This window comes from Cavia porcellus, unplaced genomic scaffold (assembly GCF_034190915.1).
Source record: "Cavia porcellus strain 051 isolate PalLab524CR breed Dunkin Hartley unplaced genomic scaffold, mCavPor4.1 scaffold_17, whole genome shotgun sequence".
NCBI classification, from domain to species: Eukaryota; Metazoa; Chordata; class Mammalia; order Rodentia; family Caviidae; genus Cavia; species Cavia porcellus.
This window is the reverse complement of record NW_026947500.1, coordinates 63,130,748-63,236,245: the sequence shown is the minus strand read 5'-3', so window position 1 is coordinate 63,236,245 and position 105,498 is coordinate 63,130,748. Positions and strand designations below refer to the sequence as shown.

The 105,498-nt window shown below is 53.6% G+C and overlaps 4 protein-coding genes and 1 pseudogene across 14 annotated transcripts; 4 read left to right on the top strand and 1 right to left on the bottom strand.

The window, feature by feature from the left end:
* The first annotated feature begins 260 nt into the window (after positions 1–260).
* On the top strand, positions 261–70,402 carry Arhgef18 (Rho/Rac guanine nucleotide exchange factor 18). Of its 7 annotated transcripts, none has more exons than XM_063228409.1 (29): positions 261–444; positions 12,505–12,629; positions 15,818–16,077; positions 17,091–17,244; positions 17,784–17,892; positions 19,139–19,196; positions 19,437–19,481; positions 20,012–20,077; positions 20,687–20,789; positions 20,883–21,024; positions 50,774–50,930; positions 51,665–51,777; positions 51,861–52,001; positions 53,735–53,985; positions 55,162–55,287; positions 56,604–56,721; positions 57,691–57,939; positions 59,746–59,822; positions 62,128–62,309; positions 63,508–63,596; positions 65,229–65,411; positions 65,685–65,822; positions 66,069–66,244; positions 66,368–66,400; positions 66,490–66,537; positions 66,627–67,097; positions 67,531–67,852; positions 68,371–68,496; positions 68,577–70,402. In XM_063228409.1, exons 1-29 carry the CDS (start codon positions 399–401, stop codon positions 68,726–68,728), a joined length of 4,260 nt encoding a protein of 1,419 aa, XP_063084479.1. In that variant the 5' UTR covers positions 261–398; the 3' UTR covers positions 68,729–70,402. The 7 variants fall into 7 exon arrangements, with proteins under 7 accessions (XP_063084479.1, XP_063084480.1, XP_063084475.1 ...); XM_063228410.1 differs by having other exon boundaries at positions 305–507; XM_063228405.1 differs by lacking the exon at positions 261–444 and adding an exon at positions 1,829–2,116.
* A 1,285-nt stretch (positions 70,403–71,687) lies between these two features.
* On the bottom strand, positions 71,688–77,318 carry Pex11g (peroxisomal biogenesis factor 11 gamma). Of its 2 annotated transcripts, XM_003468185.5 has the most exons (5): positions 77,180–77,318; positions 75,937–76,125; positions 74,094–74,272; positions 72,706–72,768; positions 71,688–72,283 (listed from the first exon to the last, which is right to left on the bottom strand). In XM_003468185.5, exons 1-5 carry the CDS (start codon positions 77,237–77,239, stop codon positions 72,028–72,030), a joined length of 747 nt encoding a protein of 248 aa, XP_003468233.1. In that variant the 5' UTR covers positions 77,240–77,318; the 3' UTR covers positions 71,688–72,027. The 2 variants fall into 2 exon arrangements, with proteins under 2 accessions (XP_003468233.1, XP_063084481.1); XM_063228411.1 differs by lacking the exon at positions 75,937–76,125 and having other exon boundaries at positions 77,180–77,289.
* Positions 77,319–82,962: 5,644 nt separating this feature from the next.
* On the top strand, positions 82,963–89,896 carry Saxo5 (stabilizer of axonemal microtubules 5). 3 transcript variants are annotated; one of them, XM_003468186.3, is made up of 10 exons: positions 82,963–83,559; positions 83,692–84,079; positions 84,817–85,505; positions 86,945–87,048; positions 87,136–87,236; positions 87,404–87,516; positions 87,608–87,717; positions 88,510–88,711; positions 89,268–89,353; positions 89,652–89,896. In XM_003468186.3, exons 3-10 carry the CDS (start codon positions 84,959–84,961, stop codon positions 89,877–89,879), a joined length of 1,491 nt encoding a protein of 496 aa, XP_003468234.2. In that variant the 5' UTR covers positions 82,963–83,559; positions 83,692–84,079; positions 84,817–84,958; the 3' UTR covers positions 89,880–89,896. The 3 variants fall into 3 exon arrangements, with proteins under 3 accessions (XP_003468234.2, XP_063084473.1, XP_063084474.1); XM_063228403.1 differs by having other exon boundaries at positions 89,268–89,896; XM_063228404.1 differs by lacking the exons at positions 82,963–83,559; positions 83,692–84,079 and having other exon boundaries at positions 84,482–85,505; positions 89,268–89,896.
* A 133-nt stretch (positions 89,897–90,029) lies between these two features.
* LOC100713640 (neuronal-specific septin-3-like) lies at positions 90,030–95,882 on the top strand (annotated as a pseudogene).
* A 4,802-nt stretch (positions 95,883–100,684) lies between these two features.
* Positions 100,685–104,452, top strand: Znf358 (zinc finger protein 358). 2 transcript variants are annotated; one of them, XM_063228402.1, is made up of 2 exons: positions 100,685–100,833; positions 102,623–104,452. In XM_063228402.1, exon 2 carries the CDS (start codon positions 102,661–102,663, stop codon positions 104,368–104,370), a length of 1,710 nt encoding a protein of 569 aa, XP_063084472.1. In that variant the 5' UTR covers positions 100,685–100,833; positions 102,623–102,660; the 3' UTR covers positions 104,371–104,452. The 2 variants fall into 2 exon arrangements, with proteins under 2 accessions (XP_063084472.1, XP_003468235.2); XM_003468187.5 differs by lacking the exon at positions 100,685–100,833 and adding an exon at positions 101,129–101,434.
* Positions 104,453–105,498: the final 1,046 nt, after the last annotated feature.

The window sequence follows — 105,498 nt, the reverse complement described above, 5'->3', positions numbered from 1 at the left end:
GGCGGGAACCAGGCCAAGAAGCCAGCAGTGCACCCTCAGACGGGCCTGGCTCCACAGCACCCTGAACCTGGGCCCTGCACCCACTGCTGTGTGCCCGCCCGGCCTCTGGCTTGCGTGGCACAGATTCTGCGCGCTCAGTGAGCTCCCCAGACGCCTCCCCCGCCCCAGCCAGTGATACTCTGCACCGTCTACTTCCTGTCACAGCGATTTTGCATCACCCCAAGTCACCCCCGGGCTGCTTCCTGCCCGCCCACCCCTGCGGGGCCATGCAGGACGGCAGATGGCGGCAACCGCCTGTGTCCCGGCTGGCAGTGGGCGATCCCTGAGGCCCTGCCCGGCCTGGCACGGGAGGGAGTCGCGCGCGCAGCCCCGTGCGTGTGCCCCGAGGGTGCGGGTGCATGGCCCCTCACGCGTGCCTGGGGACGAGTCTGAAGGCCTGGGTCGGTGAGTGAAGGAAGGAGCTTCTGGACCCGACGGGTTTGGACTGAGGGAGTCGCCGCGTGACAGGTGTGCGGGTCCGCGTCGCGGGGGATGTGGGAGGCACCCAGGCTCCAAGCGCGTAGACTGAGTATTTGAGCCTCAGATGGCTGTGATGGTGCAGCCCTGTGTGTATCCACAGCATTCAGTGTGCGTGCGTGTGCATGTGTGTGCGTGTGTGCGTCCCGAGCAGCCGCGTGCCCTGCTCGTGTGTGGCCCGTACAGCTCTGAGAGCCTGGTGCCTGCCTTCCCGTGATGCTGTGCACGCTCCAAACCCTCCCCGATCAGGTGGAGGTGCACCAGGGACCCGTGTGGGTCACACGGTGGGAATGCCTGTGCCTGCCCCTGTCAGGCCCAGCAGTCGCTGCAGCTGGCCCCACATAGCTGGGGACCAAGATGCCGGAGTTTCTGCCACCTGGAAGCAGCTCCACCTCAGAGAAAGGCAGCTCCACCTCTTGTCTTGGATGACAAGAAGGTGCCCACAAACCATCAGGAAGTGGTTCCTACTGTCGTGGTCTGCAGTGTAAAAATTATCATTGTAATGTGTGTGAGAGAGAGTGTGTGTGTGTGTGGCACTGGGGACTGAACCCGGGCCTTTGTACTAAGCTATATTCCCAGCCCTCCTTATTTTTCTATTTCAAGATAGTCTAAGTCACTAAATTGCCTGCACTGGGCTGGAATTTTGTGATCTTCCTGCCTCAGCCTCCTGAGCACCTGGGATTGCAGGCCTGGGCCTCAGAGCCTGGCTGAGATGAACTTTTTTGGATTCCGTAGAGAACTAGGATTTCTGCAGTGTTTGTAAGGTGGCTTCTTTCGTCATATATTCAGATAGTTAAAAATGTAAGGCTGCTACATGTAGCAATCGCCTTGCAGAATTACCCAAGATAGAAGGGTCCTCTCTCAAGAATGGGTACTAGCCTCCCCCACCATGTCACAGATGGCTGTGTCCGACCTGAGTGTGCCTGAGTGCGTATTGTACGCCAAGATCTTTGGGTGTGTGACCAGCTGTGCTATTGGCCGTGTGCACCCTGGCTCCCCAGGCCGGATCTGTCCCTGTCCCCGAGTCCTCTCTGGCCTCTTGGAACATGCATGCGATCCCGCGCATGCGTGTGGCTCTGCGGGGCTCCACGCGTCTTGCTGTGGGCCCACCCCTGTATCCAGAGTGTGCATACTCCTGTGGTATGCCTGTTTCCCAGCACGCCCCGCGGACTGGCACCCGGGTCCCTGCATGTCTGGTTGTGCGGACACTGTTGCGGCCCTGTTCCCCGGCAGTTCTGGGCGGTTGGTTCCGCAGGAAGCTGTTGGGGTGGGGTTGAGGATGCTGAGCTTCCCCTTTCGCACCCCATTCTTGCCCCTGGGGACGCAGACGCTCACGGCCTTGTGGCCGGACCGGGGTCCCCATCCTGTGCTCAACATTCCTGCGCGGCCTCCCTGGACCCTGGCGTGTGCCCATGGCCTGCTCGGAGGAGGCAGCTGAAGAAGAGGAAGCGGGGCAGTGCTGGGTCATGCTGTGGTCACACCTGGCTGTCGCTCAGATGCTGCCTTGGGGCTCCCGAGAGCCCCAGCCGAGGGTCGTGGGGACCACAGGAGCAGGCGGCCGGAATGGACACCGGCGCCATGTTGGAGCAGGCGCCCTGCGGTGAGTCCCTACCCGGGAGTGGGAGCGGGCACCTAGGGACAGGAGCAGAAGCAGGGACCACGGATGGAGGGACTCACAGCAGGCAGCCTGCTCCCCAGGAAGTGGGGGGCTGGGTGGCCTCAACTCTGTTCCACCAAGACCACCTCAGGTGCCAGGGCCTTAGGAGCCCCAGGCAAGGGCAGAGAGTGGGGCCCTCTGCACCCATGGGGACCAGGGACCGAGGACCAGGCATGAACCGAGCCACGGTGGCCACCTCCAGATGACTCCAGGGCTCCTCCCCTATAGGTCTCCCCAAAACAGGACCCATGAGGGTGGAGCTGGTGGACCCAGCTTGCAAAACAAATCCAACCTTTAAGGCTGTTGCTGGTGACCCACCCTGTGAGGTCACCTGAGGAGCCCGCCTCTGCCCTGCTAACCACCCAGCTGGGGGCTCCACTGGGGAGGGTCACCTTGGGGAGCCTCCCCCAGAGGATGGGTGGGGCGAGGGAAGGAGGGAGGCAGCCTGCGGTTGGTGCCAGGCACACCCGGGCTCAGCTTCCTCCAGGCCCCTAGTGCTGCATGCTTACTGCTGCCTTTAAGGGCTAGGAAGCCACACATGCTGGGGCCCAGGCAGGGGACAGGAAGGATGGAACAGGAGCATCAGCCTGCAAATAAGCTTGAATGCCACTCTCAGTGCACGGGTGGCCCAGGCTGAGGCTCAGCATCCATGGATGGTCGAGGGAAGGTATCCCAGCCATCTGCCTCCTCTGAGTCCCTTCACTGGGCCTGGCACCTTGGGGAGTGGCTTCCTAGAGGAGGCGCTGTGTCCACACAGCCTTGAAGGCCCAGGCATTGTCCAAAGTGAGTGCCCCGTTATGCCTGGCCTAGTCCAGCCACTGCAGGGTACCGAGGTGGTCAGCCAGGACACCCCGCCCCTCAGGAGGTGGTCGGTTTGATGGCTTCTGTCAACACAAGACTTGCAGGGTTCCTCATGCAGAACCACAAGGCCACAATGGAGCACTGGACGATGGGCCCCTGAGAGAACCCTGGGAATCTGGGGTTGAGGGACTGTTTGATTGTTTGTTGATTGGCTTGTTTGTGTGGGTGCTGGGGGCTGAGCTCCATCCTCAACCCTGTCTAGTTTATTTTTCAAGACAGGGTTACTCTAAGTCGCTAAATTGCCTGGGCTGGGCTTGAATTTGTAATCCTCCTGCCTCAGCCTCCCAGGGTGCTGGGATGACAGGCGTGCAAAACCACATCCAGCTTTTTTGGGGGGTAGGTTATGTGGTCTTGGGGTGTCCTTAAGATAGGCGCTGTGCGGTGTGTATTCCTGGTGTCTGTCGGGCTCCCCAAGTGCTAGGCTTTGTTGGGGTGAAACCATTGGTGTGCACCTGAGGCTTAGATTTCTGCGGTTTGTGGTAGGTGCTCAGGACGGGGTCTGCAGGCCTGAGAACAATTTGCAGATAAAAAGGCGCACGCCAATATGCAAGACCCTTCACATCTTTTTAGGGAATTTAAGGAAAAAGGCACTGTAACCTTGAGTAGATTTGTGTACTGAAGATGTAATTTACAACACACACACACAATCTTACAATGACGGATTTCCGCCTCCTTTTCCCCACCTGTTCCCACCCTACCTCAGTCCTTGCCTGTGTGCACGCTCTCCCTCCTGCTGTTGCTGGACAGGCGCGGGTTCGAATGCAAGCTCCCTGCCCCTGCACGGCCGAGGACAGTGGCCTGGCCTCCCTCCCCGTGTATCCTCTGCAGGGGTCACCACAAGGTCACACATGTGAGCCCTTCAGGTGCCTGGCAACAGCAGCAGCTCCAAAAAAACAAAAACAAAAACAACACAGCTGAACTCACCTTTTCCTGCGAGCTCCACGCTGACACCTCACACTTCCTTCCTGACACCCCCCCCCCGCCCCCCGCCAGTGCCTGCGCGCGGCTCAGGAACTCTGTGCCCAAGCAGAGCGCGCGGTGATTGCCGACTGCGCACCAGTCCACGCACGGCGATAACCAAGGTGTCACTTCGCAGGGTTTCTTTGGCCTGAAGTCCACAGAGGCCCGGAGCTCCGCGCACTGCAGACGCGGTTCAGAGGTTCCCTGCGCCCTGCTGGCCTCCTGTGATCGCTGCCCTGGGGGAGGACGTCACTGTCGCTCCCGGGGCACCTGATTTACACACGGAGCCCCTTCATGGGGTGTGAGAGTGTGGGATACATGGTCTACAGGTTTGGGGGTGTCTGGGATCCCGAGGCGCCCGGCTCTCGGTCACATTCCCAGGGCCAGGAGCGCCCTCTGTGTCCCGGCCTCTGCGGGACCCCGTCGCCCAGCAGGGACGGCAGCCCTGGAAGGCCGGGCGCCGCCGTGCGTCCCTGTGGGAGGAAACTCAGGTCCTGGCAGAGACTCGAGAGCCAGGGACGGACTGAGGCTTTGGGGGCCTGGCGCCCGGGCCAGGTCAGCGGCTGGAGGGCGCGGCCAGGGCTGGCGCAGAGTGGGGTAGGTGTGTGCGCCAGGCCTCGGGGAGTCAGAGCAAGGACTCGGGTTTCGACCTGAGAGATGGGAACGCAGGGGAAACTCACAGACGGTTCCCAGCTGCTAACAACTCGGGGTCCGATTTTTCTTTCCCTCGGATGGGGCAAAAATGGACCGGTGTCCATTTCGGGTGCAGTATTAGGCGAGCTCTCGAGCTAGTGCGCAGCGTTGTGAAGCGCTGATGCCTCTCCGGGGCGCGTGTGAGAGTTCTGAGAGCTTTAAGGTAGGGGAAGCGAAGCCAGGATCTTGGGGTGATGAGAGAGGTCGAGGCAGGGGAGGCCGCGCGGAGGAACAGGTGCAGGGTCCCACCAGCAGGGGGCAGCACGTGCCTGCGGGAGCGCTGGGTCTCAGGGGCGCACATGCGCGCGCACTATGTATGCATGGTGCCCAGAAAGACGCGGGGACCCGGGCAGACCCCAAAACCTCTTCGTAAATACAAGATGCCCCTACCGCATAGACTCAGGTACCCCCAACTTCCAGATACCGCCTGATCACCCACAGCATTACAGACACTTCCAAAACCGCCTACAATCCCGGGTACCTGGGAGGCTGAGGTCAGAGGATCACAAGTTCAAGATCAGCCTGGGCAACATAATGAGATTGTCTCAAAATAAAAACAAAAAGGGGTGGTGTAGCTCAGCGATGGAGCCCCTGCCTACTTTCACAAGGCTTTGGGTTCCACCTCCAGCAATGCAAAATTTTAAAAATCTAGATATTCAAATACATCCCACCTAGACAAACTGACATTTAAGGCTTGCATGCACGCGCGCATGTGTGTGTGCGCGCGCGCGCGCGTGTGTGTGTGTGTGTGTGTGTGTGTGTGTGTGTGTGTGACAGAGAGAGAGAGAGAGAGAGGCAGAGACAGAAAGACAGAGAGACTCATGATATGATCTAGGCTGGCCTTGAACACACTGTAACCTACACTGGTTTCCAATTTGTGGTAATCCTCCTGCCTCAGCCTCCTGAGTGCTGGGATTACAGGCATGTACCACCATACCCAGTGGCTCAAGACTTAGTAACACACATACAAACCTGAAAATATGCACTTTATGTGCTGGTACACAAATGCATTGTCAAATGTACAGACAGTGGTGCAAATACACACACACACACACACACACTCATGCCCACCCATGCTGCATTTGTGACAGGACCCCAGGATGGGTAGGGGGCTGGGGCAGCTAAGGTTTGGGCTCCTCCAGGCATGGAGCCCCCAGACCCCCGGCTGGAACTCCAGTCCTCCTCCTGCAGCCCAGGCTCCATCAGCTGATGCATCTGGCAGCCTCGAGCCGCAGTCCCCGCCTCTCTTGCTGGCAGCGGGTCCTGGCAGGGCTTCCCTACAGGCCAGCTCCCTCTCCGGGTGCATCACCCTCCGACACGAGGCCCCATGGCCGCCTCAGCGCTTAACCACTCCTGGCCGGCCCTCTCCAAGCTGTGGCTGAAGCGCTGGGGATTCAAGCGTGGTGAGTGGCGGTTGGGCACTGTGTGCCCAGGCGGGGACCCCCAGTCTGCTTGTCCACAGTTCCCTCAGAGCCCCGACTTGGCCTGGCCACAGACTCTGCTCAGCCTCCCCAGGTTCCCTGAGCCCCGACTCCCCGCAGTATCCACGGGGACGGCCCCCAGGCCCTGCAAGCAGCTGACCCTGGACAAGCAGAGCCAGCACGCCCCACCCCGCCTGGCCACTGGGCTCCTGAGGTGCAGTGACAGGCAGGGGGCATCCCTGGCCCTCTTGGTTCCTGGAGCTGCCTCAGGGCAGGAGGCCCAAGCAGGCAGAGCTGAAGTCCCCAGGCCAGCGCCACCACTGGGCACATAAGTGCACACACTGCAAGGTGACCACCCCTTCCCAGGTCCTGGGGCCTCAGTTTACCTCTGTGGGGTCTGCAGAGGCCCCATATTCTATCCCACAGGACTTGAGTGAGCCCTTTTTTGTAGGGGTAAGAGCACTTCCTCCTGAATCTCGGGCGAGGTTGGCCCTTGTCGGAAGCCAGCTGGCATTTGGGTCCACAGTATGTGGAGGGCAGCGAGGTGGTCAGAGCCAGCTAGGCCCTACGGACTCCTGACTTCCTCGTCTTCTGGCACCTCCCATCCTCCCATCCACATAGGGAGCCCCCTGCCTAGTCAGGCCAGCCATGTCACTCAGCTGTGGGCCTCCCAGGCCACCATGGCTGCACAAGCCAAGGGCTTGCTCGGAGTATCTCGAGTTTCCAAGAAGACAGCTCAGCGGGGTGGCCTGGGGACTGGGATGCAATTACAGAGTTTGAATGATGGTGGTAGAGCCCATGTGCAGCCTTTGTGCAACTAAGCCCAGAGAGGTTGAGTGACTTGCTCAATGTCACACAGCAGTATACCCCAGAGGAGCTGGGGTTTGGAGACCCCTGTGTTCTGGGGCTGCCTTGGTAGCTCAGTTCTGTCTGGTGAGTGAAGCCGCCAACATGGGCCGCCCAAGGGGCGGTTCTGGAGAATTCAGCTATGTTATCTGGGTCCCGAGAAGCTCTGTGTCATTCCTGATAGAGGCTGTGCTGTTGGAGCCTGCAGGTGGGGATGATGGGGGCGGGGGAGGCTGGTAATGCTGCAGGGCTGGTGGAAGAAGAGGATGCCTGCGGTGCCCCTGGCAGCCAGCTCCGTGGAAAGTGAAGGGCCATGCCCCACCCCCTTTCCCTCCCTAGCTTTGCAGTCCCCAGGGGCTCCCGAAGTGGGAAGCCTGTCCTTTCTGGCTTTGGCCGGACAGTAGGGGGAATGGTGTCCTGCTGTTCGTGCCTCTAGAAAGCTCCATAATTGGCTATGTGGTCACCTGACAGGGGACCCCTAGGGAGCTAGCAGTTGTGAACGTGGGGAGGCAGACAGCGCCTTGGTGGGAGAGACTGATACCTGCCTGCCCCTCGACTGCTGCAGCTGCCCGGGCTGGCCGGGTTATTTGGTTCACACCCCCAGTACACGCACGGGTGGGCGTGTTCTCTGTCTTCTCCGGTTTCCTGGCCTGGTTCTGCCTCTCCTCCTTCTACATCTCCTGCCACTACCCCCTCAGAATGTCAGCTCTGGATGTAATGTGCCCCTGCTCTGGACACTGTCATATCAACTGTCCTTCCAGCTCCCTACCCATCAGCCACCCAGCCAGTCAGTGACCTGTCACCCACTGTACACCTGCTACCCAGCATTCACCTCTCCATCCACCCAGCAATTCATCCATCTGCCTACCCAACTCAGCAGCCAACCAGTAATAAACAAGTAGACATCCAGTCGGTGAACTATCCAACCACCTGTCCACACTTCTAACCATACACCCAGTCACCCATCCTCTCATCCATCAGTCCAACCAGTCAGCCAACCAATTAACTATCCAACCATTCATCTATTTAATCCTCAGTCCATCTACCCAACTCACCAGCCAACCAACCAGTAATTCATCTATCCAGATAGATATTATCCAACCATCCACTAATCCATCTAACCATCCATTTACCTATTCAGCCAACCAGCTCCATCTATCTAGACAGGCAGTATGCTCCATCTATCTAGACAGGCAGATAGCCATTTAACTATCTAATTATCCATCCAACCACACATTCATCCATCTATCCATCCATTTAGCTAACCAAATAGCCAACAATCAACCATCTATCCATCCATCCATCTATTTGTCCACCTATTGATCATTCATCAACAAGCGTGTGGCCACGGTCTCTGCCAATTCCACACAGCACCAGACAGCCCAGTGATTGTGACCTGTTGTTTTGAACTCAGAAATTCCTGGGTTCAAATCTCCACTCCCTCAAGCCGGGATGACGGGGCACTGGTAAGATTAGTGTCCCTCTCCAGGCCCCTGTGTTCCCCCTGTAGCAAGTGAAGACTCCGCAGAGGTTGGATGGGAGAAACTGATAAGCACAGGCCAAGCCCAGCACTGTGCCAGGCACATAGGAAATGGCTGATACAGTAGGATTTTCCCACTTGGCCCTGGGGCATGTAAAAGTGGGTGGGATTCAGGCCCTGCCCTCACAGACCTCTGCTCTGGAGCTGAGATAAGCACACTTCTCCATAAAAGGTCAGAGAGTGCTGTACATACTTTTGGCTTTGCAGGCCGTGTGGTCTCGGATGTGTGTGCAAGTATCACTGCTGATAGTTGCATTTCTAGCACAAGGGAAGCCATGATGAGACGCAGGGGAAGGGGCCTAGCTGTGTGCCAATAAAACTTTATAAAGTCAAACAGGGAGCTGGATTTGACCCCCGGGGCCAGGAAAAGTACAAGGGAAATAATCACAACACGTATGGATAAAGAGTGCAGGGCCATCAGAGCCCTGGAGCTGAATCTGCAGAGAAGCCAACATTGCCCTCTGCGGCCTGCAGGGCCGAAAGAGGAGGAAGGCTGCGTGGAGGTGGCACCAAGACACACGGGGTTTACCAGCTGCAGAGGAGGGCTGGAAAGGTTTCTGAGTGTCATTCTAAACCAGCCATGGCGGTGCCAGCCTGTAATCTCAGCACACTGGAGGCTGAGGCAGGAGGAGAATATGGCAAGTTCAAGACCAGTCTGAGCTACATTGCAAGTCCCTGTCTCAAACAAATGGATGAATAAAAAAGCATGCAGTACCAGACGGACCAGAGTCCACTATGATGCCAGGAAGACGCACCAGCTCCAGGGCCGAGGGGCCAGGCAGAAGAGCCTGGTGGTTGAGGTTGGTGACAGTGGTTGGACCTGCTTAGGACCATCTGAGTTGGCAGTTGATAGAGCTCAGGTATTGACCCTGAGATCAGGGATTCACCTCAGGGAACAAATGAGAGCCTGATCTATGAAACTCAATTGGGGCTCAGTCTATGGACCCAGGATTGGGGCTCAGAATCAGACACAGAGACGAGGGCTCAGTCAATGCCACTGGAAGGACGCAGTCTATGACAAGAATTGGGGCTCCATACAGGACACCAAGGTTTATAGTCTGTACGCAGAGCCATTATGGGGGCTGAACTTGAGAGGAGGACAGGGTAAAAAAGAAACAGGGTGCAGAGATGCAGAGGGATTGCAGCGAGGCATGTCAGGTGCCCTAACGTGTGGGAAGGAGATGGGATGGTCTCCGGGATTCCCGCCTGCTTACTGGGAGGACAGGGCAGTCACACTAGAAAAGAGAGGAGGAGGAGGAAGAGGGGGAGGAGGAGGGGAAATGACAGGGTGGTCTGCATGGTTCCGGGTGGGAGCCTGCACGGGAACATCAGGCAGCAATGATCAGGGATACAGGGGACAAAATCCGGAGCTTTGGTGGGGAAAGTTCACCCCCAATATCAGAGCTGGATGTGTGACAGCAGAATCAGAGCTCAGCCCGCAACCGGGATCAGAGGTCACCCTGCGCCTGGGACCAGGGCTCGGTCTGCCTCTGGGCTCAGGGCTTAGTCTGCCTCCAGGATCAGGGCTGGGTCTGCCTCCAGGATCAGGGCTCAGTCTGCATCTGGGCTCAGTGCTCAGTCTGCATCCAAGATCAGGGCTCAGTATATGATCAGAGTTGAGGTTCAACTTGTGGCCCTGGGGGAGAGGTAAGTCTATGGCTCCAAGATTGGGTTTTTTAGGCTATGACACTGGGTTTGGGGCTTAACCTGACTTAAGACAGAGCATGGTGTGTGACACTGAGATTCAGGCTCAGTACATGACAACAGGACAAGGACTCACCCTATGATGGAACACTGAAGTTTCATCTATCACACCGGGACCGAGGCTCCGCCCATGACACAAAGGTGAGGGCTCAGTCTACAAAGCCAGGATCAGAGTCCATTCTGTCGTCAAATCAAACATTATTCTCCCTGCATCCTAGTCCTCCACAGAAAGAGTAAACGCCTCCCTGCCCTTCCATTCTCCACCTTCGGACCCTAACCCCCACTCCTCGTGCTCTGCAGGATCTGGCAGCCCCAGGCCTCCTCAGGACCTGGCCCCGAGCAGCAGGCAGACACTGCAGGCCCTTCTAATGTCCCTTAGGGTGCACCCCAGCTCCCATCAGCCTCCATCACCCACCTGTATACCCCGAGTCTGCGCTGGGGCCCAGGCTCCACAAACCACTGACCCAGTGAAAGCTTTGCTGGAGGCCTGTTCATGCTTTTTGGCAACAGCCTCGTTGAGACATGGATAATTCACCCAGCACAGGATGTATTCATTTGGAGGATTCGTATTGTGGGTTTTCAGCACATTCCCAGACTTGTACAACCACAACCACATTGACCCTAAAGTACTTTCACCACCCCAAGAGGAAACTCACACACACACACCCCCCCACAATCTCCATTTCCTCCCAGCCACTGGCCACCACTCACCCACTTCCTGTTTCCTTTAGATTTGCCTGTTTTGAACATCTCATAAGAATGGAATTAGGTAACACGTGAGTCCTGGTGATTGGCTGCCTTGACTGCACATGTTGCTAAGGGTCATCCATGTTGTGATGTGTGTGGAATTCGCACCCCTCCTTTTCGTGGCTGAATAATACTCCACTCTGTGGCTATATTGCAGGTTGTATGGTCATTCATCCACTGGTAGGCATTTGAGGTGTTTCCACCTGGCTGTGGTGGATAATGCTACCATGAGCAGAGAATAGTCTCCATTCTCCTAGGTAGTCGCCTAGCAGTTGGAATGCTGGGTTATGTACTAACCTCTTACACTTAAATTTTTGAGAAACTGCCAGGCACTTTTCTAATCTTCTTGTTATTTTGGTACATATGCATGTGTGCACATGACTCTCTTTCTTGTATCTATTTATAGAGCATGTTGATTTCTACCATGGCTATTTTCTGCTGTCCTTGGTACCTCCTAAATGCCCCAGCAATTCAGTATTCATAATTTTACCTTCGTGTGTGTGTGTGTGTGTGTGTGTGTGCGTGTGTGTGTGTGTGCGTGTGTGTGTGGACTGGGGATCACACCCAGGGCATTTTCCCTGAGCTACACCCTCGGGCTTTCATTTATTTTTTATTTTTATTTGGAGACAGGATCTTTCTAAGTCACTAAGTTGTCCAGGCTGGGCTTAAATATGGGATCCTCCCGCCTAGGCCTTCCAGAGTGCTGGGATCACAGATTTTTTTTTCCTTAAAGGAGCACTCCTGCCCCACATTATACAGGCTCTCTGGAGCAGTGCTTGTCACAGCTGGAAGGAGAAACAACACGAGATGGGCATGGACATCCCTGTCCCTGTCCCCTTTCCCCAGTGCATCTCTGGCTAGACTGGGAAAAACCTCTCCGGAGGTTACAGGCAGGCAGGCTGCACCCAGCATGTCCACCCCACATACTACCGTGGGGGAAACCCAGGGTGCTGTGACCCCGGAACACAGGGACTGGGGTCCACAGAACCTCAGGAAGCCCAAGCTATAGAGTAACGAAGAACCTCAGGCATTGTAATGGTTTAGACCAAGACCCCTACCCCGCCATGTGCTTTGGATGGTGATTGGCTCATAGAGACGCTGTGCTCAGCAGCGGATGCCTCCTCTGATGAGTCCACTGCTTGGTGTGCTGTTGAGAGGCGGGGTCTGGCTGGAAGAGGTGAAAAAGGGGCCCATTGGAGGCGTGGCCTGGCAGGGGCGGCTCCTCTCTGGCTCCGCCCTTCACCGCTGCTTCCTGGCCACCCTGCTGTAAGCAGCTGCACTCCGCCAGGCCCCTGGGCCATCCATCCTGCCTTGGAACAGCCAGGAGCACTATACTAAGCTAAAATACAACGCCCCTCCTCCGAGTTGGGAGTGTTGTGTGCTGTGTCTCAGAGAGGAGGAAAGTGACCAAGACACCTCCAGCGATCACTGCTGGCTGCGATGGGCTGCTCCCCACTTGGGCCTCCGCCTCCAGCCCCGCCCCAGGGCGCAGCCTACACCCTCCTCACTGTCCTCCAGGTCCTAGTTTCGTCTGATAACTTACCCCGCGTTCTCCGCAGGTTCTGAGCCCAAATCACCTGTCCCCCCCTTTGACTCTGGAGCTGCTGTCTTGGCCTCCAAAAGCAGCTGTGGACCCTGGAGACCTGAGGACCCAGATCGTTTCTCCGCCATGCAGGATGAGCAGGTAGTGTTGGCCAGGAGCTGAGGACACCGGGGGCAGCAAGTGCTTGGGGCTTAGCGCCGGCGTCTTACCGAACACCGTACCTACAGGGTCTTAGGGAGCCCTCGGCAAGGTGCAAGCAAGTGGCTAGTACGCAATGCCACAGACAAGGAAACTGGAATCCTTTCCAGACTAAGAACAGGGAGGGAAAGAAGGATGGACGGACAGACAGAAAGATGGATGGGATGAGATGGATAGATGGACGAGTGGATGGGGCAGATAGATGAGAGGGATGGATGCATAGGACAGGTGAATGGATGAACAGATGGATGGATGGACAGATGGATGCACGCGTGGGGCAAGTGGATGGATGGATAGACGGACAGATGGATAAATGGATGGACACATGAATACATGGATGGATGGGACAGATGGATGGAGGGATGGGTGGGTAGGTGGATGGATGGATAGCCTTCAATTTGCAGAAGTCCTCCTGCCTCAGCCTCCACAGTGCTGGAACTACAGGCATGTCCCACCACACTCAGTGAGATGTACGATTTTTAAATATGTATTTGCATATATGTGAGATACCTTGGCAAATGGACTCTAGACACAAAATTTGGGATGGATGAAAAAAAATCACTAACCATAAAGAAAAATAAATTTGACTCATTTGTAGGAAAACGAATGCACCTTGAGGCCATGATACTAAGTGAAATAAATCAGGCACACATGCTTACGTATCATGCGGTTTCTCTCAGATGGATTTCCAAAGTCTAAATAAAGACAAAATGAAAGCTAAATGATAGGGTACAGGGAGCTGGGCCTTTTGCAGATGGGCAGGGGACCTAGGTTAGAGGCACAAGAGAAGGAGGAGTGGGAAGAAGAGAAGCAAAACGGGCCAGCAATGCCCCAGAAAATGCATGTGCACTCATGTGCACTTTACACGCATAGCCGGAGGTCATTTCAGGCGCTATTTTTAGAGCCTCGACTTTCTGACTGCGACCCATCACGAGACCAGGTGTGGAATTTTCCACTTGTGTGTTGCCGAGGCCTGCCGCACTCCAAACAACTTAGGAGCACGCCAGTGTCAGGTTTTGGGGTGAGGGGTGTCAGGCCGAAGTCCCTTTTTCACCAGGCAAAGTGATGCCAGAGAGATAAGGTGCTTGGGATGGCTCTGCCGTTCGTCCCACGCACAGGACAGTTGTGAAAGCTTTTCAAAATAGAAGGGTATTCGTGTGGTGTCCAAACGTGAAAGTGGGGGGCACTTCTGGAAAAGGGGTTCTCAGGAGGCTTGCCCTCCGGATGTGACTTGGGGGAGCAGGTGTAGGCAGAGGAGCATAGATTAAGCTCATTGATGCCCCGCGCCTAGCTCCCTCTCCCTCACCCAGGAAATGCAGTGCAGGACATCCCGTCCCCGCCCGCCATGTACCTGCTGGCCCGGAGCTGGGACAGCCTGTTCCCGCCACGGCCATGGTCACACCCCGGCACCCCCACCAGCACTGGCCCAGCTCCCCCCTCTGCTTCCTAGAAACGGGGAGTCCAGGGGAAGGAGGGCGGCCCCGGCCTGGCCTAGAGTCTGTCCCCATGTGTTTATATTTACCGGAAGATGAAAACCAGACACTGAGGAGACCTCTCTGCAGAGTGGCTCTGGGGAGGTTGTCCAGGCGCGGAGGATGGGACAGGACGGAGGGGTGTGGAGGAAGGCGAAACCCAAACACAGGCGGCCTGGAGCCACAGGAGAGTGAATCCGCTCTGCCAGCAGCAGCCAGGGGTGGGTGTTTAGAAAGAGACCAAAGGAGAGGGCGCTTGGAGGACAAAGAGAGGAAGAGGAGGCACAAAAGGGGCACTATGAAGACGAAGGCCAGCTGGGCGTGGTGGGGCCTGCCTGTAACCTCTCTCAGCACTGGGGAGGCTGAGGCAGGAGGATTCTCTGTGAGCTGGAGCCCCACCTGAACAACTTAACAAAACCTTATATCAAAATGAAAAAAAAAAAAATTAAAAAGGGCTGGGGATGTAGCTCAGTGTAAAAGTCCTGGGTTCAATCCCCAGAACTGGGTGTGTGTGTGTGTGGAAGGGAGTTAAATGGTACATACAGTAAAAATAAAAAGGAGAGAAAGCCAAATGTGCAGAGAGGCTCATGTAGGTGAAAGGCCTGGCCTATCCCAAGCAGGTCCATGCACTGCCCTCTGCCTCCAGCTGGTTAATGTCCATGGCAGAGGCCAGGTGTGGTGGCACATCTCTGTAATCCCCTCACATGGGGAGGCTGAGACAGGAGGGTTTCAAGCTCAAGCCTAGACCCGGCAGTGTGGCAAATTACTGAAACTTTGTCTCAGAGTAAGAACTTTAAAAATGTCTAGCTCAGTGCGATCTCTGTTACCAAAAAGAGGGAGGAAATGTAAGTGTCAAAATAGTGGGTAATCAGACCTTCAGGCTGTGTGTATACAATGTATAATGCATTACATGTTTAAACTCAATCCCTGCTCATAGTATCTCACCATGTATATGCAAATATTCCAGAATATGGGAAAACATCCAAAATCCAAAACATTCCTGAGAAGTCCCAAGCATTTTGGGGAAGGGATACTCAAAACTGCAGTCATTATTTAAAATGGGGATAATTTATTCACTGTGGATCACCTTGCATTGTTTTCAAATTTTAAAAAAATATCGCTTTAAAAGCCAGGCATGGTGGTACTCACCTGTCATCCCAGCACTCAGGAGGCTGAGGCAGGAAGATCTTTACGATTTTGAGAACAGCCTGGGCTACAAAATGAGCTTAAGGCCAGCCTGAACCACATATGAGACCCTGTCTCAAAAAGACATAACTAAATAAATAAATTTAAAATACTGCTTTAAGCTGGGCATGGTGGCACACACCTGTTGTCTCAGGAGGCTGAGGCAGGGGGATCCCTGGGAGTTCAAGGCCAGCCTGGGCTACATAGTGAGACCTTGTCTCAAAAATAAAAAAATAAAAGAAAGAAAACTCAGGCTAAGGAAGGAGGCAGCAAAACGCAGACTCCAGGCCTCGGGGGGACTGAGCAAGGCTGGAAGGCCCAGGTTGGACAGAGTATGATGGGACATCCCTCTCTGGCTTTCTGTTGTGAGAAGGCCAAGCCCAGGCTGGACCGGAAGGGCCCGGGTGGGATCCGGTTATTGGAGAGCAGGGGGCCTCTTTCCCTTCAGTCAGTGTCTTCTGCTGCTGCTTGCAGGAGGACAGTTTTGCAGAGCAGCTCAGTGAGAGCACAGAGGACCTCAGCCTGGATTTGGAGGCCCTGGAGGGCAGCGAGTATCTCCAGGACCTGGGCCTGGGGGGCCCTCCCCCCAGCCCGCCTGAGGGGCCCTCAAGCAACAGCACCCCAAAGGCAGAATTGGAGAGAGACTCGCCCTTCTCAAGCTCCGCAGGAGCCCAGATCCTGGGGCGAAGACGTAGCTGGGAGAGGTCACGGAGCTGCTCAGAGAGCTGGCAGAGGTCAGACCTGCCCCCGCCCTGGCATCCTCCCTGCCCGGGCAGCCCCAGGATGGCGAGGCCCTGGGCAGAGCCAGGTTCTAGTCACACTTCCAGCTGGCACACCTGTGCCTGGCCCAGGGGCCACCAGGGATCTGTGCTGTCAGATGAAACACAGACATGTGCTCTTACGCACACACATGTGCACACAGGAACACAAGTCCAGCCCCAAACACACCTGTACATGCACACATACATGCATGGGTGCACAGACATCCACCAACCCTGGGCTTGGTGGCTGCACAGAACCACATGTACAAGGACTAGCATCCATGCACAAGCCCACACTGAAAACCACAGGCGCACACGGAAGACAAACACAGACCCAAAGGTATGCACTGGGTGTCTGGAAACTTGCTCACCTGCAGATTTGCACACTCACCGTGATGCATGCCCCAGCTCTGTTAGTGGTATGAGCTGTGGTTTTGCATTCCTTTGCAGTGCTGGGGATGGAACCCAAGCCCTTCGCTCCAGCTCCATCCCCAGCCCCCCCCCCCCTTTTTTAATTTTAATGTTGAGACAGGATCTTACTAAGTCACTAAGTTGCTTAGGCTGATTTGAAATTTGAAATTGTCCTGCCTCAGCCTCTCGGAGTGCTGGGATTACAGGCACAGCCGGTTCACACACTACTTGCACAAAAGTACAGAAGGCCACAGGCACACTTTGATCAAATCACACCCCTGTGCCTGGCTTGCTGTGCCCCACAGTACTGGCACCTGGCAGCATGTTGCCCTCAGCCCTCCTTAGTTACCCCAAATGGAATCTATCTGTGCAAAAGATGGATTCTTGCAAGTCTGCAAAGTGGGCAAATGTACCCAGCTGTTCCCACCTCTCCCCTTCCAGCTGAGGCCAAACCCTCTAATTTCGGGAGACACAGACCCCCTCCCTGACCTGGGGGGACCCCCACCAGCCTCTCCAAGCCTGGGGTGTCCCACAGACAACATGCACAGAAGCTCTGACAGCCCCCTTTCCCGCAGGCTCAGCTGTGATGCCCCCCCGCCTGCAGATGGGGGGCCCGGCCTCTCTCGGACACTGGCCAGCCTTACTCTCAATCTGTCGGGAGAGGGGCTGAAGACCTGGACCCAAGGGAGCCTGTCAGGGGGCAGGTCCATGGCAGAACATGTGTGTAAAGTGAGTGCCACCCATGCCCTCCTGATGGTGGTACAAGTTTGCGTCTGCAAACCAGTGCTTTGGGTCGGAAGGCACAGCCAGCTCTGGGAGGGAGGGGTCCTGGGTGTGAGACCTGCACACAGAGACCACAGCAGCCTTGGTGCTGGCAGAGCCCAGAGCGTTGCAGGGCAGCCTGTGGCTGGAGACGGGGAGTATGCATGAATGTGTCCCTGGGCTCCCTCTGCCCCTTCTTCGAAAGCCACTATGGGACCCCAACGTGATGACGGCATCTACTCCCAGTCCAGGGAGCTGTCTCACCCTGCACCTCCAGGCTTCTGCAGGGAAGAAGGCAGTGTGTGCTTGGCGTGTCTTGGGCAAGGTTTGGGGACCCCGCTCCTGTACCTCTGCATTCCAGGCTCCAGCTCAAAGCCCACACTGGGGTTGGTGCAACTAAAACCGGGCCATGGCCAGGGCTTGGGGTTCTATAGATGTGGCCCTGGCCACAAGTGCCTGGGAGCCTCTGCCTGCGGCCCAGCTCATGAGTCACTTCTGCCCCACAGGATGGTGGTAGCCCCGAGAAGAGAGGGAGGTCCAGGTCGGCGCCCCTGGCCTGCGAGGAGATCGGCTCCCTGGATCTCACTCTGAGCTCAGAAGCTGCACCCGTGCAAGGTAACCCAGCCTGCGAGGTGCCTGCTCCAGCCCAGCCAGGAACAGGCAGACAGGAGAAGGGCGCCTGCAAGAACAGGGGACACGTATACATAGAGAGAGAAAGAGACAGCTGGGCCACAGCTGGGCCTCAGGAGGGGACAGGGGCTGGGGGACTGGTGTGGGGGCCCCTGCATGGCCTGCAGGTCATGTGAGTAGGTCATGTGAGCTTCCCAGGGCTCTGTTTTTCTCTCTCTCTCTCTCTCTCTCTCTCTCTCTCTCTCTCTCTCTCTCTCTGCCCCTGCCCCTGCCCCTGTCCCTGCCTCTGCCTCTGCCTCTATCCCTTTGTTTATTTCCCCCCTGTGCTGGGGGTTGAACTCTGGGTCTTCATATGAAGCTACATCCCCAGCCCTTTTTTATGTATATATTTATTTATTTTAATTTTGAGACAGGGTCTTGCTAGGTTGTCCAGGCTGGGCTAGAATTTGCAACCCTTCTGCCTCAGTTTCCCAGACTGCTGGGATTCCGGGCCTGTGTTCTGCTTCTGTTTGCCTCTGAATCTGTACCTGGAGAGCCTACACCGTGCTCTTGTACACAGACATGCTGTGTAAACCTGAACCAGCCACTCTCTGGCTGCCCTTGAAGCTTCTGTGGTTCCCTCTAGAAGGTCCAAGGCCGGGCGTGGTGGTGCATGCTTGTGATCCCAGTACTCAGGAGGCTGAGGCACGAGGAGCACCATGAATTGGGGGCTAGTCGGGGCTACCTAGTGTGTTCAGTTCCAGTCTGGACTGTAGATGGAGACCCTATCTCAAGAAAACAAAATATAAAAGGCACAAGAGCTGGGCACAGGAGCGCATGCCTCTAACCCCAGCTACTTGGGAGGCTGAGACAGAAAGATCACAAATTCCAGGGCAGCCTGGGCTATATAGCAAAAGCTTTCAAATAAAATAAAAAGTAAGGGGGCTGGGGGTGTAGCTGAGGGTTGGAGCACCACAGAGTTCAGTCCTCACTACTGCACACTGATTAATTGATTGATCAGTTAATTAATATTTTTAAAGACGCAATAAGCATATCTCTGTAGGATCATCAGGAGATCAGGTGCTCGTGACACCCTGGGACACCTCTGTCCCTGGCTCTCTATCCTCTCCCCCACCTTGTCCCCAAGAGTGACAGGTCCTGCCTGGGAAGTGTCCCTTCCTGCAGGGAACCAGGAAGGGCAGGCACCCGGCTGGACCCTCACGCCCATACCCCTACTCTGGGCTCCTTCCAGGCCTGGAACCCCCAGAGCTGGAGAGCCTGGAAAAGGACCACGTGGAACCAGACCATGTGTAAGTGTCTGCGGGGCAGGGGAGGAGGAGAGGAGCTGTGCTCAGCCTGGGTGACCTGGAGGGACCTGCCCTCTCCCCACCTACCTCCATCACTGTGGCTCTGCCCCGTGCAGGGCACTGGGCGGCCGGTGGGTCTATCAGAGCCACGCTGGACCGGGGGTCCTCCTGTCAGGAACTGGAGACAGGGTCAGTAACCCCGGCCCCTGGGGGCCTCCCGGGGCCCCCCCTTCCGTCCCCCAGGCTGATCGTTCAGCAGGTGCTGCAGGAGCTCCGCCAGTACCACGGGTAAGTGGGAGGGGCGGGCAGGAGCGGGGGTGGAGCCCGGTGAGGGAGAAGGTGGGAGACTAGGAGAGGACAGGTCTGCGCCATTCGGGCCAGCCCTTCCCCATCTAGCGTTCTTCCCCAAAGAGCTCTAAATCTAGACAGCGCATTCCTGCGATTATCACAGCACCTCTCATAACAGCTAAACCCCGGCAGGGACCTCCATGGCCCCGGCCGATGACTGGATAAAAACATGGGTTACACGGTGGAGTACTACTCTGCCGTGAGGGGGATACGCTCGAGTCATTTGTAGAAAAACGGGGGGTCTCTCATATGAGGTATCTGGAGTAAAATGTGCAGAGCAAAATGAGAGAGAATAAAGCAGAGAGGGAGGCGGTTCTCAGCAGGGGAGGGAATCATAAGGCGTGCAAAAAGGGACTGGGGTGTATGTGCACATGTGGTCCCAGTGCTGTCCACGCCCAAGGCCCGGAGGACGTGGGCCCTGAGCTAGCGAGCAGCCCCTGACCCGCACCTCCACCCTGTCCACCCGGCAGGGCTCGCCTGGCCACCAGCCCCGGAGCAGCCCCTGCCAGCCTCACCTGGTTCGAGTTCCTGTCCGAGTGAGTCCGGGATCTGCAGAGACTTCAGAGCAGGGAGCTGAACCGCAGCCAGGGCTGGGGCCAGAGGCTGGGGGGCAGAGCAGGGTGTAGGCCTCTAACCTCCCTCAGTTACTCGCTCAACAAACAATCGAGGATATTAGCAGGCACCTGGGCTGGCGGAAAAGAGTCTTTCTCCAAGGAAGCACTTCTGCCAGGGCTAGCTTGTCCGCTGCTCCCTGGTTCTATAAACTTTTGTCAGATGAGTCCCCGGAATCTGAGTGGACATTGAGAGGAGAAAGGGATGTAGAAATGGACGGAGTTTAAAGGCCCATTAGACCAGGCCTGGGGTGAAGAGTGGGAATGAGAGGCCAGCCCAGAGGTGGACAGAGCTGATTCCAGCTGGGTTTGGAGCCTCAAGCTTGAAATCAGTCATGTTTGAGTCCCTCCTGCAAAACCAGTCCCTTCCGTTCCAGGAACTTTACAGACATCTTTGAATGTTTGCTGAGTGAATATGTGAGGGAGGAAGGGAGCCAGGGGCCACAGAAAGTGTCAGGAGCGTTAGCAGGCCTGAGCTCCCCAGTGGCTCCCAAGTGATGGGGACCATCCTCATCAGCCCTTCTCACCCTCTAGGACCGAGGATGGTGCCCCCAAGAATGAGAAGATCATCAAGAGCACCAGGGTGAAGAGGAGTCTCAGCAGCTTACGCAGCCGGGTCACCAGGCAGAAGGAGAAGGTGGCGGACTGGGCCGGGGGAGCAGCCAGGAGCCCCCCATTTCCTTCACTGGCTCCCACCCCAAGGGCGCCCTGACACCCAGCCTCCCTGCAGGGAAAGAGCCCGGCGCAGCTGAAGGACAAAGCCCAGGACGGCAGGGACAGGTGCGAGTGTGTCCACGGGCACCAGCTGGCTCGGGGGACCCTCGCAGGCCACTCCAGCTGCCCACTGTGCAGGAAGCCGTGCCCGAGCCCCGGTAAGTCCAACACCCCAATCCATGCCCCTCCCTGCTCTCCTGCCTCGCCCTGCGGTTTGAATCCCTGTTCTCCTTTATCTTGTCCAGTAGAGACAGTGCCCGGGGGCTCTCGGGGAGGAATTAGAATTGTTTTCATTATGCCTCATAGAAATGATTTGGGGGGTTGTGAGTTTGATCCCTGGTACCAAAGAAAGAAAGTAAGCAATGATTTGGGAAAGACTGGGGACATAGCTCAGCAGCATAAGCACCTACCTGCTAAGTACAAGGTCCTGAGTTCCATTCCGAGTGCCCCCCCCCCCAATAAGAAAAGAAATTATTTTGGGAAACTGTGCTCTCACTAGCATTTCATTCTAGGAAGTCTTTTATTTTCCCCCTGATTTCTTCTGGGACCCACTGATATCTGGATCAGGTATTATTTCACCTGTGACCACGTGTTAACATCCTATGCAACTCCCATCCATCCGTCCCAGTTTAAGAGCCAACATTTGTTCAGTGTTACTCCCAGACCTCAGGCTTGACTTTGATTTCCTGCATTTTGCTAATTTGTTTGTTTCTCAGCAGATCCAATTCAGGATACCACATTCTGTTTACTAAGAACTTTGGCCCCCAAGGGCCTCCCCATCTTTTCGTCTTTCTGTGGGTGGTTTCGAGAGGCGCCAGCCAGGGATCTGGTACTGCACCCCCATCCTGGGTGTGTCCGGTGTTGGGGCACAGATGGAGTGCTGGCTTTGAGGCCTTCCTGTCTTACCGTACTGGGGGTAGGCGGTGATGCAGACCTTAACCACCTTGTGATGGTAGCAACCTCCTAGCAGATTGTGAGGTGAAGCCTACTCGTGGGGCACAGGGAATTGAGTTCTTTCTCTGAAGGCTGCAGTGCAGGTTCGAGTTGGAATGCATTGATCTCTGGCCTCCTTGGAGGTTTAGGAAGACTGTATTTGTGTGGAAAGCGATGTGGGCGGCATTGACCATGATCCCCAGTGCACAGGGCAGTGGGTCCATGTATCATCTTCCCTCACCTTCCCTCCCCTGCTCCTCTCCACGGCTGCTGTCACCTTCACTGCCTATTGTCCAGAGCCTTTCCACCCACAAGAGGCCACGCCAGCGTTTAGATCATAGTCTTAGCCCTGCGCTGTAACCACAGCCCGTCACATCCGTGTTGGGAGGCAGGTGGCACCCAAAGACTTGTGTTACCTTCCCAATAGGCTGATAACAGCACCCAGAGTCTTCACAGTCCTAGATCCCTGAGGCTACTTGGCCATCTCTGTCCTGCCTGTAGAGCAGGGGTCTTCAACATTTTGGACCCAGGGACAGGTGGGAGACTTTGCCCACAGTGAGGGATGCCGTGGGGCTGGTTTGCGGATATCCAGCTGCATTACCGAGGGGTAAATACCAGGGAAGCTTCTCTCACTTCTGTGGCTCGGCCCAGGCCCTAACCTGTCCACAGCCCGGGGTTGGGGTTCCATGTATAGCAGAACAGGCCTGGAAGCACAATACACAATAGAGAACAGGTCTGCTCCAGGTGACCACCTCTCTCCTACCACACAGACACCCTAGGCTTAGTGACCTGGCCACTCTGAAGGCCTTTGGTTGCCTGTGGCTTGCTCCTCAATGCCATCCTGCAACTTCCTCTTCCACCCCTTCCTGAGCCGTAACCCCAGCTCCTCCAGCAGGCTTCAGTAAGGGTACCTGACTAGCTGAGAGTCTTTCCCGCTGGCGGCCATTCAGCACAGCTGGAGCAGTTTTGGATAGATAAAGATAAAAGATACTTCTCCTTTCTGGTAGGCTCCTTGAGAAAATTGGTTTCTATATTTAGGGAGATAATTGTGTCAATCTGAAGGTTTCTGTAACTTTGGTTGGCTGTAGACATAGGTCCAGCCACTCTTCCTGCTTAAAAATCTTCAATCACTCCCAATTGCCTTTGACACAAAACGCAAAAGCTGTAGCGATTTACAGAAGGGCCATTTCTCCACCTCTGCCCTCTGAAGAACCTATGCTGTAACCTCTGACTTCCACTGAGTTGGGGTGTCTGATGAGGTATGTCTGTATGTTTCTGGAACCCCCAATTTCTTAGACACACTCCTCCATGACCATGAAGATTGAACTTAAACTTTTTGTAAGTAGTCACCCCGGGCATCTGACTTAAAACTCTTGCCAAATGTCTTGATTACTTTTCTCTTATTGCTGAGACAAAATACTTGATGCCTAAAATGAAGGGAGGAAAGGTTTATCTAGCTCACAATGTGCAGAGGTTTCAGTCACTTAAGCAGCTGGCTCCAAGGCAGAGTGGCACAGCACGGGGCAGCACTTCAAGGTGGCAGAAGACAATAAATGCAAAGTGGGAGGGTTAATCAAGCCTCTTTTCCTCTCTTATATTGTTAGCAGCCCCCCCCCCAATCCCCAAGCACTCACCAAACCCCCTTATCCTCCTCTTGCACAGGCTGAGGATGTTTACAAAGTGAGGACCCTGGCCCCCTGCTGAGTCACTTAGTTAATCTTCTAAACTCAAGTTAACACAGTGAATCCTACCAGTGGTAAGGGCATGTCCTCTACAGCCCAGGATGTGGAGCTCCTGAGTTACTTAGTTAAGCTTCTGGACTTCCCAAGTTGACACAGTGTATCAATGGTAACACTAATATACTGTTCCTGTATTCAAGCGCATTTGCAGTCTGTTTGACCAGCCTGGACTTTGGCCAGCTGCCTCCTGGTTTCTACCCAACTGCCCCACCTGTGAGCCACCAGCCTCAAGACTGGAAGGTCTGATGTCACCTGGGGGTGAGAGCCTGTGTCTACAGTTGTTCATTAGCAGTACCTGTGTGGAGTATGGGGCAGGCTCTTTGGCTGGTGTTTTCAGATGAGAAACAACTCAAAGATATCTGACAGCATCTGGATTGCTGGTAGCTTTGTGGTACCTGGAAGTTCCCATATGGGATCTTGGTATGATTCTCGATGTCCAAAAGCTTGTTTGTGGGTTTGTGACGGCTCCTAGGTGAGAGTATTGGGTGCTTTGGGGATGTTTGGCAGGCTTTCTCAGATTCTGAAAGTTTGGGGGTGTTTGATGCATTTGGGAGTGCCTAGAAGCCTGCTTTTGAATGTTTGGTGGTACCTGCCCTGGTGTCTATGTGTTTGGAGTGTCTGATGGTACTATATGGGGATGTCTTAGGACACCTGAGAGGTACATGTCTCATTTTTACCCACCTTCTTATAATCTGTGCTGCTACTTAGCAAGACTCTACCCCTCAGATTCCCTGCCATCAGCCTCATCTCCTTTAGGTGCTCAACTCAGGTTTCCCAGTGCCTGCTGACTCCCTTTCCCCACCACTCCCTATATCCTCCAAGACAGCCCTCACTGCCCCCCCAAGATCTCCTCATTAGAACTGCCCCTCACCCCACTGCCTCCCTCCCCAGTTCCACTGATACCCCAGGACCCCACCAGATGTCCCTCCAGTCCCGTTATCTCTGATGATCTCAATTGTGCCGTGCCCTTGGGATACCCTCTCCAGCTGCACGAATCATTCCTACTGACCCCACAAAGCCGTCCACCCCATGGCCCCCAGGAACCACCCATCTTCCCTAGCAGCCAGGATCCCTTCGGTCCACTCGTAAAAAAATGTCCTTCAAGCCCACTGGTCCTCCGCAAGGGCCTCCCTCGCCCTCACAAGACCCCGTCCTTGAGCTCCTCAACTGCGTGAACCCCAGGGACCCTTCCCACTGCTCGGGACCCCAGCTAAGACTGAGTCGCAGGTGCAGGAGACAGCCACGCCTCCCTGCCACGCCCCCTTCCGGGTCACGCCTCCGGGGCGGGAGTACGCATGCGCATTTGGCGCGGGTGTCCTCCTGCTTCCGGCTTTGCGCTGCGGGCGTCTGTGTATCCGCGGAGGCCGGGCGGAGGCGGCGACGTGAGAGTAGCGGTGGAGCGGGCGGAGAGCTGTCTGCAAGGGACCCGGCCGAGGTGAGGGAGGCGGGGCAGCCCTGAGGAGACGGGTTTGGGGAGGGAGACCGCGGTGGTTCCCAGGCCGTGCTGATGCACGGGGCCCCTGAGATTGCCCCAGGCCTCCGCCGAGGTCCCCGCCGGAGTCCTCCGGGCAGGTGGACGGGAGCTCCGTTTCCAGCTGCCCGGTGAGTGCATGGGGCTGCAGTGGCCAGTGAAGGGTGCAGAGGTGTAGAGAAGCCTCCCAGGTCCTTAAATCTCTCTCCAGCCCTGGGGCGCTGCATTCCCCCTTCCTGGGCAGTGGGGAAGGTCAAACCGGCTGCAGGCGCTGCACGCTGGTTCAGGGGCCTGCGGCAAGTCCAGGGCTGGAGCGGTGCACGCAGCGACCAGCTCCTTAAAGCTGTAGGCCTCCCCGGGGGCTGCTGACCCGAGCAGCAGGTGTCCTCTCTGCCCGGAGCTGTCGGACATCGAACTCTGCCTAGTAGGCGTGTGGTGGAGCCTCCTAACTCCTCTAGCAGAATCTTCCTTGGTGCAGATCTCAGCGCGCTCAGTGCAACTTTCTCGGGCGTTGGGCTTTGCGTGTTTCGTTGGGATGAGTTTTTAAAATAATCCGAGTGAATGATTAATCCCAGGGCCATAACGGTCAGCTCGTAGTTCTGATTAGTCCTGAGTGTCACACGTCTGACCTGGCTTCTGATCCTAGGTCTGCTACGTAGTAGCGTTGTGAACTCACAGAGCCTGTATCCTCATCCGCAAAATTGGAATAAGGGTTGGTTGGGGCATCAAATGTGCATAAGGTACCTGGTGTATAGTGGACACTCAATAAATGTTATGTAATCCATGCATATGGGCCTGCGCCTCGGCTTGTATTTTAGGTTGACATTCCAAGTAATAAAAAGGCCAGGAATTTGAGCATATCAGTGGTTGTTTGCCCTGGGTCAAGGTTGAACATTTATCAATCGCTTGCTTTTTTTGTGGGTCACTAAGCCCTTCAGAGGAAAGAAAAAGAAAAAAGAAAGAGTTGTGCTAGAGCAAATAAAGCGAAGGCAGAATTACTTTTATTTTTATAAGCATAATTTGTTAGGGTTTGGCAAAGCTTATTTCCTTTTTATCTATTTTATTTATTTACTTTTTGCGGTGCCAGCGATCAAACACAGGGCTTCACTAGTGCTTGCTCTGCTGCTGCGCTGTATTCCTGACTCCTGTTTCATTTTCAGATGCCCTCAGTTAGGCATGGAAAAGAGATTCTGTGATTCATTTCTCTTTCTTGCTTTCTCAAGTGGAATGGCCCCCAGAGAATTCCCCCACACACCCTGCAAGTAGAAGTAGCACCTCTATTGTTTCCTGCATAGCTGCCTATAATTTTCATTCTTGTCACATAGTAGCGATTACAGCTTTAAGGCTACTGCTGTGCTTGTTGTCACCAACCCCAGGGACTAGAGCTGTGGTAACCAGCTGTGCCTCCCTGGGTGTTTACCTACCACATGTTTAACATACTTCTGATCTTGTGGCAAGCTAGCCTGAGTTCTCATATCATCGGTCATATTTCCTTTCTTCAAACTCTCATCTGTGGCTTTGGAAACATTTTCACCTCCAGCTGTCTTAAATTTAAACGCAAAGACCTTTATTAAGTCCAGCCTGTTTGTTAGTTGTTAGGAGTAAACTTCACACACAGACACACACACACCCAAGTGATCTAGACCTGTTAAACTTGGAAAACCTCCCTTCAGGGGCAAAACAACTCTAGTTGCAGCTCTAGAATGACTGATAGGAATTTTTTGAAGGAGGAATGCAGCCGACAGGAGGAGAGGGAAGGTGATTAAAATAATCCTGAGGTCTCAGCACATCAACCCCTGGAGCTGTATACTCACGTTTTCTTGTTCAAGTTAGTTTGTGCAAACTCAACTTGCGCACTTCTTTTTACATGTATAGATACCATAGTTTCACCTAAGTATAAAGTTGTACTTGGTTATATTCAAAGTAGCAAATACAATGATTTATGATCATATCCTTGGGGAAAAAAACACTAAAATTCCACTCTCTCTGAGTATGTATTTAATACATGGTGGATAGTTACATTTTAAAGTCAGGTCACTTTTTTTGTAATATAAAAGCTGTATTGAGATAGAATTTGTGCGCCATAAAATTCACTCTTTAAAAAGGTGTCATTTGTTTAGGCCTGGTGGCTCAAGCCATAGTAGTCCCACCATGTGGAAGGCTGAGGCAGCAGGATCCCAGCCTGAGCTATACTCAGGACCTTTTGTAAAACACACACACAAACATGCCACTCAGTGGTTTTGAGTGTATTTAATAGAGTTATGCAGGTGGCACCAATATCTAATCCCAGAACATTTTATCAGCTCATCATTCGGGGCCAGGTGGAAGACAGGGTCTTGCTATATAGTTCAAGCTGGCTTTGAATTCCTAATAGTCCTCCCGCCTCAGCCTACCAGGTGCTGAGATGACAGGTGTGTGCCACTGCCCCCAAGCCAGTGCATCTTTCTTGTGGGTGGGCTTCAGGAGGAAATCAGAAGGGCAGGCTGTCCAGCAGGCTGCCCCTCCATTATCGCTATGGGGTTGCGGGGTGGGGGAGAAGGAACATGGCAAACTGCATACCAGGACATTGCAGTTACGTACTCATGATGGGTAACTTTAATTTGCGGAGGTTCACTTGAATGGCAAACCAGGATTTAGGAAGAATGATCATTCCCACAGTCATCTCCAGTAGGGATTCAAGTGCTTAGCACCCCCTACAGGAATGAAACTCGTGGTGAGCCAGACACGAGGAGAAACCAGGAATTTGAGCACCCTTAGGTGTCTGGAGCAGCCAGATCCCTGGTGCTCGTGAGGTCAGGGTGTGATGTGGATCAACAGCGGGTCTCCTGACCCTTTGTGGTGACCCTTTGAAGGCTCCTAACTGAACACTCCTGAATGAGGTGGAAGATAGGAAAAATGGGACCCTCATACTGTGCTGGCCAGAGGCAGACCTGCACCTCCTCAAAAGCTTAAACGGAATTAACACAGAACCCAGCAGGTCCAGGGCTAGATATCAGCCTAGGAGAAATTAATGCATAGGCCTACCAAAAAAAAGACTAAAAGTGGAGGCAATCCTTGACTTATAATCAGGCTGGAGTCACATCCTGATAAACCCATCATAATTGGTAAATGCATTCAATGCAGTCAAAACATCGTACAGTTTCTACTGAAGGCATGTTGGGTTTGTGTCATCCCAAAGTTAGAAATCCTAAGTTGGACCTCTGCAGGTCGGCGCGGTCTACACAGATGTTTCTAAAAGCTGAAATATGAGAGCTGTCCTCCCTTCCCTGCTGCTTGCCAGGAATGCCTCTCTCATCTCTCTCCTCCTGAAACCCACCCAAACCGATGACAAGCTGATAAAGTGCTCTAGATCTGGGCAATAGTGACAGTCTTGTCCTTCTGTGAAACGTCCAGAAGCGAGGGAACCATCTGCATGACCCTCTGCTGCTGGGTGAATACAGTGTGGCCCGTCCACACCACAAGATACCCAGTGACAGAAGGGATCGAGTTGCGATACACAGATGGGCACCTCGGGGGTCAGACGTGCTGGAAGAAGCCAGCCCCTCCCTGCTGAAAGCCACAGATTGTGGGGTTCCGTGTGTAGGAAAAGTTCAGAACAGTCAAAAGCACAGACAGAAAGTGGATTCATGGTTGCCGAGGACTCAGGGAGGATGGGGTGTGGTGGTGACAGCCAGGCGAAGGAGGTTTCTTTTCCACGTGATAAATGACAGTGATGCTCAAGTGCGACAGGGAGAGCCCTCGAAGCACCAAGTAGCCGGAAGTCCTGGGGTAAATCAGCGGGACCCGTAAAGCAAAGGAAAGAACTGGCCCAACTAGACGGCACAGGGTAGGAGAGTGGGTGGTAAGAGTGGGTGTCCAGTGTGCCCATGCACGCTGTCAGCACCATGGGTAGTGCGAGCCCTGGCAGCTGCTGCCAGGTGGGGACCAAGAGTTGCACAGGCGCACGGTCAGGAGAACCAGTGGCTCGTCTGATCCTGCTGCAGCTGGCAGTTTCAAGCCCAGGAGTTACCCTAGAGGAGATGGTGGCTGTGACCTTCAGGGTCTGAAGGACGGCTTAGGAAGGGCAGAGCTACGGCCAGGAGTGTATGGAGAGAGGACAGACGAGATCTGTGTGAAAGTTAATGTGTCGGGTCTTGGGTGACCAGGTGGGAGAGGCCATGACCTCCACTAACTCCAGGACGTGAGACTTGGTGGTCAGGTGGATACAGTAATAAGACCAGAATTCAGCTGACACCGTCTTTCCAAGACAACATGGGTACCCTGTAGCTTGTAGATGCCGCCATCTGTTGGTGTGACCCACTCGGACCCATCTCTGAACCTGAACCATAGATTGCACTGGTGAGAGGAAAGCCACCTTCCACTCCCAGGAGCCTGGATCCTTCTCCCCGCCTCTGCTCCACCCAGGTTTCCTGGAGGTGGAGGGTCCCTGAGAACTCTTTCCCCAGGTGTGAGTGAGTGACACCTCCAGAGATGGGGCGTCCTGGGTTGCCGGGGACCCAGTGTCATCACAGGTGTCTTTAGAAGAGAGAGGTGGATAGTTGGGGTCTGAAAGAGACTGGAAGGTGCCATGCTCTTGGCCCTGAAGGTGGAGGAAAGGGCTGAGGGATAGAGGTGGCCTTGGAGGGAAATGGGAAGGAACTGGGTGTGGTGACTCAGGCCTGTCCTCTCAGCACTCCCAGGAGGCCGAGGCAGGAGGATTGCAAGTTAGAGCCCCATATGAGCAACTTCATGACTTAGGGAGACTCTTCCTCAAAGAAAGAAAAGAAAAAAATAGAGGAGGGAGGCTGAGGATGTAGCTCAGTGCCTTGAGGCTAAAAAGAGAAAAGAAAATAGAGAAAGAATAAAAAGAAGCAGGAAAAGACAAGGAACTCAGTGCTCCCCTCTGGAAGGAGCCAGCCCAGCTCACACCCTGGTTATTTGGTAGAGCAGCCAGTTCTCTTCTGCCGAGAGTTGGAGCTTGTGGCTTGACCTGGGACCCCCACACCCTCCCTCCGTCCTGCCACAGTGGCCACCGGCACTTAGGGATCCACCGCACTGTACCTCCAGCTGGCCATCATTCTTTCCACCCTCTGACCTGGTCTGGCCCTGGCTCCTCCCCCAGAGCTGGGCTGGCTCAAGGACCCGAGAGAGCACACACTGCTCAGTGCCGGAGCGGGGCGCACTGCGGGGCTGTGACTGCAGTGAGGGGACACTCAGCTTTGTCATCTGTGAAGCAAGAACTATAGCAGCGCCTTTTACTTACTTACTGCATGGGATTGTTAGGGCTTGTGGAGTGCCCAGCAGTGCTAGGGTGTTCGTTCATTCATTCATTCATGCATTCATGCATTCACTTACTGAGCATCTGCTGCTGCTTTGGCTTCTCCACTAGAGAAGCCACAGTGAACACGGATTGGTTTGCTTTCTGGATTTTGTGTTGTGTTTTTTGGTTTGGTTTGTTAGAGACAGGGTCTCACTCTGCAGTTCAGGCTGTTCCTAAATTCACTGTGTATCCAGGGCAGCCTTCAATTCCTAGCAGTCCTCCTGCCTCGGCTTCCCAAGTACTGGGCTCACAGGTGTGTACCACGCACACTGGGCTTATCCGCCCAGAACGTAGCTGTAACAGCATAAACGCTGAAGGAACAGTGACAGGGACTGTGTAACAGGGTACACAGCTGTCCGGGCCGCTCCCATTTCTCTCAGTTGACCTGACCTTGTGTATTTTGCTGTTCTCGGTTTGTTCCTTAGTCTTGGCTCTAGGCAGGCTGGAGAGTTTATGTCTCTTAACCTGAATCCTTGCACTGTCCTGTGTATGTCACTTGAATCACACAGGTAGCTGATCTCAAGTCTAAAAGCTGCTAAGGTGCATCCGAAGGCCTTAGATAATTGAACAAGTAGAACACCATATCTCTCTGTCCTGGAGGTCTTAAAAAACGGAGCATCTTTCCCTGGCTCAGGAAAGTCTGCCTGGTGTGTGACCCCATAGACAGGCCATGTGGATTCTATCATAGCCATCTCGGCTGGCCACGGGTCATTTTGACCACAACCATTATGAAAACAAACATTTTGCACCCGATTTTGACCCAAGCAGCACCCCTTTCAGAGTTTTACCAAACAACTCTTCTTTATTACACATAGCAGACTGATTGATGCCTTCCATTGTGTTCCATGGAAAATGGTTTCTGCTGCTTACTGACGGGTCCCAGGCCACCAGGCCCAAGCACCGCATTGGGATCCTGCCTGACCAGGAGGAGGAGGCTTAGAAAAGCTAGCACGCTCAGCCACGTGGTCCACAGGGTCTCGGGTCACGAGGCCCCTGACAACTGGGCCCGCAGTGGCACTGTATCCTGGCGGGAGCGTGTGGCAGGCTGGCCGTGAGTACAGATACGGGTCAGCGGTGCAGCCCCAGCAGTCCTCAGTGATTTCACTCCCTCCTGCCCAACCCCGTCTCCTAAAGGCTGCATTCCTAGTGGTGTCACAAGCTGGGGACCCAGCCTTCAACTCAGGGGCCAGTTGGGGAGGCTCAAAATCCAGACTGTGCAAGGCAGGGCGGTGCATGCCTGTAATCCCAACTCGGGAGGCTGAGGCAGGAGGATTATGGCAAGTTGCAGCCCAGCTTGGGCCATGTAGCAAGTTCAAGGCCAGTGTGGACACATAGTGAGACCCTGTCTCAAAAAACAAAGCAAAAAAGTCCTCACTGTAGCAATTCTAGTAACAGAAGTCTGATAGTGAGGCATCTGCAAATAGGGGCTCACTTTGAAAGTGTGAGGGAAGACTTCTTCCTGGCTTGTTCTGGCTTCTAGAAGATTCCCTAGACATGCCTTGGTGCGTCTGCCTTCTTCTCTGTCTGTGTTTCCTTTCTTAGGTGTGCCTTGCTATGCCTTAGTGTCCCTGTCTCCTTGCTCTGCAGAGACGCTTGTCATTGGCTCGAGGCCCACTTGGAATTCCACCCAGAGATCTTAAACTCTGTTCTCACATGAGGTCACATTCTGAGGTTCTGGCTGGCTGTAAATCTGGGGGAAGACACTATCCTCCCCGCCACGGGAACCTTATATTTCTGCTGAGCCTGATAGCGTACACCTGTCGTCCAGCAATCTAGAGCCCGAGGCAGGAAGATTGCCACAAGTTTGAGGCCAGCATGAACTGCATAGCGAGACACTGTGTCAGAAAATCGAAAAAGGAAAAAGAGAGAGAGCATGCTTCTATTTCTAATGACTCCTAAGTGAAGACAGGTTTACAAGTATTCATTTCCTAAGTTCTTTACAACACGTGGCAATTTTCCACCATGAAGTCTGTGGTGAATGTTGGCTAATGAGGTAGCCAGTGAATTGCAGAGAAGAGCGGAGGTCGTCAAGAGAGCCTGAGCCCTTCCTGAAAACCTTCAGAATCCATATTCTCTGAAGATAATTTGCTCTAAAGTATAAACAGGTACCTGATATTACAGTCAGTCAAACATTTGACTCTTCGTAAACTCTATAATCTGTTCTTTCCCAATACATTCAGATACCACCTTCACCAAATGCAGAAGTTAAGCGGGCATGGTGGTGCGTGCCTGAGGTCCCAGCTACTCCCAAGGGTGAAATAGGAGGATCCCTTGAGCCCAGGAGAGTTCAGGCCCATCCTGGGGCCTGAGGTCCCATAGTGAGGTCCCATCTCTTTGAAAAGAAAAAAGATTTAGAAAAGAGGAAAAAAATACCATACCGTGTACCAACCCCTGCACCTAGCTCAAGTCCGACCTTGAGACACAAGATATATGAAAATATATTCAAGCTCACACCATCAGGGTTGAAAAAGGAATGTTAATGAAGGACTTTGCAAGGTTCTGGAATTTTCCTGTTGTGGGCTCTGCTTGCTGCCTTCCATTAGTAGTTATAACCTGCATTCTTAGGCTGGTGGCGATCTCAAGATGCATGGAAACAGATCTGGGTGCTACCTGTTTGTCCCCAGCCTGGGGTATTTGAGGACACTGGAATTCATCAGCGCCTCCCCACACAATGCACTTCGCACTTCCTTTTACTCAGAGGCCTACTGTCCCTCAGGCCTGGCAGTGGGCGTTCCCACGCCCTGGGAGTGCATTTCCACCGGGAAATAGCTGCTCCTTCCACAACGAACTAGTTAGCTGCAGGAGACCAGGGAGCCACATATGTTTCCTTTAAGAATGAGACAGTAAACCAGGTGTGGTGGTGCAAGCCTGTAATCCCAGCACTTGGGAGGCTGAGGCAGGGTGATTCTGTTTGTTCGAGGCCTGCTTGGGCTACAAAGTGAGTGCAAGGCCAGCCTGAACTGTGTAGTGAAACCTGTCTGATAAAAATCACAACAACAACAAAAACCAGTTGCCTGTCCTGGGGGCCATAATTTGCCAACTTTTGCAGGCAATGTATGCAACTATCCCTCGCCTGTGGCCTTGGGACCTTGTAAATTTGTGGAGGGAGGCACTCACCTCTCTGGGCTTGGCCTCACCTCTCCCTGCAGGGACTGTCTTTAGGCTCTGGTGTGTGTTGTGGAGGAATGATGATGTCACTTGATATTTGCAAATGGGGGGGTGGTCCACATGGAGTTAAGGTTCCCCAGGGTTAAAACAGCAAGACCAGCAGTTGTTCCAGAGTCTACTCAGGAAAGATCAGCCTGCCCCCCAGCCCGAAGGCCCGCCTTGGGCACGTTCAGACTGGAAACTCCCTGTGGCAGGTCTTGCCAGAGCACCCCTACCCTGACCCCATTCCGCTTGTCTGTTTCCAGAAACGCAGTGCCCAAGCCATTGAAAGGAAACAGGTTTTCCCTGGCATTCTCCATGCGTAGTTTTCACCCGCCTGCTACTCTGACAAATGCTTTTTAGCTGCCCTCCAGGCGGCCACCTCCACTGACAGGAGCGCTTCATTCCCCCATTCAGTTGTCCTCTCCCCCCCTCCCCTTCCCTCAACCCCCTCCAAGGGTTTTCTGGAAGATGTCAGATGTGTCATAGCTACACCTGAATTAATCTTTTCAGAATCAGTTATCTATATTTCAGTGTTTTCCAGCCTGTCAGTTTTAGTCTCTGCACAGCCCATTGCTTTGACATAATTGTTTAAAAGTTGCCAGAGAGGAAAGCTGGTTGCCCTGCCTTTGAAGGGCCCCGGGGGATAGAATTGCTTTACTGGGACCCCATGGTTCACATCTGGCTTTGTACTAGGTTGAGACAAACACTCATTCCCAAGGAATACGCTTTTTTTAGGATATTGGGGATTGAGTCTATACCTTTCACACCCCCCAACCCTTATTTATTTCTTTTAAATTTTGAGTCAGGGTCTTGCTAACTCTCTTTAAGTTGCCCAGGCTGGGCCGAATTTGTAACCCTCCTGCCTCAGCCTACTAGTTTACAGGGCTCACAGGCATGCCCACCATGCCCAGCTTCCAAGGTATCTTCCTTTTCAGCACATGAAACTCCAAGGAGTGGTATTGAAGGCCCCCACAGCCTGATACTGAGAAATCCTGCAAGATTGGTGCCAAAGCACCGAATAATTCTTAGCACAGCCCTGGGAAGTTTGGGCCATCTCCACCTGCTTCTCTGTCTTTCGCTTACCCTTTTTTTGGTGCTGGGGATCGAACTCAGCACCTCACACTTACCAGGCGAGCGCTTGAGTTGCTGAGCTAAATCCTCAGCCTCACTCATGCTTTCTACACATAGGATTAAAAAAAAAAAAGGCCATACACCAGGCGGCTCTGTCTTCTCGGTCTCCTTCTGGTCTTTAGTTTGTAACACTGACATCCTGGTTAGAGTTGCCACTTTCCAACCTGGTTCCATTTGGTTTTGGGGTTTGTTTTTGTGGTTTTGGTTTTTGGTTTTGTTTTTTGCTTTTGGTTGTTTGAGACAGGATCTCACTATGGAGCCCAGGCCCGGCTAGAACTTGGGCTTCTGCTGTCACAGCCTCCCGAGTGCTGGATGACAGGCGTGCTCAGCACCCAGCTCTCCCCGACTTTCTGAGGGGCCATCCCACTCCGAGTTCCCATAAAGTGTACAAGGGCTCTGCTCTCTCCACATCCTCACCAACACTTGTTATTTTCCATTTTTTAAAAAAGATTATGCAACCTAGTGGGTGCGCACATTTCCTGTGGTGACGGATCACACCCAGCACCTTTTCCCAGGCCGAGGGCCTTGGGCCTGCCTTGGGAAACGCCTTTGCATGGCCTCTACCTGGTTCGAATCACAGTGTTTGTTTTGTGTTGAGCTCTGGGCATTAGTCACATCTGATCTCCCGAGAACTGAAGTGAGTCATGGGGGTGTGTGACCCTGCTGTCTCTCAGTGTGTCACCAGAGCTAAGACCTGGCAAACAAGATCCCAGGCCTGGGAGGGAAGCAGAGAACCTGCCCGGTGCAGTCTCTCAGCCAGTGCCTCCCCGGCCCCACAGGGTATTTTTGTTTTGGGTTTGGACTCTGGCTTTTTGCACTGCTGTGGGTGGAACCCAGACCTCACACACGCTAGGCAAGTGCTGAACTCTGAGCTGCACCCCCAGCCCCAGAGCAGGGTTTCAAAGTAGGCTACAGTCGAGAGCCTTAGAAGCCAGCACAGCTTCTGGAGAGATGGTGTTGCCCCAGCTTCCTTCTCCCTGTGGCAGAAGAGTCCACCAGGGAAGCAGTGCTGAGGTCATCGAAATGCAGAGCTCCTAACCTGGTCCTGCACCTGCCCACCTTCTTAAGAGCAGAAGCAGCAGCAGAATTGCTATGATTGATTAATCATCCAGAGGTAATCACCTGCCAGCCAGGCCCACAGATAGGTGGGTGAAAGTTCCCAGAGCTGCGAACTAGTTTGCTAGTGTCCACTCAGGAGGAGATGGCCAAAGGACCCATCCTTTGGCTATGTGGATTGCTTGCTCAGCATATCAGATAGAGATAAAAATAAAGAGATACAAAGCTTCCTTATCACAGCTGGAGACTGCAGGGCATTGGAACCTTAATGGGTATGCAGTGGGTCATAGCCCCCAAATCTGTGGCCAGAACACCTGGCCAATGCCAGTGGGATGGACCTCAGTACAGTGAGCATAGAGATTTCCATGCCTGTATCTAAATCTGGTTTCCCAAGCTTGATGCCATGGGCTCTGAGGTCACTATGCCCCTCACCCTTCTCCCCCATGGCAACAATGAAAGGTGACTCCAGGGGGCTGAGGGTGCAGCTCAGGGCTGGAGCAGGTGCCCAGCATGCACACAGCCTGGGTCCTATCCCCAACACCCCAGCCAATCAGTGCGTAACAGCAGTGTGCCCAGACTCCACCAAATGTCCCCGGGGGCCAGAGTTGCCCTGGTTGAGAACCACTGGCCTGGTATGAAGCCACTTACATAGAGGAGAGGGTAGGGTGGTGCCTTGAGACAGCTTGGGAGAAAACATCGTAGGGCTTTCAGTTGATAAGCAGTAATAATGACGATAAGACTGGGCCAGTGGCCGTGAACAGCAGCCTGCCTCTGTCCCCTGAAAGAAATGACAAATGTTGTTCAGCTCCTGTGAGCAGAACTGGGACCCCCAAGACTGAACTGCACGTTCTCAGGCAGCCACCTCCCTTGGGCTGGAGTCCTTCAGCTCCTGGGTGTCGGGCCTAAATTTCCATCTGCTCACGAATGCTTCCCTTCGAGGGCTGTACTCTTGCCTGGGTCAGCTGCCCCCCTCCCAGCTGAACTCTCCACCCCTGCGTTTCCCTCTGTTCCTCTCTGCTGCTCCCAGCTCCCTTCTCAGGGCTCTGGCCTGACGCCAACTGTGTGGGACAGAGAGCCCTCCACCTCCAAGGAGATTCCTCTGAAATAAACAGACACCTCTACGTTCATTGTGCCAGCATCCATGTTTAAAGTTTCTCTGTGACCCCAAATCCATGCTGGCAGTGCTGTCTTGGTCATCCCCAAGTGTGCACCAAGCATGGAGACTTTGAGTCCCTGGTACACACTGTTCTGACTGCTGGGCACCAGAGACACCCCACCTCTTTGTCCCAGCCCATGCCCTGTCTCTGTGGAGTGCCACACAGTTTGCCTTTCTGTGCTTCTCCCGGGAACTTTGGATGTCAGACACTGTCTTGGTTACTTCCTTATTGCTGGGACAGAATAACCAGCACCTGCAAATTAAAGGGGAGGTTTGTTTCGGCTCACAGCTGGTAGAGGTTTCAGTCCATAGTCGGCTGGCTCCAAGGCCAGGGTAGCACGCGCCAAGGGCCTGAAACAGGAGAAACAGTCCCTGGCAGGGCAGGCAGGAGGCAGTGAGAGATCAAGGAGGGAAGAGGGAACTCAACCCTTCAGGCCACGCCCCCAGTGGCTGCCACCTCCCACCAGGCTCCACCTCCCAACGCCATGTTTAGCTCTAACTGCATAGTTCACTCATGAGTACCACAGCCCCCTGGTCCTGTTGCCTCCCAGAACCCCAGCTGTACACACATGAGGCTTTGGGTATCATCTAGATGTAACCCATAAGACAGTATAATGTAGCTCTTTTTGTTGTTGTTGTTGTTTTTTGTACCCAGGATAGAACTTGTGACCTAGCACTTGTGAGGCAGGTGCTTATGCCGCTGAGCTAAATCCCTGGCTATGGTGTAACCCATAAGATACACTGTTCCCGAGCATGGCCCTGAGGTACGGCCTGGTGTCCCCTGCAGCAGGGAAGCTGCAGCTTACTTCACGGAGAAAACTCCTCTTTGCGATGCTGCATTGAGGCCTAAGTGATGGTTCTGTTGGCTGGGGGTTTGGTTTAGATGAACCAACTGCGTCTGTTACGTATCGCTCAACAGAACCGGTACGTAGACAGCCATCAGTGAGGCCACGTGTGGATCAGTCCATAGAAACTAAATACCTCGGCCGAGGATGTGGCACAGCAGCTCAGCACCTACCTGGCAATCTCGAGGCCCTGAGTTTGATTCCCAGTACAAAAAGACCTGTAATAACTGGAAGCCAGAAGGATCCTGCTCCTGTTTCCCTTAGGAATACAGGTCCCTTGTTCCCTAGATGAGCATTCTCAGGGGTTTCCTAGACCCAGCCACCATGAATAATGAGCAAGTAACTCAGAGTGTTGGGAGGGAAAGCCAGACCAGTGAGGGAAGCAAGTGTGTGTGTGTGTGTATGTGTGTGTGTGTGTGTGTGTGGTGGGTGGCTGGGTGACTATTTTTATCTTTTTGAGACAAGGTCTCACTATGCAGTTCAGGCTGGGCTTGAGCTCACTTCATAACCCAGGCTGGTCTCAAACTGCAGCAGTCTTCCTGCCTCTGCCTTGTGTGAGATTTTAACAGCATCATCCCAGAGGCCTCACTGAGAAGGTCCGAATGAGGTAGAGAGGCAGAGGAAGCCGGCTTAGCCGGGGCCTCACTGAAGCTGCTGCTGTCTGCCAGGAAGGCAGTGTCAGCCTCCCCTGGAGAGCAGAGCTCCCCGCTCTTGCCTTCCCGCGGACCTCAAGCTCTGCACTTGCTTTCCGCTGCCTGCAGGCAAGAGGAGAAAGAAGCCCGGGACTCTCCCACTCCGTGCCGCTCTGTAACCCTTTGCCACCATCATTTTGGCCATTAGCGCACCATGGGTGGCTTCTGTTTGATGTCTGTTTAAGCAAATTAGTGTCAGGTGTTTCCAGCATGTCTGGCTGTGTTTCATGGAAGCACTGACCCTGTTTGCACTGTGCATGGGAAGTTAGGTAGCATTTTTGTCCTGAAAATAGGTAACCAGCAGGGCGGAGTGGTCAGCAGTGGAGACAGAGTGATGCTCCTCAGGAACAAGCCCTGGGCAGACAGCTGCAGAGGACACTTAGTTCCTGGCCTTGGGGACTTCAGACATGGGCTGGACCCCTTTGTGGGGTTCCTTAGGAATTACAACCCTGCTTTTAGCCTAGTGTGGTGATGCACGGCTACTCAGGAGGCTGAGGCAGGAAGATCACAAATTTAAGGTCAGCTCAAACAAGCTTTTGGCAACTTGGCGAGGCCCTGTTTCGAAATAAAATCTAAGGTGACTGAAAAATATGGTGCACGTTTAAATTTTAGAAATTTATTACAAGCCAGGCATGGTGGTACATGCCTGTCATCCCAGCACTTTGGGAGGCTGAGGCAGGAGGGTTGCCATGAGTTTGAGGCCAGCCTGAACTACATAGTAAATTCAGGAGAGCCTGAACTACACAGTGAGAGTCTGGGGCCTGAGATGTAGCTCAGCAGCGCAGCACCTGCCTGACAAGTGCACGGCCCTGAGTTCGATTCCCGCTACCAAAAAAGAAAATAGTTTTTACAAAAAAGACCATAGTGAGAGTCTGTTTCCAAAAAAAAAAAATTACAGTTAAAGATGCGTTACTATTCATGCCCCTCCAGACCCTCCCTCTGGATTTGAATACACTTATCCCCAGTCCCGCCCTTTTCTGCAGCAGTTCTGAAGTCTTCTTTCATGAGTGTCTTCAGTTGTGCCTTCATGGCCGCCTCCTTGGCCCAGATTGATGAAAACATTTATCTCTTACGGTCACTTTGACCTTGGAGAAGAGCCGGAAGTTGCACGGCACAGCTCCAGTGAGTAAGGTAGATGAGGACACAGGGCCATGCCTTTACGAGCCGGCCCTTTCCTTTTGGTGAGGCTTGGCAGTGGCAGTCACTGTATTTTTGATCACACTGCAAAAACATACTCAGGAGAGAGTGAAAAACATAAACCCCTGCTTGGAGCACACCCTGTGCGCCAGGGTTCCGCCCTCGCCCACTCTCCTGGCATTGCGGTCTACAGGTCCCCATGCCTCTGCCCGTGGGGTGCTAGGTGACCCTGACTCCTCCGTTCTCCCCGTGTTGACAGGGTGCCAGGCCTTGGCAGCCCTGCCTCTGAGCACCTGTCCTCCTGACAGCTCTGTCACCAGGTTGGCTCCCTGCCCCTGTCACCGCCGCTCAGCGAGTGCAGGCTCTGTCATGCCTGCCTGACCTTGCACCCGCCCAGGGCTACCCATCAGAAAGCAAAGCTCAGCCAGGTGGCAAGTGCAGGGCGGGCCTGCCTCCCTCCTGATGCTCAGGTCTGGCCTGTGCTCCCTGCTCGGCCAGCCCCCACCCACAGCACCCACCCAACCCTCTGTGCTTCAGCCACCTTCTTCCTGCCTTTTGTCACCTCTGCCTTACCCACTGTCCTCTCTGGAATGGGATTCCTGCTTCCTTCTTCTCTCCTGACAACCTCCTACTCATCCTTCAGAACCCACCACAGATGTCCCAGGAACCCCTCCCTGGCCAGGATTGAGACACTCAGAGGCATCTATTGCAGAAGCACTCACAGTCCTTTGCTAAGGCGCCACTCTGTGCTCACCTGGGCTTCTCTGGGCTGGGGAGCCAATGTTATGATTCCCACAGTGTGTTTTAACTCCTCTAAAAGGACCTGTAAACATTTGCTGTTTTTTTTTGGTTTGGTTTGGTTTGGTTTGGTTTTGCTTTTGCCTTCAACATGGGCTTTTGACAGGCAGTGACTTGGGGACAGCATGGGATAGTCTTGGGATCTCATGGAGTCCAACGTGGTCCTCAGCCAGGCCCTCAGGTGTCAGAGTCGGATGCAGAGGAGCTAATGGGATCCAGGTTGGTTTCCTTGCCAGGTCGATGCTGTTTGTCATCTTCAGAGGACCAGTCTCAGAGACCCAGAAACCATCCTGGGCAGCCGAGGGAGTCGGGGTGCTCCAGGCCAGCCACAGCCTTGGGGCATCATGGGCTTCTGAATGCGTCTTCATCAGCGATTGGTCCACCCAGCTGAGATCAGAACCTGATGGCATTCGTGGGACCCGCAGAGGGCAGAGGCGGGGTCTCCGTGCCGGGAGCACCTCATGCCTGTGGCCCAGGGGCGGGGTGGGGTGGTGGCTTCTGTGGCCCGCCGTTTTCGCAGCTCTGTCCTCCTCTCGCTGCCTGCCATTCTGCGGTGTCACTGTCCCCGGGTGTTTGGTCACACACGTGAAAAGCTGGCTAGCATAGAGTTCAGGCCTGGCCCTGCCGGCCCCAGCCTGTGTGCTAGAGCGGACATGGGTGGCGCCGTGGTCCCATACCTGCTCACCTGGAAAGAGAATCAGAGACCAAAGGCCTTGGATAGGGTGGGTGTCCCCCAGCCATGGTGGCAGGGACCAGCGGGTTTCAGATTTCTAAGGTTTTCCAGATTTTAGAGAATTTGCACCTGCAGAATGAGGTCTGTTGAAGACAGAGTCCTAACCTAAACACAAAACTCACTTGCACTTTATCTGTACTGTCTATGTATGGCCTGAAGGTCATTTTATACAATATTTTGTGCGTCCCCACATACCCTGACCCATCACATTCTGGAAGGTTGGGTGGAATTTTCCACTTGCAGAATGGCTGGGAAAGGTTTGCTCAGCACAAAAACTCTGGGTTCAAACCCCAGTGTCAAAAAAGAAAAAAAATGTTTTGGATTTCAGATTTCAAGTTACAATTTTGGATTTTACCACACACTTACAATTGCAGCTACTTGGGAAACTGAAGCAGGAAGATCAAAAGTTTAAGGCCAGCCTGGGTAACTTAGTGAGACTGTCTCGAAAATAGAAAGGGCTGCCGGTATGTCTCAGTCCCAGTACCTCTCTCTGTCTCCGTCTCTGTCTGTCTCTGTCTCTCCCCCCTCCTCTCGCACATGTGCATATGCATGCGCACACACCCATACACACACACACACACACACAGTAAGGGTTTGTCACCTGTCCAGCTGTACTGACTTCTGCCGGGTTTGGCTGCGAGGTTGCATTCAGCAGCCCCGCCCTTTGGAAAGCAGTTAGGTGATCCGAGTCTAAATCAGACTGCACAGCTCCGACCTTTGTGGCGGCCACCTCCTCCTCCTCCTCCTCCTCCTCCTCCTCCTCGTCTCAGGGAGACTGGGGTATGTGATTACACCAAACATGGGACCACAGGGAATGATTAAGGTGGTACTTACAGCACTGTGAAAAGAGGTGACACACTTGGCCGTTCTGTGAGTGTAAGTGTGCACTTATACACCCGTGAACGTTTATAAATAATGATCAGAGTTCTGATCAGGAGCCTGCGCTGTGACTCAGTGATGGCGTGCTGTCCTGCTGTGGGCAAGCCTGGGGCTCAGTCCTCAGCACTGCCTTCAATTTCCCCAGTCCAAGACTACTGCTTTTTGATTTGTTTGTTTGTTTGAGACCACAGTCTCTGCTATGGAGTTCATGCCAGCAATTTTCCTGTCTCAGCCTCCTGAATGCTGGGATTACAGGCGTGCACCACCACACCCAGCTCTTGATTTTTTTAATTTAATTTTTCTTTTTGCAGATTTTTAAATTCATCTTGGGCTATTAGCAGGAGAAAAATCAAATTCAGATAATAGTGGTAGAGGTGACACTTTTTCATAAGCTCATGTCTGTGTTTCTTACTGGCCAGGGATTTTTGCAGGTAAAATGTCAGTACCACATTCCTGCTGCCGGGTCACAGGAGGCAGCCAGCAAGCAGGTCTGGGACCCAAGAATGGCCCGCTGTACTCTCCTGTGTGTTTCTGAGGTGACTCACCCACAGCAGTTTGCCTTGGTTACTTCTTATCTTCAGTAAACAAGAGCAAAGATCTGGGCATTAATGTAGAGAGATGCCACAGTGGTGTTCCTTATCATCTGAACCTTGAGTGGTCCCCAGCCTGGGGGAGGGGGTGTCCTTGAAAGACCCTTCCTCCATGTACCCTAGCCATGATGGGACCATGCACTCAAAACTAACCTTCCGCCTTTTAAATTGATTATCCTCAGGCATTTTATCACAGTAACAGAAGAGTAAACCACCACCATCTTTGACCTGAAAGGAAAGTGTGGTTTGTTTTGGTTCTGGGGACTGAACTCCCCACCTCACCTTTACCAGGCAGGAGTGCAGCTAAATCCCTGGTCTGTTTATCTTTGAGATGAGCTCACTGTGTAGCTTAGGCTGGCCTCAAACTCGTGGTGATCCTTCTGCCCCAGCCTCCCGAGTGCACCTGCACCACCATCCCTAGCTATGTTATGTATTAAAGGAATAATTCAGCTAAGGAAATTCACACACACGCACACACACTTGAAACTTGAAGTTAAGATTTATTAAGAAGAAGAGAAGGCTAGGTGGAGCTCAGCAGTAGAGTGCTCCCGTGGCACGCATGAGGCCCTGGTAACATTCCTAGCACAAAAAGAAACCAAAGAAGAAAAGGGAGAGGGAAGGAGGAAGGAAGGGAAGAGAGGAGGTGCAGAACCACTGGACCCTCCCTGGGGTGAGGAGGGGTGTCTCATTGGGGGCCGTGGGCAATTTTGTGAAGGTGTGAGCTGCGGTGGTCCACGAGCATTCATTCATCATTAGCCCAGCTTCCGAAAGCTCCTTGGCCTGAGCAGCTGTCCTGCTGTCGGTCCAGAGGAAGTAGGAATAGCAAAGCTCAGGAGCTGGGCGTGATGGTGCACACCTGTAATCCTAGCACTTGGGAGGCTGAGGCAGGAGGATCGCCACAAGCTCAAACGCAGTCTGGGCCACATAGTGAAACCCTGTCTCAAGAAAATAACAAAACAAAAGCTCCAGGACATCCCACTTACATCATAGAAGAGAACACAGGAGGAGAGATAAGAGATGATCATGGATTAGCTGGGAGCTAGCGAGGCCTCTGGCCACAGAAGCCTGAGGCAGGGTTATCTCTATCTCCACCACCACCCACAGGTCTACACTTAAAAACAGGATAAACATACTAGAGAAGCGAGAAAAACAGTAAGGTAAAATGGGAAAGCAGTAAAGAAAGAGGTGTCTTGGTCACTTGGCCATCACTAAGCCAACATACCCAGTACTGACAACCTAAAGAAGGACAGGTTTATTTTGGCTCACCGTCTCGGAGCATTCAGTCCACTGACAGTTGGCTGCTAGGGGAAGGGGCTGGTGGAAGAACACTGCTCACCAAGGGCAGCCAGCAAGTAGAGAGGAAGAAAATAACAGCCCAGAAAACCACCTCCAACCAGGCTCCACCTCCTCTAGCACGTTGCACTGGGGTCTCAGGAATCGAACACTGGAGACCTTCGGGGCCATTGCAGATCTAGGCTGTGACACTGGTAAGGAATGCCAGGACGTTCAGGAATAAGAGATGATAAACTGAAAACAGTTCCAAAGTTCACTCTTACAGTTCTTAGGGGATGTTAGGGCGACGTCTTTTGGTCTTCAGTGGTTCCGTGTCACTTCAGTGTAGGAACAGCTGGCACTGTTGGGTGTCAGTGGAGACAGGTGGTTGGAGTGAAAGGTAGCTAAGCTGGGGGGCTCAGAACACAATTTCACACCAGGAATGGTGAAAGTCCAAATGCATTTCTGCAGGCAGTTTCCCTCCAGGGAGACCCTAGAAGGAAAGGCTGTCCCCTGGTTCCCATCAGCCTTGCTGGGGGCCACTCACTTCCTGGCAAAAGAGCCCAGGGGCACACAGCCTGTAGCACGGGATTTTATATATGATGTGGAATTTAAAGCTCTGCCTAAGAGGTGGGGGTGGTGCCGCACACCTGTCATCCCAGCAGCTCTGGAGGCTGAGGCCAGAGGGTCACTGCAAGTTTGAGGCCAGCCTGGGCTACCAAATGAGCTCGAGACCAGCCGGAACTGCATAGCAAGACCCTGTCTCAAAAGCAAAAACAAAACACTTCACCAAGCCTTTGTTTCTGGAAGGTTCTGGCCCTCTTGCCTGCGAAAGGTTTTATGGTTTTGCCTTCCTCTCTTTCTGTTTCCTGTCTGTTCTGAGTTCGTATTTGTGCTAAGTGTGAGGATCAGGTTAAAGTTCATTTCCACCACTGCCGCCCCTGCCACAGACCTGAGTGTGAGCTGCCCCTTCTTTGAACTTCTGGGATAGTCTACCAAATGGCACAAAATACAGTGTTGTTGTTGTTGTTGTTGTCTTTTTCTTTTTTATCGGTACCAGAGATCGAACTCATGACTGCACACTTGCAAGGCAGGCGCTTATGCCACTGAGCTAAATCCACAGTCCCAAAATACAGTTTTGTAGCAATGATCTACAAGTATTTCTGCAGTGGTGTAACCCACACACACTATATTATGTTTATACACAAATGTATGTTTTGCTGTTAATATTATTCTTTTGCTTTAGGAGAAGGATCTCAAATTCACTTAATAGACATCACTTCTCAGCTGGGTGTGGTGAAACACCTGAAGTCCCAGCTACCTTGGAGGCTGAGGCAGGATTCTTGGAGTCCAGAAAGTAAAGGCCAGCCTGGAGAAGATCATGAGACCCCAACTCAGAAAATAATGATAATTAACCAATCAGGGGCTGGGGGTTTAGCTCAGTGGCATAAGCACCTGCCTGGCAAACAGGTGGTCGTGAGTTCGATCCCGGTACTGACAAAAAGGAAAAAGACAAAAAAAAAAATTAACCAATCAAACATAGTAAGTTCAGCAATAAACTCATAGGAAAGAATTATGAATTTTTTTGTTTGTTTTTTGAGATAAGATCTTGCTGTGTAGCCCAGGCTGGCCTCTGACTCACAATGATCTTCCTGCCTCAGCCTCTCTGGTGCTAGGATGACAGGCAGGTGCCACCACTGGTGTGACATCTATATAGAACCCACAGGTGGCATCCTCACACAGATTTTAAACAAAACATCCCTGATACATTGCACGCCATAGAAATTACTGTTACACTGTATTGCTTAAGGAATAATGCTGGCGACAGAGCTGAGCACAGTTCAGTGCAGATACGTTCTGGTATTTTCCATCCAAAGGTGATTGAACTCACTGATACTAACCCCAGGACTACGGTGGGCCAGTCTATCAGACTGAGAAGACCTCTCTTCCGGACTCAGACTGACTGCCTAAACTGCAAAGTGTCCAATTAAAATGGACCTTTGGGTGGGGGTTTAGCCCAGTGGCATAAGCACCTGCTTGGCAAGGGCAAGGTCATGAGTTCAATCCCCAGCACCAAAAAATAAAAATAAAAATTGTCCTTTGTTCCCTGAGGTGTGAAGTTGAGCACTTCTTTGTCCCTTCGTCTGTCTTTTTTTTCTTTTTCTTTCTTTCTCTCTGTCTCTGCTGTCTGTCTCTCTCTGTTTCTTTCTGTCCTGTCCTATGTTTTTATTACCATCAAAATGAGGCAGGACAGAGAAATCAATGCGTCGCCTTTGCATCGATCCTGTCTGTCTTCATGTGGCCGAAAAGCCTCGAACTGCGAACTGAAAACCTCATTTTGCGTCCAATCATCTGTAATTGCCTCTTGAACTCTTGCTGTTAGCCGGTGCCTAGCTAGAATTCTCCAGAGCCAGGGCACTCCAGACTCTTAGTGGAAGTCTTCAGCAAAACCCGGAGTGAGTGGCTGGGCGCCCCTTGTGAGAAAAGGAGTAGGGATTCTTTGGCCAACGCAGCCAGGGAAGCCTCCTCCTACCTTGGATGCCAGTTGTCTGATGCCCCTGGCAGAAAACCATGGCAACCTCAGTGCCAAGGCCCTGCTGCTTTCGAAAGCTATTTTCAGTCACTTTACCATAGAGGGCCTGCAGCAGTTTGCAACTTAGAACTCAAAGCTGCTGCGTAGACGCTGACATTCCAGGGGCCCGGAGATGCAACTCTGAGGTAGACACACCCCACGTGCACCAGGACCCAGGTTCCATCCCAGCGACACCAAAACAAGAAAATAAAGAAGTAGACATTTCCGGAAGTCAGTATGCTTCTGTGTTGTGCATAAGAGTTTAATGCTTGTAAAGCTAGATGCGGTGACACTCACCTGGAATCCTGGCACTCTGGGAGGCTGAGGCAGGAGAATTGCTAGTTTACACCTAGCCTTGGTGACGTCACAAGAGCCTGTCTCAAAAAAGAAGGGTTGGGAGGTGGGGATGGAGCTCAGTAGGAACATTCTGGGTTCAGTCCCCAGTGGAGAAGTGACGAACAGTTGAAAACTAATGAGGACAGTGCCTGTGTCCTGCCGGGCTGCCTCTAAAATTACTGTCTGTGCTGGTAACTATTCAGTCTCCTCAAGTGATGTCCTTGTGGGTCCTTACATTTCTACACGAGGGGGTGGGCTCCAGCATGCATGTCGGGAAAAAGCCAGTGACACCCCAGGATTTCTGAGAAACTGAGTCACCAGGAGCACTGCTGACCGTGCCAAGCAGCAACCGAGCTGGGCTGCAAAGCGCAGGGTTTCTTGTTCAGCTGCGGTCACTTCTCTTGCTCTCACTGACCACTCTCCACAAGAAATCATCCCAAGAGCAGGCTGCTGGCTGCGGCCAAGGATGACGGCTGGTTTTTTTGTTTTGTTTTGCTTTGCTTTGTTGTTTTATTTTGTTTTTGTCTTTTTGAGACAGGGTCTCACTATGCAGTTCAGGCTGGTCTCATACTTGCAGTGATCCTCCTGCCTCAGTCTCCCGAGTGCTAGGATTACAGGGCTGCGCCACCAGGCCTGGCTAGGGTTGTTTATTTTTTTGTTTTGTTTTGTTTTTGCCTTTTTCCATTTGTGCTGTTCACTCCTCGTCCCCCTCCCTGACTTTCCTGGGCTTGTTGCATAAGCGACTGCACCACGAGCACTGTAGCTGGCCAGGAGCAACCGATCGATTGCACCTTCCTGCAGGAGGCAGATGGTGCTAATTGAACTCCACAGTGGCATTTTCTTTGCTTTCCATCTTACTTTTTTTTTTTTTGGTGGTGCTGGGGATGGAGGCCAGGGCCCAGCTCATGTTAGGCAACCATTCTGCCCGCTAGGCTATCTCTTCAGCCCACCCATTTCTTATTGTTGTCTCGCTGTATAGCCCAAGCTGGCCTCAAACTCCCGATCCTCCGGCCAGAGCCTCCCAGCCTGCTGAGATCACAGATGTGTGTTACCACCGAGCCACAGTGAAGCCCCAAACAACTGTTGATCCACTTGCTGCTTTATGGGTTTGCTTGTGCTAGACATTTCCTCCCTCTGTGGACATGTTCTGTACATGGTCTTTCTGTCTTAACTTATGCTAAGCGTGTGAGAGGCTTCCTGAGCCTTAGCATGTGTCTCCACTGCGTTTCTGAGTATTTGTGTGGTTGCACTGGACCCTGTTACGTTTACCCATTCCTCAGCCAGTGGGCGTTTGAGTGGTTTCCACTTCGGGTCACTGTGAATGGTGCAGCTGCTGCACACACCCACGGACCCACGTTTGTGTGCCTGACCCCAAGTGTGGCTGTCACGTTGAACTTGGTGAGGACCCGCCAGGCTAGTTTTCCAAAGCATCGCACCACTTTACACGCTCACCACAGCCTTAGTTTTACATCTGGTAGTACACTTGCCTAACACACAGCTGGTCCTGGGTTTGATCCCCAGCCCTGCAAGAACAGCAGCCCCCACAAAATGCATGGGGGAAGGAAACCTGCAGCTGGAGGAGGTGTTCCCAGACCTCCTGGCCCCAGGTGGCTGGTGCCTTTAGGGTGGCTGGGACTTGTTTTAACAAGGTTAGATGAGAAGGGAGAGGCTTAGGCGGGCGGTCTCCTGGAAGCAGGAGGCATGACCTGTCACCCAGGCTCCTAGGGGAAGCCCCAGGTCAGGCAGGGGCAGGAAGAAGTGGAGACCAGAGCTTACGGTGGTCTGAGACATTCGGCAGGCACTGGGACACAGCTGGCCTTGGTGTCTGGACCAGCTGAGTTGTGGTCTGGAGAGGGAACAGCTAAGGAGGAGGTGCTGGGGTGTGGCCTTCACCACGGTTGCTTTGCATGTGAAGGGTGCAGGTGTAAGTCACTGGGAACCCGCAGACTCCTCCAACCGCCACAGGGAGACACTAATGGTGTGACCGCATCCTAAGAGGTGACTTGCCACTGGGTCCTGAATCATACGTGGATGAGTTACCTCTGTTACCATGGCTTTATTGCCACTGGCCATTTATTTGGATTGCTTGCTGTCAGCCACTGGGCAGTGGTATTTATGGCAACTTTCTTCGAGTGGACCGTGTGGTCCAAGCAGACACCATAGGACTTCAAGTCTGCCTTGGTTCGCGGGAACGATTTGTCCGGTGTCCCAGGAGCCTGAGTAAAGGCTGCATTTCAGGATCTGTTGCATATTTGCTGGTTTAGGTCATAGCTGCCAGGCTGGGCTTTAGTGTGATATAGAAATAACCAGAAATGCCCAGCCCAGAACATGTGAACTTGGATTTAGGATTTTTGACTTGATGCATAGGTATTCGTGTATGAGTGACGTCTTCCTCACCTACATCTACCGTAGCAATAGTGATGGCCATTTGTTAACATGACATCCGAGGAAGCTGTCACCCTCTCTGCTGGACTGGTAGCAGATGAATGGCCATGGAAAATACATCCAATTCGGTGTCACTGAGGATGACCAACATCTTCGTATATGAGCTTTCTTCTGTGCTCCTCTGCCAGGCAGTTTCAGTTATGCCCTTTCCAGTCTGTCCTCTGCTCTATAACAGGACAGCTTTTAGAAAGGACCGAGGTATATTGTCTCCTGGCCTGGAGCCCCAGAAGTCTCAGAGCCCGGTGCAGTTAGATCAGGAAAACCAGAGCGGCTGCAGGTCGCTGTTCTAACAAATTGACCCCTGATGGAAAGGAGGAGGATTCTCCCATTCCTAAGAGCAGAACCCGTTGACCCAGCCACTGCTTCTCCTATGGACCCAGGATTGAATCTCCAACATAGGGGCCCCAGGGAGACGCATCCAGGCTGTGGCACATACCCTCCTGCACTGGTTTGCACCTAGACCCCTCCTCTCAAAAGCTCTGGCATACAAGGACCCCAGCCTTCTCCTTGCTGTAACCCCGAGTCCTTGGGCCCCAGAGCTGAGAAGGCCCCACTGTCTGTCCTTGCCTGGAGCTGAGTCCTATGCGGAGATCTTCACGTGAGAACGCAGTCGCAGGGCCTGGGAGGCCCATGCCGTGGGTGGCTTGTGTGGTAGGAGACTCAGCCTGGGGTATGTGAGTGAAGGACGGACAGCGGGGTATCCCCAAGAGCCAGGTCTTTAAGCACTGGGGTGTGGCTCAGGGATGAGCAAGCCCCTGCTTAGTGTAGCCCACATACAGCCCTGGGTTCCACCCCTGGTGCTATAACAAAAAAAAAAAAGAAAGAAAAGAAAAGCAGTAGAAGGTGCATTTTTTTTTTTCTGTCCATAGGAAACATTTCCACCCTCTGTCTGAACCCTCAAATTAAAGAGCAGAGGGCTGTAAATGGCCCTTCAGGGCCTCACTGCTTGTGGGTTTCCAATCACTGGATAAAATAGAGTCCCCTGGGTGCCGTGATGGGCCGCAGAGGGAGCGTCCCACAGTCCCCGGATCCCCACATCACCCTGCCCTGCAGCCTCCGCTTCATTATCTAAGTCTGCAGCATTGGCCATTTCTCGGTCATAGATTATTCACCGTGAACGCAAACTGCTCTGCACTGCTCACCCCTGCTAAAGACCAAGCACAGCCCAGGGGAGAGATCTATGTATTTGTTTATCTAGTCATCTATTTATTGTCTTACCAAAAGAGAAAAAGCGCTGCACAGGTCCCACCCTGACTGGTCACAGTGGGGGCCAGTGTCCTGCGTGCCAGCCGTGCCGTGTCAGCCAGTGCAGCCAGAGAGGGCACCATTACCGCATCTTCCAGAAGGATCCTGCCACCGAGGCATCAGAAGGACACAGCCCAGCCAGGGGCAGCTGTGGCGCTGAGGCTGGGAGCCTGGGGTGGGCACCACCATGGGGAACCCGCATTCCAAAGGTGGTGCCAGGCAGGAGGGGCTCCCTGGCCGCCCCAAGCTCACCTTCTACGGCTCTGTCACCAGGAAGTGGAGCGAGAACATCTTCCTGGACAACCAGCTGCTGACCTCCAAGATCCTGTCTGCGCTGCGGCCCCAGGCAGAGCGGGACTTCCGCACTGGCGACCTCCGCTGCCCGGCCCGCTTTCTCAGCACCAACTCTGTCTTTGCCTCTGTCACAGCCTCCATGAAGGAGCCCCCGCCTCGGGGCTCCCTCCTATCTGATGGCAGCCCAGCCCCTTCCAGGAGTGTGGTCGGCATGACGGTCTCACAGAAAGGGGGTCCCCAGCCAACACCCAGCCCTGCCGGCACTGGAGTCGGAACCGGGGTGCGACTCGGGTAAGCCAGGTCCCGTCACGCTGCTGTCAGGGGCTGATGAAGGACGGCTGGGTGGGAGGCGTTCCCCCCCCCCCCCGGGGTCTGGATGGATCGGCTGGGCCCCCTGGTGAAATTCCCATTTACACTTGCTTGGAGGATGCATTTTGTCTACCGAACACAGTATGTCTAGAGCCAGTTCATGTAAGAGACTTGGATCTTATCGGACAGGGCTCCCTCCTGCCCCCCAGACCGTGCTAGGAGTCTTGCACCCCAATACCTATGCCCTCTTCAGCTTCACAGGGTGCTAAAGGAGTCCCTTAGTATCTCAGTCAGCACTGGTGGGGAAGAAAAGAGAGGCTGAGACCTTACTCCTGGAAGTCAGAGGCAAAAGGAGCTCATCTTGTCCCCTTTGCAAAAACTGACCCCCACCCTGGACTGTGAGGCTGGGTCCTACAGGAGGAATCCTTTGGGCTCCAGGCACAGTAAAGGACACCCATGATTCCCAGCCTTTGGGACAGACCTGAGCATTGCAGGAGAGTCCTGCTAGAAAGGGTCCTGGTGTGACAGTGATCGTACTTGGGTTTCTAAAGATGACTCAAGCAATCGAAGCCTTCTCCTGGAATCTGGAATGTTCTCCAACTCTTATGTAATGAGCCAGAGCAACGAACTGACCCCTGCCTTGGCAGCCAGGGGGGCTGAGCATGAGTGACAAATCCAGTGGTTTGAACTAACTGTGTTGATTGTTTCCCACCCAGCCCAGTCACAGGAGAGATGGACGAAGCCGATTCTACGTTTCTGAAGTTCAAGCAGGCAGCTGAGGACTCCCTCACCCTTACAGTTGCCAGCACTGAGCCCATCTTCGTGGAAGGTACAGTTGCCACCAGGGGCCCCTTCTGGGTGTCCCTGCCAGGGATGCAGGGCTGTGGTCTAGCCGCTCCCATCTCCCCTCAGACCACTACATCGCCTCGCTGAGGAGTGAGATCGAATCGGATGCCCACGAGTTCGAGGCAGAGTCCTGGAGCCTGGCCGTGGACTCCACCTACGCCAAGAAGCAGAAGAGGGAGGTGGTGAAAAGACAGGACGTGCTCTACGGTAGGATGTGCTTGTCACCTCCCTCACCCCCCACACCACCTGTCACCCCAGTCCCCTGGGCAGCCCTGCTGCTGCTGGCCTGGGATAAGAGGGTGAGGCTGTGTCTCCTGAGTCCCTACAGAGGGGCCTGGCCTGGCCAGGTGCTCAGGTGTGAGTCAGCCTTCCCCAAAACCCTCCTGGGCTCTACCTTCCCTGTGGGCTGCTCTAACCCTGGAGGCAGGTGACTTAGAAGCAGCTCCCGTTGGCCGGCTCCTTGGTGCTCACCTATCATCCCAGCACTTGGGAGGCTGAGGCAGGAGAATCAAACCAGGTTTGAGACCAGCCTGGGCTACAAAGTGAGCTCAAGGCCAGCCTGAACTGCATAGTGAGACCCTGTCTCAAAAAGACAAAAAAAAAAAAAAGAGAGAGAGAGAAATAAAGACAGACAGAAAAGAGCTCCCAGACGCCAGCAGACTCCTCGGGTGTCTGGGAAGAGCTGCTTCCTGGTCCCAGGCGGCTGCATCTCGCTGTGTCCTCCCACAGTGCAGGCCGTGTGTTGCTCTGCAGGTGGGACCAGGACCACGACATGCCTGAGCTACATCCCTAGTCCTTTCCATCTCTGAGTTTCAAAGTAAGTCTCGCTAAATTAACCAGGCTGGCCTCAAACTTGTGATCCTCCTGCTTCAGCCTCCTGCGTAGTTGGGATTTAGGATGTACCACCACACCTATCTCGGGGTCTCCCCATCTGTGAGACCTTAACTTTTGTGACCTAACCTCCTCCCCATTATCCCCCTCAACACCATGGCTTTGGGTGTAAGGTTTGGGCTGTGAATTTTGGGGATCACAGACGGGTACAGATGAGTTGAGTTTCACACCACAGGTGCGCTGTTGCTCAGAGCAGCCTTCTTGTGTGAAAACGCCTGCCTGGGCCCTCTTTTCTCCTCTCCTTTAGCCTGGGACTCCCACAGCACTATGGGGCGAGTCAAGGGTGGAGGAGGCTTGGGCACTTCACACTGTGGTCTCAGGGTGCATCCATTTACCTAGGGTGGCTCATGCTTACCCTTCTTTATGGCAGAGTAGTGCTCCATTGTCTCTAAACACATGTTCTTTATCCACTCGTCTGCTGAGGGGCGTACGAGCTGCTTCCAAGAGTAGCCATTATGGTCTGTGCTGCTGGAAACATGGGTATTGCATGGCTACTCTTACATGGAAACTCATACAGAGAGAGCAGAATAACAGAGGACAGGAAGGAGGGAGTTAAATGTTTTTCACCTGAGAAGGAAAATGAGCTGGCGGGAAGAGGGAAGAAAAACGGATGAAGATGTGTTATGTCCATGTACCAGCTGCACACAAGGAATGTAATCTTTATGTACAGCGAACATGGACAAATAAAAATTAAAATTAAAAAAGCCTGTCACTCCCGCTATTCAGGAGGCTGAGGTAGGAGGGTCATCTGATCCCCAGCCATTGAAGGCCAGTGACATTCCATTTCTTTGTAAAAACTGTTTTAAAAGTTACATGCAAAAGGTCATGCCCGGTGTGATGGCATACCCCTGTAATCCCAGCACTCAGGAGGCTGAGACTGAGACCAGCCTGGCCTAGAGTGAGCTCAAGGCCAGCCTGAACTGCATAGGGAGATCCTGTCTCAGAAAAAGAAAGAAAAAGGCAGCAAAGGAAAGGGCTGAGGTGGGTGCCCCCCAGATCACCTCAGCCACGTGGCAGATGATGCCCAGGTCCCCACCATGTCCCTGCAGAGCTGATGCAGACGGAGGCGCACCACGTGCGCACGCTGAAGATCATGGTGAAGGTGTACTCCAGGGCGTTGCGGGATGAGCTGCAGTTCAGTGGCCAGGCCATCGGCCGCCTCTTCCCGAGTGTGGACGACCTGTTGGAGATGCACAGCGACTTCCTGGCCCGCCTCAAGGAGCGCCGCCAAGAGGCCCTGGAGGAGGGCAGCGAGCGAAACTATGTCATCCAGAAGATTGGGGACCTCCTGGTCCAACAGGTGGGTGTGGCCCTGAGCCCCGCGGTCAGGATTGGGCCAACAACTGGGTGTGGCCATGAGTCCCCACCCCTGTGGGGATTAGTCCAGCGGTGGGTGTGGCCATTAGCTCCCGCCCCCAGTGAGGATTGGTCCAGCAGGTGGGCGTGGCCGTGAGTCGCTGCCTCCACCGAGGACTGATTTCATCATTCAGAGGTGGAGCCCTTGCCTAGGGAGCCTGAGGCCATGGGTTCAAGCCCCAGTGCATCCCTCCCCATACACACACAAAACCAAAACAAAAAAGAAAAACAGTGTCCCCTGCCCCTGGCTTCCATTGGAAGCTCCTATCTACTCTAGTGACTTAGGCTGAACTAACAGGCACTCCTGTCAGAGCGGTTTTGAGTTGCATTTTTCTGTGCTTTTAGTGTGGTTAGTTGTTTTGTACTTTAAGGTCACAGTCGCAGCTTTTGTTGGAAGCATACTTCTAGACCCGCGGGGTGCAGTAGGACTGTGGACCCCTCGCACTCACTTTGGAACCTAAACCAGGAGGGCGGCGGGGTTCGGGGACACTGCCCCCGTCTAGCCTCAGACAGCTTGCCCAGAGCACCTCAGCCCATCATTAGAATTTGATTTAATTTTAGAAGGAACTAAAAGAGGACCACTTTGACTTTTCAGTTTGCTAATATCCTTTGGCTTACACTTATTTTCTCCTTGGATCTCAGAAAGCTTTCAACTGTTAAGTTTTCAGTAGAGGAGGGACCCCACTCCCTGGGTTTGGTTAGGAATCAGGTGCTCAGGAGGAAGCCCCATCTGTAGTTACAGTCCCAGGCAGCGTTAGAGTCTCACTATGGAGGTGGAGTGCAGCTTAAACACCTCCCCATGCCCTACCCTCACCCCTACCCCATCCACGCATGCTCAGTACCCAGGGCATGCTTGCTCCTTTGAATTATTCTGAAGCCGTTGATTCGTGGTACCAGAAAGGTTGGGGACCGCAGATCCATGATGTAGTGAAAATCCTGGTGCACACAGTGATCTTATTTCACCTGAGTTGTACCTTGGAATTAAACACCACCCGGCAATGTACCCCCGATCGAATACGTGTGAGAAGGTAAAATCGCAAGCCGCATCAACTAGAGGAAAACACGCCTTGCTGGTCCTCCAGTTACCCTTGGGTGACATTTCCATCCTCTTTGACATTAGTTTTCAGGTGAAAACGGGGAGAGAATGAAGGAGAAATACGGTGTATTCTGTAGTGGCCACAACGAAGCCGTCAGTCATTACAAGTTACTGCTGCAGCAAAACAAGAAATTTCAAAACTTGATCAAGGTAAAAAATAAACTTTTTTCAATTAGAATCTTTTCTTTGCTGTAGATTTTTTTCCCCACACAGAATTGTAGCATCTTGGGAAGCTATCAAGTGTTGATTGAGAGTTTCACATTTCAGTTTTGCTTTCTATCACAAACTGACTCAGAACACATCAGTGAAATTTCACATAGAAACCCAAGGTGAACTTGAGTCAGAGTAGCTCGGTGTGGGGGTGCACACCTAGGATCCCAGCACTCGGGAGGCTGAGGCAGGAGGATCGCTGTGAGTTTGGGCTACAGTGTCCCAGAAAGGACGCTCAGTCTGCTACCAATCACTCTTTCAGTACCTTTGCTTGCTTCGGTTCCAGGCACCAGAGCAACTCTACAGCCTGATTCTTATGTCCCGCGGTCATTGTTGCAGGGTTCTTCTCACCTGCTAGTGGACTGAAGTTAGGAAAGATGTGTCACAGGTACTCAGAGGCCTGAGGCATGAGATTGCTTGAGTCCAGGAATTCTAGGCCATTCTGTTTTGCTGGGTAAAACACAGCAAGACCTGTTGCACAAAAATAGCTCAATTGTAGTACACCCTTGGAATGCCAGCACTCTGGGAAATTGAGGAAGGAGGATTGCAAGTTCAAGCCCCACCTAGGCATCTTAGCAAGACCCTGTCTCAAAATGAAATAAGAGCTGGGGTTGTGGCTCAGTGTAAAGACCTTGGGCTGAATCCTTAGTACTGGGGGAAAAAAAGACGTGAGTCTCTGTAGTTCCCAGCCCGCATTCCTAGAGTGCATAGGCCAGCAGTGGCGGGAAACCCTCAGAATGTGTGGCAGGCTCCAAGGTGCACAGGAAGTGCCCCAGTCCACCAGGAAATGAGTCCCAGAGGCCGCCTCTTTGGCTGTCAGCCAGGGGGGGTGTGCGTGTCCACCACCAGGGAGCCCTCGCTAGGATGAAGGACATACCCAGGCTTGTCTGCAGGGCCAGGGGACAGGAGCTGTTGGCAGGGTTCAGGGCTCTCTGTGTACACACACAGGCACCAGACAGCTTGAAAGGTGGGGCACGCAGCTCCCCCATGACATACTCTTGCTCCTCCTTACCCAATTTTGCAGGGACCTGGTTCACATTATTAAGTGAGAACCCCCTTAACAAATGTGGACTCCTGAGTACAGCAGGTGACCCCCACTTTCAGATATCCAGTGAGTAACCCCACAGATCAGCACAGGAGAGGTCCCAGCAAGCTGAAGAGGAAGGATGTCTCCCCCAACCCCAGACTTGGAAACTGATCGTTAACTGACCCAGCAGAAGAGACGCTCACACAAGGCCTTGTTTTCTGGTTCATAGAAAATCGGCAACTTTTCCATCGTAAGGCGGCTGGGTGTGCAGGAGTGCATTCTTCTCGTCACTCAGCGCATCACCAAGTACCCGGTGCTGGTGGAACGCATCATCCAGAACACGGAAGGTAGGGGGCACCCCAGGCCCTGTTAAGCTACAGTGGGTCTGGTAGCCCAGACATGGCAGTGGGTTGGGTCAGTTCCCCTTGGGATCCACTGTGCTAGCTTCCAGGGTTTCCAACAACAGGAGAAAGGTGAGATGGTCCACACCATAAAAGCAGAGGCCAGAGCTAGGCATGATTATAATCCTAGCACTCCTGAGGCTGAGCGGGAGGATCATATATTCACAGCCAACCTGGGCTACACTGCAAGTTTAAGACTGGCCTGGACTACATGGCAAAACCCTGTCTCAGAAAAACAAAAGAGGAAACAAGGACTGGCTCACATCTGCTTACTGGAACTCCTGCCCCTAGCTCAGGCCAGGCCGGAAGAGGGCCCAGGTCAGCCTCTGTGGCCCAGATAAATGGAGTAAAGCAAGGTGATTCCTGACTTACCCAGACAGGCCCAGGGGTGACCTCTTTGTCACATGACCAAGGGCAACAAAGTGCTATGCCTGGAACCAAGAAGGGCAGAGCACAGAGGGTCCATGGCCTACCCAGAGCTTCTCCGGGACCAGGCAGGAGGGTCATAGCAGCCACTTCACCAGTGGAGCCAGACTGGGAGAACGGGAATGCTCCCAATCATGTTGCTGGAGCAAGAGGAGGAGCCGGCTCTTGGTCACAGCAAGAGGTAGAGACAGTCTTTAGTAGGAGCTGGTAGAGTTGGGGCGGTGGATACCAAGTAGTAGCCGGAAGAGCAAGGTAGGGCAGTTGTGGTCACGTGAATCACACCTTAGCTTCTGCATGCCACAGCTCTACATAGGTAAAAACTAAACTCTGGGACTTTGTGATGATTGTGGAGGCCATTTCCATCTTGGGGATTCGAGCTAGGAGTTAAATATTGAGGTTCCCCAGGACAGTGGCCTCAGGGACTGTACCTCCCAGATCCCCCATGCATAGCAAATCTGTGGATGTTGTGTGATTCTGTGTGTATGGCAGTGGGCACCGAGGACTATGAAGACCTGACTCAGGCCCTGGACCTCATCAGGGATGTCATCTCCCAAGTGGACACCAAAGTCAGCGAGTGGGAAAAGGGCCAGCGCCTCAAAGAAATTGCAGGCAAAATGGACCTGAAGTCCTCCAGCAAACTCAAGAATGGGCTTACTTTCCGCAAGGAGGACATGCTGCAGCGGCAGCTCCAACTGGAGGGGACACTGTGCTGGAAGACTACCTCAGGGCGCTTCAAAGGTAAAGCTCTGTCCCTGACCTCCTCTAGCAGTTGCTATGTCACATTGGTGGCCACTACCTTAGAATGGTGAGTGCCATCTTGAATTGGCAGACACCAAGTTGGATTCATGTGTTCTGTTTTGGAGTAGTGAGACCCATCTGGGAATGGTGAACACCATGTTGGATTGGTGGACACTATCTTGGAGGGCTAGGCACCATGGTAGATTGGTGGATTGTCTTTTGGAGTGGTGGGTGCCATCTTGGATTGGTGGACAGCATGTTGGATTGGTGGGTTCTCATTTGGAGTGGTGGACGCCATCTTGGATTGGCAGACACCATGTTGGATTGGTGAGTTCTCTTTTGGAGTGGTGGGCATTATCTTGGATTGGCAGGCATGTTGGATTGACAGGTTCTCTTTTGGAATGGTGAGTGCCATCTTGGAATGCTGGCGCCATCTTGATGTGTCATATACCACATAACATCAGTGGCATTGTCAGGGAGTCATAAACACACTCTTGCAATGATGGGTACCATCCGGATCAACAGGCACTGTGTTGGATTGGTGGGTTCCCTCTTGGTGTGATGGGTGCCATCGTGCATTAGTGATCATCATCTTGAACTGGTGGATATTATCTTTGGTTGGTATGCATCACTTTGGTTCATCAGACCCCATCTTGGATTGGTGGGCACTCTCTCAGATCAGCACCAAGCTCGACGGTGGGAACATACCTGCCCAGGCAGGACCTGACCCCTGACCCTCTGGGGCCTTAGTCAATGGAGCAAAAAGAGAAACAAATACAAAAAAAAAAAAATTTTTAAATGCAGTAAAAGCTGTAAAATAACCAAAAGCTGTAAAAGAACCATTCTCTCTACAGGCAGAGAGAATTAAATAAGATAGGAAACGATACCTGGTTTATACAGGGTTATCAGAAATGGGTTACCACTGGGCATAATGGCATACACCTACCATCCAAGCACCGTGCCAGGCTGAGGCAGGAGGATCATGAGTTCAAGGCCAGTCTGGGCTACATAGAGAGTTCTAGACCAGTGTGACTACACATTGAGAGCCTGTCTCAAAACAAACAAAAAAAGACAAAAACAGCAGAAGTGGATCCCCCAAAGGGTAACAGTTGCACTTTCTGCAACATGAGCTTACTGGTCTGTTGAATCTGACTTCAGATTTACAGTTCCAGGCAAAGTCGAGCTCTGCAAGGTGTCCATACAGGGACCAAGGCACTGAGAGGACCCGGGGCATTGGGGGATGGGGCCAGCTCTCTCTGCATCATGGAAGCAGGAGGCAGAACATAGGCGTGCAGTGGCTCAGGTCCCAGCAACCCCGAACAACAAGAGCAGAAGGGTCAGCCATAAATCAGCCAGAGTGGCCCCAATGCTGGGCCGTCCCAGGGAGAACCTCTAGGTACTATGGCCTGGCCAAGGTGCACAAACTGATTTGGCTCTGATCATCCTGCTCCTTTTTGTTGATTTTGTTCACTTTTTTTGAGATGGGGTCTCGCTGTTTAGTCGAGGTTCGACTTGAACTCAGTATGTAGCGCAGGCTGGCCACAACCTCGTAAGTTTCCCACCTCTGACTCCGGATTGCTAGAATGATGAGCACTGTCTCAGCCTGCTCTGAGCTGCAGCCACTGAGGGGATGCTGGGGGAAGCAATCCAGCCTTCACTGCGCTCAGTGTTGGTGAAACCCAGAAAGATGCTGGAGCGGGCAGAGTTGGGAGGAGACACCCAGGCCAGGGCAGAAGCTGCGTGGTGATGAAACCCCTAGCAGACTGCCCTCTGAGATGTCTGTTCCTGTGCGCATTGTCCTGGCAGATGTCCTGGCCGTGCTGCTGACCGACGTGCTGCTGCTGCTGCAGGAGAAGGATCAGAAGTATGTCTTCGCGTCCGCGGTACGTAGTCAGGTTCTCAGCCCTACGCTTCCACACAGCTACCTCTGGCAGGACTCTCTTCCTTCCTGAAGACTTGGGGTCGTGGTCCCCAAGGATCCGATCCCAGGTAGCCACCCATTTAAGGCCGGGGAAGGCCGATTCCAGAGAACCTAGGCCCTAAGTACCCCGTCATGGGAGCCAGGCCAGGCAGGGGCCTCGGTGGGTGAACCTGCTGAGCCCTGCGTCCAGCTGGGATTTGGCTTCTTGCCCTGCTGTGTCGAATAACACTGATGCAGGAGAGAGGCCAGTTGCTGAAGGGCCATGAGAGCCCATTTGCTTCCGGATCAGGGTAGAGGTCAGCTACTGAAGTGCCCAGGGAGCCCATTGACTTCCGGGTCAGTGTAAATGTTTTGTTTTATTTTTATAGCGTAGTTGTAGTTGTTTATTTTTAGGGCTAGAATGGGTTCAAAGTGGTCAATAATGGTTGAAATCTTTCAGGTGGGTAAACTCGGCTATTGAAGGGCCTGGAGAGCTCATTTGCTTCCGGGTCAGGAAAGCTGCTAGCCGCTGAAGGGTCTGAACAGAGTATTTGCTTCCGGGTCCGAGTAGGCAAAAAAAAGGGAGGGGGGGCAGAATCTGGAGAGGTGCTTCTGCTTCCAGGTCAGCATAGGTGCAGCAGCTGCAGGGCCTCGAGAGCCCATTTATTTCTGGGTCACCTAGAGAGTGCGCCCTTCATTCCGGAGTTGTCAGATCACATGACCGACCCCAAGGTTAAAGTAGCTTTTCAAGGGATCCTGTCTGCTTTAGGGGCTAGTGCTCTAGGTGCCACACCCAGCACCACAAAAAAATTTTAAAGTAGTTTCTCAAGATGTTTCACAGGTCGTCTCCCCTGTTCCTCTCATCGTCTTTAAACCTTGTGTCAGAAACTTACACTATTCATAAACACACACACACACACACACACACACACACACACAAATCATCTACAGTCCTGTCACCCAGAGACCAGGGAATGGTGTCTCTGCCTCGCGGCATCTGCCTGGCTGCCCTTTAGGACATATTTGCGTCACGAGGCGGCAAGTGACTCTATCGAAACATCCTACTCGGAAACTGCCATAGACAATGTGCCTGTGAGCAGGTGCAGCTGTTGTCAATAAACCTTTATTGACCAAGGCAGACAGCGGGCCAGACCTGGTTCTGTACTTCCATCTTAAATGCAACCTTTAATTTCTTCCTGCTTTTTAATTTTGTAAATTTACATTAGTCCATGTTTGCAGTATGTAGTGATTTCATTCTTCATGGGTAGCTGGTGCATGGACAGAACACATCTTAATTTTTTTTACTTTCCCTTCTCTTTCCCCTGTCCCATCTGCAAAAGGTCTTATCTCCCTATTTGTTTCACTCTTGAAATTATATATGCTTTACATTCCTCATTTAAGAGGAGCAATCTGATGTTTACACTTTGGTTTGATTTGATTCACTTACCATTCTCATGCACCCATTTTCCTACAAATGATTAAGATTTCCTTCTTTATGGCAGAGTAGTCCTCCAATGTATATGACTGCTACGTTTTCTTTGGTTATTATAAGTTTTTTGTTTTGAGACAGAATCTCACTGTGTAGTTCAGGCTGACCGAGAACTTTTTCACTGTGTAGCCCAGGCTGGCTCAAACTCTTGGTAATCCTCCTGCCTCAGCCTCCAAAGTGCTGGGATTTAGGCATGTACCACTCTGCCTGACTGTAGAATTCTCTCTGGATGAATACACAACAGAGGAGGACCACTGTTATATATGCTATATGATGCTATCTTTTGGTTCTATAGTGTTCACTACTTATTTTTAAAAAATTGCCTTTGCACCTATAGTCCCAGCTATTTGAGAGGCTGAGACAGGAGGATCGTTTGAGGCCTGCTTGGGCAGCATAGTAAAACTCTATCTTTTTATGGAGAGGGAAAAAAGTATTAAATTGATACCTCAAAGCAGCTGGATATTGTAGTACTTGCCTGCCGTCCCGCTCTTTGGGAGGCTGAGGCAGGAAGGTTACAAGTATGAATTCAGTCTGGGCAACTTAGCAAAACCCTATCTCAAAATAAAAAGGGCTCGGGGTGAAATTCAGTGCAGAGGCTCTGGGTTCAATTCCCAGTGCTGGCAAAAAAGGAAAAATTGAGCTACTAGGATATCATTGTAGCAGCCTAGATTTTTCCCTCTGGTTTGCAAAATCTTCATGCTAACAGAGCACAGGACCCCAAGTCCCTAGACTCAAGGTCTTGCTGCTATCCAGCAGCAGCAAGTAACAGGCACCCACCCACCATCTTCTCCTGGCATAGGACTCGAAGCCGCCCATCATCTCCCTGCAAAAGCTCATCGTGCGGGAAGTGGCCAACCAGGAGAAGGCCATGTTCCTCATCAGTGCCTCCCCCCTGCAAGGGCCTGAAATGTATGAGATCCACACTGGCTCTAAGGAGGACCGAAACAATTGGATGGCCCAAATCCGCCGTGCAGTAGAGAGGTGAGAAGGTCCCATTCTCTCCCCATGTGCTCCTCCAGGCTCCCAGGGGCCCTTGCTCTCCTGTCTTCTTCCTGTCCTGCTGCTCTGTCCATCCATGCTCAAGAATGGATGAGGAAAAAGCCGGGCATGGGGGAGGGGGCACCTATGTAATCCTAACACTCAGGAGGCTGAGTCAGGAAGATCACTTCAAGGTCCAGGCCATCCTGGGCTACCTAGTAAATTCAGGTCCAGCCTGAACTGCATAGTGAGACCCTGTCTCAAAAATGAAAGAAAACTATGGAAGGAAAAGCCAGGCTTAGTGACACATACTTGCAAACCCAGCTACTCTGGAAGCCTGGGCAGGAGGATCATAAGTTTGAGGCCAGCTGGGACAACTGAGTGAGAGCCTGTCTCAGGATAGCAAAGTGCAGAACAGCTGGAGGTGCGCTGGGGGCGGAGCCCTTGGCAGCATGCGTGAGGCGGGCTGGGGCTATGCTTGCTTGTAAAGCACTTGTACCATGTGCACAGCTCCTGGTTTCTTCCTCAGCACTGGCAGAAAGAGAAAAACCAACCAGGCAGCGTGGTGGTTGACACCTGTCATCCAGGCACTCTGGGAGGCTGAAGCAGGAGGATTGCAAGTTCCAGCCCAGCCTGAGTAACAGCAATTTAGCATGACTAAAAACAGTTTCTAAAAAAGGGGGACTCACTGTAAACACATTGGGTTTCACCCCCAATGCCACCAAAAAAACAAACAAAAAGAGAAAAGTAAATAGGCTGATAGTGCTATTCCAACTGCACCTGACAAGACTCCAGCCTGGACATCTGGCCACCCAGGACAAGGGCCAGACAGATCGAGCCTGGACCTTTCTGCTCTGTGCACCCCAGGCTGATGCACTGGCCTGTCTATCCCCTGCCCTGCACCTGAGGCCATGCCGATGGCGGCAGAGCACAGCATCCTGTGCTCCTTCCTCAGCCACACACTGGCAAGACCCAGGGAGCAGATGGCCGCCCTGCCCTGCCTGTCTACCTCCTGCTCCCTCGCCGTTCCTGCTGAGATCCCCTCCACACCCAGGATCCTCCCTGGCCTGACTGTCTCCAGCACATGAGCGTCACAGCCCAACCTCAGAACCTGTGCGCAGCTCCAAGCCCGCATGGGTGCTCTTTCTCCTCCTCAGCCAGCCCTCGAGGTGCTGATGCCCTCTGTCCCCTATCCCTGCAGCTGTCCCAACCTGGAAGAGGGGCCCTTCAGTGAGGCTGAGGAGAAGAAGATGTTTGAGGCCCGAGCCATGAAACTCTTGGAATTCCAAGGTAAGAGGGAGTCAGAGTCACAAGCAACCCCCTCACATGGCAACAGCAGCCCAGGAGCCCCAACAGCAGCTCCTCTGTCCTGATGAGGGGGCCTGGACTCAGGCAGTCACTACCCACATACATGGCCAGACTGGCTTCAAACTTGGGATTCTCAATCCTCAGCCTTCCCAGTGGCTGGGATTATAGGTGGCACCACCACACCTAGGGTATGAAGATACTTTACCAAGATTTTCTTTGCCATCTGGAGAAGTCAACCTCAGACTCTGTAGCATAATGTAAGAGGAGCTCCACTAAAACCACATGCAGGGCTGGTCCCTCGACTTTCTCCACTGTTATTTCCATCCCAGAGTTCCAGCCAGAATGAGCAGAAAAGCAACAGGAATGAGATGTCACAGGAAACAGGTGACAGAATTTATTTCTCTCATAGGACAGGATTGCTTGCCTAGAAGATGCAGTGGAATTGGCTAAAATAGTCTGGATTGGTCAGATGCTTGGAGCTTTATCTGGATGGGGGGAGGCTTATGAACAGAGAATCTTTGTGTTTTCAATTGTAATAACCCAGTACCACAGGCTGGGTAAGATACAAAGAAAAGAGGTTTATTTTGGCTCCCGGTTCTGACCTCGCCTCTGGGGTGATCCTTTTAACTACAGAGCCCCAAAGGGATATGGCGCAATTCATGGTGTGAGACGGGGGACACCTAGAAAGGCACCCCGGCTGGCATCGTAGCAACCTCACACCATCAGTCACTGCATTCACGATCGTGTCCGTGAGTGAACAAGAGTTTAGGACGAGATGCCAGGCTCCAGAGCTACAGCAAGGGCGGTCGAGGTGCAGCTCAGCGTCTGCCAAGCATGCGCCAGACCCTGGTCTTTATTCCCAGCACCCAGAAAAGATATAGAGGAAAGCCAGGTTCGATGCTCACCTGTCATCCCAGCACTCCCGCAGGAGGATTGCAAGTGCCAGCACAGCCTGGCCCACTTAGTAGCTAAATGGGACCTTGATTTAGCTCAAAGGTACTCGGGAGAAAAAGTTAAATCAAGTAACATAAATTCTGTTCAGCCAGGTGTGGTGCACACCTGTAATCCCAGCACTGGGGAGGCTGAGACAGGAGGATTTTGAGTTTGAGGCCAGCCTGGGCTACATAATGCATTCAAGGCCACCCTGAACTGCACAGTGAGATCCTGACTCAAAAAGTAGATAAATAAATAAATAAGATTGGGCCATAGCCTCTCATTTTTTTTTTCTTCAAATGCATTTTATTTCAAAGAGAAAATAAAATAAAATTAATATACAGAAAAGAAAAAATTTTACCCCAGCACTCAGGAGGCTGAGACAGGAGGCTGACCATGAGTTCGAGGCCAGCCTGAACTACATAAGGAGACCCTGTCTTGAAAAATAAGTAAATACATAAATTTAAAAATTGAATCCTATTCATAGTAGGGGGGAAAAGATGGGGTTCAGTAGGGGAAAACCTTGATCAAAGACCGAAGGAAGATGAGATCAAAAAATTCTTCATTTGAAGCCTCCTGTGTGTCCCCATCTTACCAGTGGCCGGGGCTATCTTCATACCCAATGCCAGGTCCTAAGGGCACCAGGCACCAGCTGATTGCGTCCCATCCCCGTCCCTGCAGAGCGCCTGAGCCTGAAGGACCACCTGATCACACAGACCCTGCTGGAGAAGCAGCAGATCTACCTGGAGATGGCAGAGATGAGCGGATTCGACGAGCTGGGCCCAGCGCCTGGCCTGTTCCGTGGGGGCGACCCCTCGGAGACCCTGCAGGGGGAGCAGATCCTCAGGTCCGCCTTGAGCGAGAGTAAGTGACTGGGCCACCCTGGGCACCAGGCTGCCATCCCACGGGGCCGTGCTGCATGTGGCTGTCCTTACACAGACAGTGGCCAAAGCAGGGGCCAGGGCCTGTGGCACCCACCAGCCACAGGGCCACCATGGTCCAGGGCACTGACACAGCTCCGACAGTGAGGGCGTGCAGGGAAGCAGCAGGGCCACTATCGTGCATCAGGCAAGGTGGGTGAGGGGGTGCAGCAGGCCTCTCTGCAAGGTGACTCCTTCCTCCTGTCCGCTCCCACAGTCGAGGGCATCCAGAACCTCATCTTCAGGCGGCTGGGTGGCACCAGTGGCCAGGCAGAAGAAGGAGGCAGCTCTGTGGGCCTGCCCCGGAGGGCTGACACCTTTGGGGGCTACGACAGCACCGGCAGCCCTGGCAAGAGTGAGTGAGGTCACCTGCCTCCCTGCCGTCCTGGGGCTCCGCTGGGGTGCTCGCTAGCTGCAGCCTGAACCTGCTCTGAGGTTGTGTCATTGGCGGGAACATCACAGAGCCCTCTGGGTACTGGGGTCCCCTCCCTGTGCCACCAAAGTCATCGCCTTGTTCAGGCAGTCACCTAGCCTAGACTCCCCCGCGGGACAGGGTCTAGGGTGCGAGCCAGACTTCCAGCACCGCCACTCACCCCTGCAGGGCCCACAGTGGCCTCACACACCTGGCTTGGGCTTGGGGTTCCAGATGGCAACTTTAAGAAGGTCTACAGCAATGACCCCAGACCCCGTGACTGGTGGGGCCCTGCCAGCAGCAGCCTGGACTCCAAACTCAGGGATGACGACATCCTGGAGGGCATCGAGGAGTCCCCGCAGGCGGTATGTGCCTTCCCAGGCTGTGGTCTCCACAGGCAGGGGCTTCCTGGCCCTTATGCTAAGGGAGAGGCTGGGAGCTAACAGGCAGGTCCTGCCCTTGTGGTTTGACACTTTTCATCTTTGCAGACTGAGATCCTCGGGACGATCCTGGAGTCGGACGTAAGTGTCAAGCTGTGCTCCTCCCCTGGGGACATGATACGGGCTCACGGGCCTTCTGGGAACCCAGTGTCTGTCCTCTCACCCTGCAGCTTGTGCAGCGGATCCAGAAGCTAGCCTGTCTGCTGTCCAGCCTGCAGGTACGGAGTGAAAGGCGGGGCTGGCCGCGCCTGCAGTCCTGATTGCCTGGCATCGGTGTGTTGCTCACCAGCCACTCTCCACTCTGCAGGCGGTAATCGTGCAGCAGGACAGCATGGTGGAGAAGCAGCGTGCCACCATCCAGGAGCACGAGAAGCAGTTCCGGCTGCAGTCGACACGTGGTAACCTGCTGCTGGAGCAGGAGAGGCAGCGCAACTTTGAAAAGCAGCGCGAGGAGCTGGCGGGTGTGGAGAAACTACAGAGCCAGCTGCGGCAGGAGCAGCAACGCTGGGAGCGCGAGTGCGTGCGGCAGCGGCAGGAGCTGGAGCTCGCGGGGGCACGGCTGCAGGAGCGCGAAGCCGAGGCACGGCAATTGCGTGAGCAGCTGGAGCAGGAGCGCGCCGAGCTGGAGCACCAGCGCCAGGCCTACCAGCACGACCTGGAGCGGCTGCGCGAGGCCCAGCGGGCAGTGGAGCGTGAGCGCGAGCGCCTGGAAATGCTGCGGAGGCTCAAGAAGCAAAACACGATCCCTGGGGCCCTGCCGCCCGAGGCACTACCAGAGGTGCGCATGAGGTTGGGGCGCGGAGGGTGGCACTGGTGCACGAGGGTGCAAGGGCCTCCAAGTGTCCACGTGCACGTGAAAAAGTACGTGCAAGCCATGTGAGGTAGCACTTAGGAGGCTGAGGCAGGAGAATCACCTCAGGCTCAAGACCAGCCTGGAAAATCATAAGAACCATGTACAAAACTATAAAAACAACAAACAGTTTGGGTGGCAAGTGCAAATACAAATGTGACCATGTTGGTGTGTAATTATGTGCAAGCATGAGTGGCTGATTGAGAGCAGCAGGACTGTGTACCCATGGATGTATTTTGGCTCCTTGGTGCAGAGCAGACCCAGCTAAGAGTTGGGTGGAAGAGCTGAAATGGGCCCTGGGGATATTCAGGAGCACCCGAGGGGCCCAGCAGCACTGCACGAGTCTCTCTGTCTCTTGCAGGCCCAGCCCCCCAGCTTTAATGGAGAAGGGCTCGAGGGGTCCTCAGCGCAGGCCAAGGCCCCAGGCCCCCGGGTGACCCTCGTAATGTCTAATGCCGGGCTGGAGTTTGTGGAGCGCCCTGAGGTGGTCCGGCGGGACAGTGCCCCGGCCGAGGCCCGGTCTGCCAAGAGTGAGGTGCCCATCCAGCTGCTCAGCGCCACCAACCAGATCCAGAAGCAGGCAGCCGTGCAGCAGCAGATCCCCACCAAGCTGGCCGCCTCCACCAAGGGGGGCAAGGACAAGGGGGGCAAGAGCCGGGGTTCCCAGCGCTGGGAGAGCTCAGGTGGGCCAGGCCCCAAAGCCCGGGACCCTGCCAACGCAGGTGGTTGGTCACCAGGGTCTCCTCCCCCTGGGCTGGGAAGTCCAGCCACAGACACTGACCGGGGACAGAGAAGACACACGTGCTCCCCAGAGAGGGCACCAGAGGACAAGGCAGGAGCATGGCCATGTGGTAGGGGCTACCCCCATAATGGGGGCCCATTGTTTTGAGGCCAAATTGAAATGACCAACCCGTGATCTCTTCTCATGGGACCCTGCATGCAGAGATGGGGAGTGGGAGCCAGATGTGGTCACAGTAGAGCCAGGACCCCCGGAATACCAGGTGCAGAGGTGTGGTTATCACCCATGGCCACTGGGGTGAGGGTGATGGAAAGGCTTTCTTTGGGAGCCATGCCCTCCTCCTGCCTGGTGTCCACCAGCTCTGGGGACCACCCCCTAGAGCGTCCAGCTGCCTGAGGGAAATGCGGGGGGAGTGGCCCTGTGTCAGCCTGGGATCAGGCCCAAGTAACTTCCCTCTTCCAGGCTCCTTTGACCTGAAGCAGCAGCTGCTGCTTAACAAGCTCATGGGCAAAGAGGAGAGTACCGTGAGGGGCCGCCGCTCGGTGAGCCCCCTCCTGCCCAGCAGCCACAGCTCCGCACCCACCCCAGGTAAGCCCAACTCCCGTGCGCATGCGGGGTTGCCCTCAGTCTCTCAGGGTGACTCATGCCCTTGGACCCCTGTCTTCCAGACCCCTGCTTGCCAGCCCTGAGCCCCACACTGGCAGACATCTCTCCTGAGGCCATCACCTTCCAGCCCACTCCCCCATGCCCCTCGCCGCTGCCGGCCACACCGCAGCCCACCCAGGAGGAGGCCAGCAAGGAGGACGTCATCTTCTTCTGAGGGCAGCAGCTCTGGTGCAGGCCCCGGGCTGCCCAGCTGTGCCCTCCCCTGCCCACACACGCCCCCGACAGCCACCTGGCTGGGTCGGCCCATCGGTGCTTTGGGTCTCGAAGCTCTTTCTATAGGATTAGTGGTGGTGCCTGGGTAATTTCCTCAGCCTCTGTATGTACCAGGAAGTTTTTCATGGCAGGTTGAATCGAAGCTAAATCCAGGAGCTATTTTAAATCATAGGGTAGGCAAGAGATGGGCGCCCAGGAGGGTCCCTGTGGGGCTGGAGGACAGGCCAGACTTGGGTCAGAGGAGCTGTGGCCCCAGCCGGACTGTGGGACGCCCGGGAGACCTTAAGGCCCTGGAAAGGACCAATACCTTGGGCTGCAGTGGTCCAGGGGCAGGCGGGACCTTTGCACAACATGGACCCCTGCTAGGCATGGAGAGGCCGGGCAGTGGGAACAGGTGGGCAGCCTTGGGGGTGGACAGGCCATGGGGCAGAGGACTGAGGGTGACCCTGGGTATCCCGGGAGGCACTGTGGGTGCAGCAGCTCACTTTGAAAAACCAAGCGGGGACCACTGCTGGTCACTTGGTGGAGGCTGCGACTCCATAGTCCTGCCCATCTGGGACAGGAGCCCCAAGCCTCAGGCTTTAGCCAAGGGAGCTTGCACCCCAGGCAGGGTCCTTAGCCTTCCAGGCTGCTATAAGGGAGCCCTGAGGGCTCTGTCCCACCTACCATTTCCGAGGACACCAGGAGAAGGGCCTGGAGGTGATGCCAGCCACAGGATGGATGGCCATCTTGGTGGCACCGCATTTCCATGAGCTGTGGATTGGGGCAGGGGTCACACTGTGAGCCTTAGCTCCACCCCGGCTGCCTGAATCAAGGTGGTGGCAGCTATGCCCAACTCTGGGCTGGCAGTTATGCCCAGAGGGGTGGCACTTGGGCCCCAGGCAGGGCCAAGTCATTCTCCAAACCCAGGAGGGGAGTCCATCCATCAGTCTTGTCTGTGCATAGGTTGTGAGAACAGGGCCATTCCAGGCGCAGGTGAGGGGAAACCATCAGGCACTGCTCACATGAGCGAGCAACACGGCCCTGGTTCAGCTCTGTGGGCAGGACCTGCGCATGCCATGAGTCCAGCAAGGGACCACTTGGGTACACGAGGCACAGACCGTGCTGAAAGTGGCAGCACAGCCAGCCTGTGGCTTGCCATCCCCGCCCCATCGCTGTCATCGTCCCTGGGCCTCTGACCCTTCCCGTCAGCAGCGCTCTGTCCTGAGTCCCAAGTGTCCCCCAATGTCCGCCAGGTCCCCTCCGTGCCATGTGCTAATCAGTGTTGTATATTTTTGTACTGAGGCGTTGGAGCACTTTAGAAAAGCTGACCTCGAGCTCTGCTCTGCAGTGGAGCACAAGTTCCTGCCCCACCCCACCCAGTATCCCAGAGGGGCTGGGGGAGTGGGGTGCCAGGTGGGGGGCTCCTCGGTCACTCCCGGGAGAGTACGGTTCTGTCTGTGAAGTTGGTGGCTGTACTGTTCCCGCGGGATCTGTCCACATCACGGGTGTCTATGACCATGACCGTGATCTTAGCCCCCCTGATTACTCCTAGGGATTCCATTTCCTCTGTGGGACACTGCGGGAACACCTAGAACTTCAGACCAGATGCTAGCAATAAAGGTGTCGAAGATGACCTCTGGCTGAAGCGGCTGTCCCTTGGGGCTTCGGGTGCGAGACCCTGGCCAGGGAGGGTCAGGAAGGGGCCAGGCAGTTAGGAGCAGAGCCACACAGGCAGGCCCGGAGGATCACATGAGTTTTCTTTCTAGAGGCGATGAGAATGTCCTAGAACTAATTGAGGTGGCAGCTACCTGACTAAATACACTGAAGATCACAGACTTGTGTGCCTCACTGGGTCAGGGTGTGTGAGGGATAAATTGTATCTCAGATTTTCAAGGGCTGGGGTGCCTCAGTTGCAGACCATATGCATATACTTAGCCTGTGTGACACCCCAGGTTCAATCCCCCAACACCAAGAGAAAAAACTCTAAAAAAAAACACAAAGCCAGGCACAGTGACCTACAACAGCAGTCTCAGAACTCAGGGAGGCTAAGACAGGAGGATCACAAGTCCAGTTGCCACCTGGGCACCTTAGAAAGATCCTGTCTCAAGGGGGCTGGGGATGTAACTCGGTGGTGGAGCACCTCTGGGTGCAAATCCCCAGTGCTGCAAACACCCAGAGAGCTGTTGGCCGCCTTTACTGGAGGCACTGTCACATGTTTGCTGTCTCAGCCCTTCCAGCCGTGACGCCTTCCTGGTACCCAGACCAGGACCCCAGTGACTTCCCCACAAGCAACAGGGTCTCAAGTGTACTCAGGTGTTGAATCCCCCCTTCCCCATCTTACTGTTGCTTGGGGGCGTGCTGTTAAGGCCGGGCGCTGTGCACCAAAGGAGGGGAGGGGAGTGTGGTCTACTCCTGTCCTGGAAAAACAGGATGCTCAGGCTAGAGCTGAGGGTGGGTTGGGGATGGGACTCCCTCTTCCCTGTTACCAAGTGACCCCCATCAACTTCTGCCTGCCTGCAGCCACCACACACTTTCCTGCCTTATCCTAATCAAATGTGACCCAGTCCATGCACTCTGTTGGGGGACAGAGGAGCCACACATGTCCTCAGACACCCCAGCCCCTGTGGCCTGGCCCTGCACAGGCATCAACAGCCCTCGGTCCCAGGTGCACACTGCTGTTGCTATGCGAGATGAGCAGATGCGACCCTAGCCACAACTGTTTCCTGTGTGCCCAGGAAGGGGAAGTGTGACCTGGTGTTGAAATGGCCCTCCCAGGTGGCAGAGGCTTGGGCCAGTGGTCAGTGGCCCCACTTCAGGATGGAGAAGTTGCTCAGGGCTGCCTGAGGGTGTCTGGAAAGGCAGCCTGGGAAGTGGCATTGGGGCCCAGGAGCCACCAGGGTAATGACACACTGCACTGGTGCCAGCACCAGGATATTTAATTGATTCTCCTTCAGCTCTCCCCAGGCCCAGCAGGTAGGAGGCAGGTTTGTGTCCCTGCTCTCCTGCCAACAGCTGATGTGGGTCACAGTGAGCTCTGCCTTGGCTCTGAGGCCCCAGGGATCCTCCCCATGTGGTCCCCCAAGGGGCACTTTCCCCACCAAGGCCACAGGATGGGCCCTGGAGCACTTGCACCAGCCCCTCTTCCCCCCTGGCTTCTCTCGGCTGCTCAGTTACAGACGCAGCCCCTGTGGCAGGGACTACTGCTCAGTGGGACGGACCCTCCATGGGGTCCAGCTGGGTCCTGTTCCCTGGGCTGCGTCAGGGGCTGCTGCCAGCCTCAGTCTGGTCGCCAGCCCCAGTCTGGCCACCAGCCCGGGCTGCCTGGTAGACGCTGAGCAGCGAGGACACAGTGCCCATGAGGCCCACCAGCCAGGGCGGGAAGCGGCCAGCCCACAGCACGCCCGGGGGCAGCCAGTGCACAGCATTGGCCAGGTCGGCCAGGTTGCTGAGCAGCGTGAGCACCTCCGACCGCATCTGTGCCTCCAAGGCCCTCCGCTTGCTTCGGGGCAGCCGGCTGTGGGGACAGAAAGGACAAGCGGGGACTGATGACAGCAATCCCCAGGAACCAGAGCTTGCCACGCCCCCCAGCAGGGCCGGCAGCCTTGAGTGCACCCTTCTGTCCTCCAGACTCCCTGAGACTGTGCTGGACTTGCACAGCTCTGACAGGAATGGCAGCCACCGTCCTCGGGAAACCAACTCCTCCAGAACACCCCTGCCTGGCAGGCACAGGGCCTGCAGGCTCAGCCCGGGACTCCTTGTTCTAGCCAGCAACAGTGCCCCATCTGTAAAACGCTCTGCATCCCACCCAGAGCCCAAGGTGAGGCCCTGAGACCTGGTGTGTACAGGAAGGTGCACGGGGCTGTGCACCTTCCTGTACATAGGGGGCACCACCAATTCCCCCCTGGGCACCTCCCTAGCCAGGCCCAGACATCGCACCTGGTGAAGGCCGCCTTGGAGCTCTGCAGCCTCTGCCTCAGCTTCTGCAGCATCCACAGGGACCTACAAGACCACAGAAGACAGGGACCTGCCTCTGGAGTGGTGGGACATGTGGTGGACTGGGCAGGGGCCAGCTCCCCAAGGCCCAAGCTCAGGGACCAGTGGCCTCCCTTCCCCCACCTCTCAGTGGGAGCCCCAGGCCCAGCTGTGCCTCCACAGCTCAGGGCCTTAAGGTGACTGACACAGACCCGAGCTGCCCTGCTGGGACCCATTTGGTGGAGGACAGGAAGCCGCAGCCCCAGCCCCTGAAGGCCCCAGAGAGACAGTGGGCTCAAGGGGACCTCTGAGGTCAAGAGCCACAGCCAGACACAGCTGCCTCTTGGAGAGGTTGGGCACAGCCATTGCTGAAGGGCTGCATGGCTCTGGGAAACTTCTCAGTGACCGAGTCATGGGGATTCGGGCATGGTCCCCAAGGGCTGGGTCTATTTTGTGGGGAATTCAGCCCTGTTTACCTTTAGTGGTCTACTTTTTAAGATGGACTTCTGCTAAGTTCTTAAATTCCCCCAGGCTGAGCTCAAATTTGCAAACCTCCTGCCTCAGTCTCCCAGAGTGCTGGGATTACCTGCCATGGCTCTGGGCCAACTCAGCAGATCTGCAAAGCTGAAGACCCCAAAGAGAGAACCACTGTTGGGAGGTTCTAGAAACTAATCTGGGGAAGCATGAAACCATTCAGAAAACGGGTGTTTCTCGGAGTCCCCCTGCTGATGAAAGGCAGGCAGGTGCCCAGGGACCCAGGGCAGGACCACTGGCACCCTGCTTGCTTCCCTCCAGGCCCTAGAATTACTTCCTCACCCTGGGTCTGCTGGGCACCATCATGGCCCTGCCTTGACATGTGGACATCCTAATCCCTCCCAGGACCTGACACTAAGCTTCCTGTGTGACCAATGGGGCAGAGTGAAGGATGCCGAGATGGGACATGCGCATGGGTTTTCTGGGGCCCAGGGTCAACAAGCATCCTCCTAAGAGGAAGGCAGGAGCTTCAGAGCCAGAGACCCGCAGACACTGTGCTGCTGGCCTGGAGATGGAGGAAGCAAGCCAGCGATGGTGGCTCACACTTGTCATCCCAGCACTCAAGAGGCTGAGGCAGGACTGTGACAAGCATGAGGCCAGCAAAAAAATGAAAGAAGGGACCATGAGCTGAGGGTACCTCTAGAATTTCCCCCTAGAATTTCCTGGAAGATGCTAAACCCATGTTACTTAAAGGTTCTGGGTGTGAGATTACTCATTATAGCAGTGGGGTCACACACAACCTGAGGAAGGGGAGAAAAGCCCAAGATAGGTGGCTGGCCCCACCTCACCTATCCTACAGCCTCGGTGAGGTCACCTACCTGGCCACTCCCAGGAGCAAGGAGAGGCCCCAGAGAGCCGTGCTCAGCGTCCACCATCGGGCAGAGTCCACATGCAGGACCTTGGCGTCGGCGGCCCAGGCAAGGTGCTCGCATGGATAGTAGAGCTGGTCAGCTATGTTGCTCAGCACAGACACCCCTCGGACAAAGGCATCCTCCTCCTGCAGACCCAGGGAGGGGAGACAACTGCAATCAGGGCTCCCCCCTGCCCTTAGCAGCAAACAGAAGGCAGCCACACCAGGGGGCAGCAAGGCCCCTTCCCCACCCTCCCAGGGCTGCCTCCAGGCCTGGCAGGCTGATACTGCAGGAGAGGCAGCCTGCTGGGCTGGGCTCCCTCCAGGCCTAAGCCTGCCTGCTTTCCACACTCCAGGGAGAGGGCAGCCCCCTGGCCTGAAGCCAGCTCCAGGGCCGGCACCTGGCTCTACCATCATCTTGTTTTGTAAGTTCACCTGGACTCTCATGTGGCAGGACGTGGCTGCAAGCACACTGTCCTGTACAGTGGCTGGGACACATGCCCAAGCTGTTCCTCTTCTTCCCTTCCACTGTCTGTTCCAGCAATGCTGGGGATTGACCCCAAGGCCACCCCCACCCCCACCTTGGCCCCAAGCTCTATGGTGCTCTCTACCCAGTAAGGCAGGGCCAAGCTGCTGGAGCAGTGGAATGTACAGCCTGCTTTCCCACCTTCCCCACCCTTGTCAGGGCCCCGTCTCTGCCATCCCAGAGGCAGCATGGCAGAGATTGTGAGCAGCGGGGCAGACACGAGGCTGCTCCCGGTAGTACCGCAGTAACAGCAAAATATTAGGAATGAGCTGCACATCCAGCCATGGGGAACAAGTTGGAGTACCATCCATGTGGCCATCATGAAGGGGCCGAGGCTAGGTGTGGTGGGGCAAGCCTGCAATCCCAGCACTTGGGAGGCTGAGGCAGGAAGGTCACTGTGAGTTCAAGGTCAGCTTGAGCTGCACAATAAGATTGTCTAAAAAAAAAAGCCACCGCTGCTCCCCCACTGCCAAATGAAGGGGTGGGGCATGGTAGTACATGCCTGTCATCCCAGCTACTTTGGGAAGAGGCAAGAGGATCACAAGTTCGAGGCTAGCCTGGGCAATTTAGTAGGGCCCTCTCTCAAAATAACAAGGGCTGGGAGTGTAGCTCTGTGGTAGTGCTCTGGGCCAACCCCCCAATACCAAGAAGGTGGGGGCTCGGTTTGCACTGATACCACTGAGCACCTCACTGTATTGTTTGGTCGGAAAAAGCAAGTGGCAGACCCTGAGAAGGGGATGACAGATATTTGTCAGCATCAGTGTCTGCCTGTGTGACTACTACACATCTCACCTGGGACAGATGGCCACCTCTGAAGGTCAGCAAGGAGGGAGGCTTCATTATTCACTCTCAGGATGTGCATATGTGTTAGTTTTATTTTTTTAAATTCAAATCAAAGGCTAGGAATACAGCTCAGTTGTAGAGCTTTTGCCTAGCAGGCACAAAGCCCTAGGTTTGATCCCCAGTACTACAAAAATACATAAAAAGGGCTCAGCAGTGCAGCAATATATTGAAATGTCTTTTTTTTTTTATTGGTACCGGGGATCAAACACAACCGCCTACTTGCAAGGCAGGTGCTTATGCCGCTGAGCTAAATCCCCAGTGCAGTGCAGCATTATATAAAATAATTAAAATGAGAACATCTGATCTTGAGATGATTATCAAAGGATAATAAATTGTCCAACAGGGAGCACTATGAGAAAAGTCCATAAACCTAGAGTGAGGCTGAGGCCCCTGGCTTCCTGAGGTCTGTGTCCCTTTACCTAAAACCCACACACCCTTTTACCTCTGGGCCCAGGCCATACTGCTTTGTGTATAGAAACATGGCTAGGTCATCAAAGAGTCGCAGGACAGTCCTGCAGTGGCTCAGCTGGGCTGACACCGCCAGCAGGCGAGTCCCCACTTCCGACCTGGCAGGACATTGTTCGAGCAGGACCCCACCAACCAGCTGGCAGCAGTACCCCAGCGTTCGGATCTGTGGGAAACCAGAATCAGTCAGCATGGCTGCACTCTGAAGCAAGCTGGGTCACCCCTGACCTGGTTGCATGTGCAGAGGATTCTAAACCAACTGGCTTCCAACACAAGCTGGAAGTTTAAAAAGACATTTCCAAGCTGGATGCAGTGGTACACGCCTGGGATCCCAAGGCTGAGGCAGGAAGACGGCAAAGTTTGAGCCCAGCCTGGACAACTTAGGTACTCAGTGAGACCATGTCTCAAAAAAAACAAAATGTTAAAGGCTGAGGATGTAGCTCACTGCAAAAGCCCCAGGTTCGATTCTCAGTACTGCAATTAATCAATTAATAAATGCACTTGCAGATGGGACAAACGGGGAATATGACTTGTCCAAAAGGCACAGAGTCTAACAAAACTCTTAGCACAGGCAGCAGGAGGAGGTGGAAATGTAGATTTGCATCAACCTGCTTGAGTCAAAGTCCTTAGCTGGGCTGCAAGCTGCCAGCAGGGTTTGGCCCCGACCCACCAGACAGAGCAACAATTCGTTTGCGTTACTTTAGCGAAAAAAGAGCATTGTGAAATGAGTCAGGTTCAATTCCCTTTCTAGTTTCTAGCTGTCCAGGGGATCTGACTGGAAGGTAAATGCCTAACCCTGAGGCGCGCACAGACCCGGTCCCTGGTACAGTTTACATGCGCACTGGTCAAGTACTGGTCAGGACATTAGGCCGGAATAACCTTCATGCTCAATCAACTACAGGGGATCTGGCAGAATTAAAACGTCCGGCCGTAGTGGAAGCCCTGTAACACCCTAAATCCCCTTATATGACGGTGCGGGCAACAACCCAGGGCACAGCTTGGTCAAGCACCGAGACCTAGTCGGGAAGTGGAAATCCAGCCGGGCCGGGTCGGCAGGTGCCACATCGGGTTGCCACGCCAGAGCACGGACCCTCAGCCCAGCTAGGGCAAGGCCCGGCGACGTAGGACCCCGAGGACACCGCCCCTCTTGGCCTCTGTCTGCGCATCTCTGAGCTCTGAGCGAACTCCGGGCCTCCGGCCCTGCTCTGCCCCAGCCTCACCAGGCGGTCCCGACCCCTATACGACTCCAGCGCCGACGCCAGGCCAGTCACTACCGCCATGGCAACTCCGCTGTGACGTCACGGGACGGCGACGCGCGCCGGGGGGCGGGGCCGGGCCGCGCGTTCTGCGCAGGCGCTGAGGCCGTACTTTGTACTGCAGCTGCCCTTTGTTCGCTAGGGCGTGCACGTGCGTGCGGCCGCCTGGGAATCGGGTGACCCCGGGAGCTCAGGTGGCTGTGTCTGCGCTGCGGCCGGTTGAGCAACGCGAAAGTGTGTCAAAGTTAACCGCGGCCAGATTGCTGGGGTAGAGCGTTGGCTCTGCCAGCTCGCAGCCGGGGTTCAGTGCCCGAGAACGAAGCAAAAAATAAAATCTTCAAATGCATATATATATACACACACACACAAAACAACAACAAAAATATGTGTGTGTCTGCCTGTCTCTGCATATATAGCTATAGATATGTGAGTACATACATGAATATATATCGAAGTACATGTTTATATACTTCTTTGTGGAGATACTTGGGCTTTCACACCGAGTTCCATCCCCAGACTTGTTTTTATTTTTTATTTTGAGTCAGGGTCTCAAGCACCAAGTTGCCTAGGTTGGGCTCAAAACTATAATCCTCCTGCCTCAGCTTCCCAGATTACTGGGATACTGTGTGTTATCATGCCCGGATTTTGTGTGTGTGTGTGTGTGTGTGTGTGTGTGTGTGTGTGTGTGTGTGATATATCTGTGTGTGTGTATATATATTATATGTGTAATATATATGTATTCGTGTGGGTGTGTGCCACGTAAACTATCACAGAGGCTCAAAGAGGGATTTTTTTCTCCTTTACCTTTCCTTATTGTACACAGTGTGTGTATGATCATCATAATACATATCAGAATATATAACATATATAACAATATAATCATATAGAACGTAATAAGGCATCTTTAGATACTATGAAAATATTTGGATCATTCAAGAAGAATCTGGTAACCACAGCTGCTCCAGGGAGGGCATATGAGGTGACTGTTTGTCACCTTTATGACATTTTGTAACTTTGAGTCTTGCAAAATATACGTGGTTTATCTCAACCAAAAAAAAAAAAAAATCAAAGTTTTCCAAAAGTTAACACCCATTCGCTCTCCTTTTTAAAATGAGGTACATCATACAACATGAAAGTCATCTCGTTTTTTTTTTTTTTTTTTTCTCGGCATTGGAGATTTTGCCCGGGGCCTTTGCACTATGGTACATCCCCAGCCCTTTTTCTTTTTCTTTCTTTCTTTTTTTTTTTGAAACAATCTTGCCCAGCTCATTCCCCTCCTCGGTTTCTCCAAAAGGAGGCCAGAAGTTTACAAAGGCATCTCTACCTTCCTCTCTCCACCAGGAAAGACATTTGAGCACCTTAGATACCGTTGCGACCCTTTGTTTCTTTGGTTCTATTTGCTTTGGTTTGCTTTGGTTTGGTTCAATAGGGATTTTTGAGACAGGGTCTCACTATATAGCCAGGCTGGCCTCAAATATATGGTAACCCTCCTGCCTCAGCTTCCCTAGAGGTAGGATTACAGGCATCTGTTCCACTACACCCAGCATTTTATCTACCATTTATCTGCCTTCCCATAATTCACCACCCCATGGAGACTCAAAGTCCTCCTGTCTTGCCACTATCCTAAACATGTTCTGTTCCAGATCAAAGATGCTAATTAGCTGGAATTTGATCCCACAACTCATTTCTCCTGACATCAGACATCACTCGTCTATGCACGAGCTCCATCTGTTAACAGATGTTGGTTTTCTCTCAATTCTTGTGTTACATGGACCTGAGCTAAGTACAAGGGTAGAAGAAAAATTGTTTTCTTCTCTCCACTCTGTATCCAGGAAACAGGCATTGAATCCGCCCTCTCCCCACCCCTACTCTGTTTTCTCTCTGTGTGTTTACCTTTCTTGATTATTTCATATACATGGGCTGGGAACTCCATCATGGAGATTCTGAATAAAAGTCCAGTCATGCTTGTCTTGATCTTACATAGATAGATCAAGGGGACTTGCTTTAAAGGGGGTGAGTTCCAAAGAGTTTAAAAAGGAAACTGTCTTGCATATCAGTCAGTTCTCTGCTGGTCTAGAGGTAGAAGAAGATGTTAAAGTCTAACTTGGCACCTTCGGCCCGAGAGGCTTCTTCCTGCAGGGAACGGTGCTTATCTCTCTGTTCTCAACCCAGGCTTTTATTCTTTGCCTCTCTAAGGTTGGCTAAGCTGCTTACATTAGTCTTTAACCTGGCTGGGCTGTGGAATTTCCTTACCCACATTTCTAACTGGTGGCTTAATGTGTCCCTCTAACGCTATCTTAGGCCTTTCTAACTGCGGACTCATAATAACTAAACTAAGCTACCACAGTTAAGGGGTGGAGTCTTATTGGAGATCACTGTAAGTGGCTTTGATGGGCCATGGGGACTTTGCCCCTTCTAGTGTCTGTCTGTGTCTATCTGCCTCCCTTCCTGATTGCTGTAAAGTGAAAACCCCTCCATCCCCTTCTCCTGCCTTGCAACAACAGAGACTGTGCACTGCAATCCCTGAAGCCATGAGCCAAAATAACCCTTCCTCCTTATCAGATGATTATCTCTGGTATTTTATTACAGTCAGGAAATGCTAACACTGACCCTATGTATATGGCTTCTTTCACTGAGCCCATGCTTTTGAGGTTCGGCCTCATTGTAGCCCATACCAGAATTTTATCCCCCTTTTTGTAGCTGGATAATAGTCCACTGGTCTAGCCAGACCACATCTGGTTTATCCAGCCATGCGTGGACGGACCTTCAGGCTGTGGCTACATTTTAGCTATCGTGATGAGCTGCTAAGATCATTCATGTGCACGTGTTTAAGTTCCCACTTCCAGTTCCTCTGGTGTACGCCTGGGAGTGGGGTTACTGGGTCATAGAGTAACTCTAGATTTAACTTTTTGAAGAACTGCCGGACAGTTTTCCACAGAACCTGCACTATTTTATGTCCCCACCAGCCATGCACAAGGACTCCAACTTCTCCATATCCCTGCTACATCCTTTCTAAATGACTGCAGTCAGCCTGGTGGCTGTGGGATCTCATCGGGGTTTTGCTTTACAGCATGAGAGACTCATGATGTGGTCCGGTTTCCACTTGCAAAATACTTTTTTTAAAAGACAGAGTCTCACCATGGAGTCCAAACTGGCTTCAAATTCTCAGTGATCCTCCTGCCTCAGATATAAGCCACTATGCCTGCCTGGCATGCTTCTGTCCCCTTTGCAGCCAGGCATGGAGGTACACACCTGTCACCTCACTTACCCCAGAAGCTGAGGCAGGAGGATTGCCAGTTTAAGGTCAACTTGGACAACTTAGTGAGACCCTATCTCCAAATAAAAATGAAAAGGGCTGAAGTGTAGCTCAGTGATAGAGCTCCCTGGGTCCACCCCCAGCACTGCAAAAAACCTACCAGGGTACGCTACAAGAGCTAGCTTCCAAGGTCAGACACCCCCATGACCTAAAACCCTCCACCTAGGCCACTCCCCGCAGCCAGCCTCAAGGCCAGTGCACCTGCAGTCCATCACTGTGTCTACCACACCCGCACCTCTTGGCTGTCAGAATGCAGCTCAGTCACCCTGCTGCTGTCCATCCACAGGGCAACATGGGTTGGTTCTCACTAGGTGTCATGGTCTGAAGGTCTCCCCAGTCCCCACAGCACCGTTGGAGCATCGTCCACTCCTACCTGCAGGGCTTTGTTTGGAGCTCACCACACTAGGCCCAGCAGGGTCTGATCTAGCCTTGATGCCCAGCTTGCAGGGATCTGGCTAGAATTTAAGTGTCCAGCCAGCTGGGAATTCCTGCAGCATCTGAAAGCCCCTGATGAAATGCTTTGGGACAATCTAGGGACCAACTTCAGTGGCCTGGAAGCTTCTGCCATGGACACATGATCAGTGCATGGAAGCAGGAAGTGGACTTGCTTCGTTTGAGACTGGCTCTCACTGTGTAACCCAGGTTGGCCTTGAATTCAAGGGGATTCTCCTGCCTCAGCCTCCAAAGTGCTGGGATGACATGCATGTATCATCACAGCTAGTGTTAAGGTGAGCAATTTATACCTAGGACAGGGGCTCTGTCCTGACCTGTCACAGATGCCACAGCCAGTCCCACACTGGCTTCTCCCATGGGGAGAACCTGAATTCAGCTCCGCTGACCCCCAGGACATCCCACAAGCCCCTCACACTCAGCAGGGCTCTGACTGATGGCAGCATCTTGCCACAGTGGCCATCCTGCACTCAACACTGCACCGACATCTCCCCTCCACCATGGGCTCATATCCCAGGAGACCCCTGGAGCCCACCCATTTCTTCTCTACCCACGGCCACATCCTTTGACAGTTGCCATTCTCAGCATCTGGACACTGAGCCCTTTCCCTGTGACCCTGAAGCATCACAAGCAATGTGTGTCTGTGTGTGTGTGATACTGGGAAGTGAAATCAGGATTTTGCACTGAGCTACATCCCCAGCCCTTTTTTATTCTTTATCCTTTTTTGTTTGTTTTGAGACAAGGTCTCCCTGAATAATGCAGGTTGCAGCAATCCTCCTGCCTCAGCCTGCCAAGTGCTGGGATTTCCGGTGTGAGCCACCATGCTCAGCTTTTACTTTTTTTTTTTTTTTTTTATCTTGAATCAGAATCTTGCTAAATTGTTAAGCTTCCCAGACTAAGCTCTGACTTGCAGACTCCCTGCCCCCCAGAGCTGGGATGATCAGCCATGTACCACTATGACACTTAATCCTAGCACTCAAACAAGGTTTGGTCCTGGTACAACCTGGGTTCAGGGATCTGTGGGGGCCCCTTCTCCCCCAAGTCCAAGCCAAGACCAAGCGGTGCAGAGCCAGAGGCTGTGAGTAGATGTCCCCTTCCCTCAAGCTGTCCTCAATGGCTCATAGGTGTGGCAGGCTCCCTTTGTGAGCACTGCCCAGATGAGCAGCATCTAACACTGGGCTTGAGCTAACCTTGACCTTCAGGAAGAGGCCTGGCCTTGGAGTTGTGTTCATGGGCCTGGCTCCACCCAGTGTACTCTGCTGGATGGAAACAGCTCCCCAGGACACCAGCGTTGGACAAGGCCACTGCTGAGTGTAAATGTCGAGACAAAACAATCCTGCTGCATAATGGTACAGATCCATCATCATCCCGGCTACTTCGAGGCTGAGGCAGGTGAGTCACAAGTTCAACCCAGCCTGGACAACTTAGAGATTTACTGAGCCCTGGTACCAAATATAAAAGAGGCTGGGTGGGAGCTCAGCGGTGCAGCATCTGGGCTTGATCATCAGTCTCATGCTCAGTCTTTTTTTATGCATGCGAGCGCGTATGTGCGTGCCCCGGCACACGCGCGCGCACGCGCGCGCGCACGCACACACACACACACACACACACACACACACACACACACAAATTTAATCCATTTTACCAAACTGTAATTTACAAACAACAAAACAGCATGGTTAGTTCAATGCGTTACCCTTCTTTCCCTCCGCAGTCCAGTTTAAGGAGTTTTAACAAAGTTGTGTAAGCACCCTAACCATCAAGATATAGAACATGAGTTCGATCCCCAGTACTGCAAAAAAAAAAAAAAAAAAGATATAGAACATGTTTATCACTTCCCCCAATTCTCTTGTGTTTTAAAAAATGTTTTCAATAAGTCAGGCAGGGTGGCACACCCCTGTCATCCCAGCATTCAGGAGACTGAGGTAGGAGGATCTCTGTGAGTTTGAGGCCAGTCTGCACTACACAGTGTGACCTTGTCTCAAAAAAAGTAGACAAATAAATAAGTAAACAAAATTGTTGTTATTTTCTGAGATAGTGAGATAGTGTCCCACAATGCAGTTCAGGCTGGCCTTAAACTCACCATGTAGCTGAGGCTGGCTCAAACCTCCAGTGATTCTCCTGCCTCAGCGTCCTGAGTGCTGGGATACAGCTGTGCCCTGGCACACCTAGCTTTTTAAAAGGGACCTTCTGGATGACATCAAGGGCTGCAGACACTCAGGGAGACCGTCGATGGCCTCATTGGGAGACAGAGGCACAAGAAGATTTGGCAAAGATGCATCAAGGTTACTTCCCGATGCTTTCTGGAGTCAGCACTGCAGACGGAAGCCCTTGGAGAACAGGATTCCTGTTCCTGCCTCCAGGAGGCAGGATTCACAGCCAGTCCTCCGGGCTGCCCTGGAGGCACCGGGACCATTGTGACACCATCACTGGGTAAGTGAAGGTCACAGTGAGCAGCGCGGGACCACAAGGGGAGCCCTCCAAAGGGCTGTGTGACTGTCCTGGGGAGAGTAGGACAGAGAGCGCTGAGGGCTTGCCTGCCCCCCAAAGCCCAACGCTCCCAACAGCAGCCCCAGAGGTAGGTCTTGGTCCTTGTCGGTGTCCTTGTGGAGGAGGAAATCCATGCTTGCAGGAATCAGTACTCTAGATAATGATCTTAATTGTCAGTTTCTCCCATAAACAGTATGGAATCTTTTTTGATTTATTTCAGGATGCAAAATGCTTTTAAAAAATCAAAGCACAAGTGATGGAGCATGGTTATCATCTTAGCTACTTAGCAGGCTGAGGCAGGACCTCAAGTTTGAGGCCAGCCTGGCCAACTGAACGACTTAGCCACATTTAGTTTCAAAACAAAAAGGAATAAAAAGATCTGGGGATGTAACTCAGGAGAAGAGCGCTTGGCCTAGAGTCTGCCAGGCCCTGGGTTTCATTCCTGTCCCAGTACTGCTAACAAGAAAACGACAAACCTGTGCACTAGAAAAAAATGATTTCATTAAAAACACGCATCTGAACACAAGAGCGAGTGGCCGCGCTGAAGCGGACTGGGAGAGCTTCCTGGAGAGCGGAGGCTGGGAATCCGAAACCCTGTACACCACAGTGTGTGTGAGGGGGAGATGGCTCTGCCCCACAGAAAAGCGGGAAAGTTCTGGGCGGTGGAGGGCAAGGCTGGGAGCTTGGCGTTGAAGGCGGGAGAAGGAAGGGGGTGGGGAGGCTGGAAACCTCAGACATTATGAAGGCAGGAAGCGGTGAAAAGAAATAGAAAGGACCCCGGGCAGCTGCACAGGATGGAAGGCACAGTGCGGAAGCACCGACATGAGATTGTGTGGCCAGACATGGTGGCACATGCCTGTCATCTCAGCACTCTGAAGGCTGAGGCAGGAGAACTGCTACTGATGGGATGCACGTTGAGTGCCAAGATAGCCTGGGCGAAGCGAGATCCTGTCTCAAAAAAAAAAAAAAAAAAAAAAAAAAAAAAAAAAAAAAAGCTGGCTGTGGATGGACTTTTTTCTATAATAGCATGCCTCTCTTCTGCTCTAAAGCTTACCATGGCTCCCAGCTTATTAAAAAACAATTCAAGGTTCTCACCCGGGCTTTGGAGCACCCCGCAATTAGCCCTTCCCAGTACCCTATTTTGTAAAGCGGGGAAAGGAACCCAGGGCTTTCGCGCTCGCTAGGCAAGCGCAACACCTGCAGCCCCATTATCAACTGCAGAAGCGCAGAGTTCAGGGTCTGTTTAGTCACCAGAGGCCCCGCCTCCTCCCCTTCCGAGCCTAGGACGGCGCCCCGCACTCAGCAGACGCCACACGAGTGATTATTTCTCCCTTTACTTCCCCAGGGGCCAAGCACAGCGCCCGTGTCTGTTTTCCCAAAGTCCCCGCCCCAGCGCGGTGCCTGGCCCGCAGGAAGGAGTCAAAGGCAGCCTTGTCCTCGGTTCGGTCCCGAATCCCCGCCACCGCGCTCCTGGCGCAGCGCCCGCGATGGCCTCGGGCGCCCTCCCGCCGTGCCCAGCGTCCCGGCTGGACTTTCTCAAGGCCTCGCACTTCGCGCTGGGACCGGACCCGCGGCTGCACCGGGGCACCCAGCTCGCCACATCGCACCGGGACTTCCCCGCTCACGGCCCTGCCACGCAGGCGCAGCCCACCCCGCAGCCGCCGAGCGCGCAGCTCTTCCAACGGGACCGGCGCTGGAAGGCCGAGGAGAGCGTGTCGGAGGCGCGCCGCGCGTTCACGCCTCCAGCGGAGCTCGAGGACCCGCGGGCGCGCGCAATGCCGCGCAGCAGCTGCCTGAGCTTGTACGCGGGCAGGGGCGCCGGGCCGGTCCTCTCTAGCGCGCGCGCCGCCTACGGCTGGCCCGAGGTGCTTGCGCACGCCGGGGAACGGGTCGGCGGCGCGCGTCTCATCTTCGACCAGGACTCCGTGCCGCCCGGCGACAGGGACAAACTGCGCATTCCTCCCACTACGTACCGCACGCTCTTTCCGCCCCACGACGCGTGTCCGCAGCCCCGCGCGCACAGCCGCCATCTGGGTGAGCGCGCGCCTTTGCTCCCTGTGCGCAAAAAGGGGCGAGGATTCTTTTTTCTTTTTGTCTTTTTGAGACAGGGTCTTGCTATACAGTTCAGGCTGGCCTTGAACTTACTTTGTAGCCCAAGGCTGGTCTCGAACTTGCAGCGATCCTCCCGCCTCAGCTAAGTGCTGGGATTACAGGCGTGCGCCACCATGCCCAGCTGAGGGGCGAAGATTTACATTTGGCAATGTCTGCAGACATTTTTGATTGTCACCACTAAGAGCCAGGGTGCGATTTGCAGGTAGAGGCCAAGGGTAGGGCTAATCATCCTGCCAGCCATGGGACGGCTGTTCCATGGGGAGAAAAAATAGCCAGCCCCAAATGTCAGTAATACGCAAATTCCAGCACCACCCTGAGGGCCTCTTTGGGCCTCAGTTTCTGCATCCATGGAGTGGCATATCCTCCTGAATCCCCCCAGGGTGCTGCATAGCGGGAAGGAGTTATATGAGTGCTGGTCTGAATTTAGAAGATCTAAAATTCCCGTGGCCACCTACAGCCCTCGCGCCTTCGTAGCCATGTGACTATATGCAAGTGAGGTTCCCCAAGGCTCCACCTGCTAGTCTACAAAATGGACATCGTTGCAGGGCCTGACCTCACAGGAGGAGGTGAAGCAAAAGGCTCTTAGTGTGCAGGCAAGCCTGGAGCTTAGTGGTTGTTCAACAAAAGAGCCACGGTGAGGGTCGTTTTCCAATTCTGTGGCCGGGGGGCCCCTGCAAGTCCGACTATACAAGTCCAACTCCCCCAAGAGGACCTCAGAGATTGGCAAACTTTGGTCAGTCACTAATTTCGGGCTGAACCTCTGAGCCTTGGAAAGACTATGACTTGAGCACCGGGCCCACTTTCTGAAGCAGTGCTGAAAGCCCTCTTTGGTGTGGGTCTGTTGTGGCTGCCTCCATGTCCCAAACCCATTCAAAACACTGACCTTTCACGGTCCTTTTGACTTTGAGGGAGGCACCAGAAGTCGCACGGTGCCAGACCCAGTGACTAAGGTAGCGTCGTGTCTTTAGGAACCTGCATTTCCCTGGGATGGCAGTGAATGCACTGGAAGCGTTCACCGTGTTTTTGATCACACCTCACAAAGACGCCCCCGAAAGAGCAGTTCCAGACAGAACTGCTCCAGAAAGTCTTGAGAACAAGAACAATGGGAAATGTGTGTTGGACGTGAGGGAGAGGATGTTGAGGTGGGTTTGTGGTGACATGGTGTCTCTTACTGGGATAATGTCAAAATGTCAACAGTTCCGATACAATACGGTCATCCCTTGTCTTTGTGTCTTTTGTGGTACAGTCTGGACAGCCCTCAGTCTAGTCTAGTTAGGGCTCCTCAGCGCCCTTTCCCAGGAAGGGAAGGAACCCTAGGCGTCCTGTGGAAGATGCCCTTCTTTCTCTCTGCCCTTCCTCAGGGGGCCCCAATACACTCAGGTGGGATTACTGGAGGCGGGAAGAGCCCTCCTACAGAACACAATTCCAGGCCCTGCCAGGCCCTCCTGCCTTGATGTGTAAGAGGGTAAATAGAGGCAGGATGGGGGGCTGGGGAGGGTAGCTGGAAGGGAACCTGGGGTGACTGGGCATTCCCACCCCTCTCTGCCCACAGGCAGCCTCCTCCATTCACCTGGGAGATTGCACGATTGGCTACGACCCAGGGTGCTCAGAACTGAAACGGGCACACAGGCCCCCAGGGCTGCCCCCGGACAGGTACAGAGGACCCCTGTCTCCCTCGTCAGGGTGGTGTGGTCGCTCAGCAGTAGCCAAGATGTCAATAGGGCCTCTTGGTCTCTGTATTGTGCCAGGTCACCCATCATTAGTGTCCCCTGGCTCTTCCAGGGGTGCTACCCGCAGACCCTGCCTTACCTTACCCTCAGGTATGACAAGGCCCAGGCGGCTGCCCACATCCACATCGTGAGCATCCCACCCGGAGACGGCCTCTTCCACGACAGGACCACCATGAGCCACCACTTCTACCCTCGGGACCCAGGTGAGGGCTGCCTCCCCTGCCCCTCCCCCTACCCTGGGCCCCTCCCCTCTGCAGCTTCCCAAGCCACTCAGCCCCTTCTCTGGCCTGGCAGAGCCATTTCTCCTCCACCATGATCAGACTCCGGAATCGCACATCCTGAAAGGAAACTGGTGCCCTGGCCCCGGCAGCCTCACAACTTCCATGCAGGATTTCTATGGCCAGGTCAGCGGACAGGGGGAGAAGGCGGAGAGGGGTCAGCAGAGAAACAGGCTTCAAAGGCAGAGTAAATGACAAGGGCCAAGGCCCTGAGGTAGGAGTGATGATCACCTAGATTTGTTTGAGTGACCTTGGGTAAATTATTTTCAAACCTCCATATCTCAGTGGGGTGGTGCATCCTTGTAATCCTAGTTACTGAGGAGACTGAGGCAGGAGGATCCAGAGTTAGGAGTTCAGCCTGAGCACCTTTGCAAGACCTGACTCAAGAACAGAGGTCTGGAGATGTCGCTTGGCGTCATGAAGTTTCCCAGCATGCCCAAGGCCCTGAGTCCCAATCCCCGGCACCACAAAATAAGAGTTTAGCCGGGTGTAGTGGTGCACACCTATAATCCCAGCTCTGTGGCTTAAAATAGAAAATAAAAATGGCTGGAGATGAATCTCATGGTGAAGGCTTTGGGTCCAATACCCTGTAAATAAAATAAAATGAAAACCTCCTTGTCGGGGGCTGGGGATTTAGCTCAGCGGCATAAGCGCCTGCCTTGCAAGCAGGCAGTCGTGAGTTCAATCCCTGGTACCGATAAAAAGGAAAAAGGCAAAACAAAAAAAAAAAGAAAGAAAGAAAGAAAACCTCCCTGTCCCCTTTCAATGAGACAACAGGGCCAATTCCCAGCAGCAGTATGAAGCCCAGAGAGGGACAGGGAGCTGTCTCAGGCGGCACAGCACGAGCTGCCTTCCTCTACGTGGGATTCAGGACATCCCGAACTCAGCGGCTTCCTGGGTATGTTTGTGTTCTCACAGCCACTGCCTGAGACCCAGCCACCCAGCCACTGTGGGGCTGATGAAAACCTGCAGAGTCACATGACCCTAGCAGAACCCAAGCTGCTGGGACGCTTCTTCCAAACCACCATGCGCTCGGCCTACTGTGCCCCAGAAAGGAGGCAACCACAGAAGGCACCCAACCTCCACCTGATGCCCAGCATCCTGCAGCAGGATGGGGGAGGTAAGCACATCCCACTCTTTTCTGGAGCTCCAGCCCTGCCCAGGAAGACCCCATCAGGGTCATGTGCCCTTGTTAACCCCTAGCCTGGATTGGCCAGGACCCTAAGTCCACCCCTGGACAACCTGTCCCCTCTTGGCCTTAGCCTTACTTGTCAGGTTCTAGCTCTGCTGGCTGTCTGGCTGTCTATCCTGCTGGGCCCTGTCCCTAGGGTCATTTGGTTTGACCCTCACCCCCACCTCAATCCTTTTCACGGAGGAAATTAGAGAATTGAACCTAGGGCCTTCACAAGGACCTACAACCTCAACTCTTAAACAATATTTTATTTTGAGACAAGGTCTTACAACTCACTAAATCGTTCATACTGGGTGCAAATGGCTGTCCTCCTGCCTCAGCCTCCCAGAGTGCCGGGATTTCAGGCCGGCACTACCACACCCGGCTCTTCTTCCTCCAACCCATACTTCTCCCCAGGTCACCATCAGCCTTTGCCCCTTAAACCGTTCTCTGCACGCTCAGTCCCTCTGTTCCCAAACTCCGTTTCTCCCACCCAAATCTGCAGAACTGGAGTTTTTGACCACGAACCAGACCATGTTGAAGCCACACGGAATCGTGGGGGCGCGCATGACTGAAGAGTTGCTGCAGAGGGTGAGAGGGCAGGAAGGGACACATGCCCAGGGCTCAGCTTCACACCAGTGTCCCACCCCGAGCTCAGGGTCGGTCCCCGGGTTGTGTCAGAGTCTGCTCCAGGCTGTTTTCAGATCTGAGCGGGGTTCAGGCCCAGTCTGCAGGGCTCACTTGGCCCTGAGGTCAGACCACCTCTGGGGCCCAATCCCAGCCACACACTCCCGAACTTCGCCCCACCCTCTGAGGTCCCCCAGGGTGGCCCAGGGACCAGAGGATGGACAGGGTGGGCGCCCTGCAGACCACACCCCTTACCCCACAGTGCAAGTACAGCCATGTGGAGTTCCCGCTGGGCCGACAGCGATTCTTCTGCACTGAGTATAAGGATGAGTTTCCCTGCAAGTACCAGGGCCCCGTAGTACTGAGAATAAGCAATGCCCAGGAGAGCAGCGTGCCACTGGGCACGCCTTGCCAGCAGAGCTGCCCTCGCAGGGTTGTTGACCCTCAGGCCCCCCAGCTCCCTATGTACCCTTGTCCCAGCCAGCAGTAAATGTCACCTTGCCTCCATCCTGCCCTCTCCATCTGTTTATTTTTTTTTTCTGTGTAGATGTGTCACTGGGGACTGAATCCACTTCCAGCCCTATTTAGTTTTCATTTAGAAACAGTGTCTCCCTAAGTTGCCCAGGCTGGCCTTGAACTTGCAATCGTCCTGCCTCAGCCTCCTGAGAAGCTGCATTACTGGTGTGTGACACTGTGCCCAGCTCCATCAGCCCAGTATTAAAGAGGATGCTTGGGTGGGTGAGGGCAGAACAAGGGACTTTCCAAGTGAGAGTGGCTCATTTCCTCTTTTGAGAAAACCCTGGGCACCCGAGCACTTTCACAGACTTCGGGGCACCCTGAACGGCTCAGAGGTTTGGAGTGGGACCCAGGCCCTGGGACAGGGCTTGAGGATGGGGATTCCTGGGCTGTGGTGCCCGAGGTAGCAAAGGGAGGCACTGGTGAAGGGAGGGAGGTGCTGGCTTTCAGGGACTTGGGTTCACCTTCTGATTCAAACATCAGCCCAGCCACTGAAATGGACAGACACTTCTCAGAAGTACAGACAGCCAATAATCCATGCAAGAATGCTCAGCATCACCCATCATCAGAAAAAATGCAAATTAAAACAACACTGAGATTCCATCTCACTCTGGCAGTGGCCATCATCAGGAAATCAAATAACAACAAGTGCTGGTGAGACGTGGGGCTGGGTGGACAGGAACTCTTCCTGCACACTGTCAGTGGCTATGGGGACTGGTGCAATCACTATGGAAATCAGCGTGGAGATTCCTCAAGAAACTAAAACTGGGAATTCCATTTGACCCAGCTATTCTCCTTCTAGGCATCTTCCTGAAACAGTTAATGTCATCTTATTACAGTGACGTCTGCATACCTATGTTTATAGCAGCAGGACTTTTTTCTAATCTGATTTTGTTGGTACATTTTAGATACACATAATAAGCTCATCACCGTAAAGCATTTGTACCTGTACATGACACAACTTTTTTCCCCATTCCTTTCCCTGAGCCCCTTCCCATTTTTTGCCTTTTTAAAACAACTTTTCCCTTCTTTTCTCCACACTCCCTTGTTCCTCTTCCCATTTGAACATTGTCTTCCTATTTCACAATACCCGTTATACATTTGGGTTCTTATTTACACTTTCAGTGTCTCACACCAGAGAATCAATGAAATATTCACCTATGTGTGTCTGATTTATTTCAGGTAAGACTATGAACTCAAGGTGCATCCATGCCTAGAAATGTCTTGAGTTTATTTACAGCAGCACAATTTTTAACAACTAAATCTTGGGAGTAGCCTTCAGGTCCATGAGCAGATGAATGGATAAAGGAAATGTGGTATTCATACACAATGGAGCACCACTTTGCAGGAAAGAAGCATAAACTCGAGGCATTCATACATTAACAGATGCACCTTGAGACCAAAATATCAAGTGAAAGAAATCAGACACCCGGAGTCAAGAAGGTCTGGGCTGTGAGGTGCCACGCCCGGTGCTTCTGGGCATCGTGTCCCAGGTGGTGCCCACTGCAGCCTTAATCAGAGTTTGACTGAGCCACAGAGCAGGAAGCCGGCTCCCAGAGAGTAGGTGGGCTGCCCGAATCACCCTGCTCGCTTGTTTTACGGATGCCTCCCCCTGCGTCATCTTAGGGCTCCCCAAGACCAGGACGGACGCAGCCATGTCAGAGCTGGTGCCTGAGCCCAGGCCTAAACCGGCAGTGCCCATGAAGCCCGTTAGCATCAACTCCAACCTGCTGGGCTACATTGGCATCAACACCATCATCGAGCAGATTCGGAAGAAGACCATGAAGACCGGTTTGGACTTCAACATCATGGTCGTGGGCCAGAGTGGACTGGGCAAGTCAACACTGGTCAACACACTCCTCAAATCCCAAGTGAGCCGGAAGGCCTCCAGCTGGAACCTGGAGGAGAAGATCCCCAAGATGGTGAAGATCAAAGCTATTGGGCGTGTGATTGAGGAAGGTGGCGTCAAAATGAAGCTGACCGTCATCGACACCCCGGGCTTTGGAGACCAGATCAACAATGAAAACTGCTGGGAGCCCATGAAAAGTTCTTGAAGGAGGAGGTGAACATCGCCAGGAAGAAGCGCATCCCTGACACGCGTGTCCACTGCCGCCTCTACTTCATCTCCCCCACTGGACACTCCTTGCAGCCTCTGGACCTCGAGTTCATGAAACACCTCAGCAAGGTGGTGAACATCATCCTGGTCATCGCCAAGGCTGACACCATGACCCTGGAGGAGAAGTCCGAGTTCAAGCAGAGAGTTCGAAAGGAGCTTGAGGTAAATGGCATTGAATTCTACCCCCAGGAGTTTGATGAGGATCTGGAGGACAAGACTGAGAACGACAAAATCAGGCAGGAGAGCATGCCTTTTGCTGTGGTGGGAAGTGACAAGCAGTACCAAGTGAATGGCGAGAGGGTCCTCAGCAGAAAAACCCCCTGGGGATCATCGAAGTGGAAAACCTCAACCACTGTGAGTTTGCTCTACTTCGAGATTTTGTTATCAGGACTCACCTCCAGGACCTCAAGGAAGTGACACACAACATCCACGATGAGACTTACAGGGCCAAGCGGCTCAGTGACAATGGAGGCCTCCCTCCAGTGAGCATGGACACAGGGGAAAGTCACGACAGTAACCTGTGATGGCCCCTCTCTGTGTCATCACACATACCGCCTCTCCACACACACACACACACACACACACACACACATCCCAGACGACACCTCCAGCCACCTCCTTCCTTCGGCTCTGTCCCGCGGGTTGGTCTGGTATTGTGGAACATCTCGTCTACATTGTGTGCATGTGTTTGTGCATATGGGGTGTGTGCAGGTATGCGTGTGTGTGTGAGAGAGGGTGGGAGGGAGAGAGCGTGCCTGTGTGTGAGTGTGCAGGGGTGAGGTATTCTCATTACTCTCCCTGTAAAGTCCCTTGTAAGTCTGTCCCTCCATGACTGTCCACTATCTGTCTCCTTTCTTGTGTCCCAGAACAGGACTTCACTCTCAGAGTCGGGAGGCGGGGGAGGTTTTATTTAAAAATGGAGCAGGTGAGCTTCAGGGACAGGCAACTCTTTCTCACCTCTCACCCCCTGCACAAACTGGGGCTGCAGAGATTCTCGAGGACAGCTGGCTGAGCGAGACTTGGATCAGGGAAGGCGCTCAGAACACCTCCCTGTAATTCAGGAACGTGGGCTAAGGCTCTGGCTTCTCGGGAGAGGGAAAAGGAGGGTCCCGCAGAAAGAATAAAGAATCAGTGCTCTGACCTTTGGGCTTCGTCAGGCTCCCTGTCCAAAAGCTACCACCTGTCCCTGTTCAGATCGATGCTTTCCGTGCTCACCCTGCCTCTGCTTCCTGGTCTCTTGCCTGCCTCTGCTTCCTGCCCTCAATCCTTTCCTTTCCCTCCTTGTCTCACGTGTCCCTTTTCCCTTCCCTGTTGCCTATTTCTGACATCTTTCACATCCTTTTAGATGAATCTTTTTAGCTTGATTTCCAGTCTACTTTCAAAAAATGACTTTACCCTAACTTTAAAATCACAATGAAAAGCCCGGGCTAGTGCAAGCTGAGATTACAAGAGAAATCAGTGTCATCAATAACAGGAAAGACGGTTTCTGATAGCTGAGGACTGAAATCGGCCCTGGTCAGCCAAGGCCAAGATGCCACAGCATGTTCTGCACTTCCCTGGCTCCCTCCAGCTAGACAGCCTTCCAAATGGAGGGCGCATTAAATTCTGGAGGGACAGATTTTGAAGAAGTATCAGAAACCATGATATTTGTCAGAGGGTTGACTTCAGGGACAAACCTTAGGTCACATCTGCGTCTTCTTGGACTTCTCTGTTCAGCCGGCGTCTCTGAGGCTCTCCTGGTCTCATCCATATTTGACTCCCTCTTCTCTTGTTCTCTTTTCTGCTGAAGCGAATTCCATTTATGTCTGTCTGTCTGTCTGTCCATCTCTGCTTTCCCCCATTTTTCCCTCCTCCTGGCTCCTGTAGACATTCCCAGTGATACCCACAGTCATATATTTAGCCTTTTCTTGTCTTTCCTGTAAGCCCCCTATTTATTAATGCATGTATTTCCCTTGGTTATAGTACAGATATTATTCTTTCTCCTCTAACCTGTAGTAGGATTGCTGAAATTCGGACCTGGGGAAACAATAGCCTTAGGAAAGAGGAAAGGTGAAGTGACACTGTTTACAGAACCTCCTCCAACCTCCTAGCCCAACTCCTGGTCCAACCTAACTGGTCCTCTCTGAATGCCAGCATTTATAATCCCAGTCCTTTATCACTCAGGTGCTAGGAAAAAAAAAAGATTTAAAACCCAAGATTGAGTGGACCAGGAGAAAGAGCAGGGGTGATTGGATCACCAGTGTCCCCAGTCATGTAGCCTCAGTCTTTCCTGAAGGCTGGTTGACCAATCCTGACCTTACCCTCCCTCACCCGCAAAGTCACCCCAGGGTGGGCACCTGTTGGGCCAGAGTGGCAGGAGTGTTGGAGCACAGAGCTCACTGGCTTTGGTGGGAGGCCTCCCGGCTCCCACAGCAAGTGGTCCTATATGGAGGCGTGGGCCAGGGCCCCCAGGGCCAGCAAGGGAAGACTGAGGGGTGAGGGTGGTGGGTGTTGAGAGGCTGAGCAGGAGAGGGGTGCTTGGCACCCCTAAATCATGTTCCCAGCCTCCCTGGAGAAGCTGTTTTGATGTGACTGCTGCCAGCTGCTGGTCTGCGCACCCTCACCCATTCTCACCCCTCCCCTGCAGGGAGAAGGCCTCCTGGGCACTGTCCTTCCACCCGTGCCAGCCACCCCCTGCCCCTCTGCTGAATGAAGGCCATTTCAAGCTGCTTCTCCCTCCATTCCTCTCAGCTGTTATTGCTGCAGGGCCGGGCCCCTTAGTGCCGTGCTGTTCCGCCACCCTGTGCGGGTGGGAGGGGCCAACTGCCCCCCAGCCAAATCACCCATCCTGTCCCGAGGAGCAGAGTTCTCACCAGCCTGCACTGCCCTGCCCCACCCCGCCCATCCTCTATGGCAACCAGCCCCAGCCCATCCATAGGGACAAAAAACTCACCGAGAGCTGCTTGTGCCCTTGCCAACCCATACCAGCTACTTGAAACCATCTCCCAGGGGAATGATGTTGCTCCTACCCATTCATCTGCATGAGCTACTCTTGGCTTCCTTCAAGGGTCAAAAAAGCAACTTTGCTGCTTGTCACAGTCACTGAAGTCAGCTGTGTGAGCTCTGGCGCAGGACAAGGGTGGGGAGCAAGGGCTAGGATCACTTTTTAAAGAATCGCCACGGAGGCTGGAACTTACCCACCCTACCCCATAATGCAGCCACTTAGCAGAAGTGGTTTTCCCAAGGAGAGATTCCTAGGGTTGACTTCCTCCTTATCCCCAAATAAGAAGATAAACTAAACACACATCCACAATCCCAGAAACTTACAACTATACACTGTAGGAAGAAAAACAGCACCCTCCTGTTCACTTAGCAATAAGAGGGATCTTTCCCCACCTACTTCCACTGTCCGAATCTCCAGTCCCTCACCCTGTTAATGTGAGTAATGAATTAGCCTGGCCACAGCTGGTCGCTGTAGGCTAATGGAAAATATCTAACAGAGGGCAAAGTCCCCATCAGATGCACGAATGTTTGCGAATGTTGCTGCCACTGCCCCCCCCCACCGTGTCTTTCTAGAATCTCTTTGCCCACTGTACCCCATCTCCACCCGGACACAACTTGCTCAAAGGCTGGTGACTTGTGGGCCATTCATCTGTAACTAAGACCTGATGGAACAAGAGGCCCAAGCCTAGGGGATGCAAGAACCACCCATTTCTTAAATGTTACCAGTCCCAGCCAAACTTTTGGTGACATTCTGGCTCAATTTCCTAATTGAAAACAAGCCACCAGACACTCAAACCGGTTGTGTAAATGTTGCTAGACTTTCTGTGTTGTACAAGTAAACATTGCTGTTTGAACGAAAAAAAAAAAAAAAAAAAGAAATCAGACACCCGAGATTAAATATTGCATGGTTTCTCTTTTATGAAAGACTCCAAATATTTTTTTAAAAGGCACAAAAAGACAAGCAGAAGTAGGGAGAGTCAATCAGGAAGAGAAATAAGAACTGGAAGGAGGAAGAGAAAAGGGATAAAAATCAAGAAAAATTGGAAGTAGAGGCTGAGGATGTAATTCAGCAGCCCAGCACCTGCCTAGCAAGTGCGAGGTCCCGAGTTCAATTCCTGATGCCAAAAAAAAAAAAAAAAAAAAAAATGGGAGTACAAGTTTTGCAAAGGGAAGAGGAACAAGAGTTGGAGAGGGAGGAGGGGAGGGGAAGGGGAAGAAAAAAGGATCCTGTGGTATGTTCACATACAAGCTGTCCCACTATAAATGTGATTGTTATATAATACAATCACATACTGATAAATAATCATTAGCACCGGGATGTCCAGGTCTCACCATAATGAAAAAAGACACCCAGGTAACTTAGTGTGTTTACACTGAGCCCAGGCGGCCTCCTGTGGCCCTGATTACCATCTCATTGACTATGTAAATTTGACCCCGCCCACATGGGGGCTGAGAGTTCCTTCCAGGGCCATAAAGGTCAAACACCCAATGGAGTGGCCAAGCCCAGCCACTCTGGTAGGAACCAAACCTCAGGTCAAACTCTCTGGTCTCACCCAAACCCTTCCTTGCCATCTGACCTGCTCTTATTGGCCGCTCACACACTCTGGAGTACTTTCGTTTTGACATAAATCTTGGATCCTGCTGCTTCTTTGGTGTCCTGCTCAGCTCTTTTTTCAGGACATCAAGGACCCAGGCAGACCCCCAGTGTGGTACAGCTGGGCAGCCCTAAGCCATATTCCAGCTCCTCCTGGTGCTGAGCAGCCTTGAGCAAGTCGCTTAACTCCTCTGGGCTTACTCTGTGAAGTCTCCAATGAGCCAGATAAATAGGGACACTTTCTCTTAATTCCTTTCTTTTTATAGAGCACTTACTATCCTGGGGGGAAAATGACAAAAGCCACGAGGTCAAGGAGAGGTCCAAGGAGCAAGAAGTCCAGGCATGGCCAAAATGAACTGGGAGGAGAAGCGGGATGGAGCCTTGAGGCCCACGAGGAAAAGGGCTCGGCAAGAGGCAGTAACTTGGAAGGCTCCCCATGTTTAAGGTGTGGGGTCTGTGAAAAGGAAGTGGGGTCTGCAGGGTTAAAATGGGCTTTGGGAACCGTACCTGGGACCTGCCTCTCTAACCTGAGGTACATCAAAGAAGTGAATTTGGCTCTATGCTTCAGTCCAGGCTGCCACAGTTCCAAAGAAGAAAGGACATGGCAGAGGGGACTTGTGAAAGAAACGGCTCCCCTCATGGCGGATAGGAAGCAGAGCTGGGAGGAAGGTCATCTACTCTTCCAAGCCACGCCCAGACGTGGCCACGCCCACATGAGAGCCACATCTTGGGGCCACCTCTTTTTTTGTTGTTTTTTTGAGATAGGATCTTGCTATGTCCTTCAGGCTGGTCTTGAACTCACTATGTAGCCCAAGATGATGACCTTACAGTGATCCTCCTGCCTCAGCTTCCTGAGTGCTGGGATTACAGGTGTGCATCACCATGCCTAGCAGTTCTTACTTCCTAACAGCATATTAGTGGGTTAATCCACCAATGAGCATACCATCCCCATCATCCAGTCACCCCCAAAATTCCCTTCTGTGATTGCCTCCCATGCGTTACAAGATATCCATGCCATTGTAATGCTGTGATTGGCTGGCCCTGCAGGGCTCTCTGACCCCTTTGGAATTTTGAGTTGGATTTCCAGTCTTGCTCTTGACCCTATCTCCTAGCAACAGAGCTGTGTTTTCCCAGAGTATCTATCTCACCCCAAATTATAATCCGGAGGTCAGCTAATTGTTACTTTTTTCTTGTTTCTGTAGTGCTGGGGATGGAACATCCGTCCTCACTCATACTGGGCCATGGCTGTACCATTGCGCTACATCCCCAGCCATTTTTATTTTTCGTTTTAACGTTGGATATTGCTAAATTACCCAGGCTTCCCTTAAAGATGAGATCTTCCTGCTTCAACCTCCTGAGTAGCTGGGATTATAGGCATATGATGCTACAAGCAGCTAAATTTTGCCTTTTGTGGAACAAGGGATATTCAACGTTTGAGGATATTCTATGTCTAGCCTAGGACATCCCGTTTCCTCCACTTCTCTAGTTACCCCAATTTTGTCTCCTCCTTCATTATTTCCTGCTAATTTTTTTTTCAAGTTTGGGGCAGGGTATCCAGTTCTACCAAATTCATAAAGTAGAGTAAGTTTCAGTTTGTTTGTGACTTTTTTGTACTGTATATTCAACCCCAGGCCATCATACTGTGCTACGCCCCAGTCTTTTTTTTTTTTTTTTTTAAAGATGATTTCATTAAACGGCTAAATTGTTCAGATTGGGGTTGAACACGCAATCCTCCTGCCTCAGTCTCCCCCAGTGCTGGGATCACAAGTGTGCACCACCAAAGCTAGCAAGTCTTCATTTCCTTAAAGTGCAAATGCAAGACGTTTGTGTCTGTTACCTTTGATGAAGGCTGTGTGGATATTCCCACATATTCCAACACCCTGATATTTTCCCTCCAAGTCCCTCAACCTTCAGTCTCAAGAGACTGAGTCAGGGTTCCAAGGTAAAAGAAAACAGTTTAATCAGCTCTTTGTCTTCCACATAACAGAGATGTCTAGTTTCCTAAGGCATGTTCTCCTGCAAGGATGTCATCTACAAGGTGTGATCAAAAGACAAAGTGAATATTGATTTAAAAAAAAATATGAGAGTAAAGGACAAGATCCCCTCAAAATTCTCCCCGTACTTCAAACACATTTGTCCCATCATTTTTGCCAATTTCTGAAGCAGCTCTGAACGTCCTCTTTTGTGAGTGTCTTTGCAGGATGTGATTAAACAAAAAATACAGCGAATGCTGCTGCCGAGTGCCATCCAATGGACAGGCAGCCTCCTACACCCAGGAGCCCTCACCCTCATCCATATGATTCACCTGGTCTGCCAGGCTTCTGCCTCTTGGTCCTTATGACCAAGAAAAGCCAAAGTTTTGAACTGATGATTCAGGACATCGAGGCAGCCACAACCACATAACTAAAGACTCTCATGAAAGAGGATTTCCAGAGCTGCTTCGGAAAGGGGCAGGGGTGACGGAATAAGTATGTTGAAATCAAACGGGAGGGGGCTGGGGATTTAGCTCAGCGCCATAAGCACCTGCCTTGCAAGCAGGCAGTCTTGAGTTCGATCCCTGGTACCGATAAAAACGAAAAAGACAAAAAAAATAAAAAAATCAAACGGGAGGATTTTGAAAGGGGATTCATGGCAATGTGTCTCATCTTCAGTTAAAATGATCTCATTCACCATATTTTTCTATCATACCTCATTGATTCAGACCAGTTGTGCACTGCACAATCCCAGGAAGGCCGATTGGTGATTGGCCCATGCACATGACAATCCTTGCTCTCAGCTCCACTTTGGCTTATTCAATTCTGCATTTTAAGTTATTCTCCTTCATACCTTCTCTTTCCAGCTAGCCATTTCTAAAGTAGCCAAGAATATTGTGGATGTAAGGGACAGAAATACACTCAGCAGAGTTCAAACCAGAAATTCGCTGGCTCCTAGAAGTGGAAACAATGAGGGCCTCTGGCTTCAGGTATGGTTGTATCCAGGAGCTCAACCAGGATAGCCAGGGCCATCTCTCTGATTTGCTGACCATCCTGGTGTAGAATGACCTCATTTTGCAGATTGCTCTGGATATGTAGGGGAGGCAGTTATGGGCAGCAAGATTGGAAATCAGAGCTGACACTGGCAGGAGAGGGGGTGCACATGCATTTTTGTGGCTGTAGTCTATCCTTGGCGTGATCTTAATTCAGATGTGGTCAAGTGGCCTTGCCTGATCATTGTTTATATTCTGGGGCCATTGTTTAGATTTTGCAGAGGACATTAGGACCTGGCTGCAGGGAGTTATTCTTTACCTTCTCCCTGGCAGGGATCTGGGACTTGGGGTAAAGTCTGTCCAGAAGTCTTCCCAGTCCTACCTCAGTACCGGGAAATGAGCACTGGGGCCAGGCCCCTGGATTCACTGGGGCGCAGCAGAGGCAGATAGATGGGTAGGAGGAAAGCGTCAAAGAAAAGCATTCCAGAGTCTGCCTTGCAGAAAGAATGGTGCTCTGAAATTTTATGTACCATAAAAAAAAAAAAAAAAAAAAAAAAAACACCAATTTTTTTTGAGAAAGCTTGGATTAAGCAAAGATAGGCATGTTTTGAACTGCAGGGCTTGATCTGTGTGCAATGTGTCAGCCAGGCTTTCGATAAGCAGTTCCAGCTGGCCTCAAACTATCTAGCCCAGGCTGGTCTCGAACCGGTCATCCTCCTCCCTCACCTGAGGAGTGCGGGAATGATAGGCGTGCACCACTCTGGCCGGCTTGTTTGGTGCTTTGGGAACAAAGATATGGACCGAAGGCCGAGACAGAGAGAAAGAGGTAGCAACAAAGAGAAAGACGAGGCAGGCAAAGGGACAGGAAGAGACAAAGAGACTGGGACACAGAAAGGGACAGATGTGGAGAAGCAGCATCGGTGGCAGGGCAGAGAACGAAGCAGAGCTAGAGAGAGGCAGGGACTGAGTCACGCAGGGCTCGAGCCGGGAGCCGCGCGGCCGGCGGGGGGACCCCGCGCACACAAAGGGGCAGCCGCCGGGCCAGGACAAAGGCTGGCCCGGGGGGCGGGGGCAGCGATGGCGCCGGCCGCGGCGGGGCGGGCGGACTACAAGTCCCATCAGCTCCCGCTGCGGCCCTCGGCCGGCCCCGCTCTCCCCGGGAGCGCCTGGCGGGGCCGCGGGGCCGAGGGGGCCGCCGGCGGGGCTGGCGGGCGGGGGGCATCCTGCGGGCCCGGGGGGCGCCGGCGGCCGGGCAGGGCGAGGGGCGCCGGGTGAGTGACCCCGCGAGCGGGAGGGCAGGGCCGGGGCGGGCCGGGGAGGAGGGGTCGGGAGGGGGGCGGACCGGGGGGCCCCGGCGCGGGGCGCGGCCCGGGGCGACCTCCTTGCGCCCCCCCGCTCCGCGCGCCCCTTGCCCGGGCTGGTGAATCAGGGCGCGCGCGGTGATGGGGGGCCGAACCTGCCGGCCTAGCGCGCCCCTCTTTCCTCTGCGGCCGGGGGTTCGGAGCTGCGCGCCTGGGATCGCCAGGGGCTGGGCGCCCGTCGGCCGTGGGGTTTCGAACCCAGTACGCCCCTCCCCAGCGCCCATCCACTCCTAGAAATCTAAAAGGCTCCTGGGTATTGTTCTCTCTACCTCCAATTTGGGGTCTGGGGGATCAGGAGGCCCTCTCCTCAAGATGGGGGATCGGGGTCGCCTGACCCCCAACAACCCAGGAAAGGCCTCAGCCATTGTTCCCCTCCCTCCAGAGTCTGGAGGTCCTGACTTCTGCGAGGCTCCTCTTAGGAGCTCTGGAAGGTCCCGGTGCATTCTTCTCCCTCCCTCCAGCTAAGAAGTGGAAGAGGAGGAGACCACTAGCTCCCCTCAGCCTCTGCCGGGTAATCTAAGGGATTCTTTGCCAGCCCCCAAGAGGAGACCCAAGTATCGGCTCCCCAGCCCCAGCTGTGGGGTCTGGGTCCAGGGGGCCACCCAGGAACTCAGCTGCCCTCCCCTGTTGCTTCTCTTTCTCTGTGGCATTGGGGCTCAGTATATCTCTCTCCCCAGAAGGAAAGCCAGAGGTTTCCTGCCCCCGCCCCAGCTAGGCACCTCTCCAAAAGGTAGTTCTGAGCTCCCCTTCCCCCCAGGAGCTCCCAGGCACATCCTCCCGGACCCCAGCTGTGAGACAGTACACCTTGGACAGAAGAGGGTGTTGACTCAGTCCCACACCTCAGCCAGGGGCTCAAGGCCTCAGGAGTCTCCCCTCTCTGGAGATGTCTCCAGGTTCCCCCAAGAACCCCCCAAGGGGGTCCCCAGGTGGAGATTAGAACGTACCATCTGTCCCTGACATCCTGGCTGTGGGGTCCATGGATCTCCCTGCCGCCCTTTCCCAGCAGGAGGGCTGCCCACCCTCCATCTGGTCTATGCCAGAGGCCAGAGAGAATCTGTCCCCTGAGCAGTGAGGTCTGGAGTTCAGGTTGTCCTCCCACAGGAGGACAGCCAGGATCTCCTGCCCTCTCCCCAGTGACCTAAGAAGGGACCAGGCAGCGTTAGCCTCCTATTTTCCCCCAGGCTCAGTGCATCCCCTGGGGGGAGCCAGCCACAGGTCTCCCTCCCCTCCCTGAACCCTCAGATCTGCCAGCCCCACCTCTGAAGCGCCAGTGCAGGAGACCTGACTGCTGCCTCCTGCCCACAAGGGAACCTAGGCCTCTCTCTTCCACAGGACTTAGACTGCCCAGCTTAGGAACCCAGGATGGACAGAGGGGCACTGGAGACCTCTAGTTCAGGGTCCTGTGACTTCCATCCAGGTTCTGGCTGAAAGGGAGTGTCCCCCATCCTGCTAGTGTCCCCTCAAATTGAGCTTCCTGGCTGTAAATGGGGAAACACAGTGAAATCTGGGCCTGGGACATAGCTCAGCACTACAATGTCTGCCTGGCAAGCATGAGGCCCTGTTGATCCCTGGTACCAAAAAAAGAGAGAAAGAGAGAGGTCTCGGTGAAAGACAAAAGAAAGAGCCAGTCCCTTCTCCGATCCCTGCCTAACCTCTAGGGAAGCTCCCTGTCCCCTGACCCTCCATCTTCACCCTGCAGACCCTGTCCCAGAAACGACCTGCAGTTCTACATCCAGGATGCGGCGCTCGGTCCTGGTCCGGAACCCAGGCCACAAGAGCACGAGGCCGGTATATGGAGAGCCTGACTCTGACTCCGACTCCGAAGACTTCAAGACTTCGGACCCCAAGCCCGAAGATGTGGACCCTATTTCTGAAGACCCAGAGCCGGATCCGGAAGACCTCAACACTGTCTCCGAAGATGTGGACCCCAGCTATGAAGACCTGGAGCCCATCTCTGAGGATCTGGACCCTGACACGGAAATGCCAGGCTCCATCTTGGGGAACCAAGACTCCAACCCCCAAGACCTGGACCCCATGTCGTCCAGTTTTGATCTTGATCCAGATGTCATTGGCCCTGTACCCCTGGTCCTCGACCCCGACAGCGAAGCCCTCAGTCCTGCCGCGGCAGATGTGGACCCCCTTTCCTCCAGTGTCACTGCCACCCCTGAGGTCCTGGCCACCAGCCCCGTGGTGCTCCCGGCCCCAGCCAGTCCTCCCCGGCCCTTCTCCTGCCCCGATTGTGGCCGAGCCTTCCGCCGCAGCTCGGGGCTGAGCCAGCACCGCCGCACCCACAGCGGCGAGAAGCCGTACCGCTGCCCCGACTGTGGCAAATCCTTCAGCCATGGCGCCACGCTGGCGCAGCACCGCGGCATCCACACGGGCGCGCGCCCCTACCAGTGTGCGGCCTGCGGTAAGGCCTTCGGTTGGCGCTCCACGCTGCTCAAGCACCGCAGCAGCCACAGTGGGGAGAAGCCACACCACTGCCCGGTATGCGGCAAGGCCTTCGGCCACGGCTCGCTGCTGGCTCAGCACCTGCGCACGCACGGCGGCCCTCGGCCCCACAAGTGCCCCGTGTGCGCCAAAGGCTTCGGCCAGGGCTCGGCGCTGCTCAAGCACCTGCGCACGCACACGGGGGAGCGGCCCTATCCGTGCCCGCAGTGTGGCAAGGCCTTTGGGCAGAGCTCAGCGCTGCTGCAGCACCAGCGCACACACACAGCGGAGCGTCCCTACCGCTGCCCCCACTGCGGCAAGGCGTTCGGGCAAAGCTCCAACCTGCAGCACCACCTGCGCATCCACACGGGCGAGCGGCCCTACGCCTGTCCACACTGCTCCAAGGCCTTCGGGCAGAGCTCGGCGCTGCTGCAGCACCTCCACGTGCATTCCGGAGAGCGCCCCTACCGCTGCCAGCTCTGTGGCAAGGCCTTTGGCCAAGCCTCCAGCCTCACCAAGCACAAGCGGGTGCATGAGGGCGCAGCCGCAGCCGCTGCTGCAGCTGCCGCTGCTGCCGGTTTGGGCCTCGGAGCTGGCCTGAGCTCTGCACCGGTGAGGAGGCCCGGGAAGGTCTCCTTTCTGGGTGCTGATGCTGTGTCTGTGCTAGGCTCTGGCCTGGGCCTCAACCCTGGCCCCAGTTCCGGCTGCAGCCGCGACCCTGGCTCCCTTTCCAATCTCAGCCCCAAACCCCTCACTGGCTCCGGATCCACCCCCAGCCCTGATCCCATTGAATCTTCTGACCCTGAGCCTGGTCACGATGCCGACCTTGACCTTGTGTCCAGCCCTGACCATGAATCTGATCCGAGCCCTGACCCTGTGCCCTCTCCAGACCCCATCCCCGTCCCCCAGCCAGACCCCTGCTCTCCCACCGGAGACACTGTCAGCCCTGCCCTCCCTGCCAGTGAGAGTCCTGAGTGGGTCAAGGAGCAAGGGGCGCTGCTGGGGCCTGATGGCTGAAGGGGACCCCGCAGGGAGTCTGTGGCGGCCTGGAGGAAAAATTGTGTGTTGTGCACTTAGTAAAGCCCTCCCACTGCCTCCAGCCTCTGCGTTGTGGTTGTGGCTTGCCTTGCCTTCCGTGTTCTCTTACCCCATAGAATGTCTCCGCCTTCTCCAGTCTTCCAGAAGTGGGAAGGTGTGGCCAGGACCCGCCATACATTTGGGGCCCCACCCTCCCGGTCCCTAGCCACGCCCCCTACAGGGTCTCTTTCCGCCCTTCCCCCAGGTCTGGCTTGCAGAGGCAGAGGGAGACGCCCCCTGCAGGTGTGCTGGGCAGGATGCCCTCCATTTAGCTTTTCCATTCCTGCTGGAATTTCTAGCATGCTGACGGGCTAGTGGTCTGATAATGGAGGCTGATATGAGGCAGCCCTAGTCCATCAGCTCTGGGATCCTAACCTTAATCTTGAAAGCTCGCATCACTTGGAGGCTGACACCACTGGACAAACACAGGCTGTCCATTTACGCGTTTGACAAACATCTTCTGATTCTTAAGTCTTAGCAGGGAGTCAGATAAACATGGCCTTGCTTTTAACAGAGCTCACCCATCATACTTAAGAATATTATAAAAAATAAATAGGAGGGACATTCTAGAAAACGCATGACTTCCGGTTTAGATGGAAGGACAGCTTTCCTGAGGGGGGATTTGATCATTCCAATGCTACTAACTGGATAATCAGCACTGTTGGCCTCACTTTGTGTGATGGTCTTGCATTCATTCTTTCATTTAACTCTCCATAGTCTTGTGAGGCTGGTGATACTCTCAAGTGTCCCCATTTTTTTTAATACCAGGAATTACATTCAGGACCTTGCACTTGCCAGGCAGGAGCTGTGTTGCTGAGGTGTATCACTGGCCTGAGGGGCTCCATTTTGAAAAGGAGGAAAATGAAACACAGGGAGTTTAAGGGACTTTGGAAAATGTATAAGTGGCAGACACTGGTGCCTAGTTCTAAATTGCCTGCTCTGCAGAGCCCTGCCGGCAAAAGCATGTGCAAAGGGCCTGGGGTAGCCCTGGGGATAAGCTGTAGGAAGAACCATAGCAGAGAAGTCACTCACTAGCAGGATCTAGCAGAAGATTGTCAGGAATTGGTT

Bases quoted from the DNA above. Each gene is read 5' to 3' on its own strand.
- Znf358 (XM_063228402.1), top strand. From the start codon at position 102,661: ATGCGGCGCTCGGTCCTGGTCCGGAACCCAGGCCACAAGAGCACGAGG.
- Saxo5 (XM_063228403.1), top strand. From the start codon at position 84,959: ATGGCCTCGGGCGCCCTCCCGCCGTGCCCAGCGTCCCGGCTGGACTTT. The intron at 87,049-87,135 runs GTAAATAGAGGC...CTCTGCCCACAG, and splicing joins CTGCCTTGATGTGTAAGAGG to GCAGCCTCCTCCATTCACCT. The intron at 88,712-89,267 runs GTAAGCACATCC...CCAAATCTGCAG, and splicing joins CCTGCAGCAGGATGGGGGAG to AACTGGAGTTTTTGACCACG.
- Arhgef18 (XM_063228408.1), top strand. From the start codon at position 6,015: ATGGCCGCCTCAGCGCTTAACCACTCCTGGCCGGCCCTCTCCAAGCTG. The intron at 6,091-12,504 runs GTGAGTGGCGGT...CGTTCTCCGCAG, and splicing joins GCGCTGGGGATTCAAGCGTG to GTTCTGAGCCCAAATCACCT. The intron at 20,078-20,686 runs GTGAGTCCGGGA...CTCACCCTCTAG, and splicing joins TGGTTCGAGTTCCTGTCCGA to GACCGAGGATGGTGCCCCCA.
- Pex11g (XM_003468185.5), bottom strand. From the start codon at position 77,239: ATGGCGGTAGTGACTGGCCTGGCGTCGGCGCTGGAGTCGTATAGGGGT. The intron at 76,126-77,179 runs GTGAGGCTGGGG...GGTTTCCCACAG, and splicing joins ATAGGGGTCGGGACCGCCTG to ATCCGAACGCTGGGGTACTG. The intron at 74,273-75,936 runs GTAAAAGGGTGT...CTGGGTCTGCAG, and splicing joins AGTATGGCCTGGGCCCAGAG to GAGGAGGATGCCTTTGTCCG.